The sequence below is a fragment of the Heterocephalus glaber genome, unplaced genomic scaffold (genome assembly GCF_053883595.1).
Source record: "Heterocephalus glaber isolate CG9 unplaced genomic scaffold, H.glaber_assembly_v1.0 deba00001452, whole genome shotgun sequence".
Classification (NCBI taxonomy): Eukaryota; Metazoa; Chordata; class Mammalia; order Rodentia; family Bathyergidae; genus Heterocephalus; species Heterocephalus glaber.
The window spans coordinates 26,137,224-26,281,402 of record NW_028258302.1 but is presented as its reverse complement, the minus strand read 5'-3'; the positions used below and the strand labels follow the sequence as shown (position 1 = coordinate 26,281,402).

General features: G+C 43.7%; 2 protein-coding genes and 1 pseudogene across 3 annotated transcripts; 2 read left to right on the top strand and 1 right to left on the bottom strand.

Annotated features, from left to right (window-relative positions):
• The first annotated feature begins 42,360 nt into the window (after positions 1-42,360).
• On the top strand, positions 42,361-44,206 carry LOC147827291 (leucine-rich repeat-containing protein 37B-like). The gene has a single exon (XM_087215131.1). It carries the CDS (start codon positions 42,843-42,845, stop codon positions 44,073-44,075), a length of 1,233 nt encoding a protein of 410 aa, XP_087071257.1. The 5' UTR covers positions 42,361-42,842; the 3' UTR covers positions 44,076-44,206.
• Positions 44,207-54,954: 10,748 nt separating this feature from the next.
• Lrrc38 (leucine rich repeat containing 38) lies at positions 54,955-126,731 on the bottom strand. 2 transcript variants are annotated; one of them, XM_087215758.1, is made up of 3 exons: positions 125,462-126,731; positions 62,182-62,399; positions 54,955-59,789 (listed from the first exon to the last, which is right to left on the bottom strand). In XM_087215758.1, exons 1-2 carry the CDS (start codon positions 126,093-126,095, stop codon positions 62,227-62,229), a joined length of 807 nt encoding a protein of 268 aa, XP_087071884.1. In that variant the 5' UTR covers positions 126,096-126,731; the 3' UTR covers positions 54,955-59,789; positions 62,182-62,226. The 2 variants fall into 2 exon arrangements, with proteins under 2 accessions (XP_087071884.1, XP_021118487.1); XM_021262828.2 differs by lacking the exons at positions 54,955-59,789; positions 62,182-62,399 and adding an exon at positions 101,949-104,136 and having other exon boundaries at positions 125,462-126,709.
• Positions 93,437-94,437, top strand: LOC101699109 (fatty acyl-CoA reductase 1 pseudogene; annotated as a pseudogene).
• Positions 126,732-144,179: the final 17,448 nt, after the last annotated feature.

Sequence of the window (144,179 nt, the reverse complement as noted above, 5' to 3'; positions counted from 1 at the left end):
AATCACTCATTCCACAAGGGGTTTTTAACACAAGCAACAAAGATACCTACATTAAGCAATTTTGAAATATCAACCAAGGACAGTACCAAAAACAAAAATGAGAAAACACTTAAGCAAGGCACAAATGCAGAATTCCATGCGACAAAAAGGAAATACTAAGGGAAATAAGGTGGAAAAGTCTGATAAGCAACTACTTGGACACCCTGAACTGATAGCACAGGTAGTAAAAAGAGCAGATGCATGAGGCTCTAGAAAAATTGAAAACAGAAATAATCTCCCAGATAAATACAGAAGTGGTGAACAGAGTGAAAGACATGATTAGAGGATCTAGAGCAGAAACAGGTCAGAAGCCATGAATACCCAGCATAAGAAAGAAATGGAAACCATGATCGCCCAACATAAGAAATGGAACCCATGAAACAGATTCAAGCAAATATTCAGGAGATTAAAAACTCCAGTGAAAGCATCCAGAGCAGACTAAGAGAATCTGAAGACAGAATATCAGCTATAGAAGACAGGATTGCAATTAAGGACCATGAAAACAGATTTTTTTTAAAGATAGTAAGGGACCATGAGAAATCAATCCAACAGCGGTTAGATGATGCAAAGAATAACAACATAAGACTGATAGGAGTCCACTAAAAAACAGGAGAAAGTAGAATTGACATAAAAAAAATCTGTTCACAGAAGTAATAGTAGAAAACTTCCCAGACAGAGGTAGTGAATTGGACATAGAGATAAGTGAGGCATGTAGAACTAAAACTAGCCATGACCAGAAAAAAATCTACACCAAGACATACAATAGTCAAGATCCCAGAAACCCAACAGAGGAAAAGAAATTCTACAGGCAGTTATAGGAAAGGAACAAATCACCTACAAAGGAAAGCCCATTGCAATCATGGCAGATTTCTCAACACAAACCCTCAAATCAAGGAGAGCCTGGAGTGAAGTATTTCAAGCCCTAAAAGAAAATAACTTCCAACCTAGATTGTTGTATCCTGTAAAATTATCTTTCAAAATTGATGGGGAAATTAGATACTTTCATGACAAAGAACACCTGAGACATTTCATGAACACCAAACCAGCACTCCAAACAATTCTAAGCAATATCCTAGAAAAAGACAATGAAGGTCACAACTCCATGAGGCTCAACAGAGAGAAGGCACCACTCAAGGTAAGACATTAAAGAGAAAGGGGGGAAAATAAGACATAAAAGAGCCAACAAAAGTAAAATATCAGGACAAGGATGAGTCAATATCTCTGAATTATAGCTATCAATGTTAATGGCCAATCAAAAGAAATAGACTAAAAGAATGGATGAAGAAGCAAAACCCAGAAATATGCTGTATACAAGAAACACACCTAACTCAAAAGGAAATCTATAGACTGAAAGTAAAAGGATGGAAAAACAGTTCTCCATGCAACAGGAACCCAGAAAAAAGCAGGGGTAGCAATCTTATTTGAAGACAAAGTAGATTGCAAACAAAAACTAAGAGAAACAAAGATGGTCACTACATCCTTGTGAAGGGAATAATCCAAGAGGAAGAGATGACAATCCTAAATATATATGCGCCAAATACGAATGCCCCCAAATATACAAAACAAATATTAATGGACATGAAAAACCACATAAACACTAATACAATTGTAGTGGGGGACCTTAACACCCCTCTATTACAAATAGAAAGATCAACTACAAAAAAAATTAACAATGAAATTCTAGAACTGAATCAAGCTACTGAACAAATGGACTTAATAGATGTTTAAAGAGTGTTACACCCCTCAAAATAAGAATACGCATTCTTTTCAGCTGCACACAGGTCATTCTCCAAACTGGATCACATGTTAGCTCATAGGACATATCTAAGTAAATGTAAAGGAATTGCAGTTACCCCCTGTATATTATCAGACCACAGTGCCATAAAATTGGAGATCAATAACATAAGATTCCGCAAAACTCCAACAAACACATGGAAATTGAACACCCTCCTAAACAACCAATGGGTGACAAAGGAAATAAAAGAAGAAATTAGTTTCCACAAGTAAATGATAATGCCAGTACAACATACAGGAATCTATGGGACACAAAGAAAGCAGTTCTATGCAGGAAATTCATAGCAGTGAGTGCCCATATTAGGACAACAGAGAGAACTCAGTAAAATCTAATGCAGAACCTCAAGCTCCTAGAAAAAGAAGAGCATAACAAACCCAAAGCTCATACAAGAAAGGAAATTATAAAGAAATCAATGCAATGGAGACTAAGAGAACAATAAAAAAAAATCAATGCATCAAAGAGTTGGTTTTTTGAAAGAATAAATAAAATTGGTAAACCTTTAGCCAACCTTATCAATAAACGGAAAGAAAAGGCACAAATACACGCAGTTAAGAATGAAAAAGGAGAAGTCACAACAGATCCAACAGAAATCCAGAGGGTCATCAATACTTACTTCAAGAAACTCTACTCCAATAAAATGGAAAACACAGAAGAAATGGGCAGATACCTAGATACATATGAATTGCCAAAGTTAAATGAAGAAGATATAGAAATTCTAAACACCCAATTACAATGAATGAAATTGAAAATGTAATAAAATATTTACCAACAAGGAAGACCCCAGGTCCCGATGGCTTCACTGCTGAATTTTACAAGACATTGAAAGAAGAACTAACATCATTACTCTTGAAACTCATCAAGGAAATTGAAAGGGAAGAAATATCTCCAAATTCATTCCTGGAACCAAGTGTTACTTTGATTCCAAAACCAGGGAAAGACCCAACCCAAAAAGGGGACTACAGGCCAATCTCCCTAATGAACATAGATGCAAAAATCCTCAACAAGATACTGGCAAACAGAATACAGAGGGTCCTCAAGAAGATCATACACCCTGACCATGTTGGATTTATCCCAGGGATGAAAGGATGGTTCAACATTCCTAAATCAATAAATGTAATACACCATAGTAACAGAGTCAAGGACAAAAACCACATGACCATCTCAATAGAGGCAGAAAAAACATTCGACCAAATCCAGCATCCATTCATGATAAAAACCCTACGGAAAATTGGAATAGAAGGTCTTTATCTTAACTTGATTAAGGCTATGAAAAACCAACAGCCAACATCATACTAAATGGTCAAAAACTGAAAACTTTCACACTAAAATCAGGAACAAGACAAGGATGCCCACTATCACCACTCCTGTTCCATATAGTTCTGGAAACATTAGCCACAGCAATTAGAAAAGAGAAAGAAATAAAAGGAATAAAGATAGGAAAAGAAGATGATAAACTGTCATTATTTGCTGACGATATGATACTTTACATAGAAGACCCAAAAAACTCTGCCGAAAGACTTCTAGACTTAATTGACAGATTCAGTAGAGTAGCGGGATACCAGGTCAACACTCAAAACACAATAGCCTTCTTGTACACAAATAACAGACTCACTGAGAGAGAAATTAGGGAAACAATTCCTTTTACAATAGCATCCAAAAAAATGAAATATCTAGGAATCAACCTAAGAAAAGAAGCAAAAGACTTCTACACTGAAAAGTACAGCACTCTGAAAAAGGAGATTGAGGAGGATATAAGAAAATGCAAAGACATCCCTTGCTCCTGGGTAGGAAGAACCAATATAGTGAAAATGGCCATACTTCCAAAACTACTATATAGATTCAATGCAATGCCCATTGAAATTCCAACAATATACTTCACAGAACTGGAGAAAACAATCCAAAAATTCATTTCGAACCAGAAGAGACTTAGAATAGCTAAAGCAATTCTAAGCAACAGAGACATGGCCGGGGGTATCACAATCCCCAACTTGAAACTATACTACAAAGCTACTGTGATAAAATCAGCATGGTACTGGCAATGGAATAGACCTGAGGATCAGTGGAATAGATGAGAAGATGCAGAAACAACCCCAGGCATGCTCAGCCACCTCATCTTTGACAAAGGAGCCAACCACCATCATTGGAGGAAAGATAGCTTGTTCAATAAATGGTGTTGGAAAAACTCGGTTTCAACCTGCCAAAGATTAAAACTAGACCCATACTATCACCGTGCACTATACTGATTGAGGTGGATTAAAGAGCTAAATATCAAGACAGAAACAGTCAACTTGCTGGAAGATAAGTTAGGTAGAACTCTCAATGACATTGGTATAGGAAAAGACTTTATGAACAAAACTTCAGCAGCACGGGAGCTAACACAAAGAATTAATATCTGGGATCTCATCTTATTAAAAAGCTTCTGCACTGCAAGGGAAACCACCAACAGAGCTAAGAGAGGACCTACAATATGGGAAGAAAATTTTAGCAGCTGTACCTCAAAGGTCTACTCTCTAGAATATATAAAGAATTGAAAAAAATCAGACCCTCCCAAGTTCAAAGACCCAAATCAAAAATGGGCATCCTAAATGAACAGACATTTCTCAAAGATGTAAAAAGCTAGGAAATAAGCATATGAAAAAAAGTTCAACTTCACTGGTCATTCGAGAGATGCAGATGAAAACAAAGCTAGGATTCCACCTCACCCCACAAACAATGGCTACTGTCGAGAAATCAACCAATAATAAATGCTGGCCGGGGTGTGGAAAGAAAGGAACCCTTCTCCATTTTTGGTGGGAGTGTAGACTGGTGCAACCACTGTGGAAATCAGTATGGAAACACCTCAAATAACTAGGACTACAGGTCCCATTTGACCCAGCTATTCCCCTACTGGGAATCTTCCCCCAAAGAATTAAAAGAATCATACCACAGCAATATATGTGCACCTATGTTTATAGCAGCACAGTTTGTAATAGTTAAGGTTTGGCAACAGCCCAAATGCCCATCAACTGGAACCTGGATTAAGAAGATGTGGGGCTTTTTTATAAAATGGAGCACTACTCAGCCATAATGAATGAGAAACTAGAGTCATTTATAGCTAAATGGATGCATATTGAGGACATAATCTTAAGTGAAATAAAGAGGACACACATGTGTAAATACCAACTAGTATCTCTAGTATGAGAAACTGAAAGTGTAAATTAGGATGAAAATGATAGAAACGAATAATTGATAATTTGAAATAGGAAAAGTTCCTAAAGGGAAGGGGAAAGGGAAGAAGGGAAAGGAATAATTACGAGAAAGAAAAAAAATGGAAATAAAGTCTATCTAAATAGGGAAGGGTGGTGGGGGTGAAGGGTGCATAGGTAATGGGGGAAAAAATAAGAACTAAGATCCATGATTTTCAGGTCCAAACACCCAATGATTATTGTATACCTAAAATGTACCAATTAATATATTAATTTAAAAAGAAGTTGATGTTAGAAGGCAAACACACTTTTAAGAATGTCTCTGCAATTTGCACTCCAGTTTTCATTGAAACATTCTAGCACCAACTCTCCCATGCAAGTAAATAGAAGGTTATGATATGAAGTGCAGTTAGCTTTCAGAGGAAGCAGCTAGATCTCTTCCATTCTGACAGTACACTCTACTCTGTTAATTCCATGGAATAGTATTCATCTCACAATCTTGCTCTCTGCATTGCCAATATCTGTACCACACCTCTGTGAGCCCTGTACTGTGAGTAGCACTTTGGCCAAGACATTGCCATGTAGTTCTGATGAAAGAAAGGTCCTGGAAACTCCTCAAATTTGATGTAAGAAGAACATGATGTTAGAAGAAAAACACACTTTTCAGAATGGTTCTGCAGTTTTCAGTGCAGTTTTCATTCAAAGATACTTCTAGCGCCAGATCTCCCATGCAGGACAATGGAACAATATGATATGCAGTGCAGTTCCTTCCCAAAGAAAGCAGCTAGATCTGTCTCACTGTGGTGATTCCATGGAATAGTATGCATGTCACAATCTGGATCTCTGCATTGCCAATTTCTGTAGCACATCTCTCTGAGTACTGTACTGTGAATAGCAGTTTGGCCTAGAATTTGCCATGTAGTTCTGCTTAAAGAAAGGTCCTGAAAAGTCCTCAACTTTGTCCTAAATAGAACTTGATGTTAGAAGCCAAACTCACTTTTCAGAATGGTTCTGAAGTTTGCACTGCAGATTTCATTCAAACATACTTCTAGCACCAGATCTACCATGTAACTCAAGGGAATGTTATGACATGAGTTCAGTCTCTTCTCTGAGAAAGGAGCTGGATCTCTGGCACTGTGACAGTACACTCCACTCTGTGAATTCCATGGAATAGTACTCACATCACAATCTGGCTCTCTGCATTGTCAATATTTGTAACACATCTCTAGGAGGCCTGTATTGTGAATAGCACTTTGGCCTATAAATTGTCATACAGTTCTGCTCAAAGTAATGTCTTGGAAAGTCTTCAACATTGTCCTAAGTGGAACTTGATGTTAGAGTCCAAATGCACTTTTCAGAATGGTTCTGCAGTTTGCACTGAAGTTTTTACTCAAACATACTTCTAGCACTAGATCTCCCATGGAAGTCAATGCAATGTTATGATATAAAGTGCAGTACATTCTCAGAGAAAGCATCTAGAACTCTAACACTGTGGGTGTACATGCTATTGTTTGAGTTCCATGGAAGAGTATGCACATCACAATCTGGCTTTCCACATTTCCAAATTCTGTAGCACATATCCACAAGCTCTGTACTGTGAATAGCACTTTAGCCTAGAAATTGCCATGTAGTTCTCCTGAAAGAAATGTCTGGAATGTCCTGAACTTTGTCCTAAGTAGAACTTGATGTTAGATGCCAAACACACTTTTCAGAATGGTTCTGTAGTTTGCACTGCAGATTTCATTCACGCATTATCCAGTGCCAGAATTCCCATGCAAGGCAAAAGAACATTATGATATGAAGTGTAGTCACCTCTCAGAGAAAGCAGCTAGATCTTTGTCACTGTGACGGTACACTCCACTCTGTGAATTACATTTAATAGTACTCACTTCACAATCTGGTTCTCTGCATTGCCAAATTCTATAGCACATCTCTGAGGCCTGTACTGTGAATAGCACTTTGGACTAGTAATTGTCATGCAGCTCTGCTGAAAGAAAGGTCGTGGAAAGTCCTCAACATTGTCTTAAGCAGAACTTGATATGAGAAGCCAAACGCACTTTTGAAAATGGTTTTGCAGTTTGCATGGCAATTTTCATTCAAAAAACTTCTAGTGCCAACTCTCCCATGCAAGTCTATACCAGGTTAGGATATGAAGTGAAGTTACTTCTCAGATTACGTGGCTAGATCTCTCTCATGGTGACAGGAAACCACTGTGGGAATTACGTGGAATATAGTCATGTCATAATCTAGCTCTCTGCATTGCCCATATCTATAGCACCTCTCTATATGGCCTGTACTGTGACTGGCACTTTGGCAGAGAAATTGCCATGTAGTTCTGTTGAAAGAAAGGTCCTGGAAAGTCCTCAACTTTCTCATATGAAGAACTTAATGTTAGAAGCCAAACACGATTTTCAGAATGGTTCTGCACTTTGCAATGCAAGTTTCATTCAAATATACTTCTAGCACCAGATGTTCCGTACAAATCAATGGAAAGTTCTGATATAAAGTGCAGTTCCTTCTCAGACAAAACAGCTAGATCTCTGTCACTGTGGCTGTACACTCCAGTCTGTAATTACCATGCAACCGTAGGCATTTCACAATATAGTTCTCTGCATTGCCATTTTCTATAGCACATCTCTATGAGGCCACTACTGTGAATGTAATTTTTGCCTAGAATTTGCCATGTAATTCTGCTGAAAGAAGGATCCCAGAAAGTCCCTAACTTTGTCCTAAATAGAACTTGATAGAAGCCAAAGTGAATTTTCAGAATGGTTCTGCAGTTTGCACTGCAGTTTTAATTAAAACAATTCTAGTGCCAAATCTCCCATGTAAGTCAATGGAATGTTATGATATAAAGTGCAGTTCTAGCTCAGAGAAAGGAGCTAGATATCTGTCACTGTTGATGTACACTCCACTCTGGGAATTACATGGAATAGTATTCATGTTACAATCCGGCTCTCTGCATTACCAATATCTGTAGAATAACTCTATGAGACCTCTACTGTGAATAGCTCTTTGGCTTGGAGTTTACCATTTAGTTCGGCTGAAAGAGAGGTCCTGGAAATTCCACATCTTTGTCCTGAGAAGAACTTGGTGTTAGAAGGAAAACACACTTTTCAGAATGGTTCTCCAGTTTGCACTGCGGTTTTCATTCACACATACTTCAGGCACCAGATCTCCCATGCAAGTCAATGGAATTTTATGGTATAGTGTGCAGTTTGTTCTCAGAGAAAGCAGCTATATCTCTGTTACTGTGGATGTACATTCCACTCTTTGAATTCCATGGAATAGTATTCACTTCTCAATCTGGCGCTCTGCATTGCCAATATCTGTAAGACATCTCTATGAGGCCTGTACTGTGCATAGCACTTTGACCTAGAATTTGCTATGTAGGTCTGCCAAAAGAAAGGGCCTGGAAAGTCCTCAACTTTCACGTAAGTAGAACTTGCTGTTAGAAGCCAAACATATTTTTCAGCATGGTTCTGCAGTTTGCACTGCAGGTTTCATTCAAACATTCTCCTAGTGCCAAATCTCCCATGCAATTCAAGAGAAAGTTATGATGGGAAGTGTAGTTACTTTTCAGAGAAAGCAGCTAGATTTCTGTTACTGTGACAATGCACTCCAGTCTGTGAATTACATGGAATAGTATGCACATCACAGTCTTTCCCTCTGCATTGCCAATATCTGTAGACTAACTCTATGAGGCCTCTACTGTGAATAGCTCTTTGGCCTAGAATTTGCCATTTAGTTCTGCTGAAAGAAAGATCCTGGAAAGGCTTCAATTCTGTCCTAAGGAGAACTTGATATTAGAAGGCAAACACACTTTTCAGAATGGTTCTTCAGTTAGCACTGCAGTTTTATTCAAATATACTTCTAGCACCATCTCTCCCATTCAAGTGAATAGAAGGTTATGATATGAAGTGCAGCTCTTTCTCAGATAAACAGCTAGATGTCTGTCACTGTTGCAGTCCACTCCACTCTGAAAATTACATAATATAGCATTCACTTCACAGTCTGGCTCTCTGCATTGCTGATTTCTGTAACACACCAGTATGAGTCCTATACTGTGAATGTTACTTTGGCCTAGAAACTGCCATGGAGTTTGCTGAAACAAAGGGCCTAGAGAGTGGTCAACCTTTTCCTAAGAAGAACTTCATGTTAGAAGCCAAACACAACTTTCAAGATGGTTCTGCAGTTTGCAATGCAGTTTTCATTCAAACATTCTTCTAGCGCCAGCTCTGCCATTCAACTCAATGGAAGGTTATACTATAAAGTGCAGTTCCTTCTCAAAGTATGAAGCTACATCTCTGTCACTTTGGCAGTAAACTACTCTCTGTTAATTACAAGAAATAGTATTCTCTTCACAGTCTGCCTCTCTGCATTGCCAATTTCTGTAGCACATCTTTGTGATGCCTGTACTGTGAATAGCACTTTGGCCTAGAAATTGCCATGTAGTTCTGCTGAAAGAAAGGTCCTGGACCTCCCCATCACCACCAGCCTGGCCTGTTGAGACAAGCAGCATGAAGCTCCATGGCCATCTCGAGCCCTGCGCATGCCATGGTGATTTCCCAGCTTCGGCTTACCACCCCACCAACATCCAACACTCTCCCCTCCCCAACCAGCCTGGTGAGACAAGCAGCATGAAGCTCCACGGCCATCCTCGGCCCCACCCATGCCACTGTGAGGTCCACTTAGCCAGGAGGGTGCCTCCAAGGCCCATTTCTCCCCCCTCCCTGTGCCTCTGGCCTTCTGGCTTTTCTGCTACCTGATCCCACACTACAGAGACACAGGGGATTATAAAGAGCCTTGTCGTGAGTGCCACAAGATAGAGCACAAGGCAGTAACAGAAAGAGGGCTTCTCAGGCTCCTCGATGAAAATTGAAGCTCAGCAGAAAAGTAAAGAGAACCTCGACAATAAGAGCACATCATACCACTGTACTTGGTCTGCCTGCTGGCTTGCTGAGACTCATTGACTCGTATAATCACATGGATTTTTTTCGTTGCCTACTGTGACAACAGAGACATACCCTGAAGGAGGCCCATAATTTTTATGTTTTGCTATTTGGAAATAAGAAAAAATTGTTTTTCCTATTTTCCAATTCTTAATTTTTACTTTTTTATACTCTTCAAACTTTTAATTTTCTTTCTTTTCTTTCTGTTATCTTTTCTTTCTCTCTCTCTCACTCATTTTCTAGCTGTCCCACATTGCTCTTTATCTCCCCATTTGTTCCTTTCTGCACCGAAATTGGATTTCTCCCTTATTTTTCTTTTCTTCTCCTTTTCCTTCTCTCAATTATCATTAGGTTTAAAGGAAAGTAAATACAGTATCTAGCCTCCCTGTTGCTGTTGATTCTATTCATATCTTTGTTCTTTCATTCTTTTTCTCTTGCCTTTAACAACTTCTTAGAGTTTGTGTGATCTTCCTGTACTTCTGGCCCTACTGCTAATCTTTCCTGATCTTTCTACCTGTCCCTCCCTCCCCAACTCCTTTTAACTCCCCACCCTGAAGGGGAAAGATGATATATTGAAGAGTTTATTCATTATAAACATGTTGGGTTGGTCCTCAGTTTTAATTTAACTCACATAGTTAAATGTGATTAATAACTACCACAAAATGTCATTTTTCTAAGCTGCGCTGGATGCTATGGTATTGTTGACTGTCATTTGGGCTAACATGTTGTGATTGATCTAATATTCCTTCCTGGTATAAGGAAAATAAAATAGCCTCAGAGTCATTACAATCTGAAAACCCAAACACAAGCTGTATCGGAAAGATACCTCTGAAAATCACTCATTCCACAAGGGGTTTTTAACACAAGCAACAAAGATACCTACATTAAGCAATTTTGAAATATCAACCAAGGACAGTACCAAAAACAAAAATGAGAAAACACTTAAGCAAGGCACAAATGCAGAATTCCATGCGACAAAAAGGAAATACTAAGGGAAATAAGGTGGAAAAGTCTGATAAGCAACTACTTGGACACCCTGAACTGATAGCACAGGTAGTAAAAAGAGCAGATGCATGAGGCTCTAGAAAAATTGAAAACAGAAATAATCTCCCAAATAAATACAGAAGTGGTGAACAGAGTGAAAGACATGATTAGAGGATCTAGAGCAGAAACAGGTCAGAAGCCATGAATACCCAGCATAAGAAAGAAATGGAAACCATGATCGCCCAACATAAGAAATGGAACCCATGAAACAGATTCAAGCAAATATTCAGGAGATTAAAAACTCCAGTGAAAGCATCCAGAGCAGACTAAGAGAATCTGAAGACAGAATATCAGCTATAGAAGACAGGATTGCAATTAAGGACCATGAAAACAGATTTTTTTTAAAGATAGTAAGGGACCATGAGAAATCAATCCAACAGCGGTTAGATGATGCAAAGAATAACAACATAAGACTGATAGGAGTCCACTAAAAAACAGGAGAAAGTAGAATTGACATAAAAAAAATCTGTTCACAGAAGTAATAGTAGAAAACTTCCCAGACAGAGGTAGTGAATTGGACATAGAGATAAGTGAGGCATGTAGAACTAAAACTAGCCATGACCAGAAAAAAATCTACACCAAGACATACAATAGTCAAGATCCCAGAAACCCAACAGAGGAAAAGAAATTCTACAGGCAGTTATAGGAAAGGAACAAATCACCTACAAAGGAAAGCCCATTGCAATCATGGCAGATTTCTCAACACAAACCCTCAAATCAAGGAGAGCCTGGAGTGAAGTATTTCAAGCCCTAAAAGAAAATAACTTCCAACCTAGATTGTTGTATCCTGTAAAATTATCTTTCAGAATTGATGGGGAAATTAGATACTTTCATGACAAAGAACACCTGAGACATTTCATGAACACCAAACCAGCACTCCAAACAATTCTAAGCAATATCCTAGAAAAAGACAATGAAGGTCACAACTCCATGAGGCTCAACAGAGAGAAGGCACCACTCAAGGTAAGACATTAAAGAGAAAGGGGGGAAAATAAGACATAAAAGAGCCAACAAAAGTAAAATATCAGGACAAGGATGAGTCAATATCTCTGAATTATAGCTATCAATGTTAATGGCCAATCAAAAGAAATAGACTAAAAGAATGGATGAAGAAGCAAAACCCAGAAATATGCTGTATACAAGAAACACACCTAACTCAAAAGGAAATCTATAGACTGAAAGTAAAAGGATGGAAAAACAGTTCTCCATGCAACAGGAACCCAGAAAAAAGCAGGGGTAGCAATCTTATTTGAAGACAAAGTAGATTGCAAACAAAAACTAAGAGAAACAAAGATGGTCACTACATCCTTGTGAAGGGAATAATCCAAGAGGAAGAGATGACAATCCTAAATATATATGCGCCAAATACGAATGCCCCCAAATATACAAAACAAATATTAATGGACATGAAAAACCACATAAACACTAATACAATTGTAGTGGGGGACCTTAACACCCCTCTATTACAAATAGAAAGATCAACTACAAAAAAAATTAACAATGAAATTCTAGAACTGAATCAAGCTACTGAACAAATGGACTTAATAGATGTTTAAAGAGTGTTACACCCCTCAAAATAAGAATACGCATTCTTTTCAGCTGCACACAGGTCATTCTCCAAACTGGATCACATGTTAGCTCATAGGACATATCTAAGTAAATGTAAAGGAATTGCAGTTACCCCCTGTATATTATCAGACCACAGTGCCATAAAATTGGAGATCAATAACATAAGATTCCGCAAAACTCCAACAAACACATGGAAATTGAACACCCTCCTAAACAACCAATGGGTGACAAAGGAAATAAAAGAAGAAATTAGTTTCCACAAGTAAATGATAATGCCAGTACAACATACAGGAATCTATGGGACACAAAGAAAGCAGTTCTATGCAGGAAATTCATAGCAGTGAGTGCCCATATTAGGACAACAGAGAGAACTCAGTAAAATCTAATGCAGAACCTCAAGCTCCTAGAAAAAGAAGAGCATAACAAACCCAAAGCTCATACAAGAAAGGAAATTATAAAGAAATCAATGCAATGGAGACTAAGAGAACAATAAAAAAAAATCAATGCATCAAAGAGTTGGTTTTTTGAAAGAATAAATAAAATTGGTAAACCTTTAGCCAACCTTATCAATAAACGGAAAGAAAAGGCACAAATACACGCAGTTAAGAATGAAAAAGGAGAAGTCACAACAGATCCAACAGAAATCCAGAGGGTCATCAATACTTACTTCAAGAAACTCTACTCCAATAAAATGGAAAACACAGAAGAAATGGGCAGATACCTAGATACATATGAATTGCCAAAGTTAAATGAAGAAGATATAGAAATTCTAAACACCCAATTACAATGAATGAAATTGAAAATGTAATAAAATATTTACCAACAAGGAAGACCCCAGGTCCCGATGGCTTCACTGCTGAATTTTACAAGACATTGAAAGAAGAACTAACATCATTACTCTTGAAACTCATCAAGGAAATTGAAAGGGAAGAAATATCTCCAAATTCATTCCTGGAACCAAGTGTTACTTTGATTCCAAAACCAGGGAAAGACCCAACCCAAAAAGGGGACTACAGGCCAATCTCCCTAATGAACATAGATGCAAAAATCCTCAACAAGATACTGGCAAACAGAATACAGAGGGTCCTCAAGAAGATCATACACCCTGACCATGTTGGATTTATCCCAGGGATGAAAGGATGGTTCAACATTCCTAAATCAATAAATGTAATACACCATAGTAACAGAGTCAAGGACAAAAACCACATGACCATCTCAATAGAGGCAGAAAAAACATTCGACCAAATCCAGCATCCATTCATGATAAAAACCCTACGGAAAATTGGAATAGAAGGTCTTTATCTTAACTTGATTAAGGCTATGAAAAACCAACAGCCAACATCATACTAAATGGTCAAAAACTGAAAACTTTCACACTAAAATCAGGAACAAGACAAGGATGCCCACTATCACCACTCCTGTTCCATATAGTTCTGGAAACATTAGCCACAGCAATTAGAAAAGAGAAAGAAATAAAAGGAATAAAGATAGGAAAAGAAGATGATAAACTGTCATTATTTGCTGACGATATGATACTTTACATAGAAGACCCAAAAAACTCTGCCGAAAGACTTCTAGACTTAATTGACAGATTCAGTAGAGTAGCGGGATACCAGGTCAACACTCAAAACACAATAGCCTTCTTGTACACAAATAACAGACTCACTGAGAGAGAAATTAGGGAAACAATTCCTTTTACAATAGCATCCAAAAAAATGAAATATCTAGGAATCAACCTAAGAAAAGAAGCAAAAGACTTCTACACTGAAAAGTACAGCACTCTGAAAAAGGAGATTGAGGAGGATATAAGAAAATGCAAAGACATCCCTTGCTCCTGGGTAGGAAGAACCAATATAGTGAAAATGGCCATACTTCCAAAACTACTATATAGATTCAATGCAATGCCCATTGAAATTCCAACAATATACTTCACAGAACTGGAGAAAACAATCCAAAAATTCATTTCGAACCAGAAGAGACTTAGAATAGCTAAAGCAATTCTAAGCAACAGAGACATGGCCGGGGGTATCACAATCCCCAACTTGAAACTATACTACAAAGCTACTGTGATAAAATCAGCATGGTACTGGCAATGGAATAGACCTGAGGATCAGTGGAATAGATGAGAAGATGCAGAAACAACCCCAGGCATGCTCAGCCACCTCATCTTTGACAAAGGAGCCAACCACCATCATTGGAGGAAAGATAGCTTGTTCAATAAATGGTGTTGGAAAAACTCGGTTTCAACCTGCCAAAGATTAAAACTAGACCCATACTATCACCGTGCACTATACTGATTGAGGTGGATTAAAGAGCTAAATATCAAGACAGAAACAGTCAACTTGCTGGAAGATAAGTTAGGTAGAACTCTCAATGACATTGGTATAGGAAAAGACTTTATGAACAAAACTTCAGCAGCACGGGAGCTAACACAAAGAATTAATATCTGGGATCTCATCTTATTAAAAAGCTTCTGCACTGCAAGGGAAACCACCAACAGAGCTAAGAGAGGACCTACAATATGGGAAGAAAATTTTAGCAGCTGTACCTCAAAGGTCTACTCTCTAGAATATATAAAGAATTGAAAAAAATCAGACCCTCCCAAGTTCAAAGACCCAAATCAAAAATGGGCATCCTAAATGAACAGACATTTCTCAAAGATGTAAAAAGCTAGGAAATAAGCATATGAAAAAAAGTTCAACTTCACTGGTCATTCGAGAGATGCAGATGAAAACAAAGCTAGGATTCCACCTCACCCCACAAACAATGGCTACTGTCGAGAAATCAACCAATAATAAATGCTGGCCGGGGTGTGGAAAGAAAGGAACCCTTCTCCATTTTTGGTGGGAGTGTAGACTGGTGCAACCACTGTGGAAATCAGTATGGAAACACCTCAAATAACTAGGACTACAGGTCCCATTTGACCCAGCTATTCCCCTACTGGGAATCTTCCCCCAAAGAATTAAAAGAATCATACCACAGCAATATATGTGCACCTATGTTTATAGCAGCACAGTTTGTAATAGTTAAGGTTTGGCAACAGCCCAAATGCCCATCAACTGGAACCTGGATTAAGAAGATGTGGGGCTTTTTTATAAAATGGAGCACTACTCAGCCATAATGAATGAGAAACTAGAGTCATTTATAGCTAAATGGATGCATATTGAGGACATAATCTTAAGTGAAATAAAGAGGACACACATGTGTAAATACCAACTAGTATCTCTAGTATGAGAAACTGAAAGTGTAAATTAGGATGAAAATGATAGAAACGAATAATTGATAATTTGAAATAGGAAAAGTTCCTAAAGGGAAGGGGAAAGGGAAGAAGGGAAAGGAATAATTACGAGAAAGAAAAAAAATGGAAATAAAGTCTATCTAAATAGGGAAGGGTGGTGGGGGTGAAGGGTGCATAGGTAATGGGGGAAAAAATAAGAACTAAGATCCATGATTTTCAGGTCCAAACACCCAATGATTATTGTATACCTAAAATGTACCAATTAATATATTAATTTAAAAAGAAGTTGATGTTAGAAGGCAAACACACTTTTAAGAATGTCTCTGCAATTTGCACTCCAGTTTTCATTGAAACATTCTAGCACCAACTCTCCCATGCAAGTAAATAGAAGGTTATGATATGAAGTGCAGTTAGCTTTCAGAGGAAGCAGCTAGATCTCTTCCATTCTGACAGTACACTCTACTCTGTTAATTCCATGGAATAGTATTCATCTCACAATCTTGCTCTCTGCATTGCCAATATCTGTACCACACCTCTGTGAGCCCTGTACTGTGAGTAGCACTTTGGCCAAGACATTGCCATGTAGTTCTGATGAAAGAAAGGTCCTGGAAACTCCTCAAATTTGATGTAAGAAGAACATGATGTTAGAAGAAAAACACACTTTTCAGAATGGTTCTGCAGTTTTCAGTGCAGTTTTCATTCAAAGATACTTCTAGCGCCAGATCTCCCATGCAGGACAATGGAACAATATGATATGCAGTGCAGTTCCTTCCCAAAGAAAGCAGCTAGATCTGTCTCACTGTGGTGATTCCATGGAATAGTATGCATGTCACAATCTGGATCTCTGCATTGCCAATTTCTGTAGCACATCTCTCTGAGTACTGTACTGTGAATAGCAGTTTGGCCTAGAATTTGCCATGTAGTTCTGCTTAAAGAAAGGTCCTGAAAAGTCCTCAACTTTGTCCTAAATAGAACTTGATGTTAGAAGCCAAACTCACTTTTCAGAATGGTTCTGAAGTTTGCACTGCAGATTTCATTCAAACATACTTCTAGCACCAGATCTACCATGTAACTCAAGGGAATGTTATGACATGAGTTCAGTCTCTTCTCTGAGAAAGGAGCTGGATCTCTGGCACTGTGACAGTACACTCCACTCTGTGAATTCCATGGAATAGTACTCACATCACAATCTGGCTCTCTGCATTGTCAATATTTGTAACACATCTCTAGGAGGCCTGTATTGTGAATAGCACTTTGGCCTATAAATTGTCATACAGTTCTGCTCAAAGTAATGTCTTGGAAAGTCTTCAACATTGTCCTAAGTGGAACTTGATGTTAGAGTCCAAATGCACTTTTCAGAATGGTTCTGCAGTTTGCACTGAAGTTTTTACTCAAACATACTTCTAGCACTAGATCTCCCATGGAAGTCAATGCAATGTTATGATATAAAGTGCAGTACATTCTCAGAGAAAGCATCTAGAACTCTAACACTGTGGGTGTACATGCTATTGTTTGAGTTCCATGGAAGAGTATGCACATCACAATCTGGCTTTCCACATTTCCAAATTCTGTAGCACATATCCACAAGCTCTGTACTGTGAATAGCACTTTAGCCTAGAAATTGCCATGTAGTTCTCCTGAAAGAAATGTCTGGAATGTCCTGAACTTTGTCCTAAGTAGAACTTGATGTTAGATGCCAAACACACTTTTCAGAATGGTTCTGTAGTTTGCACTGCAGATTTCATTCACGCATTATCCAGTGCCAGAATTCCCATGCAAGGCAAAAGAACATTATGATATGAAGTGTAGTCACCTCTCAGAGAAAGCAGCTAGATCTTTGTCACTGTGACGGTACACTCCACTCTGTGAATTACATTTAATAGTACTCACTTCACAATCTGGTTCTCTGCATTGCCAAATTCTATAGCACATCTCTGAGGCCTGTACTGTGAATAGCACTTTGGACTAGTAATTGTCATGCAGCTCTGCTGAAAGAAAGGTCGTGGAAAGTCCTCAACATTGTCTTAAGCAGAACTTGATATGAGAAGCCAAACGCACTTTTGAAAATGGTTTTGCAGTTTGCATGGCAATTTTCATTCAAAAAACTTCTAGTGCCAACTCTCCCATGCAAGTCTATACCAGGTTAGGATATGAAGTGAAGTTACTTCTCAGATTACGTGGCTAGATCTCTCTCATGGTGACAGGAAACCACTGTGGGAATTACGTGGAATATAGTCATGTCATAATCTAGCTCTCTGCATTGCCCATATCTATAGCACCTCTCTATATGGCCTGTACTGTGACTGGCACTTTGGCAGAGAAATTGCCATGTAGTTCTGTTGAAAGAAAGGTCCTGGAAAGTCCTCAACTTTCTCATATGAAGAACTTAATGTTAGAAGCCAAACACGATTTTCAGAATGGTTCTGCACTTTGCAATGCAAGTTTCATTCAAATATACTTCTAGCACCAGATGTTCCGTACAAATCAATGGAAAGTTCTGATATAAAGTGCAGTTCCTTCTCAGACAAAACAGCTAGATCTCTGTCACTGTGGCTGTACACTCCAGTCTGTAATTACCATGCAACCGTAGGCATTTCACAATATAGTTCTCTGCATTGCCATTTTCTATAGCACATCTCTATGAGGCCACTACTGTGAATGTAATTTTTGCCTAGAATTTGCCATGTAATTCTGCTGAAAGAAGGATCCCAGAAAGTCCCTAACTTTGTCCTAAATAGAACTTGATAGAAGCCAAAGTGAATTTTCAGAATGGTTCTGCAGTTTGCACTGCAGTTTTAATTAAAACAATTCTAGTGCCAAATCTCCCATGTAAGTCAATGGAATGTTATGATATAAAGTGCAGTTCTAGCTCAGAGAAAGGAGCTAGATATCTGTCACTGTTGATGTACACTCCACTCTGGGAATTACATGGAATAGTATTCATGTTACAATCCGGCTCTCTGCATTACCAATATCTGTAGAATAACTCTATGAGACCTCTACTGTGAATAGCTCTTTGGCTTGGAGTTTACCATTTAGTTCGGCTGAAAGAGAGGTCCTGGAAATTCCACATCTTTGTCCTGAGAAGAACTTGGTGTTAGAAGGAAAACACACTTTTCAGAATGGTTCTCCAGTTTGCACTGCGGTTTTCATTCACACATACTTCAGGCACCAGATCTCCCATGCAAGTCAATGGAATTTTATGGTATAGTGTGCAGTTTGTTCTCAGAGAAAGCAGCTATATCTCTGTTACTGTGGATGTACATTCCACTCTTTGAATTCCATGGAATAGTATTCACTTCTCAATCTGGCGCTCTGCATTGCCAATATCTGTAAGACATCTCTATGAGGCCTGTACTGTGCATAGCACTTTGACCTAGAATTTGCTATGTAGGTCTGCCAAAAGAAAGGGCCTGGAAAGTCCTCAACTTTCACGTAAGTAGAACTTGCTGTTAGAAGCCAAACATATTTTTCAGCATGGTTCTGCAGTTTGCACTGCAGGTTTCATTCAAACATTCTCCTAGTGCCAAATCTCCCATGCAATTCAAGAGAAAGTTATGATGGGAAGTGTAGTTACTTTTCAGAGAAAGCAGCTAGATTTCTGTTACTGTGACAATGCACTCCAGTCTGTGAATTACATGGAATAGTATGCACATCACAGTCTTTCCCTCTGCATTGCCAATATCTGTAGACTAACTCTATGAGGCCTCTACTGTGAATAGCTCTTTGGCCTAGAATTTGCCATTTAGTTCTGCTGAAAGAAAGATCCTGGAAAGGCTTCAATTCTGTCCTAAGGAGAACTTGATATTAGAAGGCAAACACACTTTTCAGAATGGTTCTTCAGTTAGCACTGCAGTTTTATTCAAATATACTTCTAGCACCATCTCTCCCATTCAAGTGAATAGAAGGTTATGATATGAAGTGCAGCTCTTTCTCAGATAAACAGCTAGATGTCTGTCACTGTTGCAGTCCACTCCACTCTGAAAATTACATAATATAGCATTCACTTCACAGTCTGGCTCTCTGCATTGCTGATTTCTGTAACACACCAGTATGAGTCCTATACTGTGAATGTTACTTTGGCCTAGAAACTGCCATGGAGTTTGCTGAAACAAAGGGCCTAGAGAGTGGTCAACCTTTTCCTAAGAAGAACTTCATGTTAGAAGCCAAACACAACTTTCAAGATGGTTCTGCAGTTTGCAATGCAGTTTTCATTCAAACATTCTTCTAGCGCCAGCTCTGCCATTCAACTCAATGGAAGGTTATACTATAAAGTGAAGTTCCTTCTCAAAGTATGAAGCTACATCTCTGTCACTTTGGCAGTAAACTACTCTCTGTTAATTACAAGAAATAGTATTCTCTTCACAGTCTGCCTCTCTGCATTGCCAATTTCTGTAGCACATCTTTGTGATGCCTGTACTGTGAATAGCACTTTGGCCTAGAAATTGCCATGTAGTTCTGCTGAAAGAAAGGTCCTGGACCTCCCCATCACCACCAGCCTGGCCTGTTGAGACAAGCAGCATGAAGCTCCATGGCCATCTCGAGCCCTGCGCATGCCATGGTGATTTCCCAGCTTCGGCTTACCACCCCACCAACATCCAACACTCTCCCCTCCCCAACCAGCCTGGTGAGACAAGCAGCATGAAGCTCCACGGCCATCCTCGGCCCCACCCATGCCACTGTGAGGTCCACTTAGCCAGGAGGGTGCCTCCAAGGCCCATTTCTCCCCCCTCCCTGTGCCTCTGGCCTTCTGGCTTTTCTGCTACCTGATCCCACACTACAGAGACACAGGGGATTATAAAGAGCCTTGTCGTGAGTGCCACAAGATAGAGCACAAGGCAGTAACAGAAAGAGGGCTTCTCAGGCTCCTCGATGAAAATTGAAGCTCAGCAGAAAAGTAAAGAGAACCTCGACAATAAGAGCACATCATACCACTGTACTTGGTCTGCTGCTGGCTTGCTGAGACTCATTGACTCGTATAATCACATGGATTTTTTTCGTTGCCTACTGTGACAACAGAGACATACCCTGAAGGAGGCCCATAATTTTTATGTTTTGCTATTTGGAAATAAGAAAAAATTGTTTTTCCTATTTTCCAATTCTTAATTTTTATTTTTTTATACTCTTCAAACTTTTAATTTTCTTTCTTTTCTTTCTGTTATCTTTTCTTTCTCTCTCTCTCACTCATTTTCTAGCTGTCCCACATTGCTCTTTATCTCCCCATTTGTTCCTTTCTGCACCGAAATTGGATTTCTCCCTTATTTTTCTTTTCTTCTCCTTTTCCTTCTCTCAATTATCATTAGGTTTAAAGGAAAGTAAATACAGTATCTAGCCTCCCTGTTGCTGTTGATTCTATTCATATCTTTGCTCTTTCATTCTTTTTCTCTTGCCTTTAACAACTTCTTAGAGTTTGTGTGATCTTCCTGTACTTCTGGCCCTACTGCTAATCTTTCCTGATCTTTCTACCTGTCCCTCCCTCCCCAACTCCTTTTAACTCCCCACCCTGAAGGGGAAAGATGATATATTGAAGAGTTTATTCATTATAAACATGTTGGGTTGGTCCTCAGTTTTAATTTAACTCACATAGTTAAATGTGATTAATAACTACCACAAAATGTCATTTTTCTAAGCTGCACTGGATGCTATGGTATTGTTGACTGTCATTTGGGCTAACATGTTGTGATTGATCTAATATTCCTTCCTGGTATAAGGAAAATAAAATAGCCTCAGAGTCATTACAATCTGAAAACCCAAACACAAGCTGTATCGGAAAGATACCTCTGAAAATCACTCATTCCACAAGGGGTTTTTAACACAAGCAACAAAGATACCTACATTAAGCAATTTTGAAATATCAACCAAGGACAGTACCAAAAACAAAAATGAGAAAACACTTAAGCAAGGCACAAATGCAGAATTCCATGCGACAAAAAGGAAATACTAAGGGAAATAAGGTGGAAAAGTCTGATAAGCAACTACTTGGACACCCTGAACTGATAGCACAGGTAGTAAAAAGAGCAGATGCATGAGGCTCTAGAAAAATTGAAAACAGAAATAATCTCCCAGATAAATACAGAAGTGGTGAACAGAGTGAAAGACATGATTAGAGGATCTAGAGCAGAAACAGGTCAGAAGCCATGAATACCCAGCATAAGAAAGAAATGGAAACCATGATCGCCCAACATAAGAAATGGAACCCATGAAACAGATTCAAGCAAATATTCAGGAGATTAAAAACTCCAGTGAAAGCATCCAGAGCAGACTAAGAGAATCTGAAGACAGAATATCAGCTATAGAAGACAGGATTGCAATTAAGGACCATGAAAACAGATTTTTTTTAAAGATAGTAAGGGACCATGAGAAATCAATCCAACAGCGGTTAGATGATGCAAAGAATAACAACATAAGACTGATAGGAGTCCACTAAAAAACAGGAGAAAATAGAATTGACATAAAAAAAATCTGTTCACAGAAGTAATAGTAGAAAACTTCCCAGACAGAGGTAGTGAATTGGACATAGAGATAAGTGAGGCATGTAGAACTAAAACTAGCCATGACCAGAAAAAAATCTACACCAAGACATACAATAGTCAAGATCCCAGAAACCCAACAGAGGAAAAGAAATTCTACAGGCAGTTATAGGAAAGGAACAAATCACCTACAAAGGAAAGCCCATTGCAATCATAGCAGATTTCTCAACACAAACCCTCAAATCAAGGAGAGCCTGGAGTGAAGTATTTCAAGCCCTAAAAGAAAATAACTTCCAACCTAGATTGTTGTATCCTGTAAAATTATCTTTCAGAATTGATGGGGAAATTAGATACTTTCATGACAAAGAACACCTGAGACATTTCATGAACACCAAACCAGCACTCCAAACAATTCTAAGCAATATCCTAGAAAAAGACAATGAAGGTCACAACTCCATGAGGCTCAACAGAGAGAAGGCACCACTCAAGGTAAGACATTAAAGAGAAAGGGGGGAAAATAAGACATAAAAGAGCCAACAAAAGTAAAATATCAGGACAAGGATGAGTCAATATCTCTGAATTATAGCTATCAATGTTAATGGCCAATCAAAAGAAATAGACTAAAAGAATGGATGAAGAAGCAAAACCCAGAAATATGCTGTATACAAGAAACACACCTAACTCAAAAGGAAATCTATAGACTGAAAGTAAAAGGATGGAAAAACAGTTCTCCATGCAACAGGAACCCAGAAAAAAGCAGGGGTAGCAATCTTATTTGAAGACAAAGTAGATTGCAAACAAAAACTAAGAGAAACAAAGATGGTCACTACATCCTTGTGAAGGGAATAATCCAAGAGGAAGAGATGACAATCCTAAATATATATGCGCCAAATACGAATGCCCCCAAATATACAAAACAAATATTAATGGACATGAAAAACCACATAAACACTAATACAATTGTAGTGGGGGACCTTAACACCCCTCTATTACAAATAGAAAGATCAACTACAAAAAAAATTAACAATGAAATTCTAGAACTGAATCAAGCTACTGAACAAATGGACTTAATAGATGTTTAAAGAGTGTTACACCCCTCAAAATAAGAATACGCATTCTTTTCAGCTGCACACAGGTCATTCTCCAAACTGGATCACATGTTAGCTCATAGGACATATCTAAGTAAATGTAAAGGAATTGCAGTTACCCCCTGTATATTATCAGACCACAGTGCCATAAAATTGGAGATCAATAACATAAGATTCCGCAAAACTCCAACAAACACATGGAAATTGAACACCCTCCTAAACAACCAATGGGTGACAAAGGAAATAAAAGAAGAAATTAGTTTCCACAAGTAAATGATAATGCCAGTACAACATACAGGAATCTATGGGACACAAAGAAAGCAGTTCTATGCAGGAAATTCATAGCAGTGAGTGCCCATATTAGGACAACAGAGAGAACTCAGTAAAATCTAATGCAGAACCTCAAGCTCCTAGAAAAAGAAGAGCATAACAAACCCAAAGCTCATACAAGAAAGGAAATTATAAAGAAATCAATGCAATGGAGACTAAGAGAACAATAAAAAAAAATCAATGCATCAAAGAGTTGGTTTTTTGAAAGAATAAATAAAATTGGTAAACCTTTAGCCAACCTTATCAATAAACGGAAAGAAAAGGCACAAATACACGCAGTTAAGAATGAAAAAGGAGAAGTCACAACAGATCCAACAGAAATCCAGAGGGTCATCAATACTTACTTCAAGAAACTCTACTCCAATAAAATGGAAAACACAGAAGAAATGGGCAGATACCTAGATACATATGAATTGCCAAAGTTAAATGAAGAAGATATAGAAATTCTAAACACCCAATTACAATGAATGAAATTGAAAATGTAATAAAATATTTACCAACAAGGAAGACCCCAGGTCCCGATGGCTTCACTGCTGAATTTTACAAGACATTGAAAGAAGAACTAACATCATTACTCTTGAAACTCATCAAGGAAATTGAAAGGGAAGAAATATCTCCAAATTCATTCCTGGAACCAAGTGTTACTTTGATTCCAAAACCAGGGAAAGACCCAACCCAAAAAGGGGACTACAGGCCAATCTCCCTAATGAACATAGATGCAAAAATCCTCAACAAGATACTGGCAAACAGAATACAGAGGGTCCTCAAGAAGATCATACACCCTGACCATGTTGGATTTATCCCAGGGATGAAAGGATGGTTCAACATTCCTAAATCAATAAATGTAATACACCATAGTAACAGAGTCAAGGACAAAAACCACATGACCATCTCAATAGAGGCAGAAAAAACATTCGACCAAATCCAGCATCCATTCATGATAAAAACCCTACGGAAAATTGGAATAGAAGGTCTTTATCTTAACTTGATTAAGGCTATGAAAAACCAACAGCCAACACCATACTAAATGGTCAAAAACTGAAAACTTTCACACTAAAATCAGGAACAAGACAAGGATGCCCACTATCACCACTCCTGTTCCATATAGTTCTGGAAACATTAGCCACAGCAATTAGAAAAGAGAAAGAAATAAAAGGAATAAAGATAGGAAAAGAAGATGATAAACTGTCATTATTTGCTGACGATATGATACTTTACATAGAAGACCCAAAAAACTCTGCCGAAAGACTTCTAGACTTAATTGACAGATTCAGTAGAGTAGCGGGATACCAGGTCAACACTCAAAACACAATAGCCTTCTTGTACACAAATAACAGACTCACTGAGAGAGAAATTAGGGAAACAATTCCTTTTACAATAGCATCCATGAAATGAAATATCTAGGAATCAATCTAACAAAGGAAGCAAAAGACCTCTACACTGAAAACTACAGAGCTCTGAAAAAAGAGATTGAAGAGGATACAAGAAAATGGAAAGAGATCCCTTGCTCCTGGGTAGGAAGAAACAATATAGTGAAAATGGCCATACTTCCAAAACTACTATATAGATTCAATGCAATGCCCATTGAAATTCCGACAATATACTTCACAGAACTGGAGAAAACAATCCAAAAATTCATTTAGAACCAGAAGAGACAGAATAGCTAAAGCAATTCTAAGCAACAGAGACATGGCTGAGGGTATCACAATCCCCAACTTGAAACTATAGCACAAAGCTTCTGTGATAAAATCAGCATGGTACTGGCAAAGAAACAGACCTGAGGATCAGTGGAATAGATTAGAAAATCCAGAAACAACTCCAGACATGCTCAGCCACCTCATCTTTGACAAAGAAGCCAACCACCATCATTGGAGGAAAGAGAGCCTATTTAATAAATAGTGTTGGAAAAACTCGGTTTCAACCTGCCAAAGATTAAAACTAGACCCATACCTATCACCGTGCACTAAATTAAGATCAAAGTGGATGAAAGATCTAAATATTAAGACAGAAACAGTAAACTTGCTGCAAGATAATTTAGGTAGAACTCTTGAAGACATTGGCATAGGAAAAGACTTCATGAATAAAACCTCAGCAGCACCGGAACTAGCAGAAAAAATCAACAACTGGGATCTCATCTTATTAAAAAGCTTTTGCACTGCAAAAGAAACCACCAACAGAGTTAAAAGACAACCTACAATACGGCAAAAATTTTTTTGCAGCTGTACCTCAGACAAAGGACTACTATCTAGAATACATAAAGAACTGAAAAAAATCAGACCCCCCCCAATTCAAAGACCCAATTCAAAAATGGGCATCTGAAATGAACCGACATTTCTCAAAGAAGTAAAAGCAGGAAACAAGTATATGAAAAAATATTCAACATCACTCGTCATTCAAGAGATGCAGATGAAAACAACACTGTGATACCACCTCACTCCAGAAAGAATGGCTGCTATCAAAAAATCAACAAATAACAAATGCTGTCATGGTTGTGGGGAGAAAGTAACCCTTCTCCCTTGTTGCTGGGAGTACATACTGGTGCAATTACCGTGGAAGTTAGTATGGAGATACCTCAAAGAACTAGGACTAGAGGTCCCGTTTGACCCAGCTATTCCCCTGCTGCGCATTTTCCCAAAAGAATTAAAAGAATCATACCACAGTGATATATCTGCACCCATGTTCATAGCAGCACAGTTTCTAATAGCTAAAGCTTGGAAGCAGCCCAAGTGCCCATCAAATGGAAACTGGATAAAGAAAATGTGGTTTTTTTAGAAAATGAAATACTACTCAGCCATAAAGAATGAAAAACTAGCGTCATTTATAGCTAAATGGATGCATATTGAGGCCATACATATAAATAGGACAGATGTGTAAATACTGAATAGTTTCTCTAGTATGAGAAACTGATAGTGTAAACAAGAGTTAAAATGATTAAAATGAATAATTGGTAATTTGAAATAGGAAAAAAGTCCAAAGACGAAGGAGTGAAGGAAGGGGAAGGGAAAAGGAAAGGGGGGAAAGGAAAAACTATGAGAAAAGAAAAAAAATGAAAATGAAATCTATGTAAAATAGGGAAGGGTGGAGGGGGTGAAGGGCATACAGGTAAAGGGGAAAAAAATAACCAAGATATACCATGTACAGGTACAAACACCCAATGAAAAACGCAAATGAATTGTATACCTAAAATGCACCAACAAAAGAACTAAAAAAAAAAAGAGAGGCCAGCTGACCTACTTGTAAATGCTTCTTTTTTTGGCATCTTTCCATGCTGTTCTCCATGTCAGATAACGTCTCTCTCCTCAAGCCCTCTCCCTGATGTCCCTTGGTGCTGAGCATCTTTACTGAAATCACCCACTTTTCCAGCCCCCATAGTAGGGATTAGACCTAAGGGCCTTTACACTGAACTGCATCCCAACCTTCTTCTGTCTATCTATCTTTGAGATAGGGCCTCAATAAATTCCTAAATTGTTCAGGCTGGGCTTCAACTTGTAACCTCCCTACTGCCTCATTCTTCCACAGTGCTGGGATTACTAAAGTACACCACCATGTTCAGCTTTTACTGGAATCTTAATCTTAATGCACACTGCTTCCATTTGTTTTCAGGTATGTGTTTGTAAATTCCTTGAAGGCAGAAAAATCCATCCCTCTGTCAGAGATTTTTAAATATATGTTGCTTAATAATAACAAAAGTTCATCCCCACAGGTTCCAAATAGTTTATATTGCTTCTTCTTCTTCTTTTTTTTTTTTTTGGTACTGGGGATCGAACTTGGTCCTTGCACTTGTGCAGCAGGTGGCGAAACCAGTGAGCTAAATCCCTGGCCCTATATTGCTTCTTTTTAATGAAATTTTTCGAAACATTTACTTTATTTTCCTTTTTTCCTACACAAAAAAATCCTAAACTCAATCTTAATAATTCTTAGTACTAATTATGATAGATAATTTTATTCTAAGTTGTGAACAAGTAACCCCCCATCACTCCTACCAGCCTTCTAAATTTCCATACCTAGTTTTGTGATTTCAAAGTAAATCTAGCTGGGGTTCATGGCACATCCCTGAAATCCTAGCATTCTTGGGAGGCTGAAGCAGGAGGAAGGCAAGTTTGATCCTTCCTGACAATCTAGTGAAACCTTGTCTCAAAATAATATTTAAAAAGAGGGCTTTAGTTCAGGTATAGAGTACTTGCCTAGCATATGCAAAGATCTGGGTTAAAAAACAGGAAAAAAGGAGGAGAGGGGAAAAATTTTAAAATGTTAGAATTATTTATTCAATCAATGAAACCCCAGAAGAAGGTACATACGGTTTAAGGCTCAACCTTGATGATGTTTTAGCAGAAGAGACGTTTTTATCATCCATGCACCTAGGTGGAATACCTAATAAATGTAGTCATAGCTTAATTCTTCAAATTGTATACCTAATGCCAAAATTGCCCAAATATCTCTCTCCAAATGAGGAATAAATAACAATACTCCAGAAACAACAAAAATCATATAACAATAATGCAATTTCCAATAGGTAGAAAGTTTCCTTTTAAGAACTGTACATCAAAAAATATGCAAAATGTTCACAATTGGACATTTTCTGATCACTCTCACATTTATACTTCACTTAAAGAATGTTACTCTTTTAAAGAATGAGAAACTAGAGAAATTTATAGGTTAATGGATGCATACTGAGGCCATACTCCGAAGTGAAATAAATAGGACGCACAAGTGTAAATATCGAATAGTTTCTCTAGTGTGAGAAATTGAAAGTGTAAATAAGGATGAACATGATTAAAATCAACAATTGATTTGAAATAAGAAAAGGTCCAAGGGTTTGGGGATGGTGGAAGGGAAAGGGGAAAGGGAAGAAGGGAAAGAAAAAAATTACGAGAAAAAAGAAAAAGAATGGAATCAAACTCTGTGCAGATAGGGAAGGGTGGAGGGGGTGAAGGATGCACATGTAATGGGAGAAAAAATAAAAATTAAGATGCATCATGTTCTGGTACAAACACCCAATGATAAAAGCAAAAGTATTTTATACCTAAAATGTACCAATAAATATATATATTTAAAAAATAAAAATAAAAAAAAATAAAAAGAATGATGCTCTGAAAAATTACGGACAACATGAGTTACACTATTTCTAGAGTATCAAGCCACTGAAAACAAAGAACAGAACTTCACTCCTCTTAAAGAAAAGAACATCTTAAAAGTTTGATGGGTACTCTAATTTCTCTTTTCTTAAGGAATTTCTTCAGAATTACATTTCCCCACTCCTCCAATGCTCTGGTCCAAATACTGAAAATCTGTTGAAGCATGTATGCCATGGACTTTCAGAAATTAAAGATTATTACATTTTCAGGGAAAAAATTTGCATTCTCCAATATAACACACAGATCTACATTTTTAAAAAATGTTTTGTGGATTGAAAATTATTATAAATATTTAAGAATTTCAGTTCACATTACTTGTATTTGGAAGGCAACATAACCATAGCATTGTATATTACTATGGGAAGGAAAAAAAGTTTTAAGATATACTCACCTTTTCTTTTTTTGGTTAAATTCTTTTATTGGTACATTTCAGGTATACAACACAATTACATTTCTCATTGGGCATTGTACCTTTACATAATGCATCTTGGTTCTTATTTCTTCCCCATTCCTAGCTCTCCCTTCACCCCTTCCACCCTTCCCTATTTACAAAGACTTTATTACCATTTTTTACATATCTCATCATTTTTCCTTTCCCTTCTTTCCTTGCCCCTGCCCCTCCCACTACCCGTACATCTTTGGGCCTTTTCTTCCTATTTTACATTATTGATTATGCATTCTAACCATTGGTACATTTTAGGTATACAATATGATGACATTCATCATTGGAAATTTGCACCTTTACACAGTCTCTCTTGGTTCTTATTTTTCGCCCTTGCCCAACCCTCCCTTCAACCCCTCCATTCCTCCCTATTTACAAAGATTTTGTTCCTATTTTTCCATTTTCTCATATTGATCCCATTCCATTCTATCCTTTCCCCTAGCTCTCCCACTTCCTTCCCCTTTGCCCCTTTTCTTCCTATTTCACATGACCTATTATATATTAGAATCCTTATTTACACTTTCAGTTTCTCACACCAGAGAAACTATTTGGTATTTATACATGTGTGTCCTATTTATTTCACTTAAGAATATTGCCTCAATGTGCATCCACTTAGCTATAAATGTCTCTAATTTCTCATTTTTTATGGCTGAGTAGTACTCCATTTTATTAAAAAACCCCACGTTTTCTTTATCCAGTCTCCAGTTGATGGGCATTTGGGCTGTTTCCAAGTTTTAGCTATTACAAACTGTGCTGCTATGAACATGGGAGCACATATATCACTGTGGTATGATTCTTTGAATTCTTTGGGGAAGATCCCCAGCAGTGGAATAGCAGGGTCAAATGGGACTTCCAGTCCTAGTTCTTTGAGGTATCTCCATACTGATTTCCACAGTGCTTGCACCAGTCTACACTCCCACCAGTAGTGGAGCAGGGTTCCTCTTTCCCCACAGCCCCGACAGCATTTGTTATTGGTGGATTTCATGATAGCAGCCATTCTTTCTGGAGTGAAGTGGAATGCCAGCCTTGTTTTCAATTGAATCTCTCAAATGACCAGTGATATTGAACATTTTTTCATGTATTTATTGGCTATTTCTAGTTCTTTGTCTGAGAAATGTCTGTTCATTTCAGATGCCCATTTTCCAATTGGGTCTTTAAATTTGGGAGGTCTGATCTTTTTAAGTTCTTTATAGATTCGAGATAGTAGACCTTTGTCTGAGGAAGAGCAGGTGAAGATTTTTTCCCACATTGTGGGTTGTGGCTTCACACTGCTGGTAGGTTCTCTTGCTGTGCAGAAGCTATTCAATAAGAAGACATCCCACTTGTTGTTTGTGCTAGTTCACGGGCAACTGAGGTTTTGTTCATAAAATCTTTTCCAACACCGATGTCGTCAAAAGCTCTACCTAGCCTCTGTTCCAACTGGTTCAGAGTTTCTATTTTAATATTTAGATCTTTAATCCATTTTGATTTTAGTTTAGTGCATGATGAGAAATATAGGTCTAGTTTTAATCTTTGGCAAGTTGAAGCCCAATTTTTCCAGCACCATTTATTAAAGAGGCTATGTTTCCTCCAGTGAGGGTGTTTGGCTCCTTTGTCAAAGATGAGATGGCTGAGTGTGTCTGGAATTGTTTCTGCATCTTCTAATTGGTTCCACTGATCCTCAAGTCTGTTTCTTTGCCAGTACCATGCTGTTTTTATCACAGTAGCTTTGTAGTAGAGTTGCAGGTTGGGGATTGTGATACCCCCTGCCATGTCTCTGTTACCTAGAATTGCTTTTGGTATTCTCGGTCTCTCCTTGTTCCAAATGAATTTTTGGATTGTTTTCTCAAGGTCGATGAAGTATGCTGCTGGGATCTCAATTGGAATTGCATTAAATCTGTATAACAGTTTTGGAAGTATGGCCATTTTCACTATATGAATCCTTCCTACCCAGGAGCAGGGGATGTCTGTCCATTTTCTGATATCATCTTCAACCTCTCTTTTCAGAGTGCCATAGTTTTCAGAGAAGAGGTCTTTGATTTCTTTCGTTAGGATGATTGCTAGGTATTTCAGTTTTTTGGATGCTATTGTGAAAGGAATTATTTGCCCTATTTCTCTCTCAGTGAGTTTGTCATTCGTGTAGAAGAAAGCTATTGATTTTTGTGTGTTGACCTTGTAACCAGCTACTTGACTGAATTTAGATATTAAGTCTAGAAGACTTTTGGTGGAATTCTTGGGGTCTTCTATATAGAGTATCATGTCATCTGCAAATAATGACAATTTGACTTCTTCATTTCCTATTTTTAATCCTTTTATTTCTTTCTCTTGCCCAATTGCCATGGTTACTGTTTCCACAACTATGTTGAACAAGAGTGGTGATAGTGGACACCTCGTCTTGTTCCTGATTTTAGTGTGGATTTCAGTTTTTGACCATTTAGAATGATATTGGCTGTTGGTTTTTCATAGATGGCTTCTATCAGTTTGAGGTAGAGACCATCTATTCCAAGTTTTTGTAGGGTTTTTATCATAAATGCATGTTGGATTTTGTCAAATGCTTTTTCTGAGTCTATGGAGATAATCATATGGTTTTTGTCCTTGGCTCTATTGATATAGTGTATTACATTGATTGATTTTCATATATTGAACCATCCCTGCATCCCTGGGATGAATCCCATTTGATCAGGGTGAATGATCTTCTCGATCATCTTCTGCATTCTGTTTGCCATTATCCTTTTAAGGATTTTTGCATCTATGTTCATTAGTGAGATTGGCCTGTAGTTCTTCTTTTCGGTTGAGTCTTTCTCTGCTTTGGGGATCAAGGTGATACTTGCTTCCAGGAATGAATTTGGGAGTATTGCTTCCCTTTCAATTTCATTGAAGAGTTTAAACAGTAGTGGCAGCAGTTCCTCTCTAAATGTCTTGTAGAATTCAGCAGTGAAGCCATCAGGGCCTGGGCTTTTCTTAGTTGATAAGTTTTTTAATTACATTTTCAATTTCATTGGTCGATATTGGGTTGTTCAGAATTTTGAGGTCTTCTTCATTCAACTTTGGTAATTCACATGTATCCAGGAATCTGTGCATTTCTCCTGTGTTGTCCATCTTACTTGTGTATAGGTTCTGGAAGTAGGTATTGATGATGTTCTGGATTTCTGCCGGGTCTGTTGTCATTTCACCCTTTTCATTCCTAATTGCATGGATTTGGGTCTTTTCTTTCCTTTTTCTGACAAGGTTGGCTAAAGGTTTGTCAATTTTTTTGATTCTTTTGAAGAACCAACTCTTGGCTTCATTGATTTTTTTGTATCATTCTCTTGTCTCCATTGCATTGATTTCTCCTCTGATCTTTATAATTTCCTCCCTTCTATGAGCTTTGGGGTTGTCCTGCTCTTCCTTTTCTAGAAGCTGAAGGTTCACCATCAGGTTGTTTAATTGGGCTTCCTCTGTTTTCCTCCTATGAGTATTCACTGCTATGAATTTCCCTCATAAGACTGCTTTCATTGTGTCCCATAGATTCTGATCTGTTGCCTTATCATTGTCATTTAATTGAAGGAACTGTCTGATTTCTTAATTTCCTCTGTGACCCATTGGTTATTCAGAAGTGTGTTGTTCAATTTCCAAGTGTTATGAAATTTTTTGAGTTTCTTTTGCTCTGGATCTCCAATTTCTTCGCATTATGGTCGGATAATATACAAGGGATAACCTCAATTCCTTTGCACTTAATTAAACATGTTCTATGTGTGAGTATGTGGTCTATTTTAGAGGATGTCCCATGTGCAGCTGAGAAGAATCTGTGTTCTGATTTTGTGGGGTGGAAGACTCTGTAAACATCTATTAAGTTCATTTGTTCAAGAGTTCGATTTAGTTCTACTATTTCATTGCTTATTTTTTGTCTAGTTGATCTATTTGTGGCAGTGGGGTGTTGAGGTACCCCACTACCAATTGTATTTGTGCATATATGACTTATCATGTCCATTAGTATTTGTTTTATATAGTTGGGCGCACTCATGTTTGGTGCATAATTATTTATGATTGTCATCTCTTCCTCTTGGATTCCTCCCTTTACAAGGATGTAGTGTCCTTCTTTGTCTCTCTTAATGTGTTGGTTTGAAATCTACTTGATCTGCAAAGAGGATAGCTGTTCCTTCTTTCTTTCGGGTTCCTGTCACATGGAGTATTGTTTTCCATCCTTTAACTTTCAGTGTATGAGGTTCCTTTTGAATTAAGTGTGTTTCTTGTATGCAGCATATTGTTGGATTTTGCTTCTTGACCCATTCTGCCAGTCTATTTCTTTTGATTGGTGAATTGAGACCATTAACATTGATGGTCATAACTGAAATGTATTGACTTGTCATTGCCATGACATTTTCTTTTTGTTGAGTTCTCCCCCTTTACATTTAATTTCTTGTCATGCCAGATGGGTTCATTCTGCTTTACTTCCTGGGGTTGTGATCCTCAATGTCTGTTCCTAGGATATTGTGTAAAATTCTTTGGAGTGCTGGTTTGGTATTCATGAAGTTCCTAAGGTGCTCTTTGTCATGAAAGTATCTTCTCCATCCATTTTGAAAGATAGTTTTGCAGGGTACATCAATGTGGGTTGGAGGCTGTTTTCTTTTAGGGCTTGGAATATGTTACTCCAAGCTCTTCTTGCCTTGATGGTTTGTGTTGAGAAGTCTGCTGTGATTCTGATGGGCTTTCCTTTGTATGTGATTTGTTTCTTTTCTCTCAATGCTTGGAGAACTTTGTTCTTCTGTTGAGTTTCTGGAATCTTAACAATTATATGTCTATGTGTAGATTTTTTTTTGATCAAGGCTATTTGGAGTCCTATATCCCTCACTTATTTGTATGTCAAGCTCTTTTCCCCTGCTTGGGAAGTTTTCTGCCATTACTTCTGTTAAGAGTTTTTTTATGTCATCTGCACTCTCTCCTGTTTCTTCTTTGATTCCAATCAGTCTTATGTTATTCTTTGTTGCATCATCTAGCAGCTGCTGGATTGATTTCTCATGTTCCCGTATAATTTTGAAGCAATTTTTCTTTTCCTGGTCATTAATTGCAATCATCTTCTATATCTGAAATTCTGTCCTCACATTGGCTCATTGTGCTGTGTAGACTTTCAATGCAGTTTTTCGTGTCCTGGAAATCTATTTGCCTGTGTTTTATGGATTCCATTTGTTTCCTATGTTGGGATTCCATCATGTTTCTCAGCTCCTCTCTAGATTTATTAATTATGTCTCGCACTAGGGGCACAATTTCTCCTGTTATCTGAGAAATTATTTCTGATTTCATTTTCTCCAGATCCCCTTTTGTTGCCAGTTCAGTGGGTCCAGGTGGTTGAGTATCAGTGTTCCATCTCATTTCCCTTTGGGGTTGCTGTAGGTCATTTGGAAGTCTGCGTTTGAGAATTATTTACGTGTTTTCTCATTTCAACTGGGCGGTCTGTTGGCGCCTGCATGGATTACCTCCTCTGAGCTGGGAGAGGTGGGACAGGAGCAGGGAGCAGCTGTAGGTGTTGTGGCCCAAAAGTCCTTTCCTGTGTGTTGGCAGCAGTGGGAGAGCTGGTGGCCTGGAAGCCCCTTCCTCTTGGCCAGGAGTCCCGTGGTGAGAGAGATCTAGCAGCTTTCTCAGAGAAGGAATTGCACTTTATATCATAAAGTTCCATTTACTTGCATGGGAGAGCTGGTGTTAGGAAAATGCTTGAATGAAAGCTGAAGGGCAAACTGCCAGAAAATTGTAAATAGTGTGTTTGGCTTCTAACATTATGTTCTTCTTAGGACAAAGTTGAGGACTTTCCAGGACATATCCATCAGCATAGTTTCATGGTAATTTCTAGGTCTAAAAGCTATTCACAGTATAGGTCTCATATAGATGTGCTACCAAAATCAGCAATGCAGAGATACAGATTGTTATGTGGATTGCATTGGATGTAACTCGAAATTTGGAATGAAATTCCACAGTGACAGAGATCTAGCTACTTTCTCTGAGAAGGAGCTGCACTTTTTATCATAACCTTCCTTTGCCTTGCATGGGATAGCTGGTGCTAGAAGAATGCTTGAATGGAAACTGAAGTGCAAACTTCCAGACCATTCTGAAGAGTGTGTTTGGCTTCTAACATCAAGTTCTTCTTATAACAAACTTAGGCAGTTTCCAGGACCTCTCTTTCAGGAGAAGTTCATGCACTTTCTAGACCAAAGTGCTATTCATGGTACAGGCCTCATAGAGATATGCTACAGAAATCAGCAATGCTGAGAACCAGATAGTGATGTGAATCATATAGGATGTAACTCCAAGATTGGAGTGTACTGCCACACTGACAGAGATCTAGCTGCTTTCTCTGGGAAGAAACCACACTTTATATCATCTTCCATTGACTTGCATGGGAGAGCTGGAGCTAGAAGAATGCTTGAATGAAAACTGAAGTGCAAACGGCAGTACCTGTCTGAAGAGTTTGTCATCTAAAATCAGGGTTTTAGGAAAAACTTGAGGGCTTTCCAGGACCTGACTCAGCCAAACTTCGTGGCACTTTCTATGCCAAAGTGTCATTCATGGTGCAGGCCTCATAGAAGTGTGCTACAGATATCAGCAATGCAGACAGCCAGATTATCATTTGAATGCTGATGGATGTAACTCCAAGAGTGGAGTGCACTCCCACACTGCCAGAGATTTAGGTGTTTTCTCTGTGAATGGACGGCACTTTATAGCATAATCTTCCATTGAGTTGTAAGGGAGAGCTTCCAGAAAAAGAATGCTTGATTGAAAATTGAAGTACAAACTGCCGAACCATTATAAAGAGTGTGTTTCTCTTCTAACATCAAAGTTTTCCTTTAGACAAAATTGAGCACTCTCCAGAACCTGTATTTCAGCAGAACTTCATGGCACTTTCTAGGCCAAGGTGCTATTCACCTTACAGGCCTCAGAGAGATTTGCTACCGAAATCAGCAATGCAGAGAGCCAGATGGTGATGTGAATGATATTGCATGTAACTCTAAGAGAGGAGTGCAATGCCACACTGACAGAGATCAACCTGCATTTTCTGAGAAGGAACTGCACTTTGTATCATAAACTTACTTTGACTTGGATGGGAGAGCTGGAGCTAGAAGAATGCTTGAATGAAAACTGAAGTACAAAGTGACAGACCAGTCTAAAGAGTGTGTTGGGCATCTAACATCAAGTTCACACAGAAGCAAGCTCCGAGCCTCCATTCCAGGCTCCTAGGGCAGTGAAGCTCAGGCAGTTCCTGCACCATTAGGGATGCTCACCCTGCTGCCATCCCAAGCTCCTAGGGCCAAGAAAGTGAGCTGGTGCCAGCACCTGGAGGGAAGCTCTCCCGCTGCCATCCCAGGATCCAAGGGCCAAGAAAGTCAGCCAGTCCCAGCATGGGGAAGGAAGCTCCTAGCCTCCATGCCAGGCTACTAGGTCAGTGAAGCTCAGCAGGTCCCAACACCCGGCAGGAAGCTCCCCTCTGCTATCCCAGGCTAATAGGGTAAGAAGGTGAGCTGGTCCCAGCAAGCAGAAGGAATCTCCCCTGCCTCCTTTCCAGGCTCCTAGGGCAGTGAATCTTTGGTGGTCCCAGCACCTGGAAGCAAGCTCCCCATGATGCAATCCCACCTTCCGAGGGCCCTGAGGATGAGCTGGTTCCAGCTCCCTGAAAGAACCACCCCCTGCTCCATCCCAGGCTCCTACGGCAGTGAAGCTCAGCCTGGCCCTGTAGCTCCCCACCTCCATCCCAGGCTCCAATGGCAAAGAAGGTGAACCAGTCCCAGCACCCAGAAGGAAGCTCACTGCCTCCATCCCAGGCTCCTAGGGCAGTGAACATCAGGTGGTTCCAGCACCCTTAAAGAATCTCCCTCTGCTGCCATCCCAGGCTCCGAGGGCCAAGGTGAGCTCATCCCGGCACCCAGAATGAATCTCCCCTGCCTCCATCCCAGGCTCCTAGGTCAGTGAAGCTTAGCCAGGCCCAGCACCCTTAAGGAACCTCCCCCTGCTTCCATCCCAGGCTCTGAGGGCCAAGAAGGTGAGCTGGACCCAGTACCGGGAAGAAAGCTCCTCCAGCTCCATCCCAGGCTCCTAAGGCAGTGAAGCTCAGCTGGTCCCAACACCTGGAAAGAAGCTTCTGAGCTGCCATCCCAGGCTCCTAGTGCTAAGAATGTGAGCCAGTCCCAGCACCCTGAAGGAAGCTCCCCCACTGCCATCCTAGGCTCCAAGGGCCAAGAATGTGAGCCGCTCCCAGCACCCAGATGGAAGCCCACTGCCTCCATCCCAGGCTCCTAGGTCAGTGAAGCTCATCCGGTCCCAGCACCTGGAAGGAAACTCACTGCCTCCATGTCAGGCTCCTAGGCCAGTGCAGCTCAGCCAGTTCCTGGGCCCTTAAGGAAGCTTCCCCTGCTACCATCCCAGGCTCCGAGGACCAAGAAGGTGGGTTGGTCCCAGCACCTGTAAGGAATCTCCCCCCGCCTCCATCCCAGGGTGCTAGGGCAGTGAAGCCCAGCCAGGACGTGCACCCAGAAGGAGTCTCTCCCGCTGCCATCCCAGGTTCCAAGGGCCAAGAAGGTGGACTGATCCCAGCATCCAGAAGGTAGCTCCCTCGCCTGAGTCCCAGGCTCCTAGGGGAGTGAAACTCAGCTGGTTCCAGCACCCAGAAGGAAGCTCCCCTGCTGCCATCCCAAGCTCCAAGCGCACAGAAGGTGAGCTGGGTGGACACTAGAAGCACATCCCCACCCCCCGTGGAAGACACATAAACAAGCCTCAAAAATGGAGTTCCAGATCACCTACAGCAACCCCAAAGGGAAACAAGATGGAACATCCTGATACTCAACCACCTGAACTCTCTAAACTGGCAACAAAAGAGGATCTGGAAAAAATGAAATCAGAAATAATTAGAGAACAGCAAAGATTTTGCTCATGGTGCAAGACATGATTAATAAATCTAGAGAGGACATAGATAAAAAAATAGAGGACCTGAGGAACATAATGGAATCCCAGCATGGGAAACAAATGGATTCCATAAAACAGATACAAATAGATTTCCAAGAGATTAAAAACTCCATTGAAAGTCTGTGCAGCAGAATAAACCAATGTGAGGATAGAATTTCACATGTAGAAGGTAAGATTGCAATTAGTGTGGAATAAAAGAAAAATTGCTTTAAAATTGTAAGGGAACATGAGTAATCAATCCAGCAGCTGCTAGACGATGCAAAGAAGAATAACACAAAACTGGTTGGAGTCAATGAAGAAAGAGGAGAGAGTACAGATGACATAAAAAACTCTTCACAGAAGGGATGACAGAAAACTTCCCAAGGAGAGAAAAAGGACTTGACATACAGATAAGTGAGGCATATAGGACTCCAGCTAACCTTAATCAATAATATCTACACATAGGCATATAATAGGACTCCAGAAATCCAACAGAAGAATAAAATTCTCCAAGCATTGAGAGAAAAGAAACAAATCACATACAAAGGAAAGTCCATCAGAATCACAGCAGACAGTGCAAACCCTCAAAGCAAGAAGAGCTTGGAGTGATGTATTTCAAGCCCTAAAGGAAAACAGCCTCCAACCCAGATTGATGTACCCTGCAAAACTATCTTTCAAAATTGTTGGAGAAATAAGATGCTTTCATGATAAAGAGCATCTCAGGAACTTCATGAATACCAAACCAGCACTCCAAAAAATTTTAGACAATACCCTAGGAAAAAGACAATGAGGATCACAACCCTAGGAAACCCAGCAGAATGAATAGACTGGGTTTGACAAGTTAAAAGCAAAGGGGGAGAATCCAACAAAAAGAAAAAGTTATGACAAGGCTTTTAAAACTTTTAAGTTCATCTCCCTAATGAGTGTATAATTCAGTCTTATTATTGTACTGATTAGTATTTTTCTGATTCTAGAATTGCACACCCTTCCTTGTGCTATCCTGGCTATTTATCATCTTATGTCTACATTTTCATTGGGTTTATTAATGAGCTCTAAGAATTCTTTATATATTCTGGTCCCAGGTTACCATGCATTATAAATATGGTCTGTTGAAGGACTACTTTTCATTTTAATGATGTCATTTAAAGTTCTAAATTTTGATGGAATCTCAATTTTTTTTCTTTTATCCATCAATGGTTTTTGTTTCCTAGGTAGTTCTTGCCTATACTGAATTCATAAATATTTTCCCTTATAATTTCTTCTTAAAGTTTTATACTTTTAGGCTTTCTTATTTAGGCTGATAGAGCCTTTCAAGTTATTTTCTTATATGGAAAATAAGGGTTGAGGTTAATTTTTTTATATACAGATACCAGGTGTTCTAGTACCATTTGCTGAAGACACTATCTCTTCCTCGGCTCTTGAATCGAGTTTATATTCTATAAAATGTTAATGTTAAATAATCTTTCAAAACTCAGTGGACCATATATGTGTGGTTCTATTTCTAAAATCTCTTTTAGTTCAATGATCTATATGTCTTTCCTTACACCAACACTGCCTTGATTACTATAGCTTTAGAAGATGTCTTAAAATTGGATGCTAAATGTCTTCCAACACTGTTTTTGTTTTTGTTTTTGGCTTTTCTGGGTCCCTTGTACTCCTACATAACTTTTAAAGTTCAATATCCAGTTCTTCATTTATAGCAAGTATACACAGGCCTGAATTTTTATATATACCTTGTGTTTTCTAATCCTTCTAAATTCAAGCACAAGTTCTAGGGGCTCCTAGAGATTTCTTAGTATTTTTTCTGTAGATGATCATTTCTTCTACATAAAAAGATTTTGCTTCTGCCATGCCAATCCTATCCTAGTTGTGTCATTTTATTGCCAGGCTATTTTGGTTTAGACCTATGTTTCAAAGTCTAATGGACAGATGAAGAGTAGGCTTATCTGACCTTGTTCCCCACTTTAGGGAGAAAGTATTGTATCATCTCCATTCATAGAAGGAATTTTTGTTGGAAGTATGGAGTACATGTCTTTGATCTGTTGAGAAGGTTCTGTTCTATTCCTAGTCTCCTGATAGTTTTTACCATGAACAGCTGTAGAATTTAGTCCAATACTCTTTCTCCAACTAGTGACAGGATCATACGGCTTTCTCCTTTCCTCTGTTAAAATGATGACTTTTGGGGGTGGATCTTCCAATGCTGAACCAACACTGCCATACCTATAACAAAACCACTTTCTACATACTGCCAGATCTGACTTCTAAGAGTTTGTTTTGTTAACCAAATTTCTATCTATGTTCATACTTTTTTCTTCTATTATCTTTATCCAGTTTTAGGATTAGCACAATGTTGATTTCCTAAAATGAGGGGAGAAATGTTCCTTCTTTTTTCTGCTTTAATTGTTCAATATGATTTATCAGTTAAAATGTTTATGAGCCTGCTGTTGTCATATAGGTATGTTTTTCAAGGTAGGAATATACTTTCTTTAATAGGTGCTATTCAAATTTTATATTTCCTCCAGAGTTAGTTTCATTAATTTTTCTAAATTACTTCTTAGAAGTTGTCAAATTTATTTCAAAACAGATTTTTGTAATATGCTTTCTATATCCTTTTAAATTCTGTAAAATCTGTGGTAATGTCTCCTAGATCTTAATATTGTAATTTAAAAAATGTATAACTGACATTGTGTAACAGGAAGACAAAGTCTAAAAGAGCAGGGGAATTGGGAGGGGAAGGGGAAGGGAAAAAAGGGAAAGGAAAAAATACGAGAAGAGGAAAAAAATGGAAACAAGGTCTTTGCAAATAGGGAAGTGTGGAGGGAGTGAAGGGAGGGCAAGAGAAGGGGAAAAAAAATAAGAACCAAGAGACTCATGTAATGGTACAAGATCCCAATGATGAATGTAACTGTATTGTATACCTAAAATGTACCAATAAAGTTAATGGGGGGAAAAATAAATTTGTACCGGGGTGGACCTCAGGACCTTGGCTTGTGAGGCAGGTGCAGCACAACTGAGCCACATGGCCAGCCTTGCAGTGCTTTCTCTGAAGCTTTGCTCATTGTATCCCAGGGCGTTGTGGTTCTTGGAGAATAAAAATTGCCCCGCCTTCTGATCTGAAGTATCTACTGGTCCCATGGTCTCCACCCCATTTTCGAACTCCCTTTGAAATTGTGAAGTCACCACAGTGGGGATGTCTATGAAGCCAGAATCTGACAGAGAGGAGTGAGTTCTGAAACATGGAACCCTTACTGAGTTCAGAGCAAATGGCAACACTGTGGAAGAAATCGCCTTCAGATGTGCTCTCCTGCCTCCACCCCACCTGGTCTTGATTTTGCTTGGAAGCAGTGCAGCCAAGGGGAGGAAGACTCACTCTGGGTTTCAGGGAGGAGGAGGAAGAGCTCCAGTTCCCAGAGCTGGACCAGCACTTCTGATAGAGCAGTGCTAAACAGTAAGACAGGCCCTGGCCTTGCCTCCATTTTTTTTCTCCATGGAATGTTTTGGAAATGTAAGTTTATGTGGCTGGGTTCCTGCCCAGTGTATCAAAGTGGTGTGTGGGTGTTTGAACTGTGTGACCTTTCAGGAATGTTCTGTTAAGCCCTACCCTCTCACAAGAAGGTTCTGTTGAGCTCTGGACCCTGTCAGGAATGTTCTGTAACTCCGCCCCCCCCCCACTTCAATGAGCATGCTCACCTACCCTGCGGGTCCCTATATAAGGAGGCTCTCATTTCTGGTAGAGTGCTCAGACTCCTCTGAGCTCACTGGGGCTCACTGGCATACTAAAAGGCTTATCTCCACCTCTTCAACTGACCGTCAGATTCTCAAGTCTTCACAAAATGAGACCTGTGACCCAGAGCTGCCACACTGAGCAATAAAGCTCAGCTGTGCCTCAGAGCTGTGTTTCAGAGCCACCACACTGAGTTGTAACACTTGGCTATAGCCCAGAACTGCTCTTCTCTGCTGCAACACTTCTGAGCATCCCAAGACCAAGCCCTAACTTCCATGGGAAGCTCTTCCCCACCCCACCCAATGGCTGGTTCAGGCCGAAGACCACACTTTGGCATTGCTATGAAGAGGTCCTGCAAAAAGCCACTGTCACTTTTTAAGGGAAAGAGAGGCCTGGGCACTGATGGGCAGCCCTGAGAAAGGTTTCCTCCACTATGATGTCATACAGAAAGGGTGGGGTGTGGCAGAATATGGGTGAGCACTGTTACCAAGGCACTTGCCACACAGGTGGCGGCCAGAAAGTTTCTAGCAGACCTAGGGTCAGCACCCTACTGGCCTAGATCTGTGTGACTAAACCTTGCTGTCATGTTTTCACTTTGTTTCTGGGCTACATTGTTGCTGCACTGGCAACAGATGTACCTGCCCATCCTGGCTGTCCCACAGCCAGACTGGACCCCCGTACCGAGTTCACCTGAACTCTGAGCCCCTAGCAGCTAATAAGCCCTCTTCCCTCAACTCTGAACTCCTGCTTGAATCACTCACTGCTCTTACTCCCCCAGAAGACCCTGGAGGCTTTGTTCACCTGGATTCCTCAGTGCCCACCAAGATGTTGTCTCCATCTCAGAGGTTTGCTGGACAGCTGTCCCCACAGCTGGATAAGGTTGCTGCCCCACATCAAGGTCTGAATGCCAAGCTACCTAGGTGAAAGAGGCTCCAAAAACTGGTTCTGATGGTAGATGGGGGTCAGAATCAATTTCTAGCTCTACCTCCTTGCCTCAAAAGGAAGATCCAGACTTCTTGGCTCCATCACACTGCAGGCCACCAGGCAGGTGAAGTACCTTTTGTACCTCTGGACAGGCAGCAGTCAAAAGCAGCAAAGTTTCTTTCACACCTGAACGAGGAGGAGCAGGATTGGCATCAGCAACTCCCTGAGGTGGTGGTTGGAACTCCACATCAACTTGAAAAACCTAAGTTTCAGGAGCAAATCTCCCAAGAGAAGGATATCTACACAAGTATGGATGGAGGTGAGCATGACAGCCTTGATCTGGAGTCTCAGGAGAACTCAGAAGAGCCTCCAGAGGCCCCTGCACAAACTACACCTCAATTCCAGCTGGAGGCCCAGAGTCTCCACCCAGAGATGCCCCAGGTGCAATCCTTTTCTCCTCAGCAAGAAACAACAGCTCCTTTCTCACAGTGCCCTGAGGAAGGGAAACCTTCTTCCACCCAGGGTCAACCTGACCTTGCTGCTGAGGAGGGTGTGGAGCAGCTGTCAGTGCCACAGGAGGTAAAAGCTCCATCTCTGGGTAGGAGGGAAGTGTGTCATTCACAGGAGCTGGGGGTCACAGTTAATGTGCTTGTGAAGAACAGGAGGCCCACACCGGCTGGGAAGGAGGCTCAACCTCCCCCACACCACCAGCAGGCCCCATCTCCACCCCTAGAACCTCCTGAGGAGGTAGAGCTTTCTCCGACTCAGGCGGTGGACCCATCTCAGCATCCACATGAGCCACCCAGTGAGAGTGTAGCTCCCCCTCCAGCCCAATATGATATTACAGTTTCATTCCAAGGGCAGAACCAAGCTGTGCTGCCATCATTGCCCAGCGTCACATCTGATTATTTGGATGTGGAAGCCACTATCACTCCAGTACACACTGCAGAGGGTGAACTTCCTACTGGCCTCCAGAGGTCTGCAGCTGTTCAGGAAAGGCCCGCCGAGGTGACACTTCCACCACCAAACCTGATTCTGGGCACAGTTGGACCTGTGCCTGCAGACCAGCTGAGTCTGTCACTCAACCTCCAGTGCCTCCTGAGATGGGTGCTCCAAGTCCTGGTCAGGAGCCCACTCAACATCACCCATCACTCCCAGCCACAGGCCCACCTTCCCACGTGGATCCCAGCAGCACTGCTGTGCCCTCCACAGAGGCTGCACACTCTCCATCCCTGCAGAAATCTACAGCCCCTGTAACATGGATGCGGGTGATGCTGCCACGCCCAGACCAGGTTCAGGCTCAGCATCCAATCCTGACTGAAGTCACCACTCAACCATTGGAGGTGAAGGCTTTGTGCTAGGTGCACAGAGCAGCATGACACACAAGGACATAGGTGAGCTCTGTTCCTGCAAGGAGGAGACCCTGTCTTTCACTGATCTCGGCCCCACACGCAGGCTGCACGAGGTTCCTGCCCTTGAGCCCAGTGCCCACAGCAGGAACTTCACCATCTTGTGTCACCTTCCTCCTCTGTGTGCCCCACTCTCCCTGATGTGGCAGCCTTTTCTCAAGGTCCCTGTGCCGTTCCCACCCCCAGCCCATGTGGACAGACTTTCTGCTTTTACCTTTTCCTTACCCTGGTCTCCTTTCCACTGTGCTCCTTTCCTAGTCCTTCATTTGTAGCTGCCCTTATCCAGTAGGTTAGTTCTTTCTTTTTGGTACCAGGAATCGAACTCAGGACCTTTGCTTGTGAGGCAGACATGGTGCATGGAGGTCCATCCCGGCCCATAGGGGTGGTTCTGGCCCACATGCCTGGGCTTGGGTTCAATCCCAATATGGAAGAAGCAAGAAGAGCATGGAAGAGGACAGTAGAGGGCAGGACTGGGTACCAGAGTACTCCACTTGTACCCAGTGGTTCCTCTGCTTGTTTTGTTGCTATGGGCAAATACTGGGCTCTGTGACTCTGTTTCCTCATGTATAAAAAGGGAATCGTGGGAGGTGCCATCTCATAGGTGGTGAGCCTCTAACTAGAATAGTGAGCCTCTGCCACACTTCCTCCAGAGCTGGGCACATACACGAGTCCCAGCTATTTATATTACTCTCCAGTCCTTCAGAGCTGTCCAGGCTCATGTGTGTTTCTGGCCTGGCACACATGGCATCCATTTCATGCCCAGCCCAGGCCTAATGCAGTGGGAGCCATAGAAGGATGACCATGTCTCCCAAACATGAAACTGACAGAGGGGAAGACAAGGGAAAAGGCATCACAAGGGAGAGGTCAGGTGGTACACGCTTGTGATTCCAGCACCCTGGGAGGCTGAGATGAGAAGATCACAAGTTCAGGATCAGCCCCGGGCAGCTTAGTGATTTATGAGACCTTGTCTCAAAACAAGAAAGGAAATATGCAAAGAACTTTTAAAGGTGGAGGGTAGTGGGGAGCTGGTGTACATTAGTGCTGAAGAGTCTGAAGACCATAGGTGCTGTCCTTGCTGAGGATTGAATCACATGGTGATGGTGAGGGAAAGCTGCTGGTCACTTGGGGCCTGAGCAGCAGCCATCACAGTCAGCCCACTTACATGGCAAGGACTTGGCTGGTGTTACCCTCTCTGGAGCTGGGACGGAGAGGATAGATGTTCACTTTTGTGGAGGAGCCATCTCATCCTATCAGGTGGCCCACACACTTCCTTTTTGTGCAAACCCAGAAGTGGGTAGCACAGGGCATCACGAGGCAGTATTTTCTGTCTGTTGTTAAATTTCCCCACCAAGTGACCATGATTCTCTTACATAGTCTCTTCATTCTCCTGTTCTTTACAGAAATTTCCAAGGAAATTCTATTTCTTCCCTGATAAGAATGTTTGGAGAACATACCAGTGGGTCGAGAAACTATGAGTACAGAGACTGGAAAATCTGCATCACAATAAGCTTCTAGGTCCAGAATTCAGATGTCAATACCTGTGAAAATAGGTTTCCCCCTCCCTGTCCTGGATCAGCCTCAATGGTTTGAAATTCCATGATTATGGTGAGAAGGAAATTTGATGAGTGCTCAGTGGTAGCACACTTTGCTGGTCTGACTGAGATGTTCTGGGTTCCATGCTCAGCACCACAGCAAAAAATAAAGAAAGAAGTCTTGTGGGCTCTCCTTGAAATAAGGAACAAGTAATGTTCATCATCTGTCACACAGATAAACATGATTCCATCCTTAATGGGTAAAAATGAAACAGCAGTGAAGGGAAAATGCCCTGTGTTTCCCAATTCCTCATCCCCTAGGTAACCACTACTCTGAGCTCAATTTAGATCTATCCAGACCCCCCCCCATATTTGCCTACATAGGGGTTTACATGCAGCAGAACAAGTGTTTCTGCTGCCTGGCACCTGAGAGCTTGTTTGGAAGTTCTACCAGGGGAGCACAGCTACTCGTACACCCTGCTGGAGGAAGCAGTGCTGCTCTTTCAGGAGTGGCCATCCCCTTCAACCAAGCCAATGCCACTGGAAGGGATCCACATGAAGTGGACAGGGAGGAAGGGGACACCCACCGGGCCAGCAAGATGAGCCGAATTGACCCTGGCCATCCGTGGGGTGGCAGATGCCACAGCCAGAGCACCCTCAACCCTCTGCAGCCTGAAGCTCTCTCCTGGGATGTGTCAGGCTTTTTCCCCATAGGTGAGGGCCACTATACACGTTTACACTCCTGCATAGTATTCCATAGGATGCATCCATCATGGTGGGCTTAACAATTCCCCTATGACCGATGATCAGAATATGTCCAGTTTTCATGTTTACATGTGTGGATGCAGTGAGCATCACTGTACATGCCTCTCTGTGAACCTTGCTGAGTCATTCTGTAGAATGGAGATCTAGAAATAGGATTGTGGTGACAACTGTTCTAGATATGAAACTTTAATTCTCCTAAAAAATATTGCATCAGTTTACACTCTGGACACCAGAATAAGACAGCATTTATTTCCTCATTCCTTTTAACTACTATATAGTTTGTGTCTTTTTTGCAAAATTTGATCGAGAAATAACCTTTTCATTTTCCAGAAATCTCAGTGGAAACTCTCTGACTGAATTATGAGAAGACTCCTTTGCAGGCCTGCTGTCCCTGCAGTACTTGTGAGTTGCTGGGCCATGGTATCTATTCAGGGATCATGAGTGCCCCATGTCATGTGGGGAGCACAGGTCAGACTGACCCTACCATCTCTCCCAGCAGTAAAGTTGCAGCCGTGTTTGTCAGTGCTGTCTCAGTGTACCTCAAGCACCAAACAGCACCTGCTCATTACAGTTTTTCAATTTCATAAACAAGATTCAGGTGGGAGAGCCTGGGTACAGAGGAGCAGTGGTGCAGGACCTGAGCACTGGCTGATGCCCGCTCACACCCGATTGCTGAGTGCTCATCTGCCATCTGCTTTGGTCACATTTAGTCTGTAGCCTAGGGACAAAGCCGAATCCACAGCCTGTTTTGATCTGGCCTGCAAGTGCAGAATGGTGTCAAAACTTTCAAGTGCTGTAAACAAAAAGTGCCACTACATGTGGCCTGAAAAGCAGGAAATATTTACTCTCTGGCATTTACAAGAAAGTTGGATTGGTAGAACAAATAAAGTTAGCTTCAGGGGAAGAAAATCTAAACCATTCAAATTTTACATTTGGATGTCTTTGAGCCAGAAAGTCATGACCATTTAATGTGAATCACATGAACACTTCAATACTGAACAGTTAAGTAGGCAGATAAATCATATAAATAATATGATGCAGATGATTAAGCTGCTGGAAGAAGGATTTCAATGTAGGAATTGTTCACACCCATGTTCACAACAGATACCTGAAATGGTGGAGAAATGGGGTAGCTAGACAGGCTCACCCTCAGTAAGCACATCAGAAATGCCCCCAATTCTTCACTAATTCCAAATCAAAACTCTCTCCAGCCTGTTGCCAAGGTGGAAAGAGTTGGATGCTATTTCTGTCCATTTAGAAATGAGATGTACTGTTCTTTAGGATGAGAATTTGATTTTTATGCTTTGTCCACTGGGGTCCAGAGCTGTAAATGTCATTCATAGAATATTAAGGCAATATGAAACCAAAGCTGAATTGCCATTCCCATGAGAGGAAGGAAAATCTGAGTTAAGTCACAGTGTTGCATATGAATGAGAAGAGTAACTGCATTTCAAGTGATATAAATGGATATCTCTTACTTACTGGCTTAGAAAACAGAAGAAAACCAGGGAGCTATGTAAACATGAGAACATGCCTCTCCTTATTAGAAATTGCATATAGAGATTACAACATTGAGCTCACAATCTTGAATTTGATGAGACAATACAAGGCAACCTAAAAATTCTCCTGCTGTCAGAAAAGGTTACCTCTGAAGTTTATCTAGCTCTATAGCTGCATGTTTTATTTATGAAGATCATGAAGGAGAGACTCTAGGAGAGATGCGGACAGACCCAGGGTCTCCAGAAAGTTCAAGTGTGAAGATTAAGAGTTTGGACAAAAATTATGTGTCCAGTAGCATCAACTCTGAGGTGTACTGTTTATCATACCAAGTAGATGTCTAACAACTAATCGAGGTAACTTTTTCCTTTTCCTAGAGATTTATCCTGCAATAAAATACATTCAATTGAAAGAGGGACATTTGACTCACTGCCTTTTTTGCAGTTTGTGTACATTCCAAACAAATTCATTATATTTTGAACTTTATGCACACCCTGGCTACTTACATTGGAACATGGTGAAAATGTCACTGGTTGAATGTGACTGAATTATATACAGACGTTTTCCCTTCCTAGCTAAGATTCTGTGAGGATCACTGCACAGGTAGAGTGCTGGCCTCATGGTTCTCAGGAGCTGTGGGTTTGCCCCCAGGTGACATTTGGTGGCTGTGGATGTGCTGTGGGCACCTGCTGAGCAGATGCTGCTGAACACCCTGCAGCACTGAAGACAAAGCTCCACAGCAAGGACCTGTCCCACCCCAAAGCCCTGGACAGGAGCTGGGATCCCCTGTTGTAGAGCAAGACAGATCACTCAACATGCGTTCTCCCTGAGCATTCACCGCATCCTGTGTGGTGTGCCTCATGTGTAAATATGAAAGTCTAATCATAAGGTTGCATTGTTCTGCAGTGAGATTTCTCTAGTGCATGCAGGAAGTAGTGAGGTTGTTTCATTGTGTATGAGTTAGAATCACTGCCAAATGATAAAACTTTAGAAAAATTCCTCCTCCTCCTCTTCTTTTTTCTCATTGTTGGGTTTATGTCTTTTTCTATTTTTAATTTGTTTTAGAAATCTTCATTGCTATTTTGTTTCTCAGATCAGCTACGGAACATTTCATGCATGGCACAGGATGCAGTTTTTACATCAAGTGTAAGTGAAATGAAAGCTAAACACATGTAAAATCAAAAACTATGTGTGTTAAAAACCTCATGCTGTCCTTTCCGAACTGGTGCTGTGTCCTGTATGAACTCTGCAAAGTCAGCTGTAAGATCCACTCATTATTTCCAGTGAGTGATGTCAGGCCAAAGAGGCCCAAGCCCAGTGTACCTTGCAGACCTTGCACTCTGTGATCCTAGGACTGGCTCTGGCATGGGCACAGCGGGTCTCACACCAGGAGCTCGCAAGTGCACACGGCCAGGGAGGCTGCTCTGAGATGCACCTGCCTGGAAATGCCACCTGGGAGCTGAACTCTGATTCATGCTCTCTGCAGAGCTCCTGACCCCTTAAATGCAACACGGAGCTGCCGAGAGCCAGAGTTTACACAAATCCCCTGGGGAGCCAGAGCTGTGGATGCTTTCTCAGTGCCAGGGTCTTCTAAATGGGGAGCAGAAGGTGTTTCTGGCAGCTTGCTGCAGGGCCCTTCTCTCCCCAGCCACCCAGAGACTTATTTCTCAACAAGTGTCTGGGTCTTGAACTAGGAATTATCCATGGGCAGTGGGAGCCTTGAGATGTGGAAGGACGAGGTTTGTGTTGAGTGCTGGTGTGAAGAGCATCTGTAAGAAAGTGTGCTGCTGTCGCCCATTTCCATGTACTTTCTGACTGTGCTTAGCAGGGAGTGTGGGCTTTACTCCCTTTCACCTGAAAAATGCTATGATACTCAGTGGCCCAAAGGGAACTGTAGACCCTGTGCAAATTCTCCCGACTCCATTTGAGAACAGACCATCTGTGTGTGTTGGGGATTAGAAATCCAGGCACACACAGTTCATTTTTAATTCCCTGGATGGAGGTTAGGATGTGTCCAGGGTTGGCTTAACAGCATCTGCATCCTCATCTGTAACAACCTCCTCTCCCTCTCTTCAATGTGCTGGTGCCTAACTGGGGGTGAGAGTGCTGAGGGTCTGTGGTGTTTGTGTGTTTGAGGCAGGGTCTCCTATACAGTCCAGGCTGGCCTGGAACTCACTGTGGAGCCCAGGCTGGGCTCGAACTCCCAGGGATCCTCCCACCTCTCTCCCAAGTGCTGACATGACAGGTGTGGAGCACCACGCCCAGCAGGGTCTGCTTTTGAATTTAAGCACAGGTGAGTGATCTAGAAAAGACCCATCATGGAGGAACCAGGAAGTTATTGTCTTCTAAGAGAGAAAGCTTTTGCTTCCGGGTGATGAGATGATAGGAGCTGACTGGTTTGGGACATTAATACTTATGTGATCTCAATGGAGCTGTACCTGGAAAACTAATTTGGTGACTTCCCAACATTGGCATGGTGAGCCAGTTATACTACAGGTATGCACCTGTAGTCCCAGCTACTCAGGAAGCTGAGGCAGGAGGACTGCTGGACCCCACAGCCTGGGTGACATAGGGAAGACCACTCTTGAAAACAGAAAAGATTGGCACAATGGTCACAACCCACCAGGTGGGTGTTTGGCTTGAGGCACTGTTGTTTTGGGTCAAGTGTTTCTATTCACAAAGCTGAGTTCACTTCTGCCACAGTAAGACAGGCACCTCGTGCATCTCTTCACAAAGGTAAGTTGGCAAGGGAAGAAGCCAGGACTCCTGCAGCCAGTGTGACCTGGCACTGTCACCGTGGGTGTTTCTACATTGAAATCCTTTTCCTGGGCCAGAGGTGGTAGATTCATCACTGATGGAATGGAGCCTGCCATCCGTGTTCCTCCCCTGCACAGGCCCCATCCTGCCTGCTCACTGGGCTGATTTGTACCTTCATACCTAATACAGGTTTTTATTTGAGGGCACTTCCCAAAGTAGATGAATTCAGCCTGCATTCAGTCTGCATTTTCCCTGTGTCCCAGAGAATTACAAGCCAATAAATCTCCTGACTGAAACCCTGGTGCTGTTGCCAAACACTGACAGCGGTCAGCTCGAATTGGGGGAGCCTGTTTGATTCTGAAATCCACTGCTAAAATCTGCCAAGAACTCTTCATAAAGTACCACTCGGAGGGATGGAATGGTCATAACTCTTTTTTTTCTGTACCCGGGATCAAACTCAGGACCTTGTACTTGCGAGGCAGGTGCCAGAACCACTGAGCAATATCCCTGGCCTAGTCATAACTCTGTTTTTTTAAAAAAAATTTTTGCCGTGACTCTTTTAATGAACTATGTCACAAAAAAGCAGTGGTGGGGGATAATCCTGATTGTGAAGGATACTTTTCCCCCTTACTTTAAAAAAATATGTCTCTATTGTATTTGTACATATTTGCATTTCCTTTAGTTTACTTTGGTCTTGGGGAGTGGCTACATGTACACCTTACAGCACGTTTCTCCCTTCTTGTTTTTAATCTCCTTCTGCTCCACCCCCTCCTCCTCCTAATCTTCCTCCAGTTTCCCTCTCCCATTTTTCATTCCTGTTCATTTTTTTGTCTTAGCTCATGGTGTGGCCTATAATGTTTCCATTAATTGGGGTTTTGGGGCTCCCATACATGGCATGTCTTTATTCATCTTATTTCCACTTGCCCCTCTGCTCACCCATCACCTTGTTCCCTTGGACCATTTCCCCATTGCAAGAGCCCCCTCCTCTTGTACCTTTTTTGTACCTTTTTGAAGCAGGCTGGCCTTGAACTCCTGGCAATCCTCCTGCCTCAGGCTCCAGAGTGCTTGGATTAGAGGTCTCAGCCACCATGCCCAGCTGCCCTACTTTAAAGTGTTTCCCTTCACTCACCCATGAAATCCAGACCGGTGGCTATGTTTGCAAATTCTTTTGCTCACTTCAATCCTAAGCATGCAGGCTCCATGTGTTTAGAGAGCACAGGCTTTGCAATCCCAGCTCCCTGACTCAGCCACACTCTCGAGCGTCTGTATCATGCCAGGAATGGAAGAACTGAGGAGCAAAAGAGGAGAACCCAGCTTTCTCCCTGTTGCAGAAACCCCCCAGGCCCGCCCAGCCCCGGTGTAGAGAGCTGCCTTGGACCTGCCCTCCCAGGACACTTCTGGCTCCTGCCAGCCTGGCCTCCTTTCCTGGGGATGCCAAAGGGAACAGCACAAGTTTGCCACTCAGGCCCTGGCATCACTGCAGATCCACCCTGGAGCCCTGGCTGCATCTGCTCAGATCCAGAGGCACCGCACTAGAGACATACACAGCACCCCAGTGTGTCCCTCAGGCTGACCCAGTTGCCGGTTTCATTTTCTGATGGTTCTGAAGCTGGAGGGTGCCCTGCCCCATATCTGTAGTGCCCCTCTTCTCCCAGCTGCATCTCATCCTCTCTGGACAGTGAGTCGGCTCCTCTGCTGTCGGAAGCTCAGGACTTCCTCCCCTGCCATGGCATTTCCACAATAGCTACACCTGGGAGGTGTTTAGGATGCTCCAGGCCTGACGTTAGGTGTATTCACAGGTCACATAATGGGCTGGCAGTTCTCAGACTCCTGCTTGACCCATGGTGAATCCTCAAAACTTGTTACTGCATTTTTGTTGTCAAAGCATGTCTTGCCGTGTTGGTGTCATGGCCTCTGCTCTGCAGAGGAGAAAGTTGACCCCAAAGACCCAGATTCCAGGGCTATTCACACTGCGAATAAGTGCCGGGTCACTCGGGGGCTTGACAAACACTTTCTATGCAGCTTTGTTCCACTGTAGTCGGGGCTGCCTGGTAGCAATCTGGCTTTTGGTGCTTTGTCCCTTGAGGTAGTTTTCTGACTGGAGTAGGATCTTCGAAGCAGAGCTCTGTTTCCTTCTAAGGATTTGACACTTCTGGAGTTCCTGCCCAGGCTCTTCTGGGCAGCCAATCTAGATAGGATGTCAACGCTAGAGTTTTCTCCCTCCCTTCCTTCCTTCCTCTCTTTCTTTTTTTTTTTTTTTTTGTACCAGGGATCAAACTTAGGACCTTGTGCTTTTGAGACAGGTGGTGGCACCACTGATCTAAATCCCCAGCCCACTTTCTTTCTTTCCTTTTGTGGTACTGTTGACTCAACTCCAGGGTCTTTACCCTGAGCAGCATCACCAAGCCTTAATTTTTATTTTGAGACAGGTCTCATTAAGTAACTAAATTGGTCAGCCTGGGCGCAAATGTGCACTCCTATCTTCTACTAACAATCTCTCAGCAGTTTTTGTTTATCTCCGACTGTCTTATTTTGTCCCTTATTTTAAAAGTGATATTTTTGTTTTCTTTCAGTACTTCAAATATGCCACCTACTACCTTCTTCTTTCTTTTTTTTGAGGCAAGTTCTCGCTATGCAGTTCAAGCTGGCTGTAAACTCACTATGTAGCCCAGGCTGGTCTTGAAGTCTTGGCGATCCACCTGCCTCACCTTCTGAGTGAAGGGATTACAGGTGTGAGCAAGCACATCGGGCCCTTCTCCTCCTCTCCATTGTTCTGATGAGAAATGAGCTGTTAATCTTAGGAGGCTTCCCCTCCCCTCCTGCACTGTGTGTGAGTGCCTCACCATTGTGTGTGTGTACCCTGGGGACTGAATCCAGGCCTTGTGCCAGGGTTATCAGAATCTCTTGGCTCTTGATTCTCCTGGATAACTATGCCAAAATGTTATCAGATAGTTGCTTCTAAAATATCTCACCAAATCAACTTTACCTAATTCTGGGTTACTTGCTTCCTTCTGGAGTTTGATACCAGGTTCTTCTCATCTTGAACAAATAATTGGCCAAAATGAGCCCCCAAAAAGGGGCAAAGGGGCCAGGGGTTTAGCTCAGGGGTTCCGCTGCCTGATCCGCAAGTGCAAGGACCCAAGTTCGAGCCCCCGTACCAAAAAAAAAGGAAAATTTTATTTTAAAAAGTAAAAGTGAAGAGTGAGAAAGTGGCTCTGGAGAGTGAGCTTGGACTAAGCAAAAGAGGAAAAAGCAAGACAGAAGAACACTCTGGAGAAAGCAGGTGGGCTATCATGAGCAAAGCCATGACAGCAAGCTGCTCTTGGTGCCTGTGTCCTTTCACACTGCCCAAATCTCCAGAAAACCTGTGAGAACTTCCACATACAGTCCTGAGAGGCAGTGTTGGGGTCCCTCGCCTCAGGCTGGTGTCAGGTCTAGTCATCCTATTAAAAACATGCTCTAGTTCTTGTGAGAACCCTGTGTGCAGGGCTTTGGGAACTGTTCTGTGCTTGTGTTCCAGGATCTTGGGATTAACAGGTCATGCTTACTTCACTGGCCAGGTTTCCCACACCCTTACCTCCTCTGGCACAAGTACACTGCCAACCCACTCCATCCAACACACCTGTCATATGCTAAATTGCGTTCTTTCGCTACTGTGAAGATATTTTCTCTTTGACTTTAATGTTTTGACTGTGTCTAGCTGTGGATCTCTTTGGTTTTCCCTATTTGAAGTTCCAGGAGCTCTTTGAAAGGTAGTGTTTTTCATTAAGTTGAGAGGTTTTTGGTAATTCTTCCTCTCTTTTTCCTTCCTTCCTTCCTTTCTTTGTTTGTTGGGTCTGAGCTACATGTCTGGATGGAGTCCTATGAACAAGTCTCTGAGCCTCCATATGCCTTCATTTTCTTCCTTTCTGTTCTGAAGGCTCAGTGACCTCAGTGGACCTCCACGTCCTCAATTCTTCTGCCAACTCAGCCTGGCCATGGAGATGCTCCAGAGAATTTCCATCTCAGTTACCATACACTTCACAGCCACAATTCTGTCTGGCTTATTTTTATCATTTTTTTCTCTTTTGGTATTCTCTGTTTGAGATATCCTTCTCCTATTTGTTGTAGCAAGCTACCCAGGTGCACCCCTTAGACTGAGGATCAAACCTGAAAGTCTCATCAGCCACATGAAAGCACGAATGAAGACAGATTTATTACAGGGTTAAGCAGTAAGAACAGTAAAAGGAAATAGGACAGGTAGAAGTAACACAACACGTGACCAGCTGGGACAGCCACTCTGCTCAACACCCAAGGACAACCAGAAAATCCCAACCCAACTGGTTGAGTCCCACTGGGTGCAAGCCCTGCACACAGCTCTAAGTCTCCCAAAGTCCACCTTTCCCCGCCGGTTATATAGCGTGTTGCACACAGGCGGCCGCATGGCAGCAAGGGATGTGTCTCAGCAGGAGTCCGCTCCTGGGTCTGGTTGGGAGTGGGCAGAGTCCTTGTCCAAATACTTCAGATTAGGGTGTTTATCCCTCAAGGGCAGACTCGGGGTGGGGAGTCCTCAGCCTGGTACAGAGAGGTCACTTCGGGGACATGAATCGGAGTGACTTTATGTTTCTTTCAATTTTCCTTTCTTCTTTAGCCTACAGGACTAGATGTTTTTCTTTATCCTTTTGAACATTTTGTCATTGTTGCTGTTGTTGTTGAGGGCCAGGTCTGGCAATGCAGTCCAAGCTGTCCTGGAACTCACCATGTAGCCCAGGCTGGCCTTGAATGTGTCATCCTCCTGCCTCGGCCTCCCAGGTGCCGCCACACCCTGTCTTTGAACATATTTTAAACTGGTGAATTAAACCTCTGTCTAGTAAAGTCCAGTGTCTGGGCTGCTTCAGGGAGATTTTTCTCTCCCCACCCCTATTCCTACCCTCATTTATGGGTCACACTTTATTTCCTTGGGTCTCATCAATTTTGGTTGAAAATTGTACAATTTTAAGACTATAATGATTGTGGGAATTCTGGAAATGAGACCCCCCCCCAAGGTTTGATGCTCATGTTGCCTGTTAGGTAGGAGTAGTTCCTGTTTATTTGATGACTTTTCTGAACAAATGCTTAATGTCAACATTGTTTTTCAGGTTGGCCTGGAATTCTGTACTCGGCTAGCTTGGTGGGCACCCAGTGGTTTAGAAGCCCTTCCATGCTGCAGGCTCTGCCCAGGGTGTCCCAGGGTGCTGTGTGTGGGTCTAGCATTGCCTTAAACTTTTCATGTAGTCTCATGCATGTTGAAACTATAGATAATTTTAATTCCATTGCATTTTTCAGAGTCCTCAACAATAACCCTCTGACAACTATCGAAGATCCATCTTTTTTTAAATTACCAGCATTAAAACACCTGTAAGTATTACAGTACTCATCTAAGTCATTCTCAGGCTTCTGCCCTTCTTGCTTCCTTCCATCAAAGGTGAAGTATTTCTGCATTGAATCTAATTTTAATTTTACTAAGGTTATGGAAAAAAGTTACTAGCAAAGGGAAGGGTTAAGAACTGATGTTGATGGTAGGAGAGTAGTTCACAGGGCAGAGAGTGGTGCTGGGGACATGAGGACCTGGAAGAGGTGCAGGGGATAGGGCTGTCTCTGACCCCAAAAGCAGAGGCACTGTTATCAAAAGGCCAAAAGGCAGGAAGAGGGACAGGGAAATACAATATGAAAATGAGAGGATGAAAAATAAATAAATAAATTAAATAGGATGACTTAAATACAGGCTCTACTAGTGCATGTCAAGGCCATGAATTTGGTGATGCAAATATTACGTTTCTTCCTAAAGAGGTCTCTGGGATTATTTTCTGTGATAAATACACCCGTTCACTGTCTTGTTTCACCAGGAAGGCAAAAGCAAAATCCTCAGACATCTGTGAAGTGCCTGCTGCAGTGCAGGGTGTTTCCAGGGTGACCATCTCTCTTCTCCTGCAGAGACTTGGAAGCAACACATGTGCCCCATGCAGTGCTGGAGAACATCCTCACCATGACTCTGGAGTTGCAAAAACTGCAAGTTATTTTTTCTAGATTTATTTTACTTTGTTTTCATTGTATTACATTTGTTTTACTACTCTTTTTTCTTTTTTTCCTTTTTGGTGGGGGTGTTGAGACAAGCTCTCACTGTGTAGCCCAGGCTGGCATAGAACTTGTAGCAATCTGCCTGCCTCAGCTTCCCAAGTACCAGGATTAAAGGCATGTGGGCCACCAAGCGGGGCCTGTTTTACTAGTTTCTTAAGTCAGGTTCCTGGAGGTCTAACTACCATTTAGTAAAATTCAGTCTTCCCTTGTAGAGTTGGGTGAATGAGAACAGTGGTGTAGCCCTCACTGTTCTCCTGCTGATTTCCCACTGGCAGCCCTGAAAACAGCCAGTCTTTCCTGCGGACCACATAGTTTCACTTTCCCAGCATAGTGTACAGATGGATGGCACAGTAGTGGTCTTCCCTGTCTCCCTTTTGTTCACTTAGTGTAATATTTAGTACATCCTGGCAGCAATGTGTGAGGACTGCAATTGCTGCCGGACATGGTGGCCCACACCCATAATCCTAGCACTCTGGGAGGCTGAAGCAGGAAGATCCTGTGAGCTGGAGCCCAGCCTGGGCTCCATAGTGAGGTTGAGGGCTGCTTGGACTAGAGAGCAAGATGCTGTCTCAAAACTGAAACGAGACTCTGTGCTTTTTGTACCTTGGATACACATCCTTTTTCATTGGCCAGTGTTCAGTAAATATCTTTTCTCTAGTCGTGGGTTCTCTTTTCTGAAGAACAGAAATTTTAAATTCTTAAACTTTGGTAGAGTATAATGTAGCAGGTTGTTCTTGCTTGATTTGTGCTTTTCTGTGTCTTCTGAGAAATATTTGTCTAAACACACACTGTCTACCCACAGTGCAAAGGTTTTCTTCTTTTGTTCCTCCCAGAATTGGATAGTTAGATTTAGGTCTATGGCAGCCTTTTGAGTTTTTCTTTCCTTTTTTTGGGTACTGGGGATCAAACTCAGGACCTTGAGTTTGGGAGGCAGGCGGCAGAAAAACTGAGCTAAATCCCCAGCCCTTGAGTGTTCTTTCTGACTCAAGGTCTCAGTTGCTGGTTTCCCTGGCTGGGAGGGAATTTGGGTCTCCATGTCAGCCTGAGTACTGAGGTAAGAAGTGTGTGTGTGATGCAGGCAGGGGTCATTTCCATGTGTGAGGTGTTTATTGAACTGCAGCTTCTGTGGGGCCCATGGTGACGGCTGCGTGTCCCATGACTGCCCTGGCCCACACTGGCCAGGCTCAGGAAAGAGAAACTGGAGGTGCAAGAGCTGAGGGGAGGGAGGCCACGCAGCTCTTGTGGGAAGAGGCCTGGCCAGCAGGCTGCTTGGGTCCTGCACCTGTCACCTCCCTGGCTGATGCCATGTGCACACCCCTGGGTTTCCGATCTGTGCTCCTCCCAGAGCTCCTGCAACCCCACACTCAGACCCTCCCAACCTGCTGCCTGCCCTTCCCCAGTCAGAGCTGCCTCCCCAGCCATTCTCCAGGGGTCCTCGTGGTGGTGATGGTCCTCTTCAGCACCAGAGAAATAACCCAGGGGTAAGAACTTGAGATCAGTGAAGATCCGACCTTAAGCATCTTCCTATCCATCTGCACATCTGCCATGACCCTTGTCTGATCCACTGTTACACGGGTGACTGTCAAATGACAGTTTCCAACTCTGGCTTTCCTTCTTCACTTGTTAGCTACCACTGCTCTATTAGAGAAGTCACACTTTTCTTTTTGAGGATCATTATGAATTTGCAGGTTCCTCTCCACATTACATTTTCCCCTTTTCTCTCTCTCCCTTCCTTCCTTTTCTACTCTGTGGTTCTGTGGATCAAACCTGGACCCTCAGGCATGCCAGGCAAGCTCTCTGCCCTGAGTTGAGCCCCAGCCCTTCTCACATGTTGAATGCTCACAGGGGCCTGATTTGACCCTTGCAGTCTCTGCAGTTGCTGAACAGCACAATGTAGGTAGAACTGAAATGTTTTTCTGCCCAGAGGAAGGTGCAGTGTTTCCTCCTCCTAACGGCAATGAGGACAGGGCCTCACTGAGACTGCACAGAAGGCTGTTGTCTCCCTGTGCATGCCCATCACAGCCAGCCCTTCCAGCAGGGAGAGATGGTCCTGAACGAAGCTGCACATTGGCCCCAGAGCCCATGTCCGACCTTTATTGTGGGCCTGGCTTAGCCTTCTGTGGGGCACCTTGGCCTCCTTCCTGAGGATCCCCAGTGTTCCTGAACAGCACTCTGCCCCCAGGTGCCCACCCAGTGCCAGGCCTGGCCAGACTCAGAGCTCCTTTCTGCATGGCCCTGGGGCCTGGCCTGTGTCTCCTGCCACTGCAGGAGCCCTTTTGCTAATTTGCTTCTCTGTGCTCTGCCCGCAGGATCTTGCCGAGCCACATGGCCTGCTGCCTCTGCCAAATTAAGAGTGATATCGAGGTTGTGTGCCTGACAGTCAAGCTGCACTGTGACAGCACCTGTCTGTCCAACACCATGCAGTGCCATGAGTCTCCTGAGAAACCTGAGAGCCCACGGTGTCACTTTTATTTGGTTTTCACTTTTTGATCTTGAGCTGGAAGAGTTACATGTTTAAGTAATGGTGTCCTTGCTGTAGTTGTCCTCATGCAGCCTGAATTTCTAGGCTGCTGTTTTGGTGCAATCACATTCTCAGTTCTTGTCCAAGGATTTAAGCAGACCACTGTGGCAGATGCGCAAGGAACAAGAATGAGAAATGGAAGGAAGGGAGCAGGTTCTCAGCCACAGACCATGTGCTGCTCTGCTCGGTGTCCTCCTTGATTCCTCCGTCCTGAGGCCCAGTGCAGTTTGATGGCTAGCTGTGTGTGCAGAGGCTCTCCAGTGATGCTGCCTCATGGGGCAGCTCTCGATCTATTTGGTTTTGTGTTATTTTTCAGTTTTATTAGATGATAAGGGATGCCATTCTATGTGGAGCTGGGAGTTTCTGATTCCACAACTGAAACTGCTCCCGGCTCCTGGAAGACAGAAACATACACTCACACATGTGGAGGATGTACCTACATTTGCATATATATTGTCATAGTGCTTTGTTTTATTTTTGAGTGTGGGAGAATCGAACTCAGGACCTTGGGAATGCCTGGAAGGGGCAGTGCCACTAAGCTACACCCCCAGCCCCTGGTTTATTGTTCTTTTTAAAGCTGGGGATTGCATCGAGAACCTTCCTACTGAGCTACACTCCCAGCGCCACTTTTATTTTTTATTTCATGAGACAGGGCCTCACTAAATTGCCCATGCTGGCCTCAAACTTTTGAGCCTCCTGCCTCAGCCTCCCATATAACTGTTTACAGATTTGTACCACCATGATGGGCACTAACACTGCTTTTACCAAAAGAGAACGAGGGGCCGGGGATTTAGCTCAGTGGTTACGGCAGCAAGATCCAGCAGGGCTCAGCACCCTGCCAGCCCCCACCGCAGGGCTGAGAGGTCACACAGGACCCCCAGGCCCCAACTGGGTGCCCCAGTCCAGGCAGGCACTTGCCATGCATCTCCTGGAGTCTTCAACACTTCCTCAGGGAAAACTCCATGCCGAGGGGCCAACCCAGGTCCCCAAGCCAGACTGAACTCGGATCTGACAACAAATCGTGAGCCACTCCACTGCGTGGGTGGGCTCTGCTTGAGCCTGGTCCCAAGGGTCAGTGAAGGTTATCCGGATTCTGTGTTTATTTTTTTTTTTCTTTATGTAGACTCAGCCAGTACACTGAGGGAGGGGAAAGGCTTCAAGGGTTAGGAGGTAAGCTGGGGGGGGGGGGACGGGGACACTGTAATCCCAACACTAAGGAGGCTGAGGCGGGGAGATCCCCTTGAGCTTGAGCCCACCCTGAACTACATACTGAAACCCTGTAACAAAACAAAAGAAAAAAAAGGAAGAGGAGATGGAGGAAAGGGCCAGGTGCTGCTGCTGAGAGGAAAACTAGCTGGGCTGGCTGTGAAGTTGGAGTTGTGTCCTCTGTGGCCATGGGGTCTCCAGGCTGAGGAGGGAAGGGCCCCAGCAGCCCCGCCCAGTCCGCATTGTAAGGTGGCCCAGGCTGCATTAGGGGCTGGGCCCAAGGGAGGGCAAGACGGGGGCGGGTGGGGTCCTGGGCTCTCCCTGCCTGGCCCCAGCATGAGCAGCACCTACCACTGGGAGGCCCTAAGCCAGCAGATGGCTCTGGACTGGAGGCAGAGGCTGCTGGCTCAGCAGGAGCAGCAGGTGCATGAGGGACCCGGCCCATGAGGCCTCAAACAGGAGGGAGGGAGACAAAGCCCTCAGGGGCTGCCCTCTGCCTGGGCTCGGCTGTCTGCTATCAGACTCTGTTTCCCCTGCTGGGGATAGAACCCATGACCTCACGCACCACAGGCCGCTCCTCTCATCATGTGCCCAGCCCACGCCTGGGGGGCTGTGAAGTAGCTGAGCTGTCCCTGCTGTCACTGACCCTCAATGGCCACCGGCCTGTGTGCTGAGGGGCCCTCCTCTGTGGCCATTGAGAGGGAGGGCCTAAATTTTATATTTTATATACATTTAAATACAAAATTAGAGTAAATATTCAATTGACATATTTAACAAATTTGAAGTACATTTGGCGCAATTTGGGTATATGAATCTACTTGTTTGGCTGTAAATTATGTGAAATCTGAATATAGATAAAATATTGTTGATGAAGCCAGAGTGGTGGTGATCCCTGTGAGGCCAGCCTGGGCAACTGAGCTGCATGCTGTCTTGAAACAAAAAACAGGGCTGGGGATGTTGCCCAGTGGTTCAGCACCCCTGCGTTCATTCCCAGTAATGCAAGAGGAAAACAGTTGCTGGGCATGGTGTGGGGGTACTGAGGATTGAACCCAGGGCCTTCCCACTGAGCTACATCTTCAGCACTCTTAAAAAATTTTTACAGCTGGGTGTGGAGGTGCATGTCTCTAACCCCAGCACTCTGGGAGACTGAGGGAGGAGGATCATCTTGAGTTTGAAGCCAGCCTGGGCTACATAGCAAGACCCTGCTTAAGAAAAAAATGTTTTTTGAGACAGAGTCTAAGTCTCCAAGTTCTCCAGCCTGGGCTTGAACTTCCGATCCTCCTGCCTCAGCCTCCCAGAGTGCTAGGGTGACAGGTGCATGACACCACACCTGGCTCAGTGTCCAAATGAGGATGTGCTAGTAAGTGTAAAATGCATGTCGGGTTTTGAAGACTTAGTATGAAAACAAAAAATAGAGAATATCAGTTAAGCCAGGGACTTAGCTCAGTGGTGCCGCTGCCTGCCTCGCAAGCGCAAGGTCCTGAGCTCGATCCCCGGTACCAAAAGGAAAGAAAGAAAATATCAGTTAATATTTTCATATTGATCCAGGTTTGGATAGCTGGTTAAATCAGTCAGCTCACCTGGCTCTTCCGATGTCCCCTGTGGCTGTCAGCAACTAGAGTTGCTCACGCGCCGGCGGACACTATTACTGAGCAGCACGGCAGCAGAGTATATGCCAGGGACGACACTGTCCTCCCGCCGAGCGCTCCAGTCAGGACGCTGGTGCCCCGCGAGCGTCCTCCCGGCGGGGGCTGTGGGGGCGAAGGAGGTGATGCTTGTGGGGGCTTCTCGCCAGGAGCTGAAGAAAGACCGGAAGGAGGAGGAACATCGATCTGAGAAGAAACCCCAGCCACAGCCAGAGCCCGAGGTGCCTGGGCCGACGCGGGTGCAACTCCATCAGCTGCCACTGCCGCAGCCGCATCCAGGGCCAGGGAGACAGAACACCTGGCCTCAGTGCTCCCTCCAGCCCAACCTCCAGGCGGGGCAGCCCCCCTGTAGGGGCCGCAGACCCCAAGCCTGGCCGCCCATCCTCCCCAGCCCTGGTCAGTGGGGTGCGGGGTCCCAGCTTCCCTGCCTCTGGTGGGCTCCTGGGAGAAGGCTGAGCCCTCCGCGGGGTGAAGGGCAAGGCCTCAGGAGGCAGAGGGGCGGGACAGGCAGGGGCGGGGCTTCCCGCGCACCCTCTGAGACTCCTCTGACCCTGGTCTGGCCCCCCGCACCTCGGCTCTCTGTGGCATTCAGTCACTGTGCTTGTTTCTGTCACCAGGCCTCAGGAACCCATGCCAGCCTGGACCTGCCAAAAATACCGGGTACTCGAGACTCACTGTGAGGCGGGGGCAGCAGGACAGGCAGCGTGGCTGCAGTGCGTTGGGGACGGAACCCGGGGCTCGCTACCACTGAGCTGCATCCTTACCCTCAGAGCCTTGCTAAGTTGCCCCTTGGCCTCAAACTTGTGCTCCCCCCGCCTTGCGCAGGGCTGGGAATCCTGGTGTGTGACACTGTGTCTGGCAGGCTAGTAGTATTCGTTACAGCACTGGGGATTGAACACAGGTTCCTGGGCACCTAGCTACACCCCTTCTGCTCCCCCTTTTTACTCTGAAACAGGATCACAGTCATTGCATTGTCCAGGCTGGGTTTGAACTTGGGATCTTCCTGCCTCAGCCTTGCAGAGTGCTGCCATGACAGGGGTGCACCTGCATGCCCCACTAGGATGGTAACTCTCAGTGAGTCTCAAGTGGTACAGGCTTTGGAGAGGTCTAGGCCTCAGGGACTGCGTCCTGTGTCTCGAGGGCAGCACTTAGGGTGCTGAGATGTACAGCAGAACCCCGGCTGTTTTGGATCCAGACCTCTGCAGCAGCATCAGGCAGGTAACTCAGAGCTGGCCTTGGGGCTCCTAAAGCCAGGAGCATTGTTTCTATTTTGCTTTATGCTCTTCAGAGCTTTCCTAGCTGTTTTTAACCCATCACTTATTTTTTCACTTTAGTTCTTTCCAATTGGAGGGTTAGTTCTGATTCCTCCTGTGACCACGGTGTGTCCGCCTGCACTTCCTGGCTCTCAGAGGCCAAGCTGTCCTGTCTTTGCCCCACCTCCACGGTGCCTGTGATCTTAGCAACTAAAGTCAAGGAGGAGGCAGCTCGGCCAGGGTTTGCTTGAGAGAGACATGTCCGAAGTGTGAAAGGCAGCAGAATTGGCAAGCAGTTGGTCCACAACCAGAACTAGACCATTCTCACCGGGGTGCAGTGCCTCAGGACAGAGGCTTGAGTGGCTCCAGGCTGGTTATTTCGGCCCCAAAATAGAGCGCACAAGGCTCCAAGGGGTCAAGGGCTCAGTTAAAGTCTCAAGGGAGATAACTTTTCTTTGTTGAGCTGTCTGGATGTTATTTTTCACATGCTCCCTAAGTTCCATATCTAAAGTTCTTGTTTGTGCAAAGCAATGATTATTTAACTATCTTTTGCAGCATTTATTTCAGCACTGCAGGCCAGCCTAGGCCGAAAGCCATTACTACCTTTACTACCTTTCCCAAAGTAATTGAAGCACAGATCTCCTTTTCCAGGCTTTGCTTCCCGTTTGGACTTCCTTATCTTGATGCGAGGTGCACTGTGTCATAGTTTCTTTTTTTTTTCTTTTTTCCTTTTTATTCTGAGTAGCCTCACTGAGCAGGTGATTGCTTGTGGTTCAAACCCCACATTGGGAACCAATTGCCAGAGACCCCTGTAGTCAGGTTCCAGTCCCTACCTGCCAGTATGCGATGCAGGCCTGAGAAAAAAATACATTAAGAGACAGAACTAGGGGAGAAAGTGGGGGCCAGGGCCACCAATGCTGGTGCAACCGACAAAGGCCCTGGCCAGTCCTAGGCACTGGCTTTTACTTTTTTGTGGTGTACCTTGGACCAAACTCAGGACCTTACATTTGCAAGGCAGGGGCGGCAACACTGAGCTAAATCCCCGGCCCTAGGCACTGGCTTTTATTGGCAATCAATTGAGGTAAAGGCAAGCTGAGCTCAGTTTGTATGGAAATTAATGTGAAATGGCTCATAAAGGACAAGACAAAGCACTGTCAAATTAGGAACAGAATACACAAAATATATGATTGTTATTCAAACACTGTCCTAGTCTGAAGGTTTTAGTTGTAGAGACGGAACTTGGGTGTGAGTTACTCTGACCTGGGCACGCAGGCTTCAGGTGGACTCACTGCTATAAACAAGCCAGTGTTGGGGCTAACTCTTCACAGCCTGCCTCAGGCATGATCAGTATCACACACCCTGCAGGGTGCAGGAGGAGGTCTCGGTTGCTCTCTTTCCCCAGCCAGAGGGTTCAGCAGGCCCTGAACAGCAGCATGGAGATGCTCACTCAGTTGGCTCCTGTCCCTTCCTCTTCTCAGTCAACCGATTATATTCAGCAGTGGTGACCCAGATGTGGACTGCAGGACCCCGGCCGTCATCTCCAAGAACGGAGGAGCAGCCATGCTGACCACCGGCAGGGGGCGCCCACAGAGCCCTCTCTCTGGGAATTGCTGTCTGCAGTAAAGTGTGGCTCCTGGGGCCTAGGCTCTCACCAGCTTCCTGGGGTATGACCCACGGGAGACAGGGAGTGGAAGGCAATTCCGTGCGTCTTTATTTTTCAAGACAGGGTCTCACTGTGTAGCCCAGGCTGGGCTTGTATTCACAGCAATCTTCCTGCCTCAGCCCCCTAAGTCTTGGGATCACAGCACCACCACTTCCAGCAATTCCTTGCTTTTGCCAAGGGTGCAAGTCAGCCCTGGGCCTCCTGAGCCTGCATTTCCTGCTGTTGCTCCTGCCCTTGATCTGTAGCCACAGCTTGTCGGGGGTCCTGACAGTCACTGGGGTGTCACCCCACTCCCCCAGCCTGTTCGAGGGGGTGTCATGCCTGAGCAGCCTGGCAGCAGAGAGGCAGCTGGTGGGCAGTGGAGGAGCACAGCTGGGCAGGAGGCCACCTCAATGCACTTTTGAGGCAAGCGTGCTATTCACAGTACAGCCCTCAGGGACGTGCTACAGAATTCAGCAATGCAGACAGCCAGATGTTGACGTGAATGGCATTGGATGTAAGTTCAAGAGTGGTGTACACTGCCAACCTGACAGAACTCTAGCTGTTTTCTCTGAAGAGGAGCTACCCTTTAGATCCTAACATTCCCTTGACCTGCATGGGAGAGCTGGTACCAGAAGCTTTGAAGGAAAACTGAAGTGGAAACTACCAGACAATTCTTGAGAGTGTATGCAGCTTCTGAAACGATCTCTTCTAAGGACAATGTTGAAGAATTTCTGGGACCTGTCTTTCAAGCACAAATTTGATGCACATTCAAAGCCAAAGTGCTGTTCATGGAACAGGCCTCCTAGAGATGTGCTACAGAAAATCAGCAATGCAGAGAGCCAGATTGTGATGTGAATGATATTGGATGTAAGTCCAAGAGTGCAGTGCACTGTCAAACTCACAGAGGCCTAGCTGCTTTCTCTGAGAAGGAACTGCACTTTATATCCTAACCTTCCATCGACTTGCATGGGAGAGCTGGCACTAGAAGAGTGCTTGAATGAGAAAAAGAATTGCAAACTACCAGACAATTCTCGAGAGTGCATGTAGCTTCTAACGTCAAGTTCTTCTAAGGACAATGTTGAAGAATTTCCGGGACCGGTCTTTCAGTGGAACCACAATGCACTTTCTAGGCCAATGTGCTGTTCATGGTACAGGCCTCTTAGAGATGTGCTACAGAAATCAGCAATGCAGAGAGCTAGATTTTGATGTGAATGGTATTGGATGTAAGTGTAAGGGTGGAGTACACTGTCACACTGACAGACCTCTAGCTGCTTTGTCTGAGAAGGAACTTCACTGTTTATCCTAACCTTCCTTTGTCCCTCATGGGAGAGCTGGCACTAGAAGAACGCTTGAATGAAAACTGAAGTGCAAACTGCCAGAACATTCTGAACAGTGTGTTGAGATTCTAACAGCCAGTTCATCTTTGGAGAAAGTTGAGGACTTTCCAGCACCTGTCTTTCGGCAGAAGCTCAATGCACCTACTAGACCAAAGTACTAGACAAAGTACCTACTAGACAAAGTACTGTTCACACCTCTTAGAGGTGTGCTACAAAAATCAGCAATGCAGAGAGCCTGAATGTGACATGAATGGTATTGGATGCAATTCCAAGACTGCAGCGCACTAACTCACACAGCTCGACCTACTTTCTCTGAGAAGGAAATGCACTTTGTATCTTAACCTTCCATTGACATACGTGGGAGTGCTGGTGCTAGAAGTATGCTTCAATGTAAACTGAAGTGCCAACAGCCAGGCCCTTGTGAAGAGTGTGTTTGGTTTCTAACATCAAGGTGTTCTTTGGACAAAGTGGAGGAATTTCCGGGACCTGTCTTTCATCAGAGCTTCCATGCACTTTCTAGGCCAAAATGCTATTCACAGTACAGGCCTGCTAGAGATGTGCTACAGAAATCAGCAGTGCAGAGAGCCCAATTGTGATGTGGATGGTATTGGATGTAACTCCAAGAGTGGAGTGCAGTTCCAACCTGACAAAGCTCTAGCTGCTTTCTCTGAGAAGGACCTGCACTTTATATGATACCCTTCAACTGTGTTCCTGAGATGGCCATAGAATTATGCTTGAATAAAAACTGAAGTGCTTATCCCGGACCATCCTGAAAGGTGTGTTTGGATTCTAAAATCAAGTTGTTCTTAGGACAAAGTGGAGGACTTTAAAGGATGTGTCTTTCAGCAGAAGTTCAAGGAAATGCTAGGACGGGTACAGCCCCCAGAGAGATGTTTTACAGAAATCAGCAAGGGAGACAGCCAAATTGCCATGTGTATGACATTGGATGAAAGTCCCAGAGTGGAGTGCACTGCAAAACGGACAGAGCTGGAGCTGCTTTCTCTGAGAAGGAACTGCACTTTAAATCATGACCGTCCTTTGACTTGCATGGGAGAGCTGGGGAGAGAAGAACACTTGACTAAGAACTGAAGTTCAAACTGCTTTACCATTCTGAAGAGTGTGTTTGGCTACTAACATCACGTTCTACTTTAACAATGTGGAGCTTTTTCCAAGACCTGTCTTTCGGCAGAAACTCAATGCATATTCTGGGCCAAAGTGGTACTCACATGCAGGCCTCACACAATTGTGCTACAGAAATAAGCAATGCCCAGAGCCAGAATGTGATGTGAGTGATATTGATATTGGATGCAAGTCCAAGAGTGGAGTGCAGTGACAAACTGACAGAGCTCTAAGCTGCTTTCTCTGAGAAGGAACTGCACTTTATATCTTAATCTTCCTTTGACTTTCATGGGAGAGATGGCCCGAGAAAAATGCTGGAATGAAACTTGAAATACAAACTGCTGGACCATTCTGAAGTGTGTGCTTGGCTTCTAACATCAAGTTCTTCTTGAGACAAAGGTGAGGACTTTCCAGAACCTGTCTTTCAGTAGAACTTCAGTGTACATTCTAGGCCAAAGTGCTATTCACAGTACACGCTTCATAGAAATGTGCTGGAGAAATCAGCAATGAAGACAGCCAGGTTGTGATGTAAATGGTATTGGAAATAACTCCAATAGTCGAGTGCACTGCCAAACTCACCGAACTTTAGATGCTTTCTCTGAAAAGCAGCCGCACTTTATATCCTACCCTTCCATTGACTTGCATGGGAGAGCTGGCGTTAGAAGAATGCTTGAATGAAACCTGAAGTGCAAACTGCCGGACCATTCTGAATAGTGTTTTTCACTTCTAACATCAATTTCATCTCAGTACAAAGGTGAGAGCTTTCAAGGACCTGCCTTTCAGCAAAACCTCAATGCACTTTCTAGGCCAAAGTGCTATTCATGGTACAGTCTATATAGAGATGTGCTACAGAATTCAGCAAAGCAGAAAGTCAGATTGTGATTTGAATTGTATTTCATGCAACTCATAGAGTGGAATGCAGTGCCAAATGACAGAGTTGTAACAGCTTTCTCTGAGAAAGAACTGCACTTTATATCATAACTTTCCATCATCTTGCCTGGGAGAGCAGCCACTAGAAAAATTCTTGAAAGAAAATGAAGTGCAAACTGCCAAACCATTCTGGAGTGTGTTTGGCTTCTAACATCAAGTTCTTCTTAGGACAGGCATGAGGACTTTCCAGGACCTGCTTTTCAGCAGTACTTCAATGCAGTTTCTAGGCCAAAGTGTTATTTATGGCACAGGCCTCATAGAGATGTGCTACAGAAATCAGCAATGCAGAGATCCGGATTGTGATATGAATGGTATTGGATGTAACTGCGAGAGTGGAGTGCACTGACTCAGTAACAGAGCTCTAGCTGCTTTCACTCAGAAGGAACTACACTTTTCATCATAACCTGTTGACTTGCATGGGAGAGCTGTGGCTCTAAGAATGCTTGAATGAAAACTGCAATGCCAACTGCAGAATCATTCTGAAAAGTGTGTTTGACTTCTAACATCAATTTCTTAGGACAAAGTTGAGGACTTTTCATGATCTTTCTCTGAGCAGAACTACATGCCCATTTCTGAGCCTCTATGGTTTTCACAGTACCAGGCTCAAAGAGGTGCTGCAGATATTTGCACACCAGATTGTCACACCACAGCTTCCAAACAAGTTAAGGCTCCTGGGGCATGCCTCAGCTCCCAGCATAGAGGAAGTATACAGGAAAGTGTGCCATGGCTCAGAGCCCAGAGGAGTGCTCCAGATTGGCATGTCACGGCTCTCAGGCTAAACGAGCATTCCGAGTCGGCATGCCACAGGAGGTGAGTCACGTGGGCGCCAGGAAGACACACCCACACTACACCCCCCCAACTCCCATGTCAAAATGAGAAGACAGGTAAACAAGCCACAGAACGAGACTTCCAGATCACCCACAGCAACCCCAAAAGGAAACAAGATGGAACACTCTGATACCCAAACACCTGGACTCCCTGAACTAGCAATGAAAGAGGATCTGGAAAAAATGAAATCAGAAATAATTTCTCACATAACAGCAGAGACTTTGCCCATACTGCAGGACATGCTTAATAAATCTAGAGAGGATAAAAATAAACAAATAGAAGAGCTGAGAAACATGATGGAGTGCCAACGTAGGAAACACATTGAATCTATAAAACAGATGCAAACAGATTTCTAGGAGATTAAAACTCCATTTAAAGTCTATGCAGCAGAATGAGCCAATGTGAAGACAGAATTTCAGATATAGAAGATAAGATTGCAATTAGTGACCAGGAAATTTAAAAATTCTTTAAAATTGTAAGAGACCATGAGAAACCAATCCAGAAGCTGCTAGATGATGCAAAGAAAAATAACATAAGACTGATTGGAGTCAATGAAGAAACAAGAGAGAGTGCAGGGAGCATAAAATAACTGTTTAAAGAAGTGATGGCAGAAAACTTCCCAAGCATGGGAAAAGACTTTGACATACAGATAAGAGAGGCATATAGAACTTCAACTAGCCTTGTTAAAAAAAAAAACTACACATAGTCATGTAATGGCTAAGATTCCAGAAACCCAACAGAGGAACAAAACTCTACAAGTAGAGAAGAGAAACAAATCACATACAAAGGAAAGCCCCTCAGAATCACAGCAGATTTCTCAGTGCAAACCCTCGAGGCAAGAACAGCTTGGAGTGATGTGTTTCAAGCCCTAAAGTACAACAAGCTCCAACCCAGATGTACCCTGCAAAACTATCTTTCAAAATTGTTTGGGAAATAAGATACATTCATGACAAAGAAAACCTTAGGAACTTCATGAATACCAAACCAGCACTCCAAAAAATTTTAGACTAAATCCTAGGAAAAGACAATGAGGATCACAACCCCAGGAAGCTCAGCAGAATGAATCTGCCAGACATGACAAGAAATTAAAAGCAAAAGGGGAGGATCAAACAAAAAGAAAATATCATGACAATGATAACTCAATACATATCAGTTATAAACATCAATGTTGATTGTCTCAACTCACCAATCAAAAGAAATAGACTGGCAGAATGGGTCAAGAAGCAAGATCCAACAATATGTTGCATAAAAGAAACACAATTCAAAAAGAAACTCATAGACTGAAAATTAAAGGGTGGAAAACAATACTTCATGTGACAGGAACCAAAAAAAAATCAGAAGTAGCTATCCACTTTGCAGACCAAGTGCATTTCAAATTCACAATGATAGAGAGACAAAGAAGGACACAATATCCTTGTAAAGGGAACAATCCAAGAGGAAGAGATGACAATCAAAAATATCTATGCACCAAACACTAGTGCATCCAACTATATAACACAAATACTAATGGAAATGAAAAATCATATAAGCACTAATACAATAGTAGTGGGGGACCTCAGTACCCCACTGTCAAAAATAGATCAACTAGACAAAAAATAAGTAATCAAGTACTAGAACTCAATCGAGCTCTTGAACAAACAACATGTTTACAGAGTGTTCCACATCACAAAATCAGAATACATATTCTTCTCAGCTGCACATGGGTCATTCTCCAAAATAGACCACATACTCACTCATAGACCATATTTAGGTAAGTCCAAAGGAATTGAAGTTATCCCCTGCATATTATCAGACCATAGTGTGATGAAATTGGAGATCAACAGCAAAGGAAACTGCAAAAACTTCATGAACACATGGAATTTGAACAACACACTTCTGAATAACCAATGGGTCACAGAGGAACTTAAAGAAGAAATCAGACAGTTCCTTCAAATAAATGACAATGGCAATACAACATATCAGAATCTATGGGGCACAATATGAGGGAAACGCATAGTATAATGAGTGAATAATCATTTTAGGAAAACAGAGCATGCCCAATTAAACAACCTGATGCTGACCCCCAAGCTTCTAGAAAAAGAAGAGCAGGGCAACCCCAAAGCTCATACAAGGGAGGAAACTGTAAAGATCAGGGAAGAAATCAAATCAATGGAGACTAAGAAAACAATACAAAAAAAATCAATGAAGCCAAGAGCTAGTTATTCGAAAGCATCAAAAAAATTGACAAACAGTTAGCCAACCTTATCAGAAAAAGGAAAGAGAAGGACCAAATCCATGCAATTAGGAATGAAAAGGGTGAAATTAAAACAGACCCAGCAGAAATCCAGAGGATCATCAATGCCTACTTCCAGAACCTATAAGCCAATAAGATGGAAAACACAGAAGAAATGGGCAGATTCCTAGACACGTATGAATTACCAAGGTTGAATGAAGAAGACCTAAAAATTCTAAACAACCCAATATCAATGAAATTGAAAATGTAATTCAAAACTTAATCAAGAAAAGGCCAGGTCCTGATAGCTCCACTGCTGAATTCTACAAGACATTTGGAGAAGAACTACTGCCACTACTATTTAAACTCTTCAGTGAAATTGAAAGGGAACCAATACTCCCAAATTCATTCCTGGAAGCAAATATGACCTTGATCCCCAAGGCAGAGAAAAACTCAACTGAAAAAGAGACCTATAGGCCAATCTCACTAATGAATATAGATGCAAAAATCTTCAATAAGATTCAGGCAAACAGAATGCAGAAGATCATCAAGAAGATCATACACCCTGATCAAGTGGGATTCATCCCAGGGATGCAGGGATGGCTCAACGTACACAAAACAATCAATGTAATACACTGTATCAATAGAGCCAGGGAAATAAACCATATGATCATCTCAATAGATGCAGAAAAAGAATTTGACAAAATCCAACATGGATTTATGATAAAAACCCTACAAAAAATTGGAATAGACAGTCTCTACCTCAATCTGATGAAAGCCTTCTATGAAAAACCAACAGCCAATATCATACTAAATGATCAAAAACTGAAATACTTCACACTAAAATCAGGAACAAGACAAGGATGTCCACTATCACCACTCTTGTTCAATATAGTTTTGGAAACAGCCACAGCAATTAGACAAGAGAAAGAAATAAAAGGAATAAAGATAGGAAATGCAGCAGTCAAATTGTCATTATTTGCAGATGACATGATACTCTACATAGAAGACCCCAAGAACTCCACCAAAAGCCTTCTAGACTTAATAATCAAATTCAGTAAAGTAGCTGGATACAAGGTCAACATACAAAAATCATTAGATTTCCTCTGTATGAACAACAGAGTCACTGAGAGAGAAATAGGGCAAACAATTCCTTTCACAATAGCATCCAAAAAACTGAAATACCTAGGAATCAACCTAACAAAAGTTTTCTTCTCTGAAAACTATAGTACTTTGAAAAAAGATACTGAAAGGGATATCAGAAAATGGAAAAACGTCCCTTGTTCCTAGGTAGGAAGGATCAAGATAGTGAAAATGAGTATTGCTATATAGATTGCTATATAGATTCAATGCAATCCCATTTGAAATTCCAGCAGCATACTTCATAGACCCTGAGAAAAAAATCCAAAAATTCATTTGGAGCAAGAAGAGACCCAGAATAGCAAAAGCAATTCTTGGTAACAGAGACATGGCAGGGTGTATTACAACCCCCAACTTGAAACTATACTACAAAGCTACTGTGATAAAAACAGCATGGAACTGGCAAAAAAACAGACCTGAAGAGGAGAGGAAAAGATTAGAAGATGCAGAAACAACTCCAGATACACTCAGCCACCTCATCTTTGATAAAGGAGCCAAACACCCTCACTGGAGGAAAGATAGTCTCTTTAATGATGCTGGAGAAATTGTGTTTCAACTTGCCAAAGACTAAAACTAGACCTATATCTCCCACCATGCACTAATCTAAAATCAAAATGGATTAAAAATCTAAATATAAAAACAGAAATGCTGAACCACCTTGAACAGAGTTTAGGTAGAACTCTTGAAGACATTGGTGTAGGAAAAGACTTTATGAACAAAACCTCAGTAGCACAGGAACTAGCACAAAAAATCAATAACTGGAATCTTGGGCCAGGGATTTAGCTCAGTGGTTCCGGTGCCTGCCTTGCAAGTTCAAGGTCCCAAGTTTGATCCCCGGTACCAAAAAAACCCCCCCAAAACCCCCTGGAATCTCATCTTATTAAAAAGCTTACGCACTGCAAGAGAAACCACCAACAGAGCTAACAGACAACCTACAATGTGGGAAAAAAATTTTAGCAGCTGAACCTGGAAGGGCTCCTACCTAGAATATATAAAGAACTTTAAAAATTGGACTCCCCAAATTCAAAAACCCAATTCAAAAAATGGGCGTCTGAAATGAACAGACATTTCTCAGACAAAGAAATAAAAGCAGCAAATAAATATATGAAAAAATGTTCACCATCACTGGTCATTAGAGAGATGCAGATGAAAACAACACTGAGATTCTACCTTACCCCAGAAATAATTGCTGCTATCATGAAATCAACCAACAACAAATGTTGGCGGGGCTGTGGGGAAAAAGTAACCCTGTTCCACTGCTGGTGGAAGTGTAGACTGATGCAACGACTGTGGAAATCAGTATGGAGATACTTCCACGAACTAGGACTGGAAGTCCCATTTGACCCAGCTATTCCCCTGCTAGGAATCTTCCCCAAAGATTTAAAAGAATCATCCACAGTGATATATGTGTACCTATGTTCACAGCAGCACAGTTTGTAATAGCTAAAACTTGGTAACAGCCCAAATGCCCATCAACTGGAGACTGGATCTAGAAAATGTGTTTATTTTATTAGAGTACTATTCAGCCATCAAAAGTGAGAAATTAGAGACATTTATTGCTAAATGGATCCATATTGAGGTGATAGGCTTAAGTGAAATAAACACGACACACATGTGTAAATACCAAATAGTTTCTCCAGTGTGAGAAACAAAGTGTAAATCACGACTAAAAGATATAACAGATAATGTGAAATAGGAAGAAAAGGGGCAAAGGGGAAGGGGAAGTGGGAGGGGTAGGGGAAAGGAAAGAAGGGAATGGAATTAATATGAGAAAATGAAAAAATGGAAACAAAGTCTTTGTAAATAGGGAGGGATGGAGAGGTTGAAGGGAGGGCAGGGGAAGGGGAAAAAAATAAGAACCAAGACAGTATGTAAAGGTGCATATCTCCAATGATGAATGTCATTATATTGTGCACCTAAAATGTACCAATAAAAGGATATACAAAACAATAAAATAAATAAATAAATAAACTCCTTTTCTTCCTATTTCACATTAGCTATTATATAGTTTAGTAAGTGGGAGGAGTAGGGGAAAAGAAAGAAGGGAATGGAATTAATATGAGAAAAAGACAAAATGGAAACAAAGTCTTATAGATAGGGAGGGTTGGAGGAGTTGAAGGGAGGGCAGGGGAATGGGGAAAAAATAAGAACCAAGGTGGATTATGTAAAGTTGCAAATTTCCAATGATGAATGTCCTTATATTGGCTACCTTAAGTGTACCAATAAATTAATTTTAAAAAATTAAAAATTAAAAAAATAAAAATAAACACACAAATAAAGGGAATCTCAATGTAAACTTTCATGATGACCCAATGACTTGATTTTCCAGTTTATTTATGCATTTATTATTTTTTTGTTTTCTATAGTATGTTTCCCATTCATAATAATTACATTTATCTTGGATAGAGAAGCTTTCTTTTCTCCCTCCGCCCCCACACCTTTGGTAATACAGGGAATTGAACTCAGAATCTTTACACTGAGCTATTTCTCCATCCCTTTTAATTTTTTTATATTTTAAATTTTTTCTTTTTACCTGTTTGCAGTATTTAATTATCACATTCATAATGGGGAGTTAGTACATGTACATAATACAGCTTGACTATTTTTATGTCCCCTTCCCTCCATCTCTTGGCGTCTTCCATTTGCAAGTTTATTTTTGGAGACAGGGCCTCACTAAGTAGCTAAGTTGTGCAGGCTAGGCTCAAATCTCCAGTCTTCCTGTCTCAGCCTCCAAGAGTGCTGGGATCACAGCCATCTAGCACCACACCCAATTTGGTTTTCTACTTTGACCTCAGCAATTTCCAGTGGTTACAGAAAAAAAGGCACTGGATTGTCTCTTGTTCATGAGGATAGGCTGCAGGATCTTGAAATATCAAAATAATATACTGCCCTTCAGACCCTTCAGTCCTTTTTTTTCAGTGCTTGAGAGAGAAACGGGCCTCACTCATGCTAGGCCAGTGGTCAACCATTGAGCTACACTCCCAGCCTTCTTCTCTGTTTCCTTCTCTGGAGACATCTGCTACACTCCTGCTAATTTGTGTGGCTGTTTCCAGAATGCTCGAGTCCACAGCCTCCAGGTTGGCTTCACTCACTTGGGGTTGCACCTGTGATGACCATGTGCTCTCATGGCTTGACGATATTCCATTGACAGGATGAAGCCGAGTTGAGTTATGCATTCATCTACTGAAGGACAGCTGGTCAATTCCAAATACTGGCAGTGATGAAGAAAACCGCTGGGAACACCTGGGTGGAGGTCTGCTCACTTGGATAAACACCTAAGAGTTTCATTGCTGGGTCATGTGCTAGGGATATATGTCGTCATTTTTCCAGTGATAATTACATGTTAGAATTGCCCCATAAAGGGTAGAGACACTCTCTACAATGCTGTGCTCCACAGCTGAACTTGGATCCTGGCAAGTGGCAGTATCTGCTGGATGACCACAGGTATCAGTGAGTGCTTACTAGAGAAACAGATATACACAAGATATACAGATATATAAGAATTTACAAGATAGGCTTACAAAGTTGGGTGTGGGAGAGTACAGAGCATCTGTCTACACACTGGAGACTGAAGGATCCAGGTGAACATCTGGAGCTCACTATCTTGTCCCATGTGAGTCCCTATCAGGAGGCCAATGAGTCTGCTCTGGAAGCTGAAAATGTCTGATGGAAGCCAGGAGATGATATCCAAGGTTAAGGCAAAGATTGGAGCTCCTCCAAAGAGAGAAACAGATCCATCAAGTCTTCATTTCCCCTTTATACCATTCAGGCAACTAGCCACCCTATGGTGGTTCTTCCATACCCTAGAATATAGAATTGCTGAGCAAATTTAATTGAGCTTCTTTTACTCAAATTGGCATGATCAATTAACCATCATAGGTACCAATCTTGTTACTTTTTTCCACTTAAGTGTAGGTCTTAAAAGATTTGTCTTTATACTTGCCCCGCATGGTAGAGCATTCCTATAATCCCAGCACTCTGGGGACTAAGGCAATCCTTTCACAAAATAATACCAAGCCAGTCATGGTGCCACACACCTGTAATCCCAGCACTCGAGAAGCTGAGGTAGGAGTATTGCCTTGAGGTTGAGGCCAGCCTAGACTACATAATGAGATTAAGGGCAATCTGAACTACATAGTGAGATTCTGTCTCCAAAAATCAAATAAATAAATTTGTAAAAACTAACTAAATAAATAAAAATACAGGAAAAACAAACTGGATTAGGGTGATCCCAGAATTTCTGGGAAGCTGAGGCAGGAAGATCTCAAGTTTGAGCCCAGACTAGGCAATGTAGGCACTTACTGAGACCAAGTCTCATTAAAAACCACAAAAGGATGGGGATGTAGCTCAGTGCAAAGGCCAGACCACTACCAGAAAAAGACAAAATGATTGATATATTATAGATGGATAGATGAATACATGGATGGATGGATAGATAGATAGATATTCACCTTTTCACTTAATTTGACACCTCAGTCTCCCAGCTGTACGGCATGGGCTCGTTCCAGTTCCTTGTCCTTTCTGGCCTCTAACCCAGTTTCTAGCCTATGCCCTATGTGAGTATTCAAGACCAGGTCCAGTAGGTGTCTCCACTACATGATACCTTCTTTGCACCCAGCAGCCCTAAACTTCATTCACTTATTATTCCTCTCACTGCAAGCTGCTGTTTGTTTGTTTTGTTTTGTTTGTTTCCTTGTTTTTTAATTCTTTTATTGGTACATTTTAGGTATACAATACATTTACATTTATCATTGGGTGCTTGTACCTGTACATGGATGTATTTTAGTTCTTCCCCCCCCATTTCCTGTACACTCTTCACCCCCTCCACCCTTCCCTATTTACATAGTTTCCATTTTTTTTTTCTTTTCCAATAACTTCTCCTTTGCCTTCTTTCCTTTCCCCTTCCCCTCCCACCACCCCTACATCTTTGGACCATTTTCTATTTCAAATTATCAATTATTCATTTTAATCCTTATTTACACTTTCAGTTTCTCACACTAGAGAAACTATTTGGTATTTACACATGTGTGTCCTATTTATTTCAGTTAAGAGTATGGCCTCAATATGCATACATTTAACTATAAATATCTCTAGTTTCTCATTCTTTATGGCTGAGTAGTACTCCATTCTATAAAAAAACCCCACATCTTTATCCAGTTTCCAGTTGATGGGTACTTGGGTTATTTCCAAGCTTTAGCTATTACAAACTGTGCTGATATGAACATGGGTGCACATATATCACTGTGGTATGATTCTTTTCATTCTTTTGGGAAGATACCCAGCAGGGGAATAGCTGGGTCAAATGGGACCTCTAGTCCTAGTTCTTTGAGGTATCTCCCTACTGATATCCTCAGTGGGTGCAAAACTCTGCACTCCCACCAACAATGGGGAAGGGTTCCTTTCTCTCCACAACCATCCCAGCATTTGTTATTGGTTGATTTCAGCATAGCAGCCATTCTTTCTGGGGTGAGGTAGAATCTCAGTGTTGTTTTCATCTGCATCTCTCTAATGACCAGTGATGTTGAACATTTTTCATATATTTATTTGCTGCTTTTACTTCTTTGTCAGAGAAATGTCTGTTCATTTCAGATGCCCATTTTTAAATTGGGACTTTGAATTTAGGGGGTCTGATTTTTTAAGTTCTTTATAGATAGTAGACCTTTGTCTGAGGTACAGCTGATAAAAAATATTTTCCCACATTGTAGGTTGTCTGTTAGCTCTGTTGGTGGTTTCTCTTGCAGTGCATAAGCTTTTTAATAAGATGAGGTCCCAGTTGTTGATTCTTTCTGCAAGTTCCCATGCTACTGATGATTTATTCATGAAGTCTTTTCCTATGCCAATGTCTTCAAGAGTTCTACCTAACTTATCTGCCAGCAATTTTAGTGTTTCTGTCTTAATATTTAGATCTTTAAGCCACTTTGATCTTAGTTTAGTGCATGGTGATAGGTATGCATCTAGTTTTAATCTTTGGCAGGTCGAAATCCAATTTTTCCAACACCATTTATTAAATAGGCTATCTTTCCTTCAGTGAGGGAGGTCGGCTCCTTTGTCAAAGACGAGGTGGCTGAGTATGTCTGGAGTTGTTTCTGCATCTTCTAATCTATTCCATTGATCCTTGGGTCTGTTTCTTTGCCAGTACCATGCTGTTTTTATTACAGTAGCTTTGTAACATAGTTTCAAGTTGGGGATTGTGATACTCCCAGCCATGACTCTGTTGCCTAGAATTGCTTTTGATATTTTAGGTCTCTTCTTGTTCCAAATGAAATTTTGGATTGTTTTCTCCAGTTCTGTGAAGTATATTCTTGGAATATCAATTGGCATTGCATTGTCTATGTAGTAGTTTTGGAAGTATGGCCATTTTCACTATACTTGTTCTTCCTACCCAGGAACAAGGGATGTCTTTCTATTTTTTTAAATCCTCCTTGATCTCCTTTTTCAGAGTGCTGAACTTTTAAGTGTAGAGGTCTTTTGCTTCCTTTCTTAGGTTGACTCCTGGATATTTTTTTTTGGATGCAATTGTAAAAGGAATTATTTCCTAAATTTCTCTCTCAGTCTGCTATTTGTGTATAAGAAGGCAATTGTTTTTTGAGTGTTGACATTATATCCAGATACTCTACTGAATCTGTCAATTAGGTCTAGAAGACTTCTGACTGAGTTTTTTGGGTCTTCTATGTAAAGTATCATATCATCAGAAAATAATGTCAGTTTCACTTCTTCCTTTCCTATCTTTATTCCTTTTATTTCTTACTCTTTTCTAATTGCTGTGGCTAATGTTTCCAGAACAATATTGAGCAGGAGTGGTGATAGTGGGCATCCTTGTCTTGTTCCTGATCTTAGCATGAAGGTTTTCAGTCCTCAGGCTGAGGCAGGAGGATGGCAAATTTGAGGCCAGCCTAAGATATTTAGCAAGACCCTATCTCAAAATTAAATATGTAAAGGGCTGGGGATATAGCTGACTGGTAGAGCGCCCCTGAGTTCAGTCCCCAATATCTCAAAAAAAGGTAAAAAGGATGGGGTTGTATTTCAGTGGTAGATTTCTTGCTTACCATACATGAGGTCTTGTGTTTAATCTCTAGCACTTCAAAAGGAAAGAAAAGGTGGGGCAGAAGCTTGGCATGATGGTGCACACCTGTAATCCCAGTACTCAGGAGGCTGTTGGAGGATCACTGAGACTTCAAGGTCAGCTTGGGCTACACAGTGAGACCTTGTCTCAAAAAGTGGGGTGGGGTAGAGGGAAGGGAACGGAAGAGAAGGGAGGAAGAAAATGAGTACAGGTTATATGAGAGCCCTTCTTGTTTGTGAGCTTTCCTCACTAGCTCCTACCCACCTACCCAGAAAGAGGTAGAAAGGGTCCAGCCCCACTCTAGGCCATGCCAGGGCAGGCAGAAATAGAAGGACTAAAGGGAACAGAAGGCCTGTGCTGCTTCCCTCCCGAAAGGACAGCAAGTGCTGTTGAGGCCTTGTTAAAAGGGAAAACAGGAAAGTTGCTTTGGGAAGTAGGCAGTTCCTTGAAAAGTGAAAGTGTTTTCATGTGATCCAGCTATTTATCTCTGACCCAGATGCCCAGAGAACAAGAAATACATGTTTGTAGGGAACAGAGAAAGAGGACCCTCTGCCATAAGTCCTAGTCTCCTCTGAGCCACAACAGCACAAGGCAAATTAATTTATTAAACAGAAAAGATAGAAAAAATGAGACTTAGAGAAGAAGCTGAGCTTTGGGGCTGATCAGTGCTGCTCTGCAGATGACGCAGGGTAACAAATGTAACACAGGGCTCAGAGGGCAACCATGGGTGAAAATTCTAGAACAATGAGGAACTACAAAGATGAAGATTTTGTTCCTCACAGGATGTCTTAAGCTGGTTTAATCTTGCCCTGAAGCATCATTGAACCATTAGAGCTATGTCTGGACATGTCAAAGCTGGCCTGTAGGCAGGAACACTAGGCCTAATAATAATTTTAATTATGAAATGATTTTTGCCCAAAATTATGTAGAATTCCTCCTGACATATGTTCACATATGTTCATAAAAGACAGACATATATGTTCACAGGAGCATTATTCACAAGAGCCAAAGAACAGAGACATTCCACCTGTCCACCAACTAATGACTGGATTAAAAAAAATGTGGCACCATCCCAACACTCCTGGCCCAGAGGAAGGGGCTTGTGAGCCGCCCTCCCACTGCTCCCAGCTAAAGGTGAGCAGGATGGGCACCAACTGCATCCCGCCCCAGATTAAAATGAGAAGACACATAACAAGTCTCAAAACCAGACTTCCAGATCACCTACAGCAACCCCAAATGAGATAGAAATGAGATGGAACACTCATACTCAACCACCTGGACTCCCTGAACAGGCAACAACAGATGATCTGGAAAAAATGAAATCAGAAATAATTTCTCAGATAACAGCAGAGATTGTCCTCATAGTGCAAGACATGATTAATAAATACAGAAAGGACCTGAGGAACATGATGGAATCTCCACATAGGAAAGAAATGGAATCGATAAAACAGATGCAAACAGATTTCCAGGAGATCAAAAACTCCATTGAAAGTCTACTCAACAGAATGAGCCAATGTGAGGACAGAATTTCAGACAGAAGATAAGATTGCAATTAATGGGCCAGGGATTTAGCTCAGTGGTTCCGGCACCTGTCTCACAAGCACAAGGTCCTGAGTTCGATCCCCGGTACCAAAAAAAAAAAGATTGCAATTAGTGACCAGGAAAAGAAAAATTGCATCAAAACTGTAAGGGATCATGAGAAATCAATCCAGAAGCTGCTAGATGATGCAAAGAAGAATAACATAAGACTGATTGGAGTCAAAGAGGAAACAGGAGAGAGTGTAGATAACATAAAAAAACTCTTCATGGAAGTGAAGGCAGAAACCTTCCCAAGCAGGGGAAAAGAACTTCACATACACATAAGAGAGGCATATAGGACTCCAAATAACCTTGATCAAAAAAAATCTACACATAAGCATATAATTGTTAAGATTCCAGAAACCCAACAGAAGAACAAAGTAATATGAGTAGTTAGAGAAAAGAAACAAACCACATACAAAGGAAAGCCCATCAGAATAACATCAGACTTCTCAACACAAACCCTTAAGGCAAGAAGAGCTTGGAGTGGCATATTTAAAGTCCTAAAGGAAACTAGCCTCCATCCCAGACTGGTATACCCTGCAAAATTATCTTTCAAAATTGATGGGGAAATACTTTCATGACAAAGAGTACTTTAGGAAATTCATATATACCAAACCAGCACTCCAAAAAATTTTAGGCAATATCCTAGGAATAGACAATGAGGACCAGAACCCCAGCAAGCACAGCAGAATGAACCCATCAGGTGCGACAAGAAATTAAATGTAAAGGGGGAAAATTCAACAAATAGTAAAAGTCATGACAATGATAAGTCAATATGTATCAGTTATAACCATCAATGTTAATGGTCTAAACTCACCAATCAAAAGAAGTAGAATGGCAGAATGGGTCAAAAAGCAAAATCCAACAGTATGCTGCATACAAGAAACACAATTCAAAATGAAACTCGTAGACTGAAGGTTAAAGGGTGAAAAACAATACTCCATGCAACGGGAACCGGAACAAAAGCAGGAGTAGCTATCCTCTTTGCAGATCAAGTAGATTTCAAACCAACACTGATTGAGACAAACAAGGACACTACATCCTTGTAAAGGGAACAATTCAACAGGAACAGATGATAATCAAAAATATCTATGCACCAAGCACTAGTGCATCCAACTATATAAAACAAATACTAACGGATATGCAAAGCCATATATGGACTAAAAGAATAGTAGTGGGAGACCTCAATACCCCACTGTCACAAATAGATCAACTAGACAAAAAATAAGTAATCAAGTACTAGAACTCAATCGAGCTCTTGAACAAACAACATGTTTATAGAGTGTTCCACATCACAAAATCAGAATACATATTCTTCTCAGCTGCACATGGGTCATTCTCCAAAATAGACCAAATACTTGTTCATAGAACATGTTTAAGTAAGCACAAAGGAATTGAAGTTATCCCCTGTATATTAGACCATAGTGTGGTGAAATTGGAGATTCATAGCAAAAGAAACCCCAAAAACTGCATAAACACATGGAACCTGAACAACACACTTCTGAATAACCAATGGATCACAGATGAAATTAAAGAAGAAAGACAGTTCCTTCAAATAAATGACAATAACAATACAACATATCAGAATCTATGGGACACAATGAAAGCAGTCTTACGAGGGAAATTCATAGTAGTAAATACACATATTAGGAAAACAAAATGAGCCCAATTAAACAACCTGATGCTGAACCTTAAGCTTCTAGAAAAAGAAGAGCAGGACAAACCCAAAGCTCATACAAGGAAGGAAATTACAAAGATCAAGGCAGAAATCAATTCAATGAAGACTAAGAGAACGATACCAAAAAAAACTCAATGAAGCCAAGAGTTGTTTCTTCAAAAGAATGAACAAAATTAACAAACTCTTAGCCAACCTTATCAGAAAAAGGAAAGAAAAGGCCCAAATCCATGCAATTAGGAATGAAAAGGGTGAAATTACAACAGACCTAGCAGAAATTCAGAGGATCATTAATACCTACATCAAGAACCTATATCCCAATAAGATGGAAAGCACGGAAGAAATGGACAGATTCCTATATACATAGGAATTAACCAAGTTGAAGGAGGAAGACCTAAAAATTCTAAACAACCCAATATCAATCAATGAAATTGAAAACGTAATTAAACACTTACCAGCTAAGAAAAGGCCAGGTCCTGATGGCTTCACTGCTGAATTCTACAAGACATTTAGAGAGGAACTACTGCCACTACTGTTTAAACTCTTCAATGAAATTGAAAGGAAAGCAATACTCCCAAATTCATTCCTGGAAGCAAGCATCACCTTGATCCTCAAAGCAGAGAAAGACTCAACCAAAAAGGCCAATCTCACTGATGAACATAGATGCAAAAATCCTTAATAAGATATTGGCAAAGAGAATGCAGAAGATCATCAAGAAGGTCATACACCTTGACCAAGTGGGATTCATCCCAGGGATGCAGGATGGCTCAACATATGCAGATCAATCAATGTAATATACTATATCAATAGAGCCAAGGACCAAAGCAGCATACTTCATGGACCTTGAGAAAACAATCCAAAAATTCATTTGGAGCAAGAAGAGACCCAGAATGGCAAAAGCAATTCTAGGTAACAGAGACATGGAAGGGGGTATCACAATCCTCAACTTGAAACTATACTACAAAGCTACTGTAAAAAAAAACACCATGGTACTGGAAAAAAAAACAGATCTGAGGATCAGTGGAACAGATTAGAAGATGCAGAAACAACCCAGATACACTCAGCCACCTCTTCATTGACAAAGGAGCCAAACACCCTCATTCGACGAAAGATAGCCTCTTTAATAAATGGTGCTGGAAAAATTGGGTTTCAACTTGTCAAAAATTAAAACTAGACCTGTATCTTTCACCGTTCAGTAAACTAAAATCAAAATGGATTAAAGATCTAAATTTTAAATTAGAAATGCTGAACCGGCTAGAACAGAGGTTAGGTAGAACTCTTGAAGACATTGGTGTAGGAAAAGATTTTATGAACAAAACCTCAGTTGCCCATGACCTAGCACAAACAATCAACAAGTGGGATCTCTTCTTATTAAAAAGCTTCTGCACAGCAAGAGAAACCACCAGCAGTGTGAAGAGACAACCCACAATGTGGAAAAAAAATCTTCACCTGCTGTTCCTTATTCCAGGGCCTATTATCTGAAATCTATAAAGAACTTAAAAAGATCAGACCTCCCAAATTTAAAGACCCAGTCTGAAAATGGGCATATGAAGTGAACAGACATTTCTCATACAAAGAAATAGTAAATAAACTTATGAAAAAATGTTCAACATCACTGGTCCTTCGAGAGATGCAAATGAAAACAATGCAAAGATTCCACCTCACCCCAGAAAGAATGGCTGCTATCATGAAATCAACCAATAACAAATACTGATGGGGCTGTGGGGAAAGAGGAACCCTGCTCCACTGCTGGTGGGAGTGTAGACTGGTGCAATCGCTATGGAAATCAGTATGGAGATACCTCAAAGAAGCAGGACTGGAAGTTCCATTTGACCCAGCTCTTCCCCTGCTGGGTATCTTCCCCAAAGAAATAAAGGAATCATACCACAGAAATATATGTGCACCCATGTTCAAAGCAGCACAACTTGTAATAGCTAAAACTTGGAAGCAGCCCAAATACCCATCAACTGGAGACTGGATAAAGAAAATGTGGTTTAATAACATGTAGTACTACTCATCCATTAAAAAATGAGAAATTAGAGACATTTATAGCTAAATGGATGCACATTGAGGCAATGCTCTTAAGTGAAATAAATAGAACACACATGTAAATACTGAGTAGTTTCTCTAGTGTGAGAAACTGAAAAGTATAAATAAGGACTAAAAGATATAATAATGTGAAATAGGAAGAAAAGGGGCAAAGAGGAAGGGGAAGTGGGAGGGGTAGGGGAAAGGAAAGAAGGGAATGGAACTATGAGAAAATGAAAAAATGGAAACCAAGTCTTTGTGAAGAGGGAGGAATGCAAGGGTTGAATGGAGGGCAGGGGAATGGGGAGAGATAAGAACCAAGAGAGATTATGTAAAGATGTAAATTTCCAATGCTGAATGTCATTATATTGTATACCTGAAATGTACCAATGATTAAAATGAATAAATGATAATGCAAAATAGGAAGAAAAGGTCCAAATGGGTAGGGAAAGTGGGAGGGGTAGGGGAAAGGAAAGAAGGGAAAGGAAAACATGAGAAATGGAAAAAAAGGAAACAAAGTCTTTATAAATAGGAAGGGGAGGGCAGGGATTAGGGAAAAAATAAGAATCAAGATACATCATGTAAAGGTACAAATTCCCAATGATAAATGTAAATGTATTGTATAAGTAAAATGTACCAATAAAAGAATTTAAGGGGAAAAAAAATGTGACACAGCCACAGCATGGAATATTGTTCAGCCATGAAAAGGAAATTCAGACACAGAGTACGACGTAGATGGCCCTTGAAAACTTTATGCTGAGTGAAAGACCCCAGACACAAAGGGCCATGTATTGCATGACTCCATTCACAGAATGAGGATTAGTGGCTGCCAAGGGCTGGGTAATGGGGAAATCTGAGTAATTACTAATGACTGTGGGCTTTCTTTTTATGAAATACATTCTGGAATTAGATGGAGATTGCCCAATTTCCCAAGATTAAAACTTGTGATTGCATACTCCTAAAAGGCGAGTATTATGGTACATGAATTGTCTTGATCTTGCTCCCCCTAGCCCACCCAGAGCGGGGGCGCCCTCATCGAACGGATTGCCCCACTTGGCTGCCTGGGGCAGGGTCCACCAGGGTGATGTGGTGAGAAGCCTGGCTCCGCCCAGGGCAGGAGACCACGGAGAGGTGCCAGAGTGAATCACAACTTCAGAACTGGATAGGACCTTCAGTACCATCTATTCCAACCTACTACCCTTCCTCTGAGCTCCTAGCACTAGGAATTTATTTTTTTGCCTTCTGTAAATAGGAGCTTAGTTAGAAGAAACTGGTTCTGGTTTGACTGCCCATGCAGGTGTACTGAGTGACCATAGAGAAGAAAAATCATTGAAGATTTGGTGGATAGTTTCTGAGGGCATAACAGTGTCAAAATGGTTTTAATCCCAGAATACTATGAAGGAAAGAATGTTCTGACAGGAGCTACTGGTTTTCTAGGAAAGGTGCTTCTGGAAAAGTTGGTGAGGTCTTGTCCTAAGGTGAATTCAGTGTATGTCATGGTGAGGTAGAAAGCTGGATAGACACCCCAGGAGCGAGTGGAAGAAGTTCTCAGTAGCAAGCTCTTTGACAGATTAAGAGACGAAAATCCAGATTTTAGAGAGAAAATTGTAGCGATCAACAGTGAACTCACCCAGCCTAAACTGGCTCTTAATGAAGAGGATAAAGAAGTCATCCTAGAGTCACATGGAACATGCCGAATCAGCCCTCTGCAGACAGGCAGGTCTGCAGATGCTGTACCAAGGTCGTGAGTCATGGAACATGTCGAATTAGCAATCCACTGGACACCCCCCCACACACCCCGTTCCTCTGTACAGCCACCCGGTTCCACACTACAAAGACGACACAGAGGACACTGGACCACCAGACCACTGCACTGGGTAAGTTGGAGTCATCTTCACCTCCCATCAGGACCGGGACTATCTTCAGGGAAAGGACAGCTGGAACCGGCAATACAACTCTGCAGAGTTCAACCCTACAGGAGGACAGGGAGCTCAACTTGGGACTTGCAGCCAGAAATCTGCCTGAATCTCATGGGTCTGCGACTAGCCTGCTGAGACTCATTGACTTATATCTGCACATTGCTACTCACAATTGTCTATTGTGACAGCAGAGACATACCCTGAAAGAGGCCCTTCATCTTCATTGTTATTTTTTATTCCCAAAATTAGTATTATTAGTTTGTTTTTCTGTTTTCTTTTCTTTTGCTCCTCTTATCTTTAATTTTTTGTCCTACTCTTTGCAAATATTTGTTTTTCTCTCCTTTTGTCTTTTCTTTTCTTCTTTCTTTTCTCTTTCCTTTCTCTCTCTCTTACACTCACTCTCTTGCTCTCCCATATTGTTCATCTTCCCTTTTTGTCCCTGTTTTGGTCCTCATTCAGAGTTCTTCTTTATTACCCTATTATTCTCTTTTTCCTTCTCACCTGCATCCTCTGGCCACACTGCTAACCTTGCTCTATCCTTCTTCTCATCTGTCCCTCCCTCCCCAACCCCTTCTAACTCCCAATCCCAAAGGGTAAAGCTGTTATATTGAAGTTTATTCACTGTATGTTGGGTTGGCCCTCGATCTTGATTTAATTCACACAGCCAAAGGTGATAGATTAATGACTACCACCAAATGTCATTTTCAAAGATGTACTTGATGCAATGGTGTTGCTGATTGTATCACTTGGGCAAAGGTGTTATTGATCTAGTCAATGAATCTTCCTAGTATAAGGAAAATGAGACAGCCTTAGAGTCATTAGAGACTCAAAACTTAAAGACCAGCTATATCTGGAAGACACCTCTGAGAAGCAATCATTCCATAAGGGTTCTAATTACAAGCAACAAAGATACCTACAATAAGCAATTTCAAACTATCAACCCAGGAGTTAAACCAAGGACAGTACCACAAACAAAAATGAGAAGACATTTAAGCAAGGCACAAACTCAGACTTCCACCCCACCAAGGGTAAATTCTGGGGGAAATGAGATGGAAAAGTCCCATAACCAACCACTTGGATACCCTGAACTGATAGCACAGGAAGTAACGAAACAGATGAACGAGGCTCTAGAAAAATTCAAAGCAGAAATAATCTCCGAGATAGCTACAGAGATGGTGAGCAGAGTGAAAGACATGATTAGTGGATCTAGAACAGAAACAGATTAAAAAAAATAGATGAGCTCAGAAACATGCTGGAAGCCATGAATACCCAGCATAAGAAAGAAATGGAAACTATGATCGCCCAACATAAAGAAATGGAATCCATGAAACAGATTCAAACAGATATTCAGGAGATCAAAAACTCCATTGAAAGTCTCCACAGCAGATTAAGGGAATCTGAAGATAGAATATCAGATATAGAAGACAGGATCATGGTTGGAGACCATGAAAATAGTTATTTCTTAAAAATAAGGGGACCACAAGAAATCAATCCAACAGCTGCTAGATTATGCAAAGAACAACATAAGACTGATAGGAGTCCATGAGAAAACAGGAGAAAGCACAATTGACATAAAATACTGTTCACAGAAGTAATAGTGGAAAACTTTCCAGACAGAGGTAGAGAATTGGACATACAGATAAGTGAGGCATATAGAACTAAAACTAGCCATGATCAAAAAAAAAAATCTACATCTAGACATATAATGGTCAAGATCCCAGAAACCCAACAGAAAAACAAAATCCTACAAGCAGTTAGAGAAAAGAAACAAATCACCTACAAAGGAAAGCCCATCAGAATCACAGCAGACTTCTCAACACAAACCCTCAAATCAAGGAGAGCCTGGAGTGAAGTATTTCACGCTCTAAAAGAAAATAACTTCTAACCTAGACTGTTGTATCCTGCAAAATTATCTTTCAAAATTGATGGGGAAATCAGATACTTCCACGACAAAGAACACCTGAGAAACTTCATGAACACCAAACCAGCACTACAAGCAATTCTAAACAATATCCTACAAAAAAGCAATGAAAGTCACAACTTCATGAGGCCCAACAGAGGGAACCCACCAGGCAAGGTAAGACACTAAAGGGAAAGGGGGAAAAATAAGAAATAAAATAGCCAACCAAAGTAAAACATCATGACAAGGATAAATCAATATCTATCAATTATAACCCTCAATGTTAATGGCCTCAATTCACCAATCAAAAAAAGAAATAGACTGACAGAATGGATTAAAAAGGAAAATGCAACAATATGCTGTATACAAGAAACACACCTAACTCAAAAAGAAACTCATAGACTGAAAGGATGGGAAACAATTCTCCACACCACAGGAACCCAGAAAAAAGCAAGGGCAGCAATCTTATTTATAGACAAAGCAGATTTCAAATCAAAACTAATTAAGAGAGACAAAGATGGTCACTACATCCTTGTGAAGGGAACAATCCAAGAGGAAGAGATGAAAATCCTAAATATATATGCACCAAATACGAATGCCCCCAACTATACAAAACAAATATTAATAGACATGAAAAACCAAATAAACACTAACACAATTGTAGTGGAGGACCTCAATACCCCACTTTCACAAATAGATCATCTAGACAAAAAGTTAACAAGGAAATTCTAGAACTGAACCAAGCTATTGAACAAATGGACTTAATAGATGTTTACAGAGTGTTCCACCCCACAAAATTGGAACACACATTCTTTTCAGCTGCACAAGGGTCATTCTTCAGAATAGACCACATCCTAGCTCATAGGACATATCTAAGTAAATGTAAAAGAATAGAAGTTACCTCCTGCATATTCTCAGACCATAGTGCAATAAAATTGGAGATCAATAAGGTAAGAAACCTCAAAACCCCAACAAACACATGGAAACTGAATTAACACCCTCTTGAACAACCGATGGGTCATAGAAGTAATTAAAGAAGAAATTAAACAGTTTCCACAAGTAAATGAAAATGCCAGTACAACATACAGGAATGTATGGGACACAATGAAAGCAGTTCCACATGGGAAATTCATAGCAGTGAATGCCCATATTAGGAAAACAGAAAACTCAGATAAATAACCTAATGCAGAACCTCAAGTTCCTAGAAAAAGAAGAGCATAATGAATCCAAAGCTCATACAAGAAAGGAAATTATAACGATCAGAGCAGAAATCAATGCAATGGAGACTAAGAGAACAATAAAAAAAAATCAATGACTCAAAGAGTTGGTTTTTTGAAAGAATAAATAAAATCGATAAACCTTTAGCCAACCTTATCAAAAAAAAAAAAAAGGAAAGGAAAGGCACAAATACATGCAATTAAGAATGAAAAAGTTGAAGTCACAACAGATCCAACAGAAATCCACAGGATCGTCAATACCTACTTCAAGAACCTCTACTCCAATAAAATGGAAAACACAGGAGAAATGGGCAGATCCCTAGATATGTACGAATTGCCAAAGTTAAATGAAGAAGATATAGAAATTCTAAACACCTCAATAACAATGACTGAAATTGAAAATGTAATAAAATATTTACCAACAAAGAAAAGCCCAGGTCCGGATGGCTTCATTGCTGAATTTTACAAGACGTTTAAAGAAGAACTAATGCCATTACTCTTTAAACTCAACAAGGAAATTGAAAGGGAAACAATGCTTCCAAATTCATTCCCGGAACCAAGTGTTACTTTGATTCCAAAACCAGGGAAAGACCCAACCCAAAAAGAGAACTACAGACCAATCTCCCTAATGAACATAGATGCAAAAATCCTCAAGATACTGGCAAACAGAATACAGAGGGTCATCAAGAAGATCATACACCCTGACAGAGTCGGATTTATCCCAGGGATGCAAGGATGGTTCAACATTCCTAAATCAATAAATGTAATACACCATATTAACAGAGTCAAGGACAAAAACAATAGGATCATCTCAATAGATGCAGAAAAGGCATTCGACAAAATCCAGCATCCATTCATGATAAAAACCCTACAGAAAATTGGAATAGAAGGTCTTTATCTTAACCTGATTAAGGCTATCTATGAAAAACCAACAGCCAACATCATACTAAATGGTCAAAAACTGAAAACTTTCACACTAAAATCAGGAACAAGACAAGGATGCCCACTATCACCACTCCTGTTCCATATAGTTCTGGAAACATTAGCCACAGCAATTAGAAAAGAAAAAGAAATAAAAGGAATAAAGATAGGAAAAGAAGAAGATAAACTGTCATTATTTGCTGATGATATGATACTTTACATAGAAGACCCAAAAAACTCTGCCAGAAGACTTCTAGACTTAATTGACAGATTCAGTAGAGTAGCGGGATACAAGGTCAACACTCAAAAAACAATAGCCTTCTTGTACACAAATAACAGACTCACTGGGAGAGAAATTAGGGAAACAATTCTTTTTACAATAGCATCCAAAAAATGAAATATCTAGGAATCAGTCTAACAAAGGAAGCAAAAGACCTGTACACTGAAAACTACAGCACTCTGAAAAAAGAGATCAAAGAGGATACAAGAAAATGGAAAGACATCCCTTGCTCCTGGGTAGGAAGAACCAATATAGTGAAAATGGCCATACTTTCAAAACTACTATATAGATTCAATGCAATGCCAATTGAAATTGCAACAATATACTTCACAGAACTAGAGAAAACAATCCAAAAATTCATTTAGAACCAGAAGAGACCAAGAATAGCTAAAGCAATTCTAAGCAACAGAGACATGGCTGAGGGTATCACAATCCCCAACTTGAAACTATACTGCAAAACTACTGTGATAAAATCAGCATGGTACTGGCAAAGGAACAGAACTGAGGATCAGTGGACTAGATTAGAAGATCCAGAAACAACTCCAGACATGCTCAGCCACCTCATCTTTGACAAAGGAGCCAACCACCATCATTGGAGGAAAGAGAGCCTATTTAATAAATGGTGTTGGAAAAACTGGATTTCAACCTGCCAAAGATTAAAACTAGACCCATATTTATCACCATGCACTAAACTAAGATAGAAGTGAATTAAAGATATAAATATTAAGACAGAAATACTAAACTTGCTAGAAGATAAGTTAGGTAGAACTCTTGATGACATTGGCATAGGAAAAGACTTCATGAACAAAACCCTCAGCAGCACGGGAACTAGAAGAAAGAATCAACAACTGGGATCTCATCTTATTAAAAAGCTTCTGCACTGCAAAAGAAACCACCAACAGAGCTAACAGACAACCTACAATATGGAAAAAATTTTAGCAGCTGTACTTCAGATAAAGGACTACTATCTAGAATATATAAAGAATTGAAAAAAATCAGACACCCCAAATTCAAAGACCCAATTCAAAAATGGGCATCTGAAAAACAAATATATGAAAAAATGTTCAACATCACTGGTGATTCGAGAGATGCAGATGAAAACAACCCTGAGATTCCACCTCACCCCAGAAAGAATGGCTGCTATCAAGAAATCAACCAATAACAAATGCTGGTGGAGTTGTGGGGAGAAAGGAACGCTTCTCCATTGTTGGTGGGAGTGAAGACTGGTGCAGCCACTGTGGAAGTCAGGATGGAGATACCTCAAAGAACTAGGACTAGAGGTCCCGTTTGACCCAGGTATTCCCCTGCTGGGTATCTTCCCAAAAGAATTAAAAGAATCATACCATAGTGATATATGTGCACCCATGTTCATAGCAGCACAGTTTGTAATAGCTAAAGCTTGGAAGCAGCCCAAGTGTCCATCAACTGGAAACTGGATGAAGAAAATGTTTTTTTATAAAATGGAGTACTACTCAGCCATAAAGAATGAAAAACTAGACTCATTTATAGCTAAATGTATGCATATCAAGGCCATACACTTAAGTGAAATAAATAGGACACACATGTATAAATACCAAATAGTTTTTCCAGTGTGAGAAACTGATAGTGTAAACAAGGGTTAAAATGACTAAAATGAATAATTGATAATTTGAAATAGGAAAAAATGTCCAAAGACGAAGGAGTGAAGGGAGGGGAAGGGGAAAGGAAAAGAGAGAAAGGAAAAACTATGAGAAAGGAAAAAAAATGGAAATGAAATCTATGTAAATAGGGAAGGGTGGAGGGAGTGAAGGGCGCACAGGTAATGGCGAAAAATATGTGAACCAAGATATATCATGTACAGGTACAAATACCCAATGATAAATGTAAATGAATTGTATACCTAAAGTGTACCAATATAAGAACAAAAAAAAGTCATCATAGATTCTACCAGTATTATATTCCACTGTGCAGCTACAGTTGGGTTTAATGAAAATTTAAGAGATGCTGTTCAGTTAAATATGATTGCTACACCTTGCACAACAAATGAAGAAACTAGAAGTGTTCATGCATGTCTCAACAGCATATGCCACTGCAATTGAAAGCATATTGATGAAGTAGTCTATCCACACCCTGTAGATCCCAAGAAGCTGATTGATTCTTTAGAATGGATGGATGATGGCCTGGTAAATGATATCACACCAAAATTAAAAGGAGGCAGACCTAATACATACATATACACAAATGCTTTGGCAGAATATGTTGCACAGCAAGAAGGAGCAAAGCTAAATGTAGCAATTGTAAAGCCATCAATTGTTGGTGCCAGTTGGAAAGAACATTTTCCTGGATGGGTTGATAACTTTAATGGACCAAGTGGTCTCTTTATTGCGGCAGGGAAAGGAATTCTTCAAACAATGCACACCTCCAACAACGCCCTTGCAGATCTTGTTCTTGTAGATGTAGTTGTCAACACAAGTCTTGCGGCAGCCTGGTATTCTGGAGTTAATAGACCAAGAAACATCATGGTGTATAATTGTACAACAGGCAGCACTAATCCTTTCCATTGGGGCGAAGTTGAATACCATGTAATTTCCACTTGCAAGAGGAATCCTCTCAAGCAGGCCTTCAGATGGCCCAATATAAATCTAACCTCCAATCACCTTTTATATCATTACTGGTTGCTGTAACCCATAAGGCCCCAGCATTCCTGCATGATACCTACCTCAGGATGACTAGAAGAAGCCCAAGGATGATGAAAACAATAACACGTCTTCACAAAGCTATGGTGTTTCTTAAATATTTCACAAGTAATTCTTGGGTTTTGAATACTGATAATATCAATATGTTAATGAATCAACTAAACCCTGAAGATAAAAATGCCTTCAATATTGATGTACGACAATTACATTGGGCAGAATATATAGAAAACTACTGCATGGAAACTAAGAAATGTGCTTTGAATGAAGAAATGTTTGGCCTCCCTAAAGCTAGAAAACATTTGAACAAGTTGCAGAACATACATTATGGTTTCAATACTATCCTTGTGATCCTGATCTGGCACATTTTTATTGCAAGGTCACAAATGGCAAGAAACATCTGGTACTTTGTGGTTAGTCTGTGTATCAAGTTTCTGTCATACTTCAGAGCATCCAGCACTATGAGATAATGAAGACCCAGAATTTCGTGTTAGAACATCGATGCATTTGGTGGTCTAAATGCACAAAATGTAAAATGTAGTTAAGTTACCTCACCTTTTGTCAAGACATTAAACCATTTTAGATCAGTGTGTAGAGTAAAACATGGTACATTTTATGTAACATTTTAATGTTTATGCTCAAAAAACCTAGTGAGCACAATGTTGTATGCCAGCTCAAATCTGTCTACAAGAGCCACCAATACTATGATTTCACATTTTGATCCATGGAAAGCAAAGGGTAGGATAAAGGCAAGAAGAATAGGGAAATAAGAACATTGACCAGTATAACTGTGCAATTCTGTAACATATTAATTAAAAAAGCCTTAATATATAATTCTAATATTCAGTGCAATGGAAAGAATTTATTTGGACAGAATGCTAGCTGAGTTGGTAGATAATTGATCCTTAAATGTTTGATTTTTTTCATCAGTTCTAGTGGGTTTTAGTTTTATTAAAACTATACTGATTTTGACACTGAAAGTTGAATTCCTTCAAGAAAAATATGCACAATGTGGATAACATTAAAGGACTTTATTTACATACCATGTAAAGAAGCAAGCTGTTGAATGAGTTTGAAGATATCACTTATTTTTTCTGCATGTGGTTTTAGCTTCAGAAAGAATTGTCTTGATCTTTTAATGGCAGGGGGGTGCCATGTAACAGGGCATGCTTCATCTCCAGGGAGTACTGGACACCCCTAAAGCAGCACAGCAGGGAGGGGGCAGGACAGCTGCAAGCCACTGGCCCAATGGTGCTGATAGGGGAGGGAAGGAGGCTGGGTGGGTTGGGAGAAACTCTAGGTAGGCAGGGGGCTCTCATGAAGCTGAATAGACAGGCTTTCTCTAAAAAGGTGAAGACTGGGCCGGGGATTTAGTTCAGTGGTTACGGCACCTGCCTTGCAAGCGCAAGGTCCCAAATTCGATCCCTGGTACCATAAAAAAAAAAAAAAAGAACAAAAGGTGAAGACCACCTTGTGCTAGGATAGACCAAAGACCAATCCCTTTCAGTCTCTGGTCCTCTGAACCTGTCTTGGCTTCTCCCATGACTGGAGCATTCAACGCCTGTGCCTTGCCCCACAGCCTCCAGTTTAGCCTGGCCGACTTTGCAGTTTCAGATACTTTGTCCCTCCCACACCCCACAGCATCAAAGATGAAGCCCAACATCACTTAGCTGAAGCTTTGGAAGGAAATTTCTTTCTCAGGCGAGCGCTGAGCTCTACTGTGGTCTGTGCAGGTCCCGGACATTTCCAAGGGAGCATGAGGGTGGGGGTGATCTAGGGCTCAGCAGAGATGGTAAGGTAAAGAATGGCAAAGTGTTGGTCAGGGAGAAGGTGATCAGACCAGCTGTGTGTCTTACTGGCAATGATCAGTTAGGATTACATCTTCCCACAAGACTAGGGCCAGAGGCCCCACCCTGCCTGATAACATGTCAACAGAATGTCAACATTCCTGGGAAAGACACTCTCTTGGAAAGATTCGCTCTTGTAGGAAATGCACCAACATGTCAAAAGGACAGGGGAAGGATTCCTAATCATGACCCTATACTATTTTATTTTTCAGTACTGGGGATTGAACCCAGGGTCTTGGCACTGAGCTACATCCTGGCCCTTTTTTTTTTTTTTTTAAATTTATTTTGAGACAGAGTCTCACTAAATCACTAAATTTCCAGGTTGGGCTAGCACTTGTGATCCTGAGATTACAGGTGTGTACCACCACGCCCACCTGTGAGCTCTAAGAAAGGAACATGGTTGCTGCAGTTTAACACTCAATCAGTCACTTTACAAGGCCTAAGATTAGCCAGAGAATCCACTCTTTGAGGGAACCCATTTGGGTGACAAACTGACCTCAGTCTTGGCTCAGAATCTATGAGAACAAATCTCTGGAAAGTTGGATAACCTGAATTTTCCACATCTCCTCCCTCTAGAGGCAGGTGGCAGACAAGGACACATGAAGATCATCCCCTTTCCTGCTTCCCTGGGTTTAAGCCCTTTCTGCATAGAAAGCTGTCCAAGTAATTAGCAGAAGTAATTAGGGGTCAGATGGTCACAGATGGAAATCACTCAGGATCCAGCAGCTCATGCCAAGGCCAGCAGGGTCAGGGAGACAGGCTAGCCGGATGGGACACAGCGGTCTGAAAAAGCCTTGTTCTCCCTGACTCTCAAGAGGAAAGGCCAGATGTGAAGTCTGGAGGTCACATCTGTAACCACCAGCCTGAGCTATGACAAAGACAGGCAACTCCCAGGGAAGGAAGTTCCTGACATCACTAAAGCCCTGGGCTTAGAACTATATTCTCTGCAAGGCAATAGTGATTTTCCTTTAATGTACTAGTACATGTCTTCCTGGCCACATTTCTCACACGGTGGCCTTCAAATCCATAAATGGGATAGGAAATTTACCACCTATCTATTCATCCATTCATCTCCCACCCACCCATTCACAACTTACCTATCCTTTAACTCTCCCACCCATCCATCTCATTCATCCACCTGGCTTCCCACCTCCCCATCCACCCACCCATCACCCACTTCACAATATTCATCAGATTCCTGCCAAGCTCCAGGCAGGTCTAGGCTGTAGGAATACATGATAAGAAAGACAAAGACAGCTTTGCTCTTGCAGCTTATTATCTACTGAGGGGAGACAGAACACAAGAGGGCAGACACAACCTAAGAGGCTCACAGTCAGGAGCACTGTGAAGAGAATCAAACAGGGAGTAATGCATGGGAGTGTGTAGTCAGTGCTCTCCAGAGACACAGAATGGAGGAGGAGTGGGATGAGATGAGATGAAGTAGATGTCAGGAATTTATTAGAGAGCTTGGCTCATGTAGTTTGGAGGTTGAGATTGTGAGGTCCTACTATTGCCATCTGAAAGACCCAGGGAAGCCAATGGCTCAGCCCAGGTCCAAAGGCCAGAGAAGCCGGGGAGGTGGCAGTGCATTCCTGGGGTCTGAGGGCTGGAGAACCTGGGTTCTGACATCTGAGGGCAGAAGAAGAGCATCTCAGCTCCAGAAAACAAAATAAATTCACCATTTCTTTGTCTTTTTGTTCTATCTGGGTCCTTAATCAACAGAGTGGTGTCTGTCTACTCTGGGTGATTGTCCACTGGTGCAAATGCTTCTTCTAGATACACCTTTACAGACACATCCAGAGATGATGTTTTACCAGCTTCCCCTGTGTCCTTTAGCCCACTCAAGTTGCCACCTAATTAACCATTGCAGAGGAGGACAGGTGAGGGTTTCTTTGGCTGGGATGGGAAGGAAGGTCACTGGGACAGTGTCTTGTACAGGGTGATCTGGATGCCAAGAAAGAGCAACAACCTAGGAAGCATCCCAGACAGAAGGGAAAGCAGGGGCAAGAGTCTTGTGACTGAGATAGGCTGGGGCTGTGGCAGAATAGAGGAGGGGGTGGGCTGAAGGGTGAGAGGGACAGCTTTGGGTAGAGGGCTAGGAGCAGGTTGGAGAAGGTGAGACCCTCAGGGAAGCTTCACAGCCCAAGGGCTCCTCTCAGTGCCCCCTAAATGCACAGGTAGAGTGTGCACACTGTGGTGTTCTGATAGACTATTTTGTCACACTAGAATTCTGAAACTCAGGTACAGTAGACCCCCATCCACACTTTCAATTATTTGCAGCAAACCAAAGTCTGAAAATATTAAAGTGAAAGTTCCAGAAATAAACAATTCATATTTTTTAAACTCTTATTTAATGTTCTCTCTCCCTCTCCCCCCCCCCCTTTATTTTGTGACAGGGTCTCACTCTGTAGCCAGGCTGCCCTTGAACTTGCTATACAATCCAGGCTGGCCTCAGGCTCACAATTGTCCTGCCTCATATGCCACCATGCCTGGCAATTATTCTATTTTATTAGTGCTATTATTGTTAATCTTCCTGTGCCTGATTTATAGGCTAAACTTTATCATAAGTCTGTTTGCATAGGACAGTACAATATATACAGTAAGTATGGCTCAGTATTATCTGTGCTTTCAGACACCACCCCCAAAACAAAACCTCCACAGTGGGGTGGGGGCAACCTTAAAACTGCTCCCAAATACTCTGTTAGAGTTTCTTCAGTGTTCAAGGCTTCTGAAAAGAACAACAATAACAAACTCCAAAGTGGGTCCAGCTGGACTCTCCCCAACCCCTCAGTCTCTGGCTCAGTGTGGCCTTTTCAGGCTCGGAGCTGTGTGTGTCCCTCTGTTAGTGCCACAGTTGAGGACACCTGCAGTCTGGCCTGAGCACAATGGGGGCATATAGTTATGGTGACACCCACGAGCCCGGGCCTCATGGAGCTTGGAATTTGGCAGGGTCTCTGGAGACAGGGGAGTCCACACGGAGGAGGAGACCTGTTCCCTGGTGGAGGTCACTTTACTGATTTTCTCATCCTCCAAGGCAGCAGTCTGAAGGGTGTGAAGAGGGAACAGGTGTGCTCACCCTGCTTAACCTGAGAGGAGGGGACCAGGGCCAGATGAAAGGAGAGGTCGGGGGGCCTGGGGAGGAGACTGGAGAGAGAAGTGCCTAGTCCTGGGCTCTGGTTCTCAGCCTGGCAGTGGGACTAGGGCTGACCCCAGGGAGAGGCCATTGTCCCCATGTTCCTGAGAAGCAGGCTGGCCCTGTGGGGTGATGGGGGCTGAAAAGAAGCTCTCCACCTGAGCATCTCCAGGGACAGGCAGCATGGGACAGACCCTGGAGAACCAGAGCAGGGTTCAGGGCAGCCATGCTGCCCAGGGCAGGAGTAAGCTCTGGGCTGAGGATGGCCACTTAGTGCACATCTGAGCTTTGCTTCAGAATGGTGGCCATCCCTAGAAATACTTAGGGTCAGAGTCTGAGCTCCCAGAGGTGAAACTGCTGCAGTCATAATGTTAGGCAGAGAGTTAATCATTAGCAGGCTGGAAACAGGTGGCTGGGGCTACTTGAACATCAAAGAAGATGTGACTTTTCTTCATAAGGTCCAGGGCCCATATAAAGCTCAGACCTTTGGAAAGAGATTGGAAAAACTTTGAGGTCCCAAAGCAAACTAAATGGAGACATCCATTTACCTAAAGTGTAAACAGAGACCTGCTTCTCTCAGAAGCAGGTAAACACAGCCCATTCTGTTTGCTCAAGAACAGTAACACAGTCAGGGATCACTACTGGGAGGGGGAAAGAGGTGGGATCCTGGGCCCTTTCCTGCTGCTCTTTAAAAGCATGATTTGCCTTTTCACAGGGAATAGCCAGGGACTTAGAAGCCATTTTTGCTGTGAATTATAACTCGTCACTTGGGCCTGCAGATACCCAGTCAGTAACTAAAAGCAGAACAAAATTTGGCCTTCATTTTGTATTCTCTGTTGCTTCAAAACTTGGGTTAAATCTCTTCTCAGCTTAGCATATAGATATGCTAATCACTTAGGGAGTCTGTCTAAAAGTTGGTGAATCAGGGTTCATTTTCCCTGAATTTAATAATTTCACACTCTTCAAGACTGAGGACACCAGGATAGATGAGTTTCAGCTATGACTGAGAAGTCTCCAGCCATTGTCCTGCCTTGCCATCACCTGGAAATGCAAACATCCCCCAGCCATAAAGATTCCAGAACCATGACACCAGGACTGAGATAATGATTAGCTGGGCTTTGCATGTGGCCAGTTTGAGCCCCCTTCAGCTACCTAAGCTGGGTCCTTTCCCATATTCCCTCTAACTTTCCAATTAAAATTTTTTTCTATAAAATTGTGCTTTAGTTTTAATTTCCATTGTTAACCAAAAGCAAGGACCCAAGCTAGCTGGCAGCAAAATCTCTCATCCAGGCCGGAGGGGTGACAAGGGGAACACTATTGGTGTGGCCTCATTTGTTTGCCCAGTGCGTCAAAGCAGCCCTAGTATATGCCAATGCTGGAGCCTGAGGGCAACCTGTCATTGAGCCACTGCACTGGGCTGGAGGAATCAGATATGATGCTGAGATTTGGGACCAGGTTCCCACTCTCTTGAGACCTCTGCCTCTTCTGGAAACCTGAGGAAGCTCTGGGGCCCCTACCTGCTAGGGATCTGGGGGTAAGAACAGGAAGAGGTAGGGAAGAAGCCCACCTTTGCAGGTGAGCCCTCCTCTTACTCCCCCTGAATCTCACCAGCTCTGCTGAGAACTCAGTGACTACCCCGTGAAGGAGGTTCTGTGCTCCCCCAGGGGTCCATAGCACAGCCACAGCCACTAAGCTGAGGACAGTGCCTCCCCAGTTGGACAGCTGGCCCTCCACTGTCCGAGGGCTACTTTGGAGTTAACAGGCCTTTGCTCTGCTCTCTGATTTATCCACTCTCACTGAGTATCCGACTCTGAAAGGATGATTCTTAGAAAACCAGCTCCCAGCTTGGGTTCCAGTGGAAATCCAGAGAACAAGAGTTTCCCACCAATGGCCCTAAACATGGCTGTGAAGTTTTATCAAAAAAGAACTTTGGCTGGGGATTTAGCTCAGTGGTTTCGCCACCTGCTGCGCAAGCGCAAGGACCCGAGTTCGATGATGCCCGGTACCAAAAAAAAAAAAACTTTGTATTTTTTTCCCAGGCCAAAATATAATAACTCACTTATACCTGGAAAAGGTATGTTTTGGGGAAAAAAAAACAGATTGCATTTGCCAATAGCAGAGAACAGTACTCTTTTTCATTTTTAAACTATCCTTTCTGTGCAAAAACCATGTAAAGTTCAGATGTGTGTTTATTAGCCAGGGACTAAAAGAACAAAGCAAGCTTGTTGGCGGCAGGCAAATGAAACCCATGAAAGCTGCAGGGCTTTGCTTCAGGGAAGTCTCCTTGCACAGGGTTTAAGCAGATTGCTTTGTAAATAATAAACACTTACCTGGCAAGGCCACTAGAGGCTACTAAAAGGACTTACAGCCAAGGCACAGGGCGGCCCCTGTCTTAGCTGGTGGCAGGACAGTAATGAGATTCACAGTCATGATGTGCCCCAGGTTTAATAGAGGTGAAAGAAGTAGCCATCCCCAGCCCCTGACTGCATCCAGAATTCAAACCTGTAACTTTGGCCATCTGGATCTCAGAGGGAATGCGGGGAGGAAAGGGTGGTGGGGAAGCACAGAAAACCCTCACTATGCATGACCTTGTCCTCCTAACAAGAGCTCAGGCTTGGATGCCACCAGCCACTCATCTATTCTGGCTGTCACTTCCTGCACTCTATCTACCTTCCCTGAGCCTCGGTTTCCTCCTCCATGAACTTGTGAGTCTTCCAGGGGGTCTTCCCTGGCCAGACCTGCAATTCATTGCTCTTTCAGCCAATTGGGGTGCTGGCTGTGTCACCACTATGTGCATTGTTCTATATGTTGAGGACACAAGGGGCCCAGGTTCCTAACCTCAGGGGGTTGAAGTACTAGTCCTGGGAGGTAGACAGTGAACACATACACAAGCCAGAGTGTTATGTCAGATTGAGGTATGTGCTGTGCAAAAGACAGGGTAGGGGAATGGGACAGAACTGACTCAGAGGTGACATGGAACTAAGACCCAGGGACACTTGCAGAGTGTGGAAGAGGGGCTTTTATTTGAAAGGATTGAATCCAGGGCCTTTGCTACACTCCCAGTCCTTTTTATCTTTTATTTTATAACAGGGTCTTGCTAAATTGCCCAGTTTGGGGTCACACTTGTGATCCTCCTGCCTCAGCCACCCAGAGTTCTAGGATTACAGGTGTGAGCCACCACAACGGACTCCATCTTTCTTATTTCATGTATACCCACAGTGTCTGGACTCTACCTGGCACTTCGCAAGTACTCAATAATTATGTGTGGAAGCAAAGGTGGAAGGGAGCAGTGGAAGAAGGAAACATAAGACATACTATGAGCACAAAGGAGAAGGTACCGGGGACTGAACTTGGTTCCTCAAAGAATCCTAGGAGCTTCATGTGAATTTGGCCCAGTCTCCTGAGCCATCACCTCGTATCACCACTGGGGTGCATGACTTGCTTGTTTCACCCTGTCTCTGACCAAAGTACTGCATGCCATGTCCTAGAGAGCCCTGCCTGTCACAGCCTATGTAACAAAGAAATGTCACACTCGCCCGAGGCCACCGATGGAGGTCGTTCAGAGGCCAAGTCTCAGTGGGAATTTTTTTGTTTGTTTTTTGTGATACTGGAGATTGAACCCAGGGCCTTCTCACTGGGCTACATCCTCCACCCTTATCCTTATTTTTTGAGACAGGGCCTCACTAAGTTACTAAGTAGCCCTGGCTGGGCTCAAACTTGAAATCTTCCTGCCTTAGCTTCCCAGAGTGCTGGGATTACAGGTACGTGTCACCAGGCCTGGCTCAAGCGGGGATTTTGTGCATATGCATGGGAGGGGGGCAGGCATTTTATTGGCCCGATGCAGCCTGCTAATTGGAATCCAGGCTCCAGTGAAGTTAACCAAAAGTTCTGCAGCAAATACATATGGAACTGGACCAGCATAGAGAGCAAGCAAGTGTTACTAGCTGAGGAGGGACTCGGACTGCACTCCAGAGGGCTCTGAGCAAAGTGACTATGACAAAGCAACTGTTCCTCTGCTCCAAGGTGCTGCCTCTTAGGATTAGGACCAGGGTTTGAGTTATACCAACAACTGTTTTTCAAAGTTCACCAACCAGCCCTGTAGCTTTTACCTCGGTGCCATTTTAGCTAAACAGTTGGCTGCTATCACAGACTATCACAGGCTGCATGGCTTATAAACAATAGACATTTATTTCTCACAGTTCTGGAGGCTGGGAGTGAGAGGGTAGGCCCCAGCACAGCTGGGATCTATAGAGGGTCCCTTCCTGGTTCGGAGATGGCCAGCTTCCTGCTGTGTCTGCCCCTGGTTTTCTGGAATCTAAAGACACTCACCCCATTCCTGTGGGTACTGTAATCACATTCCAGAGGCCTCACCTCAAAATACCATCCCACAGGGGGTTGGGGACACAAACATTGTCTATTGAGCATAAATTTATTTGTTCTTGTATAAAATCCCAAGGTTCTGAGCCTACTATATAAAGAGGAGACTTCCTGCTCCCATGGAGAATGGTCTGAACTTGACCATGAATCTCTGCTGTTGAGCTGCTGTCTCTCAGGAGGAAGGAGATGGCTCATGGTCTTCCAGTGCAGGTCAGAAAAAGACCAGCACAAGCATCCTTACAGTTGGAGGCCACAAGTCCACATCTCTGTGGGAGGGTTCCGGCAGGTAGCTATGGAGGTGACCTGGCCACCTTCTCCAGGAAACACATCTCTGGCCTGGGTGGGCTCTGCTAAGGAACCATGCCTCCCTCTTTCCTGAGCTTCTCCAAAATGCTGATTCTGAACTCTAAGGTCCAGATCCCAGCAGGCACTGGGGTCTCAGAAACAGAGCAAGCTCTGTCCACTCACTGGCAGTGGCTGATGCTTCTCTGTGTTTCCCTCTCTAACAGAGGCACCATTGGTGGGGACAGGACAATGAGGAACGAGCAGAAGAGGAGCTCAGTCATCCTCATCCTCATCCTCATCCTCAGTGTCTTTGTTGGGGGTGCACCTCTGGAAGCACTGTACCACGGTGGCCAGGAAGAAGCTAGAGATGATGGCGGCAATGGAGACAGCAACACCTGAGAAGATGATGATGAACAGGTCCGTGAGTGACAGGGTGAACTTGCACTCACTGAAGCTGGCCTCAGACAGCTCATGCAGGGCCACCCTCCGGCTCTCAGAGGGCAGGGAGCACTGGATCCCATCCAGGCCTGTGGGGAGAAGGCAGAACAAGACAGGTTCAGGATGGGGCCCATGACTGCCCAGCAGTTCCTAAAGTGAGCACTTCCTGTGGGTAGCAGAGCTGGAGGACCCACACACACACACAAAAAAAACAGGAAAAGCTGGTCTGAGTGGAAATTAAACCCTTCTTCGTGTGATTTTTTTTTTTACTTGGTGGACTGGGGACCCAAGCCAGGGCCTCACACATGTTAGGGAAGTGCGGTACCACTTGAGCTACATCCCCAGGTCTGAAACCTTTTTTCAAAAGCCTCATAGTAATCTTCACAGGAAAAATCAGAACATGCTGGTCTTGACCTACTTTTTTTTTTTTCTTCAGTACTGGGAATTGAACCCAAGACCTTCACAATGAGCTACATCACCCACCCTTGTTGTTTTTTATTTTAAGACAAGGTCTCACTAAATTGCCCAGGCTGGGCTCCAGCTTGGGATCCTCCTGCCTCAGCCTCCCAGAGTGCTGACATTAGAATGTAAACCACCATGCCTGGCTAAGACTTAGTATTTTTTTTTATCTGAAATTACTCAGGGCAGGGAAAGAAGACCACCATGCTCTGCCTTAGGAATCTGTAGACCTCACCCCAGACATGGGTAACAGCCAGCATGGTAGGGGGAGCAGCAGCCATCATAGTGGGACACCAGCTGTGCCAGCCAATGAAAGTTCAGTTTTTCCAGCTGGGTGCCACCCTCTTCTTCCTTGTCCTCAGAGCAGAAAGGGACAGGGAACTTGTGCAGCCCTGTAGAAACCCCACTGCCCCGAAAGGGTTTCCCTTGATAGGAGTGGGAAAGTGAAGACAAAGGGTCTCCCTGGACAGGTGAGGGAGGTACAGCTGGGGGTGGCCTCCCCCATGGTACTCAGGGCTCAGGAGCTGGGGTGCAGATTCCATGTGCTGAAGACTGTGCTACAGTGCAGGTTCCCAGGCAGCACCCCTGGAGCATCACACTCAGGGCAGGGCAGGGACCCCAGGGTTACATTTTTAATAATGAGGCACTGCTGCTGACCCCAAGGCCTACGTTGAGAAGCACTGTTCTCTAGCTGTCTTAGGGGAGTGGGAGGGGTTTGAGACCTTCCAGGGACTCTCACCCCCAGGATGACCAGGGTCCCTCTTAGACTCTTATCTATTGAGGTTGTCTGTAAAGGTTCACTTGAAGGAAGCATGACTGAGTTAAAAAGTTTCAAACCCTCCAGTCTAGAAAAACATCACAACCAAGTAGGTGCTGAGTCCTTGCCTTATAATCACACCACACCACTGCACCAGTGTATACCAGACAGAACTTCCCAGGGGCCCAGATCTATTCTAAGCACGTCACATCCAGGAATCCATGTAGCCCTTACAAAGACTCCATGGGGCAGGTCCCAACCTCATCCCCATTTCCAGGTGGGGAACCGGCTCAAACAGGAGATGTAACTGGCTCAAAACTGCACTACTAGTACATATGGGGCTGAACCTGGATTCCAACTCACCCAAATCAGGCCCCAGAGACCTGGCCTGTAGCCAGGATACCTCCAAAAGGAAGAGAAAGGGAAGAAAGGCCAAGGAACAAGGGAGTTGGGTGCAGGGAGCAGCCTGTGTTCTAGGAAGAAAGTCATGGCTGCCAGCAGGTGCAAGCCACACAAGGTGCAGCTGTGATGCGTTTAAAACACTTTAGAATCACCTCTGATGGCTCTTCCCTAATCACTAAGCTGCTCTGTTGAAGAATCATGTCTGCCATCAATACTTGCCTACTGTCAAGTAGAAGACAGCTGCACAAACTGCAGGTGAGTGAGTGTATCCTCTCCCTCCACTTAGATGAGCCTTATGGGAGACTTGCCTAAGACTGAGAGAAACAGCACTGTGAGACGTGGCTCTCATTCATTCATTCAACAAACAAGTGTGGAGTAATTTGCCTGCACCAAGGGATTGACGATTAAGGAAATAAGGTCCCTAAGCCAAATTCTAGTGGGAGAAAACAGACATCCATTCATTCAGCAAATGCTTTTTTTGAGTATTTACTTTGTACTAAGTCCCAGGGTTACAGCTGGAACATAACCAAGCCCTTGTTCTCATGCAGCTGATGTTTTAGACAATAACTGATCTACATCAAGACATATGTAACACAATTGGGATGAAATATTGGGGTGCTGTGATAAAGAATATGTGGGATGAGGGACTGTCTTAGATGGTGTGGTCAGTAGGTGCCTAAAGATGCGAAGGAGCTGGCCATGGGGAGAATTTTCTAAGCAGAGAAGTTGGGAAAGAATCCAGGCCTGCTGGGTGTGGTGGCACACACCTGCAATCCCACCACTCAGAAGGCAGAGGCAGGAGTATTGCCAAGAGTTTAAGGCCAGCCTAAACTATATAGCAGACTCTGTGACAAAACAAAACAAAAGAACCTAGGCTTGTGGAACACAGTGTAGCCAGAGGCAGCAGAGGGAGCAAAGGAGAGTTGTCTATGAGCCATCCTGGGAGAGTTGGATGTGTCTTAAGATAAAGGCTCCGACAGCCAGGACCTCTAAGTGAACACTATGAACCTGTACAGCCTCATCCTCACCACCAGAGTGCACTGGACACAAATCAAAAACACAAACTTGGGAAGTATTGAACCACTGGGGACTGCTTGTTACAAGCACAATCTATCCATCATGAGTAACATGCACAATATAAACTATGTACAAACTCAAATGACTGCCATGATTCTACAAAGCTCAGAAGTAAGAGAATGCAAGAAATTTAGATGCAATCCAGGTGTGATAGTGTACCCCTATAATTCTAGTACTCTAGGAAGCTAAGGCAGGAGGATCACAAATTTAACCCCAGCCTGGGCAACTTAGTGACTTATTGAAATACTGTCTCGACATTAGCATAGGAAAAGACTTCATGAACAAAACCTCAGTAGCACAGGAACTGGCACAAAGAATCAACAACTGGAATCTCATCTTAAAAAGGTTCTGCACTGCAAGAGAAACCACCAACAGAGCTAACAGACAACCTGCAATCTAGGAAAAAAATTTTAGCAGCTGTACCTCAGACAAAGGTCTACTATCTAGAATATATAAAGAACTGAAAAATTCAGACCCCCCCAAATTCAAAGACCCAATTCAAAAACGGGCATCTGAAATGAACAGACATTTCTCAAAGAAGTAAAAGCAGCAAATAAATATATGAAAAAATGTTCAACATCACTGGTCACTCAAAAGATGCAGATGAAAACAACACTGAGATTCCACCTCACCCCAGAAGGAATGGCTGCTGTCAAGAAATCAACCAATAACAAATGCTGGCGGGGTTGTGGAGAGAAAGGAACCCTTCTCCATTGCTGGTGCGAGTGCAGACTGGTGCAACCACTGTGAAAGTCAGTATGGAGATACCTCAAGGAACTAGGACTAGAGGTCCCATTTGACCCAGCTATTCCCCTGCTGGGCATCTTCCCAAAAGAATTAAAAGAATCATACCACAGCAATATATGTGCACCCATGTTTATAGTGGCACAGTTTGTAATAGCTAAAGCTTGGAAACAGCCCAAGTGTCCATCAACTGGAAACTTGATAAAGATGTGTTTTTTTAATAAAATGGAGTACTACTCAGCCATAAAGAGTGAGAAACTGAAGACATTTATAGCTAAATGGATGCATATTGAGGCCATACTCTTACGTGAAATAAATAGGACACACATGTGTAAATACCGAATAGTTTCTCTAGTGTGAGAAACTGAAAGTGAAAATAAGGATTAAAATGAATAATTGATAATTTTGGGGGGGAGGTACCAGGGATCGAACTCAGGTCCTTGCGCTTGTGAGGCAGGCAGCAGAACCATTAAGCTAAATCCCTGGCCCCAATTGATAATTTGAAATAGGAAGAAAAAGTCCAAAGGAGTAGGGGATGTGGGAGGGGAAGGGGAAAGAAGGGAAAGGATAAATTATGAGAAAAGAAAAAAATGGAAACAAAGTCTGTGTAAATAGGGAAGGGAGGAAGGGGTGAAGGGCACACAGGTAAGGGGGAAAAAATGAGAACCAAGATACATCATGTACAGGTACGAACACCCAATGATAAATGTAAACGTATTGTATACCTAAAATGTACCAATAAAAGAATTTAAGAAAAAAAAAAGAAATACTGTCTCGAAACATATAAAGGGCTGGGAATGTTGCTCAGTGAGAAGTCTCTGGGTTCAATCCTCCATACTGCAAAAAAGAAAAGAAAAATAAAAAGCAAATAGAGCTAATGAGCTTAGTTCTTCTGTTTCTGATCTGGAAGAAGAAAGAGAAACAATCACAGCAGTGGTGACAGTCACACTGAGCTCACTATGTGCAGACATTGCTCTAAGTGCTGCACAGCTCAGTGGGGCTGGGAGTGCAGCTCAGTGGAACAACACTTGCCTAGCATGCACAAGGCTGTGGGTTCAGTGCCTGACACTGCAGGGAAAAAAAGAAAAGCATTCAAATCTATATGCTGCCTAACTCTAATTCTCAAATATCCCTATGTGGTAGGTGCTCTTGTGCCCATTTTATGGGCAAGAAAACCTAAGTACAGCATCATGGTGGCAAAGCTAGAATTTCAGTCCAGGCACCCAGCTCTATAGGATGACTCCCATCCTTGGGTTGTAAGGTGCCCTTCCCCAGTGGAAGTAACAGGAGATGTGAGGGCACCATTTTGATTTTACACTCACCAGCCTTCAGTTGTGACTTACTCTGACATCCTTCCACCTCCCAGGAAAACTTTCATTTGCTCTCTTTTTCAGTGCTCCCAGGTTTGAAAGAGCTGAGCCCTCAACCCACTTGTGGCATTACCTGAAAGTTAAGATGACTTCTTCCTACCTGGCTAATTAAGGAGCTTGTTCTCAGCACAGTGCACCCTTACAGATTACCTGGCACCCCCACAACTCTTGGTGTCCTCGTGCCTTTCCTTCTCCAGCTCAGAAACAGAAGATAGAGGAAGAGTGGCTGAGTCTCCTCATTCCTTCTGTCCTGGACCACAGCTTAAATTGTGCACAGCCAGCCTGCTGATGCTTTCCTCCCCATGGGAACTGTTGCCTGGAACCCAGACTCCTCACTCTCTCCTCCCTCAGAATCAGGCCTGCCTCCTAGCCTCAAGGACCTGGATGGACTAGAGCTCTGGGACCTCTCCAATTCACACCCGACCACAGTTTCTGACTGTTTCTTTTTCTTAAAGAGGCCCAACTTCTACTTACTTCTGAGCATTTTTAATACATCTGAATAAAACAGGAGTGCTTTCATCAAGAGTTATATGGGGGTGGGTGGGTTTAGCTCAGTGGTTTCACTGCCTGCTTCGCAAGCGCAAGGACCTGAGTTCGATCCCTGGTACCAAAAAAAAAAAGATTTATATGGGAGCTTCCTTCCAGACATTGATTTCTTCAATGGAAAAGCAGAAAAACCAATCAACCTGCTTCTTTTTAACAGCTCACCCCTGGCCAAAGATATTATGAAAACAACAGGAGCCATGAAGCCCAGGTAGTTTCCAAAGCCAAGAGATTACCCACACCCCTCAAGCTGGTAACAGGTTGTGATTTATCCAGAGAAACATGTTAGAAATCCTCATTTCCCATGAACAATTTTACTGCAAAACAAGCACCACACACAACACAAGGCCACAGTGCTGCCGTTTAAATCCAGTCTTCATAGGCTGTGACTCTTTCAGTCAATTTTGATTTCCACAATGCTCTTTGTGCCTTGAGATTAGTCTTGGCATTTTTACAAAGCAATGATTTTAGAAAATGTCATCTCACATTTCTCTGTGGCTGGAAGAAAAGGGCTTGTTTGGAAAATGCCACATAGCCCACCATGGGTGGGGGACTGTGGGCTGATGTTGGGTGCACCTGTCATAATAAGATCCACTGACTTATACCTTTCTGCAGCTCACAAAGGACAGGGAAATAAGAGGACCTGGACAAAGAGAGTCAGCCAGGCAGACAGCCCCACAGAATGGGGGCTGCAAAAGCACCTGAGACTGCAGAGCTCTGGAGTGGAGGTGCCCGACTTTGGGGTCCTTTCTTTTCTCCTGCAGAATCTTACTATAGACCAGAGATTTTCAATCTCAGCACCATGGACATTGGGACTGCATGGTTCTTGGTTGTGGGGGCCTGTCCTGTGCCCTGGAGGATGTTGATGAGCATCTCTGACCTTTACCCACCAGATGCCAGGGCACCCCCCCCCCTCAGTGTGGCAATCAACACTATCCAGTTCTATCAACACTTCTTAGGTGAGGGAAGACAATCTCCGGCGGGGAGAGCCACTGGCTTAAATGCAAATCTATGCTAAGCAGGTAGTCCTCATGGGCAGAATCTTTTTTTTTTTTTTTTTTTCGGTCATACTGGGAATTAAATCTAGGGCTTTCTCACTGGCTATATCTCCAGCCCTTTTTTATTTTCTATTTTGAGACAGAGTCTCATTAAGCTGCTAAGATGCTTGAACTTGTGATCCTCCTGCCTCATCCCTGGGTACTAGGATCACAGGCATGAGCTACCATGCACAGAAGATTTCTCAGTAGCCTACAACAGGTAATAGTTCTCTCCTCGGCTTAGAAATGAAGGAAGGAAGGAAGGAAGGAAGGAAGAGAACCAGGGGGTCAGAAAAGGAGAGTATGCTGCCAGTTTCTTTACTGATGAGACCACAGGAGCCCCTGAGCTGCCTTTCTGCCTCTACCTTCTTAGGGCCCTTAGTTCTTCCCTTCCCAGCCCAAATGGATCTGTTAGAGAGTGCATCAGTCAGCTGTCTATCATGGGGACAAAATACCTGATGTACACAGTTTAAAAGAGGAGAGAGTTATTTTGACTCATGGTTTCAGAGGTTTCCATCTATGGTGGGCTGGCTCAGAGGCCGGAACATCATGGCAGAAAGGAGGGGTACAGGAAAGATGTCCACTCTGGCATCTAGGAAGCAGACAGGGTGAGAAAGAGCCAGAGAGGACAGGCTCAAGGGCCAGCTGCAGTCCTCAGTCACACCCCTACTGCCCTCCCAGATATACCCAGATGCACCTTCCTAATCTCCTAGGAATCTCTCAAGCCAAGCAAGCTGACAATCAAGATCCACCATCACAGAGACACCTATATCCTACTGCACTGCTCAACACCCCACTCCCCACACCCCCATCTCTCTCAAAATGAAATTTCCAGTCCTCACCACACCCCTCACCCCTCCACTCTCCTTGTTGCCTTCCCTCAAACACTGCCAGCACAAGCCAATCTCAGGGCCTTTGCACCTTGGCCCTTTGCCTGGCCCCTCCACGTTCTTCAGGTCTCTGTTCAGATGTTTCCTTCTTCCAGAAACCTCCATTCACCCACCTAAAGCAGCTTTTCTCCCTTCCTCCACCACCATTCTCTAACTCTGCCACCAATCCAGCATCCCCCGGAATCCCTTGTCATGCCATGCATGAACTAGTTTATCTTGCACTCCCCTGCTTTCCTCATCACATGGCAGCTCTGTGAGGTTAGCCTGCTTCCTTCACTGCTATATTCATGTACCCAGAACTTGCAGACATACTTTTGAAGGAATGTAGGAATAAAGAGAGTGTCAGAGATGCAGAGGCACAGAGGGCTTCTCAAACCAGCTGCCCAGACAGTTAGACCACCTCCCAGTGGCCCAGGGCTGGACAAGCCCCTCCACTGCAGGACAGAAGTTCCGTCCTCCAAATATGCCAGCAGAAGCTGTATACGTTTCTTCCTCATGGGAGGTGAAAATTTTCATCACTCTTCGGAAATAGGTAGAGTGAGGCCAACTGAGCTAATCCTCTCCCAGCCATCCCATGGCCAGAGTCCCCTGAGCACTCTCTACTGGTCACATTCCTTTAACTTATAAAATAAACTTTGCAGCCACAGTGATCTTGGCTCACAAAAAAAGAAAACAAACAAGTATATCACATGCTTATAGTTTCCCACTAAGAATGACAGAGCCGAGAGCTAGAATCAGGCAATCTGTCCTTGGGCTGGTACAATTAGCCATTCCATCCCTCATTGCTTTAAAAATGCTTGCTGGGGCCAGGGATTTAGCTCAGTGGTTCTGGCACCTGCCTCACAAGCATAGGGGAATAGCTGGGTCAAATGTGATTTCCAGTCATAGTTCTTTGAGGTATCTCCATAGTGATCTCCACAGTGGTTGCACCAGTCTACGCTCCCACCAGCAGTGGAGCAGTGTTCCTCTTTCCCCACAGCTCAAGTGACTGCTGGCATAACACTGGTTAGATTAAAATAAATATATTGCCTCTTGGTTCTGAAGGCCAGAATTCTGAAATCAGAATCAAGGTGTCAGCAGTGCTGGGCTCCCTCTGAAGACTCCAAAGGAGAAGTTTGTTCTCTTCTGTTAGCTACTAGTGACTCCAGCATTGGCTTGTGGCTGCAACACTTAAGCTTCTGTCCACCTTCATGTGACCTTCTGCTCTGCCTCGGCTTGAAAATCTCCCTCTGCTATTCTCATAAGGATACCTGTGCCTGGATTTAGGGAGTCCTGCCCTCAACCCAAGATGATCTCCTCACCAGATCCTCAACTTTAATTACATCTACAGAGACTCTCCAAATAAGGTCCCCTTTGCAGGTGCCAGATGGTAAAACCTGGGTATGTCTCTCAGGGGGAGACATTCGCTCCACCACTAGGGGCATCATGGGATAGTCCCAGTTGCCCATGGACTGCTCCTAGGTTTCTTTGGGCCAATTACCTTTCACCCATTGGGTATGTCTTGGTATGACTTTCCTGGCCAGGGTTCTGTACATGGCCTTCACTGGGCCAGGTCTCTCTGTGTCTGGACACTGATCTTGAGTGGACCACCAAAATAATGGCTGGGGCCCATTTGGTCCAACAGCCCCTCTTCAGAGAGACTGTGAGTGAGGTTCTGCTCTCTGGATGCCCAGAGCTGCCTTGGTTCTTTCCAACCTGTGAATTACCTGACATCTTTGCAATAAGTGCCTTCCCTAATTACATCAGCTGGCTTTTGCTGCTAGAACAAAAGAAGTGCCACAGATAGACCCCTATGCTGCCAGCCTCCATTCCAAAGTCACAAATCATCTAACTCTGCCCAACTGCCCTACAAAACCACAAGCTTGGTGGCCCAAGGGTCCTGGAGGGCAGTGGGAATGTTGTGGTATAGCTCATCTCCCCCTGTGGTGGGACAAGCCAATGGGCAGCCAGCCCCACTGGTGGGAAGATCCTTTGACCTTATTTTGTGGTTGTTCTTCTCTGGCCCATGCACACCAAAGCTGGAGTGAGCCCCAGCTGGCTCTGGCAGAGCATGGACCATGGCTCCCTCCATGAGAGAACACTCAGAAGGGACCAACACCTCCCTTGGTCAGGGTAGCTTCGGGTCCTGCTTTCACCACCTGCCAGGCTACCTCCCCTTGACTGATGACTTCTGCCCAGCAGCTGCCACCTGAGCTGGAGAGGGTGGAGAGCTGCCATCCTCCAGAAATAGATGGTGATGCACCAGATGGTGGATTGGAATTAATCTCTCATGCCCTGGCTGCCCCTTCGCCAACCGAGAGACTGTACCAAGGGATCTCTCCAGGCCTTTCCCCTGACCTGGCCTCCCAGGACTGCCCAGTTCAGGCTGGCAACAGGCTCTCATAAGTACTTTTTGTTGCTAAAGGTATATTTTTGTTTATCTATGTCCACACATAGGTAAAGCTTGCATACACCCTGAGACAGCACAAGCAGAAAGGGGACAAATGAATACACAAATGCTATTAACATGTTGTTTTATACCATTCTCAGTATTTTTTCTATGTGTATATGTATATAAATCTACCAAATAGAAATACATTCTGTCACTGAGTCTGATAACGGTGTTGGAAACATCTTCCCTTTCTACTTCTAACAGCTGCAGGGCATTCTCTTGGGTTGGGAAGAGTGGCCGAGAATGTTCTCACCAAGCCCAAAATGATTTCCAGTTTTTCTCACCAGAAGCTATGGTGTAATGGCTATCCCTGTGTGCTGTCTTCATTACTTCTGGAATTCCCACAAGTTGAAGATGACATGGAAGTCTTTGAATTTATGCCAACAATAGATTTTGACACTTTCATCTATTTCAATTTGAGAAGCCCTAAGAGAGGACATCTTTTATCTGTTTTGCAATGCTTTGATTGCCAGTAGAGCTAAACCTCATAGTGTGTACTCAATGGCCACTTGTCCTTCTGTGAACTGGCTGCCGAAGGCTATAACGTGATCTTTGCAAGTCTTCCCGAGTGTAAGAAGTCCTTGTGCCAAGGAGAAATTGGGAAGAGAGTAGGCAGATCCATCCCCACCCCACCGCTGGGGCTGCAATTACCAGAGGTGGGGAACTCTCCATGGCACACCTAGAGGAATGACTGACATGAGGCATTCTGCAGGGATCCCTGGGCACTGCTCCATTGCACGTGTAGGTTAAACCCTCTTCCCTGCCCTCTTGGTCCACCTCCCAGAACTCCAAAGGCCTTTGGGGGCCTTTCACACCATAGCCAGGCTTTCTGCCAGCCCCTTCTCCTTTCACACATCATAGAAGGTTAGATTGAAGGCATTTTTGACACCTGCTAGTCTCCCTCCTACTACACCTCCCTTCTTATTTTATAGAGAGGCCCGGAGAAGTTGGGAAATGTAGCCAAGGTCACCTGGATCCTGAACTGGAACCTAGGTCTACTGATTTCCATTTAGTGCTCTTTCCAGGTACCAGGTCCTTAATTCACCCTGAGCACCTGGAGCAGGTGCATATGCTGTGGCTGGTGTGTGCAGCAGTGGATGCTGCACAAAGAGGCAGGTGAGAAGTGCTGCCCTGCTCCTGGAATGCCCAGGAACACCAGCTCTAATTTCCTACAGTACTAACCTTTGTTCTCCACCTTCGCTTTCATTAAATATTGACTGCTGCACCAGGGCAAGTCCCAATTGTCCTCCCTGTCTTGGCCAGCAGACACTTCGTCTGATTAAGTAATAAGCTGATTTCATGAAGTGGAAGACATCTCTGCTGCATCAGCTCAAGGGCTCATCTCAGTTTATCCCAGCTCTGCAAAGTGTTCTCTAGAAGGGACAGTACAGTCACATTGGTCCCTCCCAGGGTGAGACATGTGTCTGGATCCTGTACTTCAGCTTGGTTCCCACCCCTAAACTCAGGACACTGAGCTCAGCTGCAACCCAGCGGTGGAAACTCAACGGATCCCCCATGCTGTTTCTCTAACCTGATTTCTCCCTGGCAGGAAATGAACAGAGGGTGAGCACAGAAGGTGGAACATGTCACTCTCCAGGATGGCAGCTAAGAGTTTCCACCATCACTACCATCACGATCACTGCTCTCACCTTGACCACAGTTGCTGCTTCTATCACCACCACATCCCCAACAGCAATGTCCACCTCCAGCATTTCTATCACCAGCACCATCATCACAGCCACAGCCACCACCAGGTGGGCCTATCTCTCCCACAATCACTATCACGTTGTCCAACATAAAATAAGAGTTGGGCTCCACACCTCCATCATTTTTACCACCACTTCAATCATCAATAACAAACTCTGACTTGGGCCCTCTGCTGAATCCTAAGGACGCTAACCTGTGTTATCATTGATGATCTGGTTAGTGAGACCCTTCTGCCAAGGTCGGTATGAGGAAACCTAAGAATGGCCCATAGTTTGTAGCTCCATGGCTTAGCATGGAGATCAGAGATCCATGCTGCCTCTGGAGGCTCAGAAGCCCACTGCAGCTTCCTCTCTGGACCTGCCCTCTAATCACCTAATGTCTCACACGTGTCTCTACTGGAGAGCTTGCTGCCAGCTTGGGGAAGGAATGTGCTGCGTGTCTGGGATGTGAAGGGCGGTATGTTAGTGGATCCCTCCATGACACCATCAAGATGACACTGTGTTGGGAAAAGTATTTACTGAATCTCCTACTGTTTATAAGAAGCTATGACAAAAATGTCACTGTCTATCATCCAGTTGAACCTTTTTTCAACAACCTTTCAGAGCACTGGCTTTCAACTGGTATGATTTTGTTCTATAGGGGGCATTTGTTGGTGTCTAGAGATATTTTTGGTTGTTACACTGGGTGGCTGCTACCGGAATCTAGAAGGTAGAAGACAAGGATGCAGCTAAACATCATGTGATATACAAGCGTGTTAGTCAGCTTTTCATCGTTGTGACCCAAGAAAAACAACTCAGAAGAGAGGTCTGTTTTTGCTCATGGTTTCAGAGGTTCCAGTTCATGGAGAGATGGCTCCAAGGCAGGATCATCACGGCAAAAGGGCATGGTAGAGGAAAGCTGCTTACCTCATAGCAGCCAGAAAGCACAGCCAGAGAGAAAGAGGTTGGGGACAAGACACAGTCCCCAAGGTCACATCCCATGACCCACTCCCTTCAGCTAGGCCCCACTTCTAAGTCTTCATCACTTCCCAACAATACTATGAATTTAATTAATCCATGAATTAATTAATCAGATGAACTAGAGCTCTCTGACACAATCTTCCAAAGCACTACATCTGTTATATTATGGGTTTTCCAAAGGCTGACCCAAGATCACTCGAAGTTGACAGCTGCCCCTGGTAGCCCCACCGCTATGGCCACTGCCATCACTGTGGCCAGAGTTGTGGTGGTATGAGGAAGTGACAGAAAGGGGACCATGGCAACAGGGTTCATGGGAAAGGAGCATGTGCAGGCAGCAGGACCTGCATGTCATCTGTCCCTTTACATTCACAAGTGGACAAATGGGAGGCGTGAAGTTACTTCCTGGGATACACAGAACAGAGACCCCCAAAACTTCCTTCCATGTTCTAGTCCTTGGAACCTGCGAACATGTTACCCAGTAGGGCAAAAGAGCTCTGCAAGTAGGATCAAATGAAGGATCTGGAGATGGTGAGGTGATCCTGGATTATCCAGGGGCAGATATGATCACAGGTCCTAATGAGAGGGTCAGGTGAGTGGAGGCAGAGGAGGAGACATGACAATGGAAAGAGAGGCCAGAGGGGTATGATCCAGGGTCCAGGGACATGCACAGGTTTCAGAAGCTGGAAAAAGTGAAGGAAATGCAGATACTTTGATCTTAGCCCATCAGACCCGTGTGGATGTCTGACCACCGGAACTGTGAGAGAACAGATTAAGCCCTTAAATTTGTGTCATTTGTTCCAGTAGCAAGAAGAAACTCACACATTCTCAGATCATGTGCTGAGCCAGGGGCAGAGCCAAGCTTGGGAGGGGGATTCCTTACTCTCCACTTCACCCACCCTCGGCAACACCACATGTAACCCAGGGTGACACCCTGGGACAGGTCCTCTGAGTGACCATGCAGGTGCTGACTGATTTACTGCCGTGGTGATGAAAACAGTGGCATTTATGACCCACTTCCTGTGTTCTGGGCACAGTGATGAGCGCTCTGCAGGGCTCATCTCTTTGATGCTCATGACAGACATGCATATAACTGTCCACCTTTTACAAATGAGAAAATGGAGGCATAGAGATGCTAAGCAATCTTCCCAGGCTCACAGAGCTAATAACTAAAGCAGCTGGATTCAAAGTTTGATGGATCTGAATCCAAAGCCTGTGCCCATGTTCTCACCCCTTTAATCACCACTGTGTCTTGGAGTGAGGGGGAATCGGGGCCTTGGCTCCAGGCTTGGCTTTTCACTAGTTGGCTATGTGGCTTTGGGGAAGTCACTTGATGTCTCTGAGGCACAGGTTCCTACATAAAAAGGAAGCGGGTTAGACTTTGTTGAGGTTTGGCCTGCTCTGGCTTTGGCAAATATGTTCATATCTCCTCTGATCTATACCCTCCGAGGCCAGACTCTGAGGCAGAGAAGCTCACTGAATGTTTCTTCTGAGCCCAAAACAGACACTGTGCACCCAGGGGGATGGGCTGGCAGCTAAGAGGATTCTGTTTTCTTTTTTCTCCATTATTGGGGATTGAACCCAGAGCCTTCACATTGAACTACATCCTCCAAAAAAATCCTTTTTTAATAAAATTTCTTTATTCAGAGACACGGTCTCACTAAGTCACTAAGTTGCCCAGGCTGGGCTCAAACTTTCGATCCTCCTGTCTTAGCTTCCCAGAGTGCTGGGATTACAGGTGACCACCACCATGCCTAGTGAGACTCTATTTTCTGATATATTTGAGAGGCTGTGGATTGGTCAGTGACAAAAGTCCTAGAGCCAGTGGTGCTGGGGCACAGAGCCGAAGCATAACAACACGAATGAATGGATGAATGAGCCTGTGGCACTCACAGTGGGATAGCCCTGGGGTGCCTGGAAGCCCAGGTCACATGGGCACATGGAAAGGGCCACAGAAATTCCATGTCCTAGCCCCAGGAGAGTCGGATGTGAACTGAACACACACAGTGCATGTTCAGATACTGATTCCAGCTGCTGCAGGCAATCTGGGTTCTGACAAGGATTAGATGGGAACAGAGTGAAGCTGAGGCACAACAAAGGCTCCAAATTTTTTTTTCTCTATTGCACAGCTTAGAGCTTTGTCTACTTAAGTTCAGTAAGAAGCACAGATGAGGCTTGGGAAGGGAAAGGAAAAAGGAGATTGTTCCAGGCATCAAGGCAAGAGACAAAGAGCCCACTGGAAACTCTTCAGGATCTGTTTAGCTAATGGAACCAGTAGTGGACAAAAAAGCTCCAGAAATTCAGAATCAGAGGGCCGATGTATCCTGGGAGAAACTCACCGAGTACCTGATTCTCCCTGCAGTGCTACTTTTCAAGCAATCATTGAGACTCTGCTTGAACACCTCCAGTGATGATCACCTCACTATCCTTTTATGGTACATTATAATCAGTTTCCATGGAGTTCCCAACCATGGGTCCAGTTTCTGAGGTCAGAACAAGTTTCCTGTATTTAGTGACTGTCCCTTATACATCTTGAGACAGGGACTGTGTTCTTTTCAAGTTTCTACTTTTGGCAGGTAAATATTAATTTTCAGAGAGATCTACATCAACATGTATTACTCTCCAAATGTAGAGTATCTGGTATTTTCTAATAGGTGGAGATTCCAGGTAATTGCTTACAAATTGTGACTCAAAGGGGCTGGGGGCTTCAATCTACCCCCCAGACCTCCCCTACCTGTCATTATGTCTGAAATTCTGGGAAGATTCATGCTCTAGAGAGCAGCAGACCAGATATGCATACACTTAGAGATTCCACTGGATCTAGGAATAGTTGCCCATCCACCCCCAAGTGTCTGACCTCCTACTGGAGGGCCCTATCTGCTTTCATAGTGCTCAGCCTCTCCCCCGACACCGTGTCTGCCAGTTGCTGAGTCCCCTGATGTCCCATCATCTCTACCTCCCAGCTGCTCATGAGATGGAGGTCAAGGGTAGGAAGTCATGCCCTCCAAGGAGCTACAGGCCACCCAAGACCCAGGAATAGTTGTCAGGGACCAGCCCATACCACAGACCCAGGATCTTTGTCACCTGCATCTAACTGGGAGGCACTGGGCTAGGGACATCAGGGGATTTACCTAGCATCAGACAGCTAAATGGAACCACAGCTTCAGTCATGGACACCTTGAGGGGGACCTGCCCAGCCTTTTTCTGTCCCACTGTCTACACTCAACCCTATGATGACCCAACAAGCCCTGGCAACCATTGTGTACCGTGCCACTCCATCCACTCCCAAGCTGCCTAGACCAAGAAAGAGGGACATGTCCCAAATGGAGCCTCCTAGTCCCTTGGACTAGTGGATGCCAGTAGGGGGAAGAGTGCTTTTGTGCCAAGTTTTTGGGAAAGTAGAGAAAGCCCATCAGTATACAGAGGAACATATGTGAATGATAAAAAACACAGTGAATATTTAAATTTTTAAAATTAATAGTAAAAGACATATTGCCATGAATCTCTTTCAAAATACCTCCCTCTACTTCAAATATTCTCATCTCATCGTTCTCTCCACTTTCTGAAGCAGTTCCTGAAATCCTCTTGGTGAGTGTCTTCATGATTGCCTCATCTTGAATTGATGCAAAACCTTTATGGCAACTTCTTTTAAATAACATGATGGTGTGTCTTAATTCACCTTATTTACTGTAAATCTGGCATCCTGTGACTTCTGGCTCTTCCCCAAAGCCAAAATGATCATGCAAGGTAAACATTTTGAATCAACTGAGGATCTCAAGGCAGCCATGACAGTACAACTAAAGACAGTCACAAGAGACTACTTCAGACAGTGGCAAGAGCTGGGTGTGGTGTCACACACCTATGATCCCAGCACTTGGGAGGCTGAGACAGGAGACCATCACACGACTCAGGGTAGCCTGCTACACAGTGAGTTCAAGGCCAGCCTGAACTATACAGCAAGACCCTGTCTCAAAAAAAAAAAACGAAGATGAAGGAGAAGGAGGAGGAGAAGGAGGGGGAGGGGGAGGAAGAGGAGGAGGAGGAGGAGAAGAAGAAGGAGGAGGAGAAGAAGAAGGAGGAGGAGAAGAAGAAGCAGGAGAAGGAGGAGAAGGAGAAGGAGAAGGAGAAGGAGAAGAGGAAAGAAAGAAAGAAAGAAAGAAAGAAAGAAAGAAAGAAAGAAAGAAAGAAAGAAAGAAAGAAAGAAGGAAAGAAGGAAAGAAGAAAGAAAGAAAATGGCAAGAATGATGGGATAAGTGTACAGTATTTGAAGCAAGGAGTTTTTTTAAGGGGGATTAAGGGCAATGTGTTTTTTATTACAATGAATTTTTCTTAAACACTCCTTTTGATCACACTTCCTCCTATCATGTGAGAAGCAGAAAGAAAGCAAGGCAAAGGGGTGCTGTGCTCCTATGACCCCAGTTCCCAATGCCACAGTTCCCAGGGCTCCTCTGCAAGACCCAGGGTTCCTGGCTACACTCTACATCATTACAAAGAGCCCTGCTGTCTGCTCAACCAATGAGGCTGCTTCTGGCTCTGTGAACTGACAGACAAAGGTGTCCCACTCAGCGGTTTCACAGGTTCATTGCCTTGGTGTCCTGTGTGCAGCCCAGAACCACAGTACTCCAGCTGCCTGCATCTGACCAGCCTGATCTCTCCTTCCTAGGGCAGACTCAAGGCCAGGGAGGCCACAGGATTTGAGCAGACCCACACAGATCGGGCAGGAGAGCCAGGAACCACATTCCCAGCCCTGGCCTTGCTGAAGAGCAGCCTGGATATGCTCAGGGAGGATTATGGGGACAGGGGAACAAAAGCAAGGCCAGCATCGTGGCAGCCCCCGAGGATCTCAGGAAGGTGTGTTCACCTGCTCAGTCATCCCTAAAGTCCTACCGAGAGCCACACAGTTGCAGGGCAGGCCTATAGTGGTGCGTGCTGGGCTCTCAGAGCTGCCTTTCCTGGGGGATCTGAGTCATCTGGCAAACTAGTCAATGGCAGCCAACAGTCACACTATCCTGTCCAAAGCAGAATCCCAGCTGTGTCCTTGGGGCTTTCAGTCCACTAACTGACAGAGTGACATGATGAATACAGCATTGTCAGAATGGCACGTGTCTGGGACCAGAGCAGCACAGTTCATCCACGCTGCCTGCAGACGTGTCCCGGGTGGCTCCTCACTGGAACTACAGCCCTTGTGCTGCAAAAGCTGACACCCAGCAATGGTGAGAAAGGTGACACCTTAGCAAGTTAACTCTAGGACAATCTGAAGAAGCAGTAGCCTGTGACATGCATGGCATGTATGGACATGTCAAAGATGAGATGCAGCCCCTGGCAGGAGCAACTGAGACCTCAGCCAACCTTGGCCCCAGAGCTGATTCTCTCAGGGAGGAGGGAAACACGCATGCAGAACATTCGCTCTACCAGCGAGCCCAGAATGCAAAGAGAACAGTAAGAGATGTCAGTTAACATCTTTTAAAAGGCATGCTGAGACGTGAACTCTTTGCTAATTGTGCCATCTTTCTAGGCAAAAGTGTAGCCAGGGATTTAAAAAGGCACAGATCTTCACCATGCATTTCCACCCCAAAGAAAGAGACAGAGGTTATTTACATGCATGAGCTTGTTCAGATGAGCACTGTTTATATGCAAAAAAACAAATAGAAACAACACACCCTTTTCCTTTTCCTTTCTTTCTTTCTTTTTCTTTTTTTTGGTATTGGGGGTTAAAACCAAGGCCTTCACCTTGAGATACATCCCCGGTCCCTTTTACTTTTTGAGACAGGATCTTACTATTTTGCCCAGGCTAGGCTCAAACTTGCCATCCTCCTGACCCAACCTCCCAGAGGGTGGGCACTGGAATTACAGAGTGAGCCCCCATGCTTGGTCATAGCACACATTTCTGACAACAGGAGATAGTTCCAATTCATGTATCTATAAAGTGACCTACTCTCAGGGCTGTTAAATTTGAATTTTCAAAGAGCTGTAATGACAGGAAACTCTCACAACTCAGTAAGAGAAAAAGATCTATATAAAATGTAACAGCATAATATCAATGTCTATAAAATATATATGGGCATAATAAAGCCAGAATAAAATATAGCCAAACTCAAATAGTAATGGGATTCTGAGGTTTAAATTTTTGTTTTTATTTTCTTCACGATACTTATTTATGTTTCCCCAGTCTAATTAAAGGCTCCTATTATTTTTATAATCAGAAAAATTTAAAAATTTAAATTGCTTTTTTTAATAGAAAAAAATCACTACCTTGGAGTCTCCTAAGAGAAAGTATCCCTTTAAGCAAGTGTCACTTTTGTCCACTGGGCTGAAGAACTGTCTTTTAGTCAATGTGACAAGAAATGTGACAAGAAATCCCCACTGAGCTGCCAGGCCAGGCTCAGAGAAGTGCAGTGCCAGAATATGGGAATGAGTTCCCCAGTGAGCCCTGATCAAGCCAGGTAAGAAGAGGGGTCCAATTCCATGAGTGCCCTGCCTGCCATGGTGCCCCTCCCAGAAGGACCCTGACCACACAGAGTGACCAGCAAGGCCCCCACTCCCTGAATGGCAGGATGCTCCAGGCAGATCTCAAGGATCTTCTCTAGGAGACTGTCCCCACCGGAGTCCAGGGCTAGCACAGCCAAGCCGTGACATGTGGCCCTGTGTTGTTCTTTCTCCATCCACCTCCTCCCAGCCCTACCCCACACCTCCATGTGTCATGGTGACAGGGCACAAGACCCTCAGCATGCCTTTTAAAAGCTCACATTTCCTCCTTGGCAGTGTACACTGTGACCACCTGTGGGACACATGTGGCCCTGGCTAGAAAGAGAGGTCCAAGAGGGTGCCCTGCCAGTTCAGCTTTCCCCTGAGACCTGCCCATGATACATTCTCAGAACTGGTGAGAGCTGTGTCACCTGCTTCACAACTTCCAGAGTCAAGCACAGAGACAGCCCTGTGCCCACCAGGCCCAGCTTCCCAAGCCCAGTGGCCTTTTTCCCCAGTGGCTCCAGGACCATGGTGGGGAAAAGGAGGTGGAAAGCCCTTGGTGCTCTGACAGCATCTCAGCCTGTGAGCTCAGGGTCCCAGACTATCTAAGTGTCTGGCCCTCTCTCCACTGCACAGAGACCACAGCCCCCTGAATTCCAGCAGAGGAGTCTTTGAAAGGCCCCTGCCTCCCCATGCCTCAACTTCCCAATTTTTAAACCAGGATAATATTTCCTTTTCTTAAAACCACAGAATATGTGACTTAGAACCCAGAACATCAGATAAATCCTTCTACTTCTACTCTTTTGCTTGCAAAAGAAAAACCTGAGGCCTAGAGACAGGACGCAACCTACAGAAGGGTCACACAGCTAGTGAGTTAGGGGGCCAAAGACTCAGTACAAAGCCCTTCCCACACACAGCACAGGAGACTCCTGGAGGGGGATCCTTACAACCCAGATCCCCAGGTCTCCTCCCCCTTGCTGATGCCCATTCAAGAGGCCTGGGGGCCCAGGATTCTGCATTTCAGTCAAACTCCCTGCACCTCTCACCCAAGTGGCTCTCAAGTGAGAAGCACTCCCAGCTCATTTTTGTGTCTAATTCCTGCTTGTTTCCTCGGCTGCTGTAAAGGAAAGGAAATGTGATCACTGGGAAGGCTTTAAAGATCACAGCATCTGTGACAAGAGAGTCATCCCTGCTGCGTCTTACTTCCTAGGCTCCTCCAGCATCTCCCTGTTCTCTCCCTCTCTGTCCTGGCTGGTCACCCAAGTGGCTTCCAGGTCTGGAACCCTTTCTACTTAAAGTAAGATCATCATTCTCCCCTTGGTGACCACCATCTCTAAATGTCTATGACTCATTATCTCATAGGGAAGCCACCAGAACAGGTAGAGAATTGAGAGATGGAAGGAGGGAGAGGCCCCTGTGACCTGGGGAGGGCTAGAGGGAGGGGGCAGTGTTGGGATCTTCTTAGGAATGGCTGGCTCACAGGCATCCAAAGTACCAGCACAGAAGTCTGCATCTGCTGAGAAGTGGCCGCCCTGATGCACTGGTGCGAGCCTGTGACAGTAGCAACGAAAAAATGAGCCCAGAAATTCTGCAAAGGATCAGCTTCTTTGAGTTCTCAGTAAATGGAATAAAAAAGATTCTAAACCACAGTCTGTATCTATGTCACCTTTTACAAAGTGTGGTTCCAAATCTACCAAATCTTGAGGGGAAGGTGGGAGGCTGGGTCTGGCTCTGAGAGATCTCGATGGGCACTGATGCCCACAGACGGAAGTCCACCCAGTCCAAGGACATCCACCTGCCCCAACCCTGCCCTGGTGGATGCTGGGGTCCCTTGCTTCTCAGCTGTGACTTGGCTTCTGTCCTGCTGGCCTTCCCTGGGCCACTTAACTTTCTGTCCCCTCAGGCTCCATCTTCAAATGGATAGGTGTGTCCTGGTGGGCACTGGAAGGGGCTCCAGGCAAGCAGGGAAGGCACCTGCCTGCAACATTTGTTTGGCTTTTTCACATCTGGGCTGAAAAGCCACAGTGCCAGAAATCATGATGGCATGCCTGGCTTGCAGCCGGACCCCTCACCAGTAATACCCTCACCCCTTTCATGAGAAGAGCAAGCCTGAGCTGGCCAGCAACAGAGAGACCAGCACCATAGAATTGACTGGCTCCTCTCCATCCTCCGGGTACCCAGGTAGGGGAGTGGCACTGTGCTTCCCGCACGGCAAGATGCCTGCTACTTAGGAAGGACCCACAGTTATTGGATGCCCCACATCCCCCAATATTAGGACACAAAACGGGGTGAGGTGATCTTGACCAGGGAATGGGGTGCACTTGGGAAGGTGAGTTGATAGAGGTACAAGGAAGGAAGCACTGCTTTAACGCGAAGAAACTCCAGAGCTTTGGGCTACGTCCCTCCACACCATTTCCCCGCAGAGATCCCAGAGGCTAGAAACCTCTGGAGTTCCCCTTGTGCGGCTCTCACTGGGCAGCAGCTGGTGGGACCCCCAAGCCTCCTCTTCAGGGCTCAACCTTAACTTGTGGCTGTGGGAGGGCTTTCTCTCCTCCCTCCCGAGCCCCACTCACCTTTGGGCAGTTTGGACGGGTTCTCCTGGATCCAGGAGAAGAGGTGGGCGAAGTCACAGTCGCACAGCCAGGGGTTCCCGTCCAGGCGCAGGGTGCGCAGGGCGGGCAGCGCGTCCAGGATGGCCACGCTGAGGCTGCGCAGGTTGTTGTCATTGAGCTCCAGAACCTGCAGCGACTCCAGTGTCTCGAAGGCGGCCTCGTGCACGCCCGCCAGGTTGTTGTTGGCCAAGCTCAGCTTGACCAGCCTCCCGGCGGAGCGAAAGGCCCCGGCGCCCAGCTGCGTAAGGTTGTTATAGCTGAGGTCCAGGAAGGCGAGCTTGGCAGAGCCGCTGAACGTGCCCTCCTCCAGTGAGCGCAGAGAGTTGTTCCTGAAGTCTAGGTACACCAGGTCGCCATAGAAGATGAAGAAGTCCTCGGGGATCTGCTGGATGTGGTTGCCGGCCACCAGTAGCTTGCGCACGTCCAGCGGGAAGGGGTCGGGCACGCTGGGCAGCCCGCGGTCGCGGCAGTCCACGGTGTGCGGGTCGGTGCAGGCGCAGCCAGCGGGGCAGCCAAGCCCGGGCCCGAGCAGCATCAGGAGGCTGCAGAGCGCGAGCACCGCTTTGGGGCGGCGGGGGACAGCGCGGGGAAGCATGGCAGGGCCCCGGGGCGGCTCGGCGACCGGGACTGGGTGAGGCTGGCGGCGGCGCAGAGGGGCCCCGGAGGCAGGGTGCGGGGAGCAGGAGGGCGGCAGGGGCGGGGAGGGAGTGCGCCCGGGCGCGAAGCAGAGCGGCGAGGCCAGACCCCGGTGTGGGGCGGCAGGGGGCAGAGACTGGAGGGAGGGGGAGAGACGCTCGCGAGAGGATTTACCAGAGCAGGAAATTAACAGGCTGGACAATCCCGGGGAGCGGCGGGAGCTGCAGGGAGGCCTGGAGGCTGTCGCCACTGCGGCCCGGGAAGTAAGACCTGTCTCGCGGACTTGGCCAGCGGCGCTCTCGACTAAGTTCAGTGGCCCAGCCAGAGAGCGGTGCCCGCAGGACGTGTCCGGGGCATGCGCCCCGTGGCCCGGTGTCTGCCCGTGCCAAAGGGCTCTCCCGCTCACAATCTTTGTTTCCAAAGGAAGCGGGAGGGGTCAGTCTTGCTTTTAGCCAGGAGCAATCCCCGCAGGCTATGGGGCTGGGGGAGGGGCGCTGCAGATCTGAGCTGGGGCAGGGCTGTCCTTTTTCCTCTTCCCTCCTCTTCCCTGCACTTGACCCACGAAGAGAGGAGGAGGCTGCCAAGGCCCCTGCTGTGGCCCGAAGGACAGCCAGGGCCACTCAGCACTTTCCATGCTGGCTCCAACTTTATGATGGACCCGGCATCCATCGGACACATCGGCTTCAGGTCACTGTGTCTCAGGCTCCCAGCTGTGTGTCCTGAGACCAGCGTCTCCGCCTCTCTGAACCCAGTAAGCCCCATCTGTGACATGGAAAAGGCTAATAAGTTTCTCTCTTGCTCTGGCTGTTCCAGAGGACCAGGGAGCCTAGAAAGTGTTCAGAAATTTCCTTCTCTCTCCCAGGGACCCCCAGCTTTGGTGGCCTGGTAAAAGATCGGCCAGGCTTAGACAATGCCAAGAGAATTCCCTCCTCACCACCCCCCACCAAGCCCCTTTTTCTCTGCCCTGCCCAATTTTAGCAGCTTTTCCTTGGGGAGGTCCCCACAGAGTCACAACTGATCATCCTGCCCATTGGCTATTTTGGTCCAAACACCCTGGAATTGACAAGCTCCCCTAGACCAAAATAACCCCGGGAACAGCTGTCAGGGCAACAGGCCCCCAGAGACCCTGCCCTGGCCTGCTGGGGATTGGTGGAGTGGGGATTCTGAAGCCAAGTGCTAAGCCCCCAGCCTTTTTCCAAAAGTACAGGCAGTTGATGCCTTTTGTTTAGGCCAGGGATAAAACACTGAACCTCTGGGACAGAGCCAAAGGCTCTAGAGGAGAGCATTTGCAGGAGCCCTGTTGAGCAGGGGGATGGGAGCCTGGAGGAATGCAGCTCTTTCCCTCCTTATTCCCTGGCCACCAAGCCAGGCCTCTGGAATCCCAGTCTTCACTTTTTCAAGGTTCTCAGTTTGCCTCTGGTGTCCCCAGCTTCAGAGGCTCATCTCCCCATTCTGGTCTCACCCTCTGAAAGAGGCAGTGCTAGGGTGAAGCTGGTCTGAAAGAAACCAGATCCGTCAAAGCTGCATCAAAAGATAGATAACAGGAAACAGGGAGATGGATCTTTTGCAAAAAGGAAGGGGCCCAAGAGATGGAGGGAGAAGAAGGGAGGAAGGGAACATGAACAAAGAATTAAGGTGTGTTGTGTACATGTACCAACTCCCCACACTGAATGTAATTGGATGTACTACAAACATGTACTTGTAATTTTTTTTTTAATTTTAAAAAGGATGTGTTGTTGAAGCATAGGCAGGTTGCAGAATAAACCCCTGTCCCACCTGCCACCGCTCTGCAGAAGGATCTTTGAAGAATTGGTTGGGCCCCTCTCCAACCCCCAGGCTTGGTTCTGGCTACTCACCCCAATACTGAGGGGCTCTCTTTCCTGGTGTGAGCCTGAGCATCCTGACCCCTGCTTCACTTGGGCTCCTGTCTTGCACATGTGTCAGTATGCCTGTGGGTGTGAGTGTGCACACAGCCCTCCTGCCAAATAGTGTGGTTGGCTGGAGTGCTGGCCCATGAGTCAGGTCCCAGGCTCTGGACCTGGCCCCATCACTAGCCACAGAATCTTTCACAGGCCACTTGGTCTTTCTGATGACTTCCTAGCCTGGATCTTTTGAAGAAAAACTCTTCAAATTTCCAAAAAAGGTCTGGAGGAAATTGGATCTTTTCCTAGGAGGTGATTACCCTTCTAGGGTAACACTAGGTAAACACTGCAATTCTTGGCAGTGAGCTCAGTGGTAGTGTTAGTTCTTTTGTACAGAGCAGAAACTGATGCTCATTGGTGACCGATGATCAATGAAAACAATGTATTTCTACCTAATACATGCAGAGAATTTAACCAACAAGGGCTTGCAAAACAGGAGAATACTTGGTAGCTGTGTTAGTTAGTTTTCTCTCCTTGCTAAGACAAAATACCAGACACCCAAAGTTAAGAGGAAAAAGGTTTATTTGGCTCACAGTTCATAGAGGTTTCAGTCCATAATCAGTAGGCTCTAAGCCTGGAATAGCAAACAGGCATGGCAGAGCAGAAACAACATGGCACGCACAAGGCAGCAAAAGTCACAAGAGTTACCAGCATCTTTCTGCCCCTTTTATCTTAGACTACTGGGCTTAGGGTGGTACCAAACTCCCTTAACCCCAGCATCACATATTCCAGAATAAACTACCTCCAAAAAATAAAGTCCCACTTCATCCACATGAGGCTTTGGGGAGACAGCTAAACACAAACCACAACAGTAGCAAAATCATAAAAGAGGCTCCTGGTAATGAAACTGCTGAGAAATACCACCTCTAGCTTTGATTCCCTTCTCTGGAAAGAAGGGAGAAAACACTTCCCTTCTCTCCTTGCACAGACGAGGTTGGGGCCATGGAGGAATCATTTGTATGGGACACATGATTTGAAACACTTGGGAGAGCCATTGCATGCTAAAGTGCCCATAAGTCTTCCCACAGCAGGAGATACTGGCTTTTTCCTTTGGGTGTCCTGAAAGCCCCTTAGATCCAAATCTAAATTTTTTTATTAATACCAACACAACCAGTCATAGCTGGGGTCCATTGGGAACAGGAGGGCCCCCCAGATGCTAGGAGTCCTGTCCCTTGGGAAAATGCAAGCTTTGCCACCTCTGATTTTTTTTTTCCACAGCAAGAAACACATAGCCATGACCTCAGCAAGGTCACACTATGAGTCAGTGAGAGGAGCTGGAAATAGAACACAGCATTGTGAGTCCCCACCTGCACCATTCACCCACTTGCCCTGCACCCTCCCCAGGAGAGAGCCTCGTAGACTGGAGGACAGACATGGCAGATGGAGAGGCAGACAGATGAGACTTTCAGAGATTGCATTTTCCAGTTCTGCTGCTTCATTTATTCTCAGGACAACGTACTCAGGTTCCTGCTCCAGAGGCTCTGAGCAGAGGTGTGCCAAATGCCCAAGGTATCCTGATGTTTTGAAAAACCTGCATCATGCCCTCTCCAACTTTGCCCTCACCCTCAAAATCCTCACCCCCACCCCCACCCCTGTGTTCCTCAGCTTTGGAGCACTTCCTGTCCTGTCTTACCTCATCCTTGTCTGATTGATTCCCCACAAGCTGGGGCCCTGGAGAGCTATGGAGGTCCCCAGGAAATGAGTCTCCCATGCTGGGCCTGGACCCCGGAACAAAACCAATCCAGTTAGAATGCCTTTCCCCTTCGGTGACCAGCCTGACATCCCAATGAGGCAAAGTTCCAGGCCCTCCTTGCACTGCAACCAAGAGGGTGTCAGTATGTTCTGTGCAGGAGTGACAGAGAATTTAGGTGTGAAGTCTACCTTTGAATAAGAATGTGGCTGGTGTTTCGTGATGTCATTTGGATTACTGGTGTGAATCACTTCAGATCGGTGCCAGGTTGCCTGGGCAGAAGGCACGAGGACATCCCTGAACCCCAGGAAAAGAGACACACAATGAATGGAACCCTCTCTCTGCTACCCAGAGTCTGCTGTGTCTCTGTCTCCCACTAAACAGCCAAACGTCAGCTCCTACCCCACTGTCCTTCCCTGCTACCACCAACAGGGGGCACAACCTGCTGCCCACAGAGGTCAGAGCCTGAGCCCACTTCTCAGGGCACCCCTGCCCCACTTTTCCCCCTGGAGCTAGTAAATAAATCTTCCAACCACCTAACAGGGAGACAGGTGTCAGTAGCAATTGGGAACATGGGTTTGGAGTCATACAGACCTGGGTCAACTCCAGGCTGTATCACTTGGGGCGAGTTATTTAATTTCTCTAAGCCTCAGTTTTTCTATCTGTGAAATGGGATAAGCTAAGTGTCTACTCTACTGAGTTGCTATGAGGATTACAAGGGATATCTGCGAAGTGCTTAGCAGTTAGACTTTTGCATCCTAATAATTCAATCAGTAATAACCACATTATGGTTTATTTACCTTTACATGATAGGTGAAGATTTTGTGTAAATCTTTACCTGAAAAGTCTTCAGGTAAAGAATTTCAGTGTTTAACATTCTATAACTTAGTAGGGATGCCTTGATATTCCAGGGTCAGTTTTAGGAACTCTCTGTCCTGAACCATTCACCACTCCACCTCACACAGGCACATAGGCACTTCCTAGAATCAACCCCAGACCACAATGCATGCTCAAGCAATGCTTCATTCATTGACTAATTGTCACCTACCAATGCTGCTTTGCCATTGGGCTCCCATTTCCAGTGGCTTCCTGTGATGTCTCACCTAGAGATGCTCAGGTACCTTTCCTGGTGGAAGGAGGGCTTCATCCCTCCAGGGACTCCTGTGGAGAGCATGGAGTACTCTGGCTGTGCCCCTGTGGGAGCTTGGATTTAGGGTGCCTCCAACCATATTTCTAGCTCCTCTTCTATCAGAAGCCCTTAAAAACCCACGGATGACTTCATCCCACTGCCCTTGAGCCCTTGTTCACACCTTCTATTCTGCTTGCCTCTCACTATTCAGGAAAACTTGGCCTCCCCCAGGGAGCCCTTCCAGAGCTACCCTGAGCAAGTTCCTGCTCCCCTTTATTCTCCATTCTATGAGGCTAAGAGCTATGCAAGATAGGGGTTAAAAAGATGGAGTGGGCACAGCCCCAAGCTCAGGGAGACCATGACTTAGGAAGAAACCATAAGAACTAAGCAGCAGAGCTCAAGACTTATGTACCAGTCTGTAAAACTCAAGTTCACACTGACTTACCAAGTGTACTGAAATAGGAGCAGTACATTTGGGTAGAGTAGGAGCTTAGAGCATCAGTTGGACTGCACCTAAAGCCTGGGCTCATCATTTCTAGGTGCTCCTGGAAGCAAGACAGCCTCTCTAGGCCTCCATGGCTTTATCTGTGAGTGGTGGCTCAGAGTATCTGTCTTGAAGGTTATGAGGACTGAGTAAGAGAACATGCAAGTTCGCGCTTGGCATGACACTGGAGGGGTATAAAAAGTCACATCCTGATGGGGGTACATTTTCATCTACTTGGACACCTCCAGAAAACATCTCTTGCCTGCTTAATATTCCAATGGAAGGCACTGAGCTGGATCTCTGGGGGACAAAGATAGCAGAGACAGGCTGGCTCTCAGGTGACTCACAATCTCCTTAAAGAGACAAGATATTCACAGCAGCAGAGGACACACAATTCAAGGACTCACTGTCTACGGTAACTGCCAAACAAGTAACATGGGCTAATAAATGTCATAGGCACTTGTGGGATAAGGGATGTCTGTGTGGGTGACTGGGAAATGTACATCCTGACATCGCTGACTGTATTTCCCAAAGCAGATCTTGGAACTCATGGCCATGTGGCTTCATGCTTCTGTACCCTGGCACACAGCGTGCCTTCTGCTGGTCCACCTGGCAGATCTTAGAGATACCGTGCCTTCCTCTGTGTGGCCTCAACCTTCCCAGGAACAGTCAAATCTTTCCCCCTTTGTATCCTCACAGTCCAGGCATCTTGGATTATCCCTTGTGGTGGCATGGTGTTTACTGATGACATATTTGTCTCCACTGCTGAATCATTACTGAGCTCTGGGGTGAGGAGAGGCAGAGTCTTCTCTGTCTGTATCCTGGAACCCTGCAGAAGGCCCTGCCTGGTCCCAGTGCTTCCGTATCTTTTCTCAGTGAATGAATGAATGAATGAGTACAGGCACTGAGAACAAATGATTCTGCCATCTAGAATGACAGTTGGACAGAGTACTTGAAGGCTAAATTGCAATGGAAAACTAAGGGGTCAGAGTTCCTGAACTGTTATTGAACTGTCTGAAAACCACACCAGTACCACTTGGTGGCTTCATAGCTTTCCCTCCGTGCTCACAGCCTCCATTCACAGCAATGGTGACAAGCTACCTCCTTAACCATGGACTAGGCTGCACAGCCTCTTTGCACCAGGAGTGATTGCCAGGTGGGCAGACCACAGGTCGTCTTGCCCATTTTACAGAAATGGAGCCTCAGACAGCTCACAGATGGCTCAGCTTTACACAGCCAAGAAATCCCAAGGACTTGTGACATTTCAAACTCGGAGCAAGTTTCCTGAGCTCCCTCTGCAGGTCTTATGGCCTCGCCTGCAGTGTTAAGTGGTGAATGGGAGGTTCTGGGGTGGCTGTTGGTTAAATGGAGGACTGGTTGGAGGTAGGGTCTCGGAATCTGGAATTTTACAATTTATTTTGGATCAGCCACACAAATCTGATGGCTGAGCAGTATTTAAGCTGTCATTATAAGCCACACCCACATGCACACATCTCTTCTCCCAGGTGTTTCTTTCTGAGAGCAAATTGGAAGCCTGATGTAATTGAAGGTGGAATAGTATAAAACCACCAGCATTCTTTCTAGTAAATGCAGAGGCACATGAGGCTATTTTTATGTGAATTTGATCTGCATATATTTGCATGCCTTTTCCCAAAGCTGTCACACTGAGTTCATGAAATAGACAATTCCTAGGCAAAGCCATTTCATCCATGCCAGCTAGAGGCAAAGACAAGTGCTGTTACCACCCAAGCAGCCAGCACTGCTGAAATGAAATGCTGCTGATTTGATGTGCAATCATTTCAGTAGTATTGGAGACTCCAAAGAAAGGGTGCAGAAAATGTGACATTTATGTAATCTTAAAAATGATAGCCAATACTGAGCATTTATTATGTGTCAGGTACTGGTCTATGAGCTTTAAACATAGTACCTTAGTCTCAGTAATTCAGAAGGTTGATTCACTTGTTAGCCCCATTTGACAAGTGAGGAAAGTGAGGTCCACAAAGTTAAAGCCACATGGCCTGTCAATGATTCAGATTCAGGGACTTTGGTTCCATTTTTGAATGCAGTATTGGTATGAGCACTTGCTATGAGCCCAGTATTAGCTAGGCACTGGAGACACTGCAGTGAATGAAAATGACCAAGCCTCAGTTGTCATGAAGAATTATCAGGCATTACTTAGGGTCAGATGGGTTGCTATAACAAAGAGACCCTGAAATAAAGACACAGAAGTGAATCTCCTTCAAGTGGTAATTCCAGGTGTGTGTCCCATGCTTGGGCTGCGGGCTCTGTCCACCAGATGGTGCCGAGAACCAGATTCCTTCCCTGTCATCACTCTGCAAAATGCCAAGTATGCTGTCTTCACCTGGCTGGGTGATGCTGGGCTGCTGCCCCATCCAGGGTGGCAGCGGCAAGGAATGAGGTCCAAGCAGGGCCACAGCCAGCATGCTAAAGCCCAGGCAGGGAGGGTGAGCTGTCATCTCTGTTTCCTTCCTGTGAGTGCAAACCCAGGCTCAAGGTCAAGTCAGATCTGCAGGGGGCCAAGGAAGAGATGAGGCCAAGGACCAAGACCAAAGGGAGGACAGTTCAGGGTAGGCAGCCAGGAGCCTTCGCCATGGCAGGATGTTCACACACCAAGTGAGTCTGTATATGGAATGATGTCAGGTGGTGAAAAACACAATGAAGATAAATAAAGAGGAAGGGCTGGAGTGAGATGAGGTTGTGTATTTAAATAAAGTCATCAGCTCTTAACCCCTGTTCTTAGCTGACCCCAGTCACACCTATAAGCACAAGGAGGGAGATGCCAAAGGCTTCGGAGAGCCTCAAGTACTTCCTGGACCAAACAAGGTCAACTCATGCCCAGCTGAGTGGCCAGGTGCTCAGACAGAGCAAACCTTCACCTGCCTTGACCTTCGGGGAGTCCCGCATGCCTTTTGTTGAAGTACTTTTATTTATCAGTCATTTTATTCTTGTTTTTTAAATCCCTTCAAGTGGCTAGGGCAGGTATTGTTATCTCCTTTTGATCTGAGGGGAACGTGAGGCTTGGAATACTCAGTTCCATATTTCAGTAAAAATACACTGTATGGCGCTCCTATGGGCTGAGGACCCTGGGAGAAAAAGCAACTTAACTTAGATATGGTTCCTGCAGGCACCTCAACAAGCAGCTTGATATGGTATGCAGACATGTAAGCAAATGGTTTGCAAAGCAATGATAAAAGTATGTACAAAGTAGAGTGGGACAGAGAAGGAAAGGAGTAATAATCCTATCTGGTGGCTGCACAACTCTACATTTATCAAAAATCACTGATTTGAGCCAGGTTCAGTGGCACACGCTTATAATCCCAGCTATAATCCTCCTGAGGCAGGAGGATCACAAGTTCAAAGCCAGTCAGGCAACTTAGCAAGACCTTGTCTTAAAAATATTGTTGAATTGTTCACTTAAAAGAAGTAAACTTTATGATTTATAAATTATAGTTTAATTAAGTTATTTTTAAATGAGTGGTGATGGGGTCCTGAGCTGTGGTCTTGACCCTGAAGGGGCTGGAAGTTTCTGAAGGGGCAGATGTGAAGGAGAAGAGAGTGTCAAAGCCCTGCCTACCATGGGTCCCACCCACCTGCCTCCTGCTCCCGGAATACCTAATCCTGCCTTTCTTGTCCTCCTTGCTCACACCTCATCCTCAAACTGGAGCCCAGGGAGAATGGGACAGGCGCAGGGTCAAATGGCACCATTAATGTGCAGAGGGCATCAGAGGAGCCATGGGGTGCTAGAGTTGGAGAGAGGAGAGTTTGTACCCTGGTGCCGATCGCTAGCTTTGGGGACCAACATGCTGCTTATTACTACTGAGCCTCAGGCTCCTTGTCTAAGAAATGGGCCAACATCCCATTGTGTCACTGTTCTGAGGATTAAACAAAGGCTTACACACAGAAAGCTCTTGGTATGTGCCAGCTTTTTCTTTCCTAAGGCCTTCTGCTATTATTTGGCTGTGGTTTGTCCCCACCATTCCAAGAGTCCATGTGTTGGAAAGGTTGGTCCCTGTTTTGTGGTATTTAGAGGTGGAGCCTTTAAGTAGTGGAGCCTTGTGAAGGTGAATTAAGTCTTGGGGACATTTTCTCTGAAGGGATTAACACAGGCCTCCTGGAGTTGTCACCAGAGAGCAAACCTGACCCTCATCTGGCTTCCTGTCTCATGTGATCTCTCCCTCCTCCATGTGTCCACCATGATGCTATTCACCATGTTGTGACACAGCCAAGGGGACCCTCACCAGAGGCTGAACAAATGGGACCATGCTGCCTTGGACTTTCAGCCTCTAAGGCTATGAGCTAAATAAACCTCTTTTCTTTATACAGTACCCGGCCTTGGATGTTTTGCTATTGCAACATAAAATGCATTAATACACATGCCCAGTACATCTGCCAGCTCTCAGCAATAGCCACCATTACCTTCCCTGCCATCAAAATTAATAGAGACTTCACAAATTGTCATTATTTGCAGATGACATGATACTCTATATAGAAGATTCTGAGAACTCAACTTAACCAAATTTGGTAAAGTAGGTGGATACAAGGTCGACACACAAAAATCAATAGCTTTCCTCTACACGAACAACAGACTCACTGAGAAATAGGGCAAACAATTCCTTTCACAATAGCATACAAAAAACTGGAATACCTAGGAATCAACCTAACAAAAGAAATCAAAGACCTCTTCTCTGAAAACTATAGCACTCTGAAAAGAGAGACTGAAGATGATATCAAAAAATTGAAAGACATCCCTTGCTCCTGGGTAGGAAGGATCAACATAGTGAAAATGGCCATACTTCCAAAATTGCTATATAGATTCAATGCAATCCCAATTGAAATCCCAGCAGCATACTTCATGGACCTTGAGAAAACAATATAAAAATTCATTTGGAACAAGAAAAGACATAGAATAGCAAAAACAATTTTAGGCAACAGAGACATGGCATGGGGTATCACAATTCCCAACTTGAAACTATACTACAAAGTTATTGTGATAGAAACAGCATGGCACTGGTAAAGAAACAGACCTGAGGACCAGTGGAACAGATTAGAAGATGCAGAAACAACTCCAGACACACTCAGTCACCTCAACTTGGAGCCAAACACCCTCACTGGAAGAAAGATAGTCTTTTTAATAAATGGTGCTGGAAAAATTGGATTTCAACTTGCCAAAGATTAAAACTAGACCTTTATCTCTCACTGTGCACTAACTAAAATCAAAATGGTGAGATTCCACCTCACCCCAGAAAGAATGGCTGCTATCCTGAAATCAACCAGTAACAAATGCTGGTGGGGCTGTGGGGAAAGAGGAACACTGCTCCACTGCTGGTGGGAGTGTAGACTGGAGCAACCACTGTGGAAATCAGTATGGAGATACCTCAAAGAACTAGGACTGGAAGTCCCATTTGACCCAGCTCTTCCCCTGCTGGGTATCTTCCCCAAAGAATTAATAGAATCATACCACAGTGATATATGTGCACCCATATTCATAGCAGCACAATTTGTAATAGCTAAAACTTGGAAGCAGCCCAATTGCCCATCACCTAGAGACTGGATAAAGACAATGTGGTGTGTTTTTTTTTTTATATAAAGTGGAGTACCACTCAGCCATAAAGAATGAGAAACTAGGGATATTTATAGCTAAATAGATGCTTATTGAGGTGATACACAAGTGAAATAAATAGGACACACATATATAAATAATGAATAGTTTCTCTGGTGTGAGAAACTGAACTTGTAAATAAGGACTAAAAGATATAATAGGTAATGTGAAATAGGAAGAAAAGGGGCAAAGGGGAAGGGGAAGTGGGAGGGGTAGGGGAAAGGAAAGAAGGGAATGGAATTAATACGAGAAAATGAAAAAATGGAGACAAAGTCTTTTTAAATAGGGAGGGATGGAGAGGTTGAAGGGAGGGCAGGGAAATCGGGAAAAAATAAGAACCAAGAGAGATTATGTAAAGATGCAAATTTCCAATGATGAATGTCTTTATGTTGTGTATCTAAAATGTACCAATAAAATTAATTTTAAAAAAAATTCAGGAAGACTTCAGTGATCTCTTGGTTTCCAAGGATTCCAGAGCCATGTACCTCTGAGAATGCCCAACATTTCTTCCATCATCCTCACTTTCCTCCTTCCAATTTTCTTTTACTCCTTCCTCCCATGTCATCCCATCAAATAGTCATGAAACCTGGCCTTGGAGCCTGTCTTCTTTGGGGAGGACCTGTCTGTCCATGGATGGATGAATCCTACTACTGTATTGGGTAAAATTGGGTTAATAATCTTTCTTTCCCAGGAAATAAATTTGCATCAAATAAAGTCCTTCTGGAGACTATGACCAAAGTCTGCATCTCCCCAGCACCACTAGGTACCCTCCAGAAGCGACCTCCCATGAGACCCACAATGCCATCTTTGTGTCCTTGGGAGGAGGCTGTCCATAGATCTCACAGCTTGCCACAGGCAGAGGTCAGAAATCAGGTTTAAGGGGTGAGTCTATATAAAGGGAATAATGAAGCATGGACAAGGATATGACAAGTATTGGCAGGGGCTAAGGGAATACATTAAGTCTGGGAAGTGGCACCTTGTGGGGCAGGGCTTCATGAAATTGGCAGATGAACAAGATAGAGGCAAGACTGGAGAGAAGAAGGATCTTGGGGCCACATGCATCTGGGTGCCCCTTGAGGTCACCACAGTCCAGGTGACTGCCTGCTTTACCTGCCAGCAGGGAAGAGTGTCAGAAATGAAGGAGGGAGGCAAACGTGCAGGCAGATGCTGGAAGTTAGATTTCAAAGGCTGCTGATGGGGCTTTGCCTGTGGTGTCTCATGCATGCCACATCATGGTGACAGCAATGGCCCGGATCAGCTGGGCAGACAGCTGCCCATCTGCACCCTGAGCTCTCCAGCCCAGCAGTGCTGAGTGGTCTATTATGAATGTGCACACAGTGAAGTTCTATGTGGCTTTTAGAAACCTGGTTTCAAAGAAAGGGGAGAGAGAGGGAGGGAGGGAGGAAGGAAGGAAGAGAGGGTGGAAGGGAGGGAGAGAGGTAGGGAAAGAGAAGAGAGGGGACATGAAGAGACATGTGATCATATGAGAATAAACTGTTAACAAAACCTGAAAGGCAGTATAGCCATATCACCCATACAGACACATGTGCAGGAAAAGACAAAGGAATAAATACTATCACAGTTCATCCCAGAGTTGGAATTTCCAATTTATGAAATTAGATAAAGTCCAAAAAAATGACTGGAAATCAAAATTAAAACATCTGATGACTGGTCTTTTCCCCTAGAAGAAGCCCAAACAGGAGTTCAGGCTTTCATTGTCCAGATGTGACCTTGGCCTGGGCTTCCCCCTTCATCCCCAGCCACCCTCTCTTGTTTCCCGCTCCTCTGTGCCTCTGCCTGGGGAGGTCTCTGCTCAGGATGCTCTTCACTGTTCTGTTCAGCCTCGGCTCCCCGGCATAGGATGAATGGTTTCTTGTGTGAGTTCTCCATGCCTGGCACTTCCCTCTCGAGCACTCCAGCCCCTGAAGCTGCAAGTGTCTGCTGCTCCGGCGTGGTGTCGCCTCCAGCACAAAGCCAAGCTTGTGAGGACAGACTGGGACTCACTCTCAGTACCCACCTCAGCCCATCCGGGCACTGCACAGGTGCTCAGAGAAGGCCTGCTGTCTTTCTATCATGGGACCCCTGTTCCAAGCCGGGCATACATGCGAAGTCCCTGCGGTGTCAAGTTGAAAGAAATACCATCTTGTAATGTAAATTCATTAAAATATAAAGTCAGTCTTTGCTGGCACTTCTAGAAAAACATTTAAAAAGGTCCAAATAATAAGCTAGAGCAATCTTTACAAATCAATGTCCCCTCACTCTCTCTCTCTCTCTCATTCTCTTCTCTCCAATGTGCACAGCTGTTCGAGACTCTGACTCCCTCCTCCCTTCCACGCTCACCTTCTCTGTCCTTTCCTGTCTTGCCTCCTGCTTTTCTCTGTTCATTGTCCCAATTCCATATCTCCATGGCCAGAATTCAGGCTAAAGCAGAAGAGCTCTGGCTGTGACAGTGGAAAAGGCAAAGCTGAGCAGGTGCAGACCCAGTTACTCTTCAGCCCCTGGGCTGCGGAGGCAAAAGGGCACTTGTTCCTATCCAGGGCTCTGGAAGGCATATTGTAACCTACTCAGCAGGATGCATGCACATACAACCATGCTATGTGACAGCAGCAGGACCAAGGCCATGGCTGGACGCTCTCTCAGCCAGCTGAGGTTCTGGGGCCAGAAGGAAGGGCTGCTGTTGGCCTTTCGCTTCTTCCTCCTAGGAGAAGAAAAGCGATGTGGGGAAGCTGAGGCTGCCTGGCCCAGCCCACACCCCTCTCTTTCTCTCAGGGCTCTTGCTCCTCCAAGCTGGGACCTGCAGCAGCAGTTCTGCCTGAGGAGTGAGGAGGCCCAGTGAGGCCTAGACCTGGGTATGTTGATCAATCTGTACATTTCTGCTGTAAAATGTACATGTACACCTCTTCCCCACAGCTCCTCTCTCCTAGGTCTCTTCCCAGCAATCCTGGTCCAGGCAGGGCTATTATCTTTCTTTCCTAAGCCATTGTAGTGCCCCCTTATCCACACATGCATGTATGAGTGTGTGTGTTTGTGTGTGTGTGTGTGTGTGTGTGTGTATGTGTGTGTGTGTTTGATGCTGGGGACTGAACCCAGGACCTTCACACTAAGCTATATCCCCAGGCAAAAGAACACTTTTTATTGCTTATTTTGAGACAAAGTCTTGCTAAGTTGTGCAGGTAGGCTTCAGCCTGAAATCCTCCCTCCTCTGCCTCCCAGCATGCTGGAATTATAGATATGCACTATGCCTGGATATACTTTCATGTTTTGTGGCTTCAGTTACTCTGGTTCAACCACACTCTGAAATTATTACATGGACAATTCCAGAATTAAACAATTCATAAGTCTTAAATTGCATGCCTTCCTGCTCCATCCTTCCCAGGACACGAATCATTCCTTTGTCCAGTTTATCTATTTTGTGCATAATACCCGCCTGCTAGCAATGTGGTAGTCAGCTGGACTATTTGATCATCTGTCCAGGACTATGGTTCATGTGTTCAAATAAACCTCCCGGAGCATCCCAGGGTGACCTCACCATACCTGCATCCTTATTTCACCTCCTCACATATGTGCTGGACCACCTTACAGCAACCCAGCAAAAAGGTCAGGTGAAGTGCAATAAGATAAGAGGACATAGAAAATTTGTATAATTTTTGAGTATATTATAACTGTTCTATTTTATTATTAGTCATTGCTGTTAGTCTCTTACTGTGCCTAAGTTATAAATTTTGTACTAGGCATAGTGATGGGAAAAGCAGGCTCTATATGGTTCAGTCCTATCCAAGCTTTCAGGCATCTGTGTGGGAGGGAGCCTTGGAATACTTCTGCCTCAGAGAGGGGAGGGCAGCTGCACACAGCTGCCACCCTTCCCTCTGCCTCTGGGCACTATGATCATTAGACAACTCACTGCACAATTTCCTCGGCTTGTATCAGTTGGCTCTTGCATGTTTCTTGGCTGGAGAGCTAACCTGATTTTTTCCCAGAGTTGCATGAGGCTGGACCAATTATCCTTCCACCCTGAGCCATTTCTGTACGTCAGGTGAAATGTTTCAATAACATCCTCTTTTCCAAGTTGCTCCCAGGATGAAATTAACAATCTGGGAAGCTCCTGGGAAATTCTAAAATGCTTCACTGAGGAAAAGTTCCCTTCCTCCCAGGACACTGAAGGCTAGATACATCCATCCTTCACTCAAGAATGTAGGAGCAGAAAAGCTAAACGCCCATTTTCTACTGCAAAAGTTCTCTACCTGGGGTGGAGTGATAAATAGTATAAGCCCTATGGAAGTTGGGGAGAGGACACTTAATACTGGTGTTTTTGTGGAAATCCTACCAAACTCCTCACCCAGAAGATTAGGGATTTTTCTGACAGCAACAAGAAACTCACAGGTATGGGAGGATCAAAGTATTTTGCTTTGAATTTACTGCAATGTACCCTAACCAAGATGCAAGGGTTGTTTTGTTTATTCATCTAAACATCAAACAACTTGGTCCCCAATTGATCTCTCAGAGGTGAGGAGATCAGAAGACTACACTACAGGCAGGTCTTCCAAGTGGGGAAAATAAATTCATCTCCACTGACAGATGGAAATAAATGGAACCTACTTTTTCCATAAACTGCATCCCTGTCTACTCTCAGAGCTGCCAACAACCTGTTTCTGGGTCTTGATGATAATTTATAATAGTTCTGGCAGGATTGACACATTTGGAGGAATTCTTTATACACAGCGCCCACTGAGGTTGAGCCCTATCAGTCCTAGAAATGTGCTGTAATAAGTGATGAGCTGATAACTGTTTATTGGCTCTCTGGGGGAAAAATGGATGTATACTTGTGTGTGCATAAATATATACTGGTTTTGCTGGTAGAGAATATGTGTAGCACACAATTTAAAAATAGGAATTTATAAATACTCTATTGTAAATTCCATGTAGCCAACTGATTTTCAGAATTTTTTTGCTGAACTTTTGCAGAATTCATGATTTTGGGCCAACATATAGCCACTATTCAATCAATTCTTGCCAATGCTTGGCAAATTGGTCTGCAGATAACTGCTTGGTCGCTGTCTCATTCAGCAAAGAATTGGTTACACCATCAGCTTTTGAGTGCAGTTCCAATATGAGTGTTCATTGAGGTCTACATCTGTGTGAATGAGTAAAACAGAATGAAACAAGCAAATATATCAGAACTTCATTAATGATGTAATTTCTTTGCTGAATCAGATACCAGTGCTTGATGCTAGAATATTCCCTCAAGTTTTTGGGTCAATTGAAATGAAGGAGTTACAGACACAACCCACTTTTCAGTTTAACCTGCATTATTAACATTTTCTCTGTCACTTTATTAAATCTATAGAACTTTAAAAAACAATATAGTTACTCCTGGTTTGTAGTGTTTTCCAATTTCTGCAATGTAAATATGCCCGCTGTGACTGATCTCAAACTGCTGGTGTGTGGTCTCTGAGCATGTGCACTATCTACCATCTTATAAACAACCTCAAGAATATAGACAATCCTAAAAGCAGCAAAATAATTAAGAAATGAAGGGCATTGAGTATTTGATCCTTTTTTCCATTCTAACTATGTCACTGTGTACAACTCAGTATCATGAAGTACATTCACGATGTTGTGTAGCCACCACCACTGTTCAGTGCCAGACCCTGCTTATCACCTCAAATAAACACCCCCTGTCCATTAAGCAGTCACTTCCCATCCACTTCCCCCTGGTAATCACTGACCTCTTGCTGTCTCTATGGATTTGTTTACCCTAGATATTTCATGGAAATGGGATCATACAATATGTGGCCTTTCTTGTCTGGCTTCTTTCACTGAACATAATGTTTTTAGAGTTCACTTATGTCGTAGCATGGATCAGCCCTCTGTCTCTCCCTTCCTCCCTCCATTTCTTTGTCTTCTCCTTCTCCTTCTTCCTCTCTCCTTCTCCCTCTCTCTCCCCCCGGGCCCCTCTCTGTCCCCCACCCCTTTCTCTCTTTCTTTCACAGTACTGGAGATTGAAACCAGAATCTTTGCACCAAGTTACATCCCCACATTCTCGATCCTTTGGTTTGTTTGTTTGCTTGTTTTTGTTTTTTGATAGAGTCTCACTGTGTAGTTCATATTGGTCACTGTAGCCCAGGCTGGCCTCAAACTCACATTGATCCTCCTGCCTCAGCCTCCTGAGTCCTGGGGTTATAGGCATGCACTACCATGCCCAGCCCTCAGCCCTTTTTTCTTTTTCTGTTTTTTTCTATTATTTTTTATTTTCTGTCTTGCTAAGATGCCCAGGGTGGCCTCAGACTTGTAATCCTCCTGCTTCAGCCTCCCAGAGTGCTGATATTACAGATGTGCTTGCCCCACTTCTTTTTATGACTAATATTCCTCTGTTTATAAGGGATGATTGAAAAATACAGTGAATGCTTAAATTTTTTAGAAATTATTACAGCAAGACACATTGCAGCTAACGCCCCTCAAAATCCTCCCCCTCACTTCAACTACATTTATCTCATCATTCTTGCTGCTTTCTAGAGCAGTTCTGAAAGTCCTCATGAATGGTCTTTGCAAGGTGTCACCAAAAAATGCAGTGATTGCTGCTGCTGAGCACAATTCAACAGAAAGGCAGGCTCATAAAAACATTATGGTGTGTCCTTATCCATTTTATTCACCCCATTTGGCTCTGTGAGACTTCTGGTTCTTCCTTAAAGTCAAAATCTCTGTGAGAGGTGAATTTTTTATTGATTTGATTCAGGACATCAAAGCAGTTACGAAAGCACAACTAAAGACACTCACAAAATAGAACTCCAGAACTGCTTTAGAAAGGGGCAAGAATGATGGGATAAGTGTGTTCAAAGAGAGGGGGAATATTTTGAGGGACATTAATGGTGATGTGCCCTTTACTGTAATTTTTTAAAATTTAAATACACATTGTGTTTTTCTATCACACTTTACAGATAAACCCGTTTTATCTATCTGTTAATGGATATTTGAGATATTTCCACTTTCCAGCTCTTATAAATAATACTAATATTCATGATTTTTTTTCATTTTAATGGAACTTACTTAACTGTGAGTTTATGTGGCTTAATTATTAATAATGACTGTGGTTAACAACTGACTTGCAGAACTCCTGTGAATTTGGTGACTTGTCCTAGGCATGGGCAGGAGTGGGTGCCGGCACGCACTTAAGGTCACCATCCATTAGCTTCTGATGGCC

What these genes read in the sequence shown, in the direction of transcription:
- LOC147827291 (XM_087215131.1), top strand. Translation starts at nt 42,843, where the DNA reads ATGGTAGATGGGGGTCAGAATCAATTTCTAGCTCTACCTCCTTGCCTC.
- Lrrc38 (XM_021262828.2), bottom strand. Translation starts at nt 126,095, where the DNA reads ATGCTTCCCCGCGCTGTCCCCCGCCGCCCCAAAGCGGTGCTCGCGCTC. An exon ending in CCCGTCCAAACTGCCCAAAG is followed by an intron (nt 104,137 to 125,461) that starts GTGAGTGGGGCT and finishes TTCTCCCCACAG; the next exon opens with GCCTGGATGGGATCCAGTGC.